This window comes from Scleropages formosus, chromosome 6 (genome assembly GCF_900964775.1).
Source record: "Scleropages formosus chromosome 6, fSclFor1.1, whole genome shotgun sequence".
In the NCBI taxonomy this organism is placed as follows: Eukaryota; Metazoa; Chordata; class Actinopteri; order Osteoglossiformes; family Osteoglossidae; genus Scleropages; species Scleropages formosus.
In genome coordinates this window covers 23,456,455-23,558,432 of record NC_041811.1, presented here as the reverse complement: position 1 = coordinate 23,558,432, position 101,978 = coordinate 23,456,455, and the positions used below count along the sequence as shown (strand labels likewise).

General features: G+C 40.5%; 5 protein-coding genes across 12 annotated transcripts; 2 read left to right on the top strand and 3 right to left on the bottom strand.

Annotated features, from left to right (window-relative positions):
- The first annotated feature begins 5,385 nt into the window (after positions 1–5,385).
- cdk5rap2 (CDK5 regulatory subunit associated protein 2) lies at positions 5,386–42,973 on the top strand. Of its 6 annotated transcripts, XM_029252863.1 has the most exons (51): positions 5,386–5,585; positions 9,148–9,212; positions 10,151–10,215; positions 11,225–11,335; positions 13,156–13,232; positions 14,039–14,162; positions 14,269–14,435; positions 14,578–14,734; positions 15,288–15,341; positions 18,845–18,979; positions 19,072–19,191; positions 19,284–19,376; positions 19,559–19,777; positions 19,948–20,118; positions 20,198–20,308; positions 20,415–20,552; positions 20,630–20,809; positions 20,891–21,085; positions 21,184–21,375; positions 21,827–21,959; positions 22,076–22,212; positions 22,391–22,507; positions 22,729–22,872; positions 22,979–23,091; positions 23,534–23,679; positions 25,052–25,204; positions 25,310–25,419; positions 25,531–25,671; positions 25,930–26,022; positions 26,137–26,354; positions 26,592–27,033; positions 27,150–28,710; positions 29,085–29,198; positions 29,583–30,171; positions 30,773–31,005; positions 31,319–31,370; positions 33,521–33,702; positions 35,201–35,284; positions 36,139–36,414; positions 36,507–36,632; positions 36,734–36,850; positions 37,238–37,427; positions 37,538–37,659; positions 39,676–39,918; positions 40,005–40,100; positions 41,181–41,446; positions 41,656–41,802; positions 41,914–42,052; positions 42,145–42,191; positions 42,411–42,462; positions 42,765–42,969. In XM_029252863.1, exons 1-50 carry the CDS (start codon positions 5,533–5,535, stop codon positions 42,438–42,440), a joined length of 8,988 nt encoding a protein of 2,995 aa, XP_029108696.1. In that variant the 5' UTR covers positions 5,386–5,532; the 3' UTR covers positions 42,441–42,462; positions 42,765–42,969. The 6 variants fall into 6 exon arrangements, with proteins under 6 accessions (XP_029108696.1, XP_029108693.1, XP_018607516.1 ...); XM_029252860.1 differs by lacking the exons at positions 5,386–5,585; positions 9,148–9,212; positions 10,151–10,215; ... (4 more) ...; positions 14,578–14,734; positions 15,288–15,341 and adding an exon at positions 15,930–18,685 and having other exon boundaries at positions 25,313–25,419; positions 42,765–42,972; XM_018752000.2 differs by lacking the exons at positions 5,386–5,585; positions 9,148–9,212; positions 10,151–10,215; ... (4 more) ...; positions 14,578–14,734; positions 15,288–15,341 and adding an exon at positions 15,930–18,685 and having other exon boundaries at positions 42,765–42,972.
- Positions 42,974–43,628: 655 nt separating this feature from the next.
- Positions 43,629–65,149, bottom strand: nup188 (nucleoporin 188). Its single transcript, XM_018752040.2, has 44 exons — positions 65,060–65,149; positions 63,936–63,990; positions 63,679–63,752; positions 63,436–63,520; positions 63,259–63,339; positions 62,325–62,369; positions 61,859–61,951; positions 61,625–61,744; positions 60,340–60,551; positions 60,115–60,229; positions 59,749–59,949; positions 59,254–59,343; positions 59,075–59,140; positions 58,664–58,783; positions 58,403–58,529; positions 58,074–58,229; positions 57,825–57,951; positions 57,178–57,265; positions 57,001–57,077; positions 56,689–56,803; positions 56,326–56,446; positions 56,075–56,141; positions 55,845–55,970; positions 55,619–55,752; positions 54,279–54,385; positions 53,949–54,155; positions 53,224–53,393; positions 52,791–52,860; positions 52,567–52,634; positions 52,193–52,388; positions 51,304–51,381; positions 50,901–50,986; positions 50,491–50,636; positions 50,192–50,373; positions 49,730–49,930; positions 48,664–48,756; positions 48,390–48,548; positions 48,059–48,196; positions 47,852–47,926; positions 46,255–46,482; positions 45,533–45,664; positions 45,323–45,396; positions 45,113–45,242; positions 43,629–44,893 (listed from the first exon to the last, which is right to left on the bottom strand). Exons 1-44 carry the CDS (start codon positions 65,122–65,124, stop codon positions 44,714–44,716), a joined length of 5,280 nt encoding a protein of 1,759 aa, XP_018607556.1. The 5' UTR covers positions 65,125–65,149; the 3' UTR covers positions 43,629–44,713.
- Positions 65,150–65,344: 195 nt separating this feature from the next.
- Positions 65,345–68,735, top strand: dolk (dolichol kinase). The gene is made up of 2 exons (XM_018752055.2): positions 65,345–65,417; positions 66,899–68,735. The coding sequence occupies exon 2, from the start codon at positions 67,038–67,040 to the stop codon at positions 68,607–68,609; it is 1,572 nt and encodes a 523-aa protein (XP_018607571.1). The 5' UTR covers positions 65,345–65,417; positions 66,899–67,037; the 3' UTR covers positions 68,610–68,735.
- Positions 68,736–68,738: 3 nt separating this feature from the next.
- phyhd1 (phytanoyl-CoA dioxygenase domain containing 1) lies at positions 68,739–77,027 on the bottom strand. The gene is made up of 11 exons (XM_018752069.2): positions 76,914–77,027; positions 75,968–76,126; positions 75,489–75,564; positions 75,351–75,398; positions 74,969–75,024; positions 74,462–74,524; positions 74,248–74,269; positions 73,376–73,504; positions 72,824–72,940; positions 72,440–72,566; positions 68,739–72,281 (listed from the first exon to the last, which is right to left on the bottom strand). The coding sequence occupies exons 1-11, from the start codon at positions 76,944–76,946 to the stop codon at positions 72,236–72,238; spliced, it is 876 nt and encodes a 291-aa protein (XP_018607585.2). The 5' UTR covers positions 76,947–77,027; the 3' UTR covers positions 68,739–72,235.
- A 3,613-nt stretch (positions 77,028–80,640) lies between these two features.
- On the bottom strand, positions 80,641–100,346 carry lrrc8aa (leucine rich repeat containing 8 VRAC subunit Aa). 3 transcript variants are annotated; one of them, XM_018748389.2, is made up of 3 exons: positions 100,277–100,346; positions 87,876–90,015; positions 80,641–82,820 (listed from the first exon to the last, which is right to left on the bottom strand). In XM_018748389.2, exons 2-3 carry the CDS (start codon positions 90,006–90,008, stop codon positions 82,545–82,547), a joined length of 2,409 nt encoding a protein of 802 aa, XP_018603905.2. In that variant the 5' UTR covers positions 90,009–90,015; positions 100,277–100,346; the 3' UTR covers positions 80,641–82,544. The 3 variants fall into 3 exon arrangements, with proteins under 3 accessions (XP_018603905.2, XP_018603913.2, XP_018603895.2); XM_018748397.2 differs by having other exon boundaries at positions 100,234–100,292; XM_018748379.2 differs by lacking the exon at positions 100,277–100,346 and adding an exon at positions 99,563–99,648.
- Positions 100,347–101,978: the final 1,632 nt, after the last annotated feature.

Sequence of the window (101,978 nt, the reverse complement as noted above, 5' to 3'; positions counted from 1 at the left end):
GAAAATTGTACAATTTTCCTGCTGGATAAAATGAATGTCTAAACTATTACAACAGCAGTATGTATAAGTAACCACTCTGTTGTGAGTAGTGTGTTTATCTGTTACAATTCCCACAAGTTAAGTCAAAACATGTACAATAACTAGATTCACAAAACTAATGCGTCTGGCAAATTACTTTACTATATTAATGATATTATAAATATATACCTGCTGGTACATATCACTAGTGGTGAGGAAAGCTGCTAAGCTGATGAAGGAGGCCTTCCAGGCAGTGCTTTCAGGATCTCTCAATTTGGCTAAGAAGTATTGGCAGGCCAAGAGAGCCGCAATAAACGCCAGCTGCTGAAGTAAAAGCTTGGGCAAGGGAGGAGTTTGAAGATTCCATACAAAGTGTCAGGCCTCAAACTTGTTCTGGCAAACCATTTGGTATCTCAGGAGAGAAAGGTATGATCCCGCTCAGGCAGTGCTAAGAAAGAGTTTCAATGTGCTGACCAGTCCTGAGGAGATTGTTAAATGGTTGAAGGAACACTTTGTGGAACTCTTCAATTTGGTGGGCATTCCCTCCTTGCCAGCACACAGTGTTTGACATCTCTAGTGGATTAATCCTCAGCTTCCCTGGTAAAGCTTGTTGCTGGAATTACTGGAGATGGGACTCAGCCTGATAACTGTGCCTCAGATCTAGGAGGAACAATGCAGTTTTCATCTTGGTCCTCTCCTCGCCAGAGTTCTTTGTCAGCACATGGGTAAATGTTAATCCAGTCTTCGTATGTTTTGTGGACTTGGAAAAGACATATAACTGTGTCCCTTAGCGTATACAAAAGGAGGTACTGCAGGGGTATGGGCCACTGATGTGTGCTGTCCAATGAGCAGAGTGTGCATTTTTGGCATTAAGTTGAATCTGTTTAGTATGGGTGTCAAACAATGCCAAGGTTGAGTTTTACCTCCACTGAATCCTGATTTTCATGACAGGATATCAAGGTGCAGCCAAGGATGGGAGCTTGTCCAGCTGGAGGGACTAGAGGTAGTATTGCTGCTGATTGCAAATTTTGTCCATTTTGCTTCATTCAAATGTTATCTTCTTTGTGCATGCAAGACAATTTGCTGCCGATTGTGAATTGGTTGGGATGAACACTAACCCCACTGACTCCCTGCAAATCCTTCTGACCTGAAGCCCTGTCTGAAGAGCATTCTGGCATGATTTCTGCTTCTCACTGACAAAGATGACATCGATACAAAGAAATGTGACAGATTCCCATCTATGAGTCTACCCTGACCTGTCAGTTGAAATCATGCAGAAAAATGCCAACTTGATGAGCGCACCACAGTGTTTGAACCTTGGAGTATGTATTATGGTTTCTCTTTCCCAGCTTGTTTGAGGTGTTTAGTCAAAGGGAACATCCACCAGTTAGGGGACAATCTGTTCAACAATTAAGGTGAATTCAACAGTCTGCCATCTGCCATTGTTTTTTGGCAAATCTAAAAGGCTGACACCAGTTTACACAAGTATTTGATAGTACTTAGTTTATTTCTCTTCTTATTGTGTTATGATTATAGTTCTGTTTTTTTTTTTTTTCTTGAGCTGCTTTATATTGTACTTTTTACTGTGTTGTAAGGTTTAGTCATTTCATTTTATCTGTGAAGGTCTCTAGGGGGAGGTGCAGGGAGGGATGCTTAGTAAAGGGTTAATGTGGTGCTTTCTGTTTCTCAGACCTATAAATAAAATCGTGGTTGGCAGGTTCTGATGGAGTTTGACCTTTGGATAATTACTAAAAGAAAAAGATTACTGGTATAAGAGGCTGCATTGCAGTTTCTCCACAGGTTCAGTAGGTTTACTCTCTTTGAAAGGGTGAAGAATTCAGCAGTATGAGAGAGCCTCAGTGCAGTCACCTCTCCTTCAGATCTAGAGGAGTCAGTTGAGGTGGATCGGGCATGTCATAACAATGCCCACTGGTTGGCATCCCCTACTTTGGCCTAGAAGAAGACCCTAGGGCACACCCAAGACACATTTGAGAGATTAAATCTCTTGGCTGGCCTGAGAACACTTACAGATCCCTTCTGAGGAGCTGGAAACTGTTGTTGGAGGAAAAAATGGATTGTTCCTGACTGCTGCTGTTGCAACCTTCTACATGATAAGTGAGAGGAACCTGAGTATGATATATACACATCACTATTGCACAGACACTCGTTATAGGAACATTCACTTGTGCAAATTTCATGCATTTGCATTTCAGACAGCGTGTGCATCACTTACTGACTTTCAGTGTTGCCCAGAGTGGTATCTAGTCCCTGTGGATGAATAAAGAAGTAACTATGAATACAGTCTGAGCATGTTAAGGATGTTAGTCTCGTTTCATCTTTGCACGATACACTACATTGTCTTCTCCTGTGCACATCCTTATTTTCACTGGTTTGGTCCTTTCTTTGTGTTTGTTTGATTTCATTACTGGCCCAAAGAAAGTAAAAACTGAAAGAAAAGCAAAAACCCTGAAAATAAAAACTGCTAATATTGAACTCACTCTCAACACCTACTGAACCAAAATTATATGCCAGTTAGTCTGCAAAACTAACAACGGAAATTGCTTTGAACAAAGCCATTACCTAAATAAAGGAGAGTAATATAACCAGTAACTTTGCAACCTGATAATCTTTTCTCCAGTCATTTCAATATGTTGCATCGAAACTATTGCTACCTCATGTCATGTCAGCCAGGATAAGACGGAGCCAAGTGTGGTTGGACAGTTTTATTCTCCATGAGATCAGCAAAAGTAACAGACAGAATGCGTAGTAGTAATCGTAGCAAGGGTCACTGATGAGCAAATGTCAATACAAAGGAAAATCCAAAGTCGTAGTCCAAGAAACGAAGCCAATGGTCAGGGTACGAAGAGAACCAGGAGACTGGGGAATTAGGTTCGGGGAGGACAGAAACAGGGCAGGGTAGGGTAGGAACAGGAAGAAGGATGAGGAGGAAACCAAGGATGCAGGAGAGATTGTAGGAGAACCAGGTGTGGGTGAGCAGATGGCTCAGTGAGGTTCCGTGATCTGGTCAGTCCGGCGTCGTCTTTTTATGCTTCGTCTCCCTGATCATCCACAGCCGTGCTAAGTCACAACAAGGTTGTGGGCTTGACAGTAGCCCCCCCCCGCATGACTGGCCACTCCATGACCACTGGGGGGATGCCCCCGTGGCCAAGGCGCGGGCCAGTCCAGGTGGTCCCAGTGAAAATCAGACACAAGGACAGGATCCAACACATCCTTCACTGGTACCCAACAGTGCTCTTCCGGACCGTACCCCTCCCAATGAACCTCCTATAGAAGTTTGTGAAGCCCAAGAACCTCTGTAAGGCCTTGGACGGGGCCATTCCATCACCACTTGTACCTTCACTGGATCCATGGCTACCCCCTCCTTGCTCAGCATGAAGATGAGGAACGCCATCCATTGCTGGTTAAAGAGACAATTCTCTGCCTTGACGAACAAGCGGTGACGCAGCAGGCGCTGGAGGACCTCTCCTACCTTTTTTCAATGTGTTGGGACTGAGGATAGATGAGAATATCGTCAAGGTACACCAGGAATCCGTTGTTTACAAGGTCCCCCAACACATGATTTACAAAGGCCTGAAACACGCTGGGGGCGTTGGCTACGCCAAAGGGCATCATAAGGTACTCATAGTGGCCTAGGATGGTACTAAAGGCTGTCTTCCACTCATCTCCCTCTGGTATCCGAAGCAAACTGTATTCGCTGCGGAAGTCTAATTTGGTGAACACCTCAGCCCCATGTACTTGCTCGAGCGTCACAGTGATTAAGGGTAAGGGATGTGGGTATTTGACTGTGATACTACTGAGCCCCCGGTAGTCAATACAGGGACGGAGGAACCCCTTCTTTCTAGATGATGAAAAAGGAGCCGGCAGAGGCCGGAGAGGTCGAGGGGCGAATGATGCCTGCTGCTAACGCCTTGGTTACATACCACTGCATAGCCTCCTGTTCCGGCAGTGAAAGAGGGTAGACCCGGCCTCGGGGAGGAGTAGTACCCGGTAGGAGGTCGATTGTGCAATCCCAGAGTCGGTGAGGGGGCAGCACCGCCGCCTTATCTTTGCTAGGAACAGGAACAGTATATAGAACAGAATGTGTAGTAGTAATTGTAGCAAGGGTCACCAATGAGCAGACGTCAATACAAAGGAGAATCCGAAGTCATAGTCCAAGAAATTAAGCCAATGGTCAGGGTATGAAGAGAACCAGGAGACTGGGGCACTGGGTTTGGGGAGGACAGGAACAGGGCAGGATATGAACCGGAACAGGGACAAAGATGCAGGATGCAGGAGAGATCGCAGAAGCCCGCAGACATAGGTGAGCGGATGGCTCAATGAGTTTGCACAGTCCAGATGGTCTAGCATCATCATTTTATTCTCCGTCTCCCTGATCATTCACAGGTCCGTTGAGTCGCAATGAGGTCATGGGCGTGACACTTCATGTATCTGTGTAACATCAAATTAACTTAGAAAAAACACATTTAATAAATACCTGGTGTTATGAATATATAATCCAAATCTGGGACTAGTTATACCACGTGCAAAATTTATTGCTATTTACTAGTTGAATTTACTGTTATTTAATGGATTGTGAGAATTTCAAAACAAACATGAACATTTACACTGACAGATTAAAAAAAAATATAGTATAGTGTAGAATATTAGTGTTTCAGCTACGATTCAATGTGTAAATTACGCCAACGGGGGAGGCTGCATGTGATATGTTTATATATGTCTGTTGTCATAACAACAGGCGGATATCTCAAGAACTGCAAAAACGCTGCTATAAAATTTGTTTAGCTATGCATGTATAAATTACTGTATCAAGTAAGATAAATACTGAAAAAAGCGCTGCACTACACTAAGAAAATAAAATTAATATGAAAACGTAAAATCTGGCCAAGTACGTTCAAGATCGTTTATTTCCGAGATTCACGCCAAAGCCTTTATTATCTTCCAAAAAAGTTTTAGTTCTCCTGAATTTCTGTGGAACCGGTTTTTGAAGAAGCTTTAGATAAACAACTTGAAAGCTAAGAACTCCAAAAAAAAAAAGGAAGCTAGGGCGTATAGTTCAGTTGTAGCTCGTCACACGGTCCTCTTCATTTCGTATCACGAATTGGAGGTAAGTCTGTATTCATAGTAAAGTCCTCCCTCTGCATCCACAGTTGACATGAAATTGTCCAATGAAGAACGGCGTTACTGATTGACAGGTGGAATACATGAGGAATTTCCGCCACTTCCTGGCAACCTTCAGCAGAAACGATCGAAGGCGTAACCTTTCGTCTTGTCCAATCGCTGTGTGCCCACGAAAAACATGGGCGTTTCCAACGAGGCGCCACCCAAACTTCCAACAGTGCACCGACAACTACGTCACTTATGCTAAAATGGCGGTAGTAACGATCGCTTTGAATTTTAACTTGCTTTTTAGCGCGTTCAAACGGTAAAGTCTTTAATACACGGTACTACTTACATGGAAGAATTCCACACATAAGAATAAATAACACAGCAAAAATGGACTCGGTGGTGGGGGAAGACCAGACTCTACCGCTAGATATTAATGGAAGGTAAGACGCAGGCGTGCTTTCGACTGAGTGAGTTAATTTGGAGATACACATCATCATCAGAAAATCCTCCCAACATTTAATTAACGTTCAGACGTGAACTCAGATCTTTGCGTTTCTATCCACACAGTAAGCGGTAGACGTTGAACTTGAAATTCCCGCTAACGAGACGTTGACTGACATTAGAACAGTTTGTTTATAATTCTGGACGACATATGATATATATATATATATATATAAAGTCGTGAATATTTTTAGTACGTGTAATGCTAAGTAAAGAATACAAAAATAGTTACTGGAAAGGAAGGACGTTTTTGCAATTTATTTTTAGTCGAGAAAAAGGCAACCGTCTCTTTTTTTAGGTCTTAACCGTTATTACGTCTGTTGGCGGAAAAGCAACGGTCCGTCGAGAGGGTTTAGCTGCAGTGTTGTCGCTGTACCCACTCACTAAGTAGGCCGTTAACAAGCGGGTAGGCAGTGCGGACCCAGACGGGACCGATAGGCGTCCTGTGCTCTGAGTCCAGCTCGCTTAGTGGCGGGAGTCTCGAGCCGGAGTGCGCGAGCTCAAGGATGACTGTCGCGAGAAGGTGGGGGAAAAAAATCAGTGGAAATGTGAACTCAGTCTTACTTTAAATGAGTCGGAAGTGCGGTGTTTCGTCGTGTTTTCCGCCATCGTCACGTTCTACTACACTACAGTACTGAAAGGTCCCCGGTTCGAATTCGGCTCTTCACGTTGTAGTACCTAGACTAGAGTGAGGTACTACACTGAACTGCAGTAACATACCCTTATGGAAATATTATAGTGCAGATAATATTAGTCACACTGACTGTGTGTGTGTATAACTATCATTTTGTGCCGGGTTAAATAATTAATTAGCAGATTCGAAGTGCTAGCAGTGTGTTGATAATTTCAAGGCATCTCCCTCCCCCATTGCTTATAAGAAGTCTACACGTTGATGTGTTGAATTGTTCACTGAACTTTTTTTTTTTCTTTTTGCCTCGATGGCTTGACTTCCCGTCAGGTGCTTTTGTTGAGTCTGAACCCGCAGCCTTTAGACTTCTTATAAGCAATGGGGGAGGGAGATGCCTTGAAATTATCAACACACTGCACAAAATACTCACATGCGAACACTAAGGAATAACAATTATTAACAAGAAGAAATTTCACTGGACACATCTAACTCGGCCTTGGTGTGCTGTAATATCCACTGTATTCACAGGCAGTGTGAGACTCCAGGGAAATACAATCGTCTTCTTGCCATCCTGTCAGTGTCAGCAACTTTCACAATTCGTTAACTTCTGTTTGTGTGTGTGTGTAACAAAAGTATGTATAATCTGGCAAACATTTTTTTGAATTGTTATGGGAAGGGTGATTCAGTGCATTTATTTGTTGACATCTAGGATAGGTACAATTTTTAAGGCTACTACACAGTGGTGGTTTTGAACCCGAAACCTTACAGTTGCAAAAGAGCAACGCTAGCTACTGTGTTATGTACAGTCCCCACCTTAGGGAGTTAATAAAGAATTAAATTGATTTAAATTTACTTTAAATGATTAATTTAATAGAGCCAAATAGACTCTCTGTCACCCTAATTTTTATTATCATTGCATTGCATAATATGTGAAGCTATGTGTTTTGACCTGGTCAGCCAGGTGGTTGTTGGTGTAATTTAACGTGTAAATGATAGGTGTGGTGTGTGTTACTTTATTCTGAAACCAGAGATGGCCATTTCTCATAGTGAAATTGTAGCAGGGCTTTCTGTGATATCCATGTAAATTAATTTATGTGTAATTTTTGCCAAGTCCATAATGATGAAATGTAATTTTGATGTGTTGCTTGTAATGCTTACACTGTATAGACAAGCAGCAAAATGTGCATAAAGAAAGTTTTTGTAACAAGTCATGTGATGGTGGCAGCACAGGACGTTTTGAGGGAAGTCATGACATTACTTTATGATCATAGTTAACGATGGTTATAGTGATTATCTTAATGCAGTGGTGGTTCTGCTTGGGTGTCATTGGGCTGCATAGTTGGAGGCATTAAACTTAATTTTTTACTTCTGAATAACCAGGTAGAACTTGATTTTCCACTTAAGAAGTAACATAGACGTTCTCATGAAAATTCTTGCAACCTCATATACATATTCCCTATTTAATGCCTAAATTGTACTTTTGCTGAGATGTCCGTCGCTTTAGACAAAAGCGTCTGCTAAATGAATAAATGTAAATGTAAAAATGTAGATTCTGTTCAATTTGCAGAGTCTCTATATTAATCTGTGTAATACATTCTGCCTTAAGATATTTTTAAATGCCTCATCTATAGCTAAACTAAGTGGGTAATTTACTCTTGCAATTTTTTCTTAATACAAAGTTTAGTCTTTTTTTAATAAGGATCCTGTCTTTTTTTTATTATTATTTTTTGGGGTGCAGTATCAGTCTTTTGCTTTACAAAAATTGCTGGATGACATGTTTAGTTTTTTGTTGCACTATGTGCTTGGTTTGAGTCCCCTCTTCCTGTGCAACCTCTTTACTTGCATCTCATGAAATAGGTTCATCTAAGAGTTAGTTCTCTTTTTTTTAAAATTTTTTTATTGTAGTAAAGTCTGCAGAATAATTTAAATGTAAATATTAATGCACTGAAATGTGAAAAGGGCAGAATGACTGTTCAGTACAGCAGTTTGGTTCTGTTCTAGAGCTGCACTGGCTAAATTTTTTTTATCCATCATTATGTCTGGAAAGCTTTGCTCCTCATTTCAAAGGTCTCACTGATGGTAGATTGCTTTTTCTAGCTCCAACAATGACATCGCTGTTGTCTTATGTCAACAGTTGCATAACCAATGTAAAAGAACCTACCAGCATGATCTTCAGAACTTCAGTTGTTAAAGTAAACAGATTTTTGTTGTGGCAGGTACAGTTGTTTGGAGCCAGTCATGACATTAACTATGACTTCCTCCTAACAGTGGAAGGAAGTAGCTCAGTGCTGTTGTGATTAGATGTCAAAGACTAAAGAAGATTCATGCCTTTTAGCTCACATTATTTCTGCTTTTTGTTTGGTGAAGCTTAGCAGTCCATTGTTTTGGAGAATTTTTAAAAATGATAAAAGCATTATGGAGCTTTTTACATGCTTTGTGTAGACATCACTGAGCTGTGAATCTTCTAAGGCGCTGTAAGCCTAAGTCGGAGGTCACAATGGCTGTTTGTTGAGAAGTACCCCCCCCCCCTTTAGTTAATCAGTCAGCTTTGATTAGAAGGATAATTCATCCTGTGGCTGGTACATGATAAGCTTGTTTTTTTTTTTGGAAATGGAAATAAAAAGTAAAAAAAAAAATTAATTTGGTTTTTGTTAGCATCCTAGGTTATTAAATGGGCATGTTGTAGATGCAGCTGCATTTGTTACCCATTTTTTCCATAAGCAAATGAAATTTGATTTTGTGTTTTACAGAGAATAAATCACATTAAAGCAATTTTGTGTTTTAATTTAGCAGTCTTGTCATGTGAAACTGTGGTTATTCTAAGATTAAACTTGCTAACTGCTTTTTTTAATGAGAAAATTCTTTTGTTGCAGTACCAACATCTCCAGACTTCCAGAGACCTCAGATGTTGAGGATCTTACTGTGAACAGTATGCCAGGTACAGATGTTCAAGCTCATAACTGGATCACTTTTACACATAAATCATTTGAATTTTAGAAATGTATAGTGTTTTTTTTTTTTTTTTTTTAAATTTAAATTATAAATGCTGGCATTATGAGGGGTCAGTATCAGGATTGGACAATATAACGTTAACTGCATTTCTTCTGTTGCATTTATCCATGGCGTTGCAATTTTTACACAGATAAGCTTAATACATTGATTTGAAAGGGCAGCAGGTAACACAGTGGTTAGAGCTGGTCATACGTTCAAATTTCACCTAGTGTTGTGCCCTTGAACAAGGGGCTTACCATGAATTGCTCCAGTAGAAATTACTTTGCTGTATAACTGAGTCTTCAGATAGTAAGATTTCTGCTCTGTAGTGCAATAAAACAGTCACTATTTGAGTATCTCCCAGGTATTGTTGGCAATGAATTTTTACAACAACATGTGCGTTATAAATTGAGCTTGTTGATGTATGCATCACTGTTGACTTTACATGGCAGTGTTGGCCCATATGTTCTGTGGAAGATGGGACATTTGCCAGGCAGTTTGTAATTGGCTTGAAATGTGGAAAAAATATTTGTTTCAACACAAACAGCATTTTTATTTTTGCTCTGTGTGTGCTCTGGCTGGTAAACTATCAAAGAAATCTGTATATACGTGACTTGCACCACTGCATTACAGTAGTCAACCACACTGACTAAAAGTAAGCAGTGTATGTAAAGAGCTACATGAACAGAGTCTGTTCATAGGAATTACATGTGTGTTTTGAATGTTTCCTGGCTGCAGATATATATAACTCTTAAGGAGTGCCACTTTGTAATAACTGGTCAGCTTGTATTTTGTACGTGTCTTTACATGTATGCTTAAATAAATTTCTAACAGTATCTAAAAATGTATTACATTTGCTTTTTGAAACAATGTTTTTCTTCCCAGCGTGCTTGTTTCCTGGAGAGAGAATCTCACCGGTTAGAGCGCTCACGATGAAAGATTATGAGAATGTAAGTTTTCTGCTATTAGAAGGTTTATTTTGAGCTGCTTCTTTAGTAGAAAGCGTTGTTGCTTATTTTACCCTTTCTGGCTTGTGAGCGTTAAGGAATATTTGGGTTTTTTTTTTTTTGGTAATCCTTAAATTTAAAATGTGCAATACTTTCCTCTTTGGGGTATTACATCAGCCTTTCTGTCTTTTCTTGGCTTAAGCTTTGGTGCGTGAACTACTTTTGACCATATAACCTGATCCACCATTAGATGACTTGTTTGGGTGATTTCACAAACCCTGTGTGGTTGCATCCCTGTGTATTTATTCTTAGTGCTGCCTGATGAGATGATTATTCTGCTGTTATTTTTCCTGGACCCTCTCAATCGAGCATCATTGAAACAGGGTTGATATATCTGAAAAGTGGTGTCAATCTTACATGATGTTTAGGAAAAAGGGATTTTTCATTCTTCTGCTTTTATTAATCATCAGTTCATGAAACAAAATGGCTGTTATGCATTTAGCTGTAGCTAGAGCTGTGGTTCCTTATTTTCTCCAGTTTCATCTACATTGTGGTACAGTATAATAAGATTTGTGATGTTTGATTCAGGTATATATAGTTTAAATTCAATCACCTTCCTCTTGTTGGAGGATTAGGGACTTATTTGCTCCTGTAGATTGTTATATCTGCGCATCTTCCCCAGATGAGTCCAGTTAAATGCCAACAGAGAACAATGTTCAGCAGTCTGCTGCCTCCATCTCCCCTCCCCCATGCCACATCGGAGCCTTCTGGGTCTGGCATCCATTGGCTTTTCACGGGAGAGTGTGTTAAAATACGCTGTGTTAGCTTGAGGAAGCATTGTACCGTGAAATACACAGCACACTTGTGTTCTTGTAATTTTTTTTATTTACAGATGTATAACAATGTACAGTTCATTGTGTTATTAGGAAAATCAAACGTTTTTCTGTTAAAATGTGTTGTAAATGGTTTTAAAATTGGCCAGTAAAGGAAATACAATTTTGCTTTTTTTCAGCAAATTACTGGTTTGAAGAAAGAGAATTTCAACCTGAAGCTTCGCATTTACTTCATGGAAGAGAGAATGCAGCAGAAATTTGATGACTCAGCAGAGGATATATTCAAAACGGTGAACAGACACAATTAATTTCTTTTTTGGAGCCCTGATCTCACATTTAGACTACTAAACTTGTATGTCTGACACCATGAAGGTACAAAAACTTGTAACAGGATTCGCCCCTCTTGAAAACTAGTTTAAAAGTATTGACAATATGCACAGACATACACACACACATCCCCACTCAGTCTGTGTGGAGTTTACATGTTTTCCCCTTGTTGATGTGGGTTTCCACTGGGTCCATTGCTCTGGTGTATACATAAGTGTTTGACTAGGCATTGTACTGTAGCGTATCTAGTTACAGTCTAATAGTTACAATGTTAGATTGTAAATCACTTTAGGTGAAAAGGTGTCAGCTAAATTCTATGTAGTATTGTAAATTGCTCTGTAGAAAAGAATCCACTAAATGAATACATGGAAATATTGTTTCTCAGCATACACTGCAAAGGGATTTTCTTTCAAAATGCTCATAGTAAATACACTGTAGTGAATCTAATTTATTAGTATTCGTTACTGTCCACCAGTAATTTTGTTAATGTTTCCTTTTGTGTAATAGGACTAAAAGACTAATGAAAAATAGTACAGTTATGTGTATATAAGAATTCATACAGTTATGTCTCCAAAAGAAAATAACTTTAAAGTAGTTAACTACTAAATGATCTTAGTAAAGTGATATATTGAGTCACAACTCACCAGGCCAAAAGAAAATGTTCTCAAAATGAGTTCATCATTAACGAATAGGTGAGATATACTGTACAAAGCAATTTTCAGGCTGACTTTGTCCAAGGTATTAGTTATTTGGATATTTATGTGATTGCATACTCTTTTTGAGATATGTAGGGTAAGTAGCTTAATGGGGGCAAAAGGTGTAAAATTCACACCTGAAGTTTTACGATAACAAGTCAGCAGTTGTAGCTGCTATCCTGAAATGCTACAACATAATTTTAATTTTTCAGCCACCACTGTGCATGGTACAAAGTTGTGGTTGTTAGATATAAACTGCTGCACATTTGAAGTGCACACACACACACACATTTTCTGAACCGCTTGTCCCACACGGGGTCGCGGGGAACCGGAGCCTACCCGGTAACACAGGGTAACGTCAGGCCGGAGGGGGAGGGGACACACCCAGGACGGGACGCCAGTCCATCACAAGGCACCCCAAGCGGGACTCGAACCCCAGACCCACCGGAGAACAGGACCCGGTCCAACCTACTGTGCCACCACCCCCCGCACATTTGAAGTAGTTAAGTTATAGTCTGGAATAAAATGGGGGGGGCCTTTGCTTAGCTTTGGAGATTGCATTCCAATTCCTACAAACTTGTTGGAACTAAAGTATATTCACCAGGAGTGACAAATAAAATTACACGAACCTATTAAAGCAGTTGCCTGCCCAAAATATTTTCGCCCAGAACAGTAATGGTTACCAGCAGTACTTCTGCAAATACACATGCTCTCCAGATGACTGTTTATTGACTGTTTTAAGTAAGTTTTGCATTTTTATTATCCATACTACATAAGTGTTAACTAAGAGAGTATCAGTTAAAAGTAAACTTTGCATACAAATGCAGTTTCAACAGGATACTGTTGCAAAAAATCCAGAGTCAGTGTCATTGTTTTCAGTTATTTTCTTTCTGAAATTTTCACAAAGTCGTGTGGTTTTCAATTGTCTAAAAGGCTGCATAATGAGAAGTTGTTATATTACTTGTACTAGCAAACAAAAGAAAATACTTAATCTTGTGTGCACATTTACCTTCATAATGTTCTGCAATAGTCTTTGGTTAATTCTTAGATTTGTTCTCACACGTTTGTGGTATTGTATTTTTTGTCAGAATATTGAACTGAAAGTAGAGGTGGAGTCCCAGAAAAGAGAGCTAGCTGAAAAACAGGAGCTTCTTGTGTCTGCCTGGTAAGTACATTGGTAGGTGTTTCATGTTACTTGAGTTCTGTGTACTGTCTTTTAATCTAGTATGTTCCATTTCTGTTAAAACTATCACGTATACAGTACAGGTGGTCCCCCATTTACGATGGGGTTACGTTCCCCGAAACCTATCATAAGTCAAAAATATCATAAGTTGAAAATGCATTTAATACACACCTCTGTGTGACAGACTGGGAGATGTGATGCTGGGCCGTGACAGCGATCTGCAAGAGAGTGTCGCTCCACTATCGCTTACCTGGGGAAAAATCAAAATTCAAAATTCGAAAGACGGTTTCTACTGAATGTCTGTTTCCAAGTCACCATCTTAAAGTCGAAAAAAAATCGCAAGTTGAACCATCTTAAGTTGTAGACCACCTGTATACAGATTGACTTCCACCTTAACACTTCATTGGATAAGAATTCAGATGTTCTTAAATTGGTGTGTTTGCAAAGAATACATCCTCCCATTTTGATAAATTATTATAAACGAACTGAATCCGTTTCATTGCTCTGACTTGTTTCATACTGTTTTGGTGCCATTTGTTAAGTCAGATGTCACTAATTTAAATAAACAGTGCACCATTTTAAAGTAAAAATGAGTCTTAAGTCATAGGGTATGAACTGCCTGTCCTGCAGGATGCAGGTGGGGTTGTAAGGGTACTAGCGAGACCATATTTGTTGTTCCACAGTACCCTTGTTAAGGAATACCTGAAAGTGTGTGGAATCCTCATTTTTTCATCTTCATGGTGTAATTTTGGTTGTCTTAGAAATGGCTCTGTGTCTTTCCTTTAAAGGAAAGCTTTGGAGAGTTTGGAAGGGAAAGAGTCATCTGAAATCTTCCATGTCAAAGAAGAAGCCAACAGAGAGAGAGAACAGCTCAAAAACTTCTATAATAAGCGAATACGACAGTTAGAGGAGGTAACTATTTTTGATTTGATATACTTTAGGTGTACCTAAATAAGAAGGTAAAAAAATTTTTTTTCTGTAAGCACTTTAGACTTAATGACACTTTTTGTTAATTTAGGATCTGAAGGCAGCTGAAGATGAGGTGGAGAAGATGGCAACAATTGCAGAGCAGGAGAAGGTGCGGAATATAGGCATGGAGAAACAGCTTTTGGCCTTTGGTCTCTCCAGCACGTTCACACCTGCTCCCACTCAGGATGTGCACCATGTCTTGCAGGAGAAGGACAGGTAGGATCAATGGAGTGACTAATTTTTTCTTACAATTTACTAAAATCTTTTTTGCATTCTTTTGTAAATTGTAAATTATAAGGGTTAGCAGTTTTATTATATAACATAAAGCAGCTTACCTTCTCTTGCTTTGCATGTACAGTGTTATTGAGCAACTGAGGCTTACCCTGAAGAGCAGGGATAAAGAGATTGATGAGCTACAGAGGGCCAGCTTTGAACAGGACAAAGGAGGCCTTCCATTCTCTGAACACATCAAGCAACTGTCTGCACTCCTTACCGATAGGGATGGAGAACTCCTTGTGAGTGTTTGTCTCCCTTGTTATTATTTTAAAAGAAGTCGTAAAAAGAGGACAGTTGCCTTTTTTCTACATAAATGGTAAAATTGTAAGTGAAATGTAAATTTAGCATTGAATAATAATGGTAATCTGTAATTCAGATTTAGATGAAGTATTTTTTTCACTTTATGACAGAATATATAAAAACAAACAATTTTCTCAAAGGATCCACCTAGTTTTTGTAACATTGTAATGAGTATAGTTTGGCAGAACATCAGTGAGCATAAGTACATTGTGCACAATAGGGTGACACAGCAGACCCCAGGTGAAATCAAAACATTCTCAGAATACCAGCTTAGTGTATTGATTAAGCATAGTTTTAAAACACAACCATCCAATACTTTTGTAATGGGTAAATAGTGCTGATACTAATTGCATTCAACTGTGATAAAGTGCTTATTTCCAAATAAAGATTTACAATTTTAATCGTTAGCCTATCACATTCTCATTATGTTTATTTTAAGATGTTTATTGCAGTGCATATTAGGGGTCTAACAAAGTTCTTTTTCTCCCAAAGGCTCTCAGGGAAGAACTTGGGTGTGAGAGGGCCAGAAATGAAAGAGAGGCACAGGTTGGTTTAAATGTTTTTATATTGATTGATACAAAGTGTGTCTGAAAAAAAGAAAAAAAAAAAAAAAGGAAAATGAAACATTAAGCTGCTGCCTGTATCCAAGGGAACTGATGTAAGGAAAACCACTGCAGACCAACCTTCACTGGTGTTTGTAGAATGTGGGGGAGGGGACCTGCTATTTTTCTTTAGTGATTTGCTGTAGTGGCAGTAAGTTGCCCTATGGACATGGCCTGATTTGGAATCAGTCCATTTTACATGCCTCCTATTTAATTTTATCTGTGATGCAGAAGAGATATGTTCTTACAGTTCTTAATACAGTCCCTTATTATACAGATGACAAAAAAACTAGTTTTTTTTTTTTTCCCCCTCTTTTCTTATTGCAAAAGGCCTTGTTTCCCTAAGAACTCAAAGTTGTGCTCTTTTGTATTATATGTAGAAGTAAGCTTCCATCATGCATGAATGCTTTTGCTGGCCAAAAGTGATACATAGTCTCAGGCAGGCTAGCATGTCTGCTTTCCTCTCATCAAAATGAAGCGACTATGCCGCTTTACTGGGAACAAAAAAAAATCTACTGTCAAATTGATGTTATGCATTGTGATGGATCCAGATCTAAATTTGATGAGTCAAACTTCAGTGTGCCTCAGTTATTTTATGGTTTGTTTTGAAGTCCATTGAATTTTGGAAATTTTCCAACTTTTTAGAGTCATAAGAGAATATCTAAAGATATGTTATTTAAAACTTTATTGGAGTTATTCCTTCTTCCAGTGTCACTGTGTTACTGTGGGGAGTGTTGTGCTTGCTCTTTAAAGGGGAAGTGGAATGAGGGGCTCTATTAATTTTGTTTCATATATAGGTGTAATGAATCTTACAGGATGTACACCCTGTTGTCCATTATTAAATGCTCAGTTTAGAGTTGCAGTTATTTAAAATTGGCTTTGAATGACATCCTTAACACCCTTATGGCAGCCCGCTCTCTGGTGAGGTAGGAAGGCTCGTGCATACATCTGGGCATTTTGGAGTCCTCTGGCAGGAGTAAATGTCATGGTGTTAATAAGAAAACCTAATAAGAAAACCTAGCGCAGAGCTAGACCAAGGTATGGGTGATCACTTGTAGCTTTGTAAAATTCGCTAATACCTGATACTTTCCCCCCACCTTACACAGGTGCAGTAGATTCCTGAAAAACCATTTTTATGGTGAATTACCACTGCTGAAAGATGTATTTATCATTACATTTAATTTAAAAATTTAAGACACCCGTTTAAGATGAAACGTCACCAAATCCCAAAAACATTTTAAAGTTTGCAATTATTTCTTACTTTTGTCCATGTAGTCATATGATGCAAAACATAACAATTATGTATTTTTTTGGTCTTCATTTGCAATTAATACTTATGCTCATAAACGATGCACATGTACGAGCTGCTCCAGCTCACCCGAGGGCGGAGCTGTCCATAGTCTTTTAAATGAAACGGAGAAACAGTCCATGGTCCCACTCTGTTATTGTTCTAAAAATTCTGCTTTTGCCCTCCACCCTTCAAAGCTGTGCATGATGTTGACATTTACATTTATTCATTATTTTCTGCAACTTGACCTACAACTTCATAAACAGAAGTGCATTTCACCTACAGAGGGACAGATACAGCTGCAGACACACAATTCTCTAAGCAGTCATTTGGTGAAATGCCAGAATTTTTGCTGCCACACCTCACACAAGTAGCTGCATTTAGAACTGATAATGGGATTCTCACCCACTCTGGGTCACATTTGACTAATGAACCAACTCTCAGTTTGTAAACTGGAGCCAAACTTTATGCCATAGTGTTTTCACTTAGCTGTCAATGTTCCATTTTATGTTAAACTTGTTCTATCATAGCCATTGCACAGGGCAAGAGTAGCAGCTATTCTAAAAGTCCAGAAAAGTCAGTACCAGAAAAAATTTGTACTCCATGTTTAAGCACATAGTCAAAGGATGTTAACCAGTGAGAGGTTTCACTACTGTTCAGTAATAATTTCAACTATGACACTGATTTGATGCCTCTGACTGAGCAAGATTTTTGTAATTCAGCTAAGGAATTCAGTCATGGTTTTCACAGAGGGTTTGGTATGAGTATGCGCATTCGGACAAGGAAGCAGGATTATCGGCTTTAGCTCAGGGCTTACTATATTTGTCTCGGGAGCCTTTTAGTGCTTCCTGATCATTGTACAAGCTGCAGCTTCTGAGAAGGCATGGTTTGTACTCTCCCTTCGGAGCACTTCGTGTGGATACAGGTACAGCTGATCTGAGACCATGAGAGACCGATGTCGCATTTGCCGAAGCCAGCTCCGTGGCAGTCAGTGTCGCTGGATTTTTAGCTCTTCTGGGAAAAGGAACCTACAAGTTGTCCTGTCCTACATTCTGGGCTCAGAGCTGACACGTGATGGTCACAGCGAATTTCTCTGCAGCAAGTGTGTCTACATGCTGGAGAGAGTGGTCCAGTGTGATGTGATCATTGGACAGCTGCAAGATGCCCACAGCTTTGAGGTGCAGAAGCTTCAAGTTGAAAAGGAGAACCTGGTGCAGTGCATCTCTCACATCTATTGGCGGCATAATGCCAGACCAGAGAAGAGCAAGGATGCCAGTGCACTATCGAAGCACTCATCCATGGAACCCATGGATAGCCTTGCTTATAGAGGGCCAGTTACAGAGGATCATTTTCTGCATGGAGGAAATTACAGTGACATGTTGGGTGAGATGAAAAGATGCATGAACTGTGACTCCTTGGGAGGCACAGACGTTCACTTGGCTGCGGGATTCCCCTTCAGGAAATTAGCTACCAGAAGGACCTCAAGGAGCCAAGCCTTAAAGAAGCCACGCTCCCACTCACAGAGCATGTACCTGGAGCTCATCCACAGTAAAAGCAGTGTGTCGGGGATTTTTCAGGACCGCTCATTCTCCCTTCCGTCTTTAATCTTGGACTGCCAAGAGCCCTCTGGATCCATCTCTGGATGTTTTTTGCCTGCTACCATTCCTTTACAGAAGAACAGAGTGGATGGAGCTCAATCTGCCATCCAAAAACCCATGTGCAAATCTAGAAGATGGCATGGTCAGAGAAATTCACCCACTCAAGTTTCCATTGTTTCTGAATTGCTTAGCCTACTCCAAAGCATTCAGAGACACCCTGTCATAGTACAACCAAAGAGTAAGATCCCTGTTCTTCTGAAGTATTCTTGGTGCCTGGCACCAGACAGCCATTATAGTCAGAGTAAGGCACAAATGGCAAGAAAGAAATGGGCTGCAGAGTGGAAATCATTAGAAGATCTTACAGATGATTTTGATGACGAATACATGCCACTTAAAGCTGAGGTAATGAGATCATAAGCACATGTTAAAGGAAGTTTTAAAAAAAAATTCTAGTATTTTATGCTAGGCTAAATGGAGAGATGCAACAGATTAGCTTGTAAAGTTAGTAAAACATTTGTTTTCATGATGGTTATTCAAATGTTGTCTTTAATATTCGTTCAGAGCCTTATCAACAAACAGAATGAGGCAACTGCATTGGAAGCTGCAGCTAAGCAGCTAACAGAAGAATTAAACAGCACCAAGGCTTTGATCCAAAATCTAAAGAAGACTCTAGAGGATGAAGAAAATGAAAACAAGGTTCTCATTTGAAATATACCAGTTTTTTTTCCCCTTGGTTTTATGTGTTTCTTTTCAGCAGGTATTAAATTTTACTTTCGTTTATTTTACAGATTCTCTGTATGAAACTAGAGGAGAAAGAGAATGAACTGTCCTCAGAGAAAAAGAATGCTCTGAAAAGAGACAAAACAATCCAAGGCTTGACTCTGGTCCTGAAGGAAAAAGACAAGGAGGTAAGATTTAATCTTAAAAAAATAAACATGACAAACATGCTCTGATTCATCTTGTTTCATTACCTCTCTTTTCCTTTCTCTCTGTTAACAAGATAGAGGAGCTCTGTCATGAGATTGAAGACAGAGATGAGGCCTTGGCAAAAGCCCGGGAAGCTGCACATAAGGCACAGATCCAAAAATATCAGGCAAGTTTCTCTGTTGGTGGTAATTTGCTGAAAGCACTGCAGACAAAGTGTTTTCTGGTTAGAAATATTTGTTCAAGTGGTTTTTTTGCCCTTCTTTGTTTATAAGGTGTTATTTAGACAGACATTTTACCCCCCGCGAATAGTTTATGTATTTAAATAATGTCCCCCCTCCCCATTGGCAGGGTGCGGAGGAACACCAGAGTCTACTGATGGAGAAGCAGGGGGAGCTGGAGAACTTGCAGCTGGAGCACCACGGAAAGGTGCTTGAAGCACAGAAGCTTCAGCGTGCTCTGCAGCATCGGGAGAAGGAGCTAGGAAGCCTGCAGCAGGCCAAGGAGCAGCTAGAACAAGAGTTGGAGGACCTGCAGCAACTGAAGAAGAAGGGAGACAAGGCTATCAATGTGGGTGGCTTCACTTGCCTATAGTATTTGATAAGACCTGAATTATATCCCCCCCTTCAGGCCTATGCTGACTCTGACCGAGTTTCTCTTTGCCTGTATTTTGCCTATTTTTTTCAGTTATATATACTTAAATCTCATCTCATGGATGAGTTTTGTATTTTCATCAATAGGATCTTCAGAACAAGTTGAAGAAGTTGAATGGGGAGATGGGAGAAAGGGAAAATGCCCTTGAGCAACAGTACCAGGCCCTCCTGGATGAGAGCAAAAGAAAACTCCAAGCTCATGAACTCACCATTCAGCGCCTCAGCAGCAACCTTAGTGAGAAGGAGCATCAGCTACAGGTAAAATTACAGTAAGCTTGTCTGTATTAGTGTGTTATACATAAGATCCAGACCTACTAATTTAACTACATGATTCCAGGAGTACATGAAACTGATCAAAGACCAGGAACAAAGAAAAAGCCCTGGAGGCAGCGACATCCTGTTAGCAAAGCTGCGAGAGCGCTTAAAGGAAAAAGAGGCAGCCTTAGAGGTGATCTTTCTAATTATGACTCTCCTGTTATCTAAAGATCTTGCTGATTTGATTCTCATGTAGAATTTATATATGTATAATTCCAAGGTATTTTGCCTTTTTACAGCAAGCCATAGATGAGAAATTTGCTGCCATTGAAGAAAAAGACAGCGAGATCTGCCAACTACAACTGTCATTGCGAGAGAAGGAAAGGGATCTGGAAAGACTGAATAAGCTTCTCTTACACAATGAGGAGACCATTAATGTAGGTTTCATTTGCAGGTCAAAATATAGTTTCTTGTGCGGATCCCAGATAATGCATTGTCTTGTTTTCTGCCCCAGAGTTTTGATGCGTTGATTAAAGAGAAGGATGTGGAGCTCCAGCACCTAGCCAACAGCTTAAAAAATCTCCAAAGGCTAAAGAATGAGTTGGAAGACAACCTTTCTCGTACCCTTCGGGAGAAAGATACAATTATCTCACAACTGCAGCTGACTGTTGATGAGAAGTCTAAGGACTTGGAGGTAAACAGCACACACTCTTTGCATGCCACCATGTGGTAATGAGAATGGAGCAGTTGCTGACATTATCCCTTTCTTCTGCAGGAAATGGCCAGAAGCCTCCTCAGCCAGACACAGAGCAATGCCCGGGACCTGGCCGAACACCTGAGCCAGCAGCTGAAGGTGGCAGAAGCCAAGCTTGCTGAAGCCATGAAGGACAAGGAGAGACTTGTCTCTGACAATGAGAATGCTGTGGAGGGACTCATAGCTACTATCAATAGCAAAGACCAGCTCCTAAAAGTAAGTGTTTGTACTTTTTTGTTTTATTTGCCATCAGTGTGCATTCATTTGCTAAATTGAAAATATGCCACTCATCTGTAACTGCTTTCATTTTCAAGGAGACTGCTGAACATTATAACCGCACAATAGCTGAAAGAACCCAGGAAATACAGGATCTGAAAAGGCAGCTTACTGAGAATCGGCATCTTTTGGCCACTGCTGAGAAACAAAGTGCAATGACTGCACAGGAGAAATGTATTGAGAGTGCAGAGCTCAGGGTTATGTTGACAGAGAAGGACACAATAATAAATGTGAGTAGTTTTCCTTGTGTTCTATTTTTTAAAAATCCTTATTGACTATATAATAATTGCAATAGTGTAGCGATACGAACTCAGTTGGACATTTGAAATAAATGTTTACTGTAACTGTTTATACTCCTGCCTCTTGGATTCCTGCTGCTTGGCTAAAGATTAGAACTGCTTGTACTTGAAACTATATATAAACCTACTTCTTTGCAACCTCTTGCTGTACATCCCATCATTACCATCAGGTTGACTAGTCAGTACTACAGCAATACTAATGTTATATCATTTTTAAAATGTATATGGATTAATTAGTAACATTAAATTAAAGTTTTGGTAGATTTCAGGTTTTGCTTGACTGTCAAATTGATAACCTGATGTTTTTAATGTGGTTTTAACAATGTCATGTTATACCTCATTCTTCACTGAAGCAGTCTTGCTTTAATTTTCTCTGGATCAGAAACTGTTGGAGAATAAAGAGGAGAGAGAGAAGTTCCTGGAAGAACTGAAGATAATGGAAACACCAGTGCCTCAGGTGGTGGAGCTCAAACACACCATTCAGGTTTTGCAGGAGTGCCTTGAAGAGAAGGAGGGTAAGTTTAATTGTCCAGAGGCTATGTCTGATTTCCTTTACTGGTAGTCTGTAATTGCACTTACGTTCTATGTTAATAACTTTGAAAGCCTAATAAGTCTTTCACTTGTTGAAAAGCTGAGCTCTCGAGGAAGAATAACAGTGACAGCATAGACAAGAACTCGGTCACAAAAACTGCTGTAATTCTGAAGAAAGAGCTGGCACAGAAGACTGATGCACTGAACAAAGCTTTAAAGGCAGAGAACAACTTGAAGGTGAGAACTCTGGGTCTCTCTGGTTGCACTTAACATACACAACCTTAACCTCAGGAGTATTCAGACAAATTATGTGTTTCTCTACTGCATGGGCACTGAAGTATTTTTAAACATGTATGCTTATTTGACTGTACATGATCATTTATAATTGTTACCCACTGCTCACATTCTTATCTAGATTGAATTGGCTGAGCTCCGGTCCTTGCTAGCAGATGTGGAAACCCAGAATGTGGCCCAGGCCAGCAGCATTGAATCTCTGACTGCCACACTCAAAACAAAGGATGAGATCATTTGGGTGATTACATGCTGCTTTTACTTAAACTTTTAGTGTTGAATATCACTTAGTCTGAGGTTCAAAACATTTATGTGATTAATCAGATGTCTTGAGGTAGTATAGAATTCACAACCTTAATTTTGCATGTGTATTGGAAAGGTCTGTTTACTTGGTTTAACTGCCTAAATATCTCCTCAGGTATAATGCCTTTGTCCTTAAAAAAGATGTCTATATGTTGACAGGTCCTCCATGAACGTCTGAGTAAACTTGGGGACAGTAAGGTATATGACTTCTATGATCAAACTGCTGAGCCCAAGGAAGAGAGACCCCTACCAAGTCTTCCTCAAAGAGAGAGGACTATCATTGGTGGGAACAGTCAGCAAGAGGTGTAAAAGATGGAATTTATTCTTTTCCTGCCAAGACTAAAAAAATTTGCAGTAATTTTAATGACATTGGTTGCTGATGTTTGAAATGTCATCTGCCTCTGTTTAGGTTCTGCCTGCTTTGTCTGCTCTGCTCTCAGAACATGAACGTTTGAACCAATCGCTAAAGGCCGAACAGCAGCTTTATTCTGATTTGGTGAGGATTGTCAAAGAGCAGGACAGGTAAGAAATATGTGTTTCAATGTAGTGTGCATCCATTTGTGTGTGTTATACCTTATACCTACAAACCCAAATTTGTGTATTCTTATAGAACAAGCTCATAAAAACAAATAGCCTGGCTTTATATTTATCTGCAGTTAATATTTCAAGCAGTTCAAATGTGATTATAGGGTTGGCAGTGTTTAATTCAGATGTTTATATGTAAAAACTAAAAAAGCTTTCATCAAAATCTGAATTTCTCTACAAAAAAAGAAAGGGCAGGGTATGTGTGCAAAAATACAACCAATATTTAAAACGTTATTATGTTGAGTACTTCATTACCTAAGTTTGGCCTAAACATTGCATATCAATTTGTTCAACCTCATTGTGGTGTTGGTGCTGTGATGTCAAGTGTGCAGTGAAGCATTTCTGGTTTGTTGTTCCTCTCTAAACTTCCATTTTGTAGTCTCAGTCCCCAGTGCCTGCATGCCCTCGAGATGGAACTTACTGCTGTACAGCTGCTACGTCAGCAGCTAGAGGACGGCATCCAAAGCAATGAGAATCTGCGGCAAGACCTGGAAAGGGAGATCCAAAATGCCAAACAGAGAGAAGGTGTAGTAGATAAGGAATCCTCTGTATAGGGCCCATCCTCTTGTTCTAAGGCTCTCAATAAATATTCACCTTGGTGGATAGTCACATGTGGACCTTTGAACAGAATCAGGAATACATAAATATGCATTTTAGGGGTCCACCATTACTAGAGATTGTCAGTAGTTCATAGGCTTGTCTGTTTTGTCTGTATTACTAACAGAACTCACTGTTTACCCTTAACACAATCAAAACCATCGCACATGTCTACATCTGTCTGCTGTTGTGTGCTCCTTATACATTTGAACTAACATACCATTAATAAGCTCATTCTACATTTGCTGACACGTTGACTATTTCCTGCTTAAGTTTGTCTTCTGCCTCTTGTATGCTTATCTTTGCTGATGATCCAGCTATCCATCCCTTATTACTTTAACCCCTTTATTGGTTTCTGTTTGCTCTTTTGTTTCACTCACCTTTTGAACTTGTAAAATTAACTCTGAAGGTAAAGGACAAATGGAATAAAATATTTGTGTCTCTGCCTCGTTTGCCATTTCTTACTGCTTGTTTTTCCATATCATGTCATTTTTTTCCCCCCAAGAAATCAATGTACATATAACATAAGGGGAGTGCATACACATAAAAATAACCAAACTATAATTTAAACAGAAAATATTCTTTATACCTGAAAGAAAATCTTGCCCCACGCTTTGTAGCAGCAAAACTAAACTCCTGTGTACAGGACATTAAATTTGTTCCTAGGCATGGCTTGTAATACAATTTTGTTGTGATGCATGTTGTATCATCTTATGACTTTTCACCACAAGAGAAAGCTTATAAATAGTGTCTTGGCAATATGTAAGTCACTAGCTATTTTTACCTCTGTAGTTGGGAGGGAGAAAGGTTTCTAGTGTGTCCAGAGAACTGGCTTCTACTCTATGAATTTTAATCCTAACTTTGCTTAGAGCACATTTTCAGTTGCTATGTAAACAGTAAAATAGCAGCTATATACCAAACGGTGTGTGTGTGTCTCTCAAAAGTTAGGATTCTATAAGAAATGTACAAATCCAACACAAGAAGCAGAAATTGCAATAAAGGCTGAAGCGTTGAAAACTTTTGTGTAATTGACCACTTGTTAGCTTTTTGTGTGATTATTGTAGAATTTCGCATATTTGGAGCATCTTTCATATTCATTTCAGTGCTATTTTTGAATTAGAATTTATGCATTTAGAAAGCTACATTAAGTTCTGAATATGTATGAAGTTTTCAAATATGAATCTTTGATCCTTAAAAAGAAAGCAAAAAAGTATAGGGGATGATAAAATGTGTAAACCTATTTTATCAAGTATAATGTATCTAAATAAGGTAAACTTATCTTTAATGTCTACGTGTATAGGAAGCGAGTCTCAGTTACCATTGGTGGACCCTAGAGAGATGGAGAGTATGCGACACCAGCTGGAGGATGCTCAGCGATGGAATGCCTCCTTGCAGGCCCGTCTTGGGGCCATTCAGAACCGAGGAGGAGGGGTTGGTGGCACCAATGATACAGGTGAAGTGTCTTCAGACTCCAGTCCTGCACTCACCTGTTATTGCTCCTCATACTCCACTAGCGAGTATGTTCTTACCTTTTCCTTTTCCGTCATGGGAATTTCAGCAGACACATTCAGTTTTGTGGCTGATCAAACCTCCTACATGAGTATCTGTGTGGAAGACAGACTGAATGATGATTTGAGTCACCTTTCTATGGCAGAACTCCAGCAAATGGTATGTTACAAAACAGCTGACTTCTCTTACAAATCTTGATGTCATACATTCTTAATTGTATCAGTTTTTTCTGCCAACCAATGTAATAAGTTGAGCAATTTTTTTTCTCAGGTCCTTGAGCTTCGAGATTACATTAAACAACTGCAAGCACTAAATCAGGAGAAGAAAGAGAACTCTTCTGTTGTAGAATTTTCTGACATGGGGCTTATGGGAAAAGAAGACAGTAATGTTCCAAGGTCTGCATTAGAAAAGGTATTGTTTCTGTAAGAATTCTATTTTTTCTCATTATATTGTTCTGCTTGGTTTTTAACAAGCATCTTGCACCCATATGCAACATCTTTTGACTAATCTTTGTTCTCTTATCTCTTTGTTCCATTGAACAGTTTTATTCTTCACGTTACATTATGTACATATCATGCTGCTTTTCTTGTGAGGTGTTTATGAACAGCATTCCATCGCTGCACTTTCTTTTATGAAGCCATGTGTGTCAACCCCATTCCATTACTTTAGCATCTTGAGATGACCCAGAAGGAACCTGTGCACATTAATAAGGCCCTTCACTGTCTTGTTGATAAAGAGCACCTACCAGCGCCCCGGGTACAGGTAGGAGACAAGGAAGTGAGTAATGAGAAGAAGAAAAATGTTTCATATTCCATTTACACAGAAATAAGTGCCTGGTTTCATCTATGCATGTTTGTTTTTTCTGAAAAATTTTAGTTGGATGATGAGCAAATTCAGGCTTCTACCAATGAGAGATCTGATGAAGCAGCCTCAGGTGTGAATGTGAACAGCATCACATGTCAGCCCCAGAGAGATGGAAGCCTTATGAACCAGACCAGAAAACACAAAGATAAAAGAAATCAGGAGGACAAGGAAATGGAGCTACTTCTGGCACTGTTGAAGGAGACAGGAGTAGCATCTGTCAGTCAGCTCAGGTGAGCCCCCGTTCTGCAGTTTCTAACATAGTTTCATGCAGATGCTCTCAATCAATGTTTTTATTTGATGGGAGATGCATTTTGTTTAAAGGGACAAAATATATATTTTTATGCAAGTACAGAAAGAAATGTATATATGCTTGAAAGGCAAATGATCACAAATGCTTTTAAAGATTTGTAATTTTTGCACCTTTGGCCATTCAGAGAGTTTTTCTAACTAAATATTTTGTGCTTCAGGGAAGAAATTATGAGGCTTCAAGCTGAGAATATTAGTTTAGAGGGACTCCTGAAGGAAGATAAATCTGTTGAGTCAAAGGAAAGTGCAGACAGTTCAGGAGAAAGCATTGGAAGCAAAGACCTCCAGAGAGTGGTGGAGAAACTGAGGTCTGAGGCAAAGTCAAACCGTAAGATTATCAAACTGCTCAAGGAGCAGCTAAAGCTGAACTCTTCCACTGAGGACAAATCCAGTTTCAACCCAGAACTCATTGTGAACATGGCAAGAGAAATTGAGTGGCTTAAGGCAGAACAGGAATCCTCTAGGAGACGAGAAGAAAACTTGAAAAGAATGCTGGAAGGGAAAGAGACTGAGACACCACAACATGATACATTTGAGCCATTGCAAAAATCTACTACCTCAAAGGAGACTCCTTGGAACCAAAATAAAATACCAAAACGAGCAGTGAGTATATATGAGTAAATTTCCTATTTTATTGCTGGAAATTGTTTAAAATAGAGCTTGAATGCTTAACTATTCCCAGTTGTGATAATTGACTGTTCTTTCTTATTAATTTGTAGACTGTAAAATCCCGGCTCCCTATTCCCATAAAGCATGACAAGATGGCCATTGGTAATAGAGCAGTTGTTAGCCAAGCTTCTGACAAGGATTTGCATCCCCTGACAGAAGAGCTTTTACATATGGAGAAAAAACATTGTTCTGAACAAATGCATACAGCTATTTGGAATGGAGAAGAATTGTTAAGCACAGCTGGTAGAAAGACCTCACTAGCTGATACTGTTATAGACAGGCATAGCACAGACATTGAACTCTTAAAACAGCTTGAGTTACTTCACAATGAGTGTCAGGTGAAGGAGCAGGTTATTGCTGAGCTGGAGGAACAGGCTTCAAAGTCTGAGGAGCTAGAAGTGAAGCTGAAAGAAAAAGAACACCTCAACAGACAATTTGTGGAAGCCTTACAAGCTGCAGAATCCACCATACAGTATCTTACAGCTTGTAACTTGGACAGAGATGACCAAGCCCATGACTCAGATGTCCACAGGCAGTGCTGTGAATTTCGCAGGGCTCTTCAGGAAAAGGAGGAACTCAACAAACAGCTTGTAGACTGCCTTCATGTTGCAGAGTCAGCCATAGCCTCTCTGAGTGCTTTTACCTCTGACAGTGCTGCTGAAGACATTCTAACTACCTGCACCGCACCCCAGGAGCTGCTGCAAAAGCTGGAAAATGCTCTTCAGAGAATCAGTGCATCTGTTGATGAATCATCAGGATACAAAGAGAAGGCAGAGACTTTGGATTCTCAGGACTCCAACAACGATCTCCACCGGCAGATTGACCAGCTACAGGAAGCTCTGTGGGAACAGAATCGACAAAATGCTGAACTACAGGAAAGACTTTATGCTGCTGAGCTGATGGTCACTCAACAGAATAATACCAGTGGGGTTGCTGATGAGGACAAAGTAAAGAAGGTCCAAAAAAATGAAGAGTTGAAGAAGGAGTTGATCAGGGAAGAGGCCAACAAAATATATGGGTGTGGCATGCAAAATCAACCAAAGACTGATAAGTTCCGCAAGGACCATGAACTACAAGATCAGTTAATTCAACAGCTTGCAGAATGCTTTTATGCTACAGAGTCTGCTATAGCATCCCTTACCGATTGCTGCTCTCAAAATTACTCCACTGAAAGGCCAATGAGCACCACAGCACTTCAAGAGCAGTTGCAAAAGCTTCAGAAAGCTTTACAAGAGAATGGTCAGTGGCATAAACTGTACTTAAATTCCTATCATCAGAATGCCAAAGCAACTGGTGTTAATGACCAGTACATGGATTTGTACCACAACATAAGTAATCTTCTGAGAACTTTCACAGAAAATGGTAGAGTCATCTCAGAACTTCAAAAAGCCCTGGAAGAACAGAAGAACAAGAATAAAGAGTATGAAAACCTCTTGAAAACTGCCATGACAAATCCTATAATGCCAGATGTTCCAGGAGAACTGGAAAGCCTGCAGAAGGCATTGCGAGAACAAAAATGCATATGCCAAGCCCTTCAGGAGGAGTTGGCTGTAGCTCAGTCAGTCATTGCTAAGAGAATTCCCATCCAAAATTCCCATGTGTCTCACAAAGGTAAGGAGAAACCACTGACGATTTTTGCTTCACAGGTAAATATTGTGCTTAGTTCTTATTCAGTTGAATTAGATTTTAAATTGCTGTCCTTTGAATTTTATCAAATATTAAGAAACTCAGTTGACAAAATGCTTCTATCAGAAGTTACTTTTGAACTACTGCCTACCATGCTCATCATAACATGAATTAGAATGACAGCAGTTTGTTCTTTGAAAGGCAGTGCTTTTTGCTCATGAGTTAAATAACTGATAAAAACCTTATAGCTTGCACCAGATTGAAGTGAAGCATGTCACAAGCTTGAGTGCTTTACAAGGAAGGGTAGAATATTTCAACCCAAAGAAAGGGCTTTGCTAACCTTTATGTGTCGCCCGTAGCGACATCTGTGGAGCAAGATCACAAAGAGGTACAGGTGGATTTACAGGACCTCGGTTATGAAACAAGCGGAAAGAGTGAGAACGAACTGGATAGGGAGGAGAGCAGTAGTACAGGTAGACAGCATGCTTGTTGCTCGTTGACTAATCATGGCCGGAATTTGCATGGGAATGTGCACGGGGTTGCTGGCAATAACCCTGGAGTTTGGTTCTTCCTATAGAACTGATGAAGTGTTGTTTCTTCTGTAATTTCGTATAAAATCTTGAATTGTGGCCTTTCTTTAATCAATATGACATTGAATTCATCCCCTGCATGCTGGCATCCAAGTGTTCAGAATGGCTCTTCTGCTTCTGTGTTAGCATGAATTCTGTTACTCTTTATGTTACTTAACTGGGAAGGTGATATAATCTCCAAGATCTCCTGAATTCCCCCCCCCCCCCTTTCTGTCTTTGACAGTATGTTGCTGCTTATATTTTTTATTTGGTGTTTTGGTGTCTCAGACAATGACAGAGACTTACAGCTTACCAGTGAATCAACAATCCCGTCGCTGCTGAGGCAAATCCCAGGCAACTATTCCTCCATGGAAAACCTTGAGACAAACTCTAGCCCTTCATACCCGAGCTCGCCTACCATCAGCTCCCCCAAGGTTAGCCTGAAGAGCTTGCAGGCCTTTGAAGATTATGGCCTCAGTGATAATCCAGAGGAACTGAGGCAGCAGGTATTGGAGCTAAAGGGGCAGCTTGAAAGTCACCAAAGAGTCATTCAATACTTGCAAACTCTTCAGCACCAAATCTCCCAGTCAAGCGACCTGCTCACCATGGTGTCTGACTCCGGCACATCTGCCTTGGAAAAACACAGTCCTGAAATAACCAAGGAGACAAGACAGAAGAACGATCCCAAACCAGGGCTTTTCTCCGATGTTGGTTCAGGTTATCTTCCCTTGAACCGAGACGAGGAGGAGAAGAAGTTGATGAAAGACCATATCACCAACCTCAGTAGTGAACTGGAGAAAGAGAGGAACTTAAACAGGAACCTGGCTGAACAGCTGCAGAATATCCAGTTTCGTAGCAGATCTGCTTCTCCAGCCAGGTAACTTACTGGCTTACAGTTTAGCCATCAGTGAAATCTATTTTATACCCTGTATGTGTGTTGAACATCCACATGGTTTACATATTTTGAAGTTTACATTAGATTACTGATCTTTTTTTACTCCTGAAGCTTTCAGAACTCAGAATATTCACATTAATGAGAGGTGCGGCATTACAAAAACAAGCAGAACTCATTATCCTCATGTCTAACGTTACTGCTGAGTTGCCTGATTATGTAAGTTTCTGTATGTAAAGTAGTTGTGGACAGGAGATTTTTAATTACTCATTGAAACATTGACCAATTAAGTTTTTGTAAATTAAACCAAATTATAGCTAGAAGCTATGAAATAGCTAATAAAAATGAACTCACCAGAGCCTTGTGTTCAAAGGCAATTACTTGTTCTTTTCTTGGTGAATTTGCTTCATGTGTCTTTTTAGCTTGTGTGTAGTGTTATGAGATCAGGGACTGGATGATTTGAAAAAGCATATTTCCTTGTTTGGTCTGTGTAAATTGTCCCGATGTGAGGATCCTTAAACATGTTAGTCTTACTGGCCCAGGTTTTTCTTTGAGCGCTATGAGTTAACCTTGGCTCCCTCCACAGAATTGACTCACTTGTGCAGTCCCAGGCCAGGGAGCTCTCTCAGCTTCGGCAGCAGATCAAGGAGAGCCGGAGACTTGGCTCACTCCAGCGCTGGCAGCTGGAGAGCCTCAACAAGGCTTTCGAAGAGCTGCTGCAGGCCAGTGATGTTGATTACAATGTGGGAGAGGTCTTCCGCAAACAGCTGGACAAGAGCCTGACTATGTTGGAGCAACTGGAGGACCGGTTGGAGAGTGGTACGTCATTCCCAAACATCTCACCTTTCACTGCTCTTGTTAACATTTTACTTGGAAAATTATGACATGGCACAGGTTTCTGGCAGTTATTGTCGAGTTTAGTATAAATGCCAAGCAGAACTTTACACCTGGATTTATCATGGAAAGCAAGGTTATGTTGGCAGTTGTTTATGTATTACTGATCAGGGATCTGTCTTAGACATTTCCACAGTAATTACTATATGTCTGGCAAAGTTCATGGTAAAGCATAATGAAATCTGACTGATGGAGAAAGCCAAATGTTTCCCACTTAATCTTCTCTACTGTCTGATAGGAGATAAGCATTTGAGTAATGAAGATAATTCTGTGCTGGATCTGGCTGAGAGGTAGGCCAGTTAAATCTTAACTTTTCTTTTTTGTCCAGTTGTTCATCATTGCATTTGGCATTCCACACCAACCACAGTATTTTGACAGCATTTAAGTTGGCAGCAGTACACCAGTATCTTAATTTAGAGATTTTTTTTTTTTTTTTTTTTTTGTTGCTGAGAGATCGTTTACAACAGTATTGGACCACAGTGACAGAAACCGTTAATTACTATCATACACAGTCTTGTTTCAGAGTTAATCTATATATTTTAAAACCATGCATGTGGACGATTTCAGTACCATCTATCCTACACCTAAAAAGGGAAGAAAATGTCCCATTTTCAATGAAAAAATGTTCAGAGATACTTTACATTATGCATCAAAGACATGTTTCCTACCTCCACTTATTTCTTTGGATTTGGCTTGATTGTGTTGTGTCATTCAAAGGGCTTCGTCAGTTTATCGAGAATATTGTTGCCTGCTGCTCAAGAGTCCAGTTAACCTCCATCACAAACCACATAAACTGCCAGTTAGGTCAGCTAAGACAGTGCAACTGCAGCAATAGATGAGGAGTTTAGTACCTGGACTAAAAGAGGTCACTAACATCAGAGAACCTGCAGGTGACCTCTGCTGGTACTAATACCAGTGTGAAAGGTTGCATCATGTGGTCTCCTTTATTTGATACGGTTGTCTCTGATTATTTCTCTTGGTCTATGTTTGAGGGGACTAAGTGTTGTTAAATAAAAGGAAACATTTAAAGCCTGTTGGTAACACAAGGCTTAACATGTGAATGTTTTTTTTTTTTTTTTTCCCCTACAAGTTCTGTTGATTTCCAGTTTGCCTATGTGTTGTGATCACATATAAAATTGAATAATATGCTGTTCTTGGAAGGGGGGCGTAGTGGCGCAGTGGGTTGGACCGGGTCCTGCTCTCTGGTGGGTCTGGGGTTCGAGTCCTGCTTGGAGTGCCTTGTGGCGGACTGGCGTCCCGTCCTGGGTGTGTCCCCTCCCCCTCCGGCCCTACGCCCTGAGTTGCCGAGTAGGCTCTGGCTCCCCGCGACCCTGTATGGGATAAGCGGTTCAGAAAGTGTGTGTGTGTGTGTGTGTGTGTGTGTGCTGTTTTTGGCTTATAGTAAAGTATTTTGTTATCCAATTTATGCCTTTAAATCCAGATTGTTACGCCAATATAATGTGAGTTAATATGTGGAGACATAGACTGGTCTGCTTGTAAAAGTGTGGTAAATAAGTAAATACATTACTATATAACCATCCTGTTTTACTACACAGTTGGAACCAGATGTCTCTGTCTCTCTCTCACACACACACACACACACACACACACACACACACACACACACACTGGCTGATACGGTTTGTTCCAAGTGGGGTCGCGGGGAGCCAGAGCCTATTCGGCAACTCAGGGCGTAGGGCCGGAGGGGGAGGGGACACACCCAGGACAGGATGCCAGTCAGTTGCAAGGCACCCCAAGTGGGACTTGAACCCCAGACCCACCGGAGAGCAGGACCCGGTCCAATCCACTGCGCCAGTGCGCTCCCCTTGACCAAAATATTTACCCAAAATTTTTCCATTGAACATTACCTAGCTGTATAAATAATTGTAAGTATCTTAGCATTGTAAATTGGTTTGGATTAACGTATCAGCTAAATTAATAAATGGAAATATTTGTCTCCATTGTAATTGTGCACCTCTTCATATTGGCACTATAACAATCAGTACTGAAACACAGCACAACCTGTAAATATTTTTGTAGAGTGCTCGTCTCACCAGTGACACAGAGCTTTGAACAAAGTTACTGTAAATGATCCAGTCAAGGAAGTGTTTAAACTAGAAATGAGGTGAATTAATGCAGGGCTACAGTCCTATTTGGCTGATTTTTTTATTAGCATCTCTTGATTTGGCATGTAAGCATAGATCATAATAGGTCCACTACAGAGAGCATTTTTTTTTTTTAAAGAAGTGAAGAAAAATGTCCCTAGAACCCTGAAATTAAGCTGTTCTGTTGCAAATTAAAGACTATATTAATATCTACAGATCTTTGTAAATTACATATCGATAACCTTAGGAGCCAGTTTGTTTTAAATTGAAAAGATTTTACATTGAGAGTTGCTTTAACATGTAGGACTGGGTCTTTCTGTTGCCATTTTCCCTAGTGTGTTAAAGGAGAAATCTCAACTGGTGCCAGACCTTCGGAGGCAGCTCCAAAACCAGTCTCTCAGCAGCAACTACAGCTCCGCATCAGACCTGTCTGACAAGATCTTCCAATGTGACAGGTTCTCCCCCAGCTGCAAACCCACCTTAGGTCAAAAGAAACACCCCAGCCACATCACACAAGGTACATTTTCTAGGGCTGACCAAATGGACATACTCATGTACTCGTCATTTCAAAACAAAATGGGCCCTTTAACATTTTGCCATGGCAGTAGTTATGTTACAGCATCATTTGTTGCTTCTTGAATCCTCTCCTATATTATATGTGGGTTTAATATTTGCAATCACTTAAAATCATAAGGAGAATTGTTACTGAGGCTTTGGAGAGGCCATTTTGATGGCTGTGGATCAAGAGAGGTAAGCCATATGTTCAGAGTAGTGCTACTAGTACGCAGGCAAGAGTCAGATCATGAGATGTGAGCATCTGGATCTCTTGAAATTGGCTTTCCCGAGGAACACCAGTGCCCCAAGTGTCATTAACTTAGTTTGATCTTGTACATTGTCCCAGTCTCTGGTATAAAATTCTCATCTTAGATTGCTGATAATAGCTTTCTAAATGTTACCTAATCTTTACCTTACACTAACATTGCACATCTGCGAATGCATTTAAATACTTTTGAACTACATATCTAAGAACCAGGCAACTGTAGTGGACTGGATACAAAGTAAAAATGAAATATTCCAGTAAATTCAGCTTTCTTATTTGCATTATTAAATATGAATCTCAAATTGTATGTCATTATCATCATTGCCTTAAACTGCCATAGCTAGTGGTGTGTTTTTTCTACTGTTGTTCAGTGTTCTCATATCGAGTAAAGCGTATCTCAAAGGAAAGCGCAAAAACAGGACTGGTGTACAGTTTCCCCTGGCACTTAAAAATGCATTATTTATCACCAGTATTCAGTTTGTGATCTAGAACCATTTCACTACCTCTCTCAGCATGCACTCTTAAAGTTCTCTCTCTGAAGAGGAGACAATGGTTTCTGTTATGGTATGGATAGATTCCACTGTATGGTTTATGTTGGAACTCTCATTCAGTTGAATAGTTAGCTTTGTTTCTCAGCTCTTGAGGGTCTGTTAAAAAATATGGAGGTCAGTCAGGGAAAAGTACTGCAGTTAAACATTTCCCGTGGAAGGTGGAAAAAAGGAATGAACGCTGCAAAACATGAAGGCAAAGGTATTGTGCTCGTGGGCTGTTCTGTTGGAGCATTGATTTATTTTCCTGACTATTCAGAAATTATCTGCATTTCTCAGTAGCATGAAATATGATTGTAAGGAGTTTGCAAAACTGTTTCTTATAGTTATTGACTTCTGGTTTGGGAGGTCTGGTTATATGTAATATAATTTTCAAGCCATGTATGTTTTGAAGATATTCTGGGGGCTTGAAGTGAAAAATTTTATTGGTTTTTAAAATGTGTTTCCTAAGACCACAAGGGTAAATAGCGGATGTTCTGCTTTTTCATAGTTTTTCCTTGCAAACACATATGTAGAGGGTCTTTAAATGTGTGAGTTGCATTGTTTCTAATGAGAAAGTAGTGTTTATATGTTACTGGTTGTAATTTTAGTGTTGGTATAAACAACTTTTCTGTATGGGTCAGTTTGTTTTCTGTTGTCCTTCCCAGCAGTGGCAAACACTTCAGCTACTTCAGGGACTGGATCCCATCATCTGGGCACTGCTTCTGCACCACAGCAGCACGACACAGCAGGTAGAGAGCTGTAACTCACTAGTTATCAGATTTGTACTCAGAGAAGCTGTGATAGAAGTCAGCAGAACTAATTACAGGTAGTCCTCATCTTACTGTAGGGTTTTGTTCCTGTCGCAACCCCCTTACACCATGTTATATAAACTGTAAGGATATATGTCCAATAAACATGCAAGAATTTTATGTTGCATAATAGTGCTTTATGTTTTTTCAGATTTCACAATCATGTTAAATTAATTGTAATATGGAATAATCTATAGTGCAGTATTATATTTTCATACTGCACTATTTTCATTTTCATTTCTAAGTCTGTTTCCTTTTGCTTTGCTACATTACCAGAATTCTCACATTTTTATTTTCTAGCCGTTCTGAAAAAACAAACTTGGATGGAATCGCAAAAAAAAAATCCCATAAATAGTGTTTGTAAATGTAACCGCTTGTAAACACACTGAGTCTATAAGAAATATGTGTGCCTTGCAGCAGCATAGCTAGCGAATGACATCATACAGCAGGCGAAGCAACACTGTCAGATGTTACAACCAAAGAGTGGGACTCAAGTAATATAAGGTTGATGGGATGGTTCTCATAAGTAACATATTTTGTAAACTGAGACTCCTTGTACACTGTATTGCGTATATTCAGAAATTATGCAGCATACCGTATAGTTGTATATTTATTTATTTAACTTTTCAAGTGTTTTACCTTTATTTCACAAATTAACGGGTTAAAAAAAGCAATTATTATTCAAGCAATTATGAGTGTTTAATAAGACAAACATCTTGAAGTTTATTAACAACCACACTAACAGATTGGTTGTGACCATTGTCTTAGTGTGTTCTGTCTTATTTGAATTTTAGTTTGTGGTGTTCAGCACGTGGATCCTTCTGAGGCCACCGGTATTAACAGTGATGGAAAAGATAAGTTGCTGCACACCCTGCAGAGGAGGAATAGCTGGTTGCAGGAACAGCTGTGGGCCAGTGAACAGCTGAATGTCACTCTACGCGAGGAATTGGACCTCCACCGCTCCGTTCAGATTGAGAGGGAGGATTCCCTGTCTGACTATGCACATGATATAACAGACAAAGGCACCCAACAAGAGGGTACCAAAGAGTCCTCTGCAGCCATAAACCCAGGTGTAGACAACTATCCAGGACTTTTTTTTTGAAAGTGTGCCCCCTCTTTTACAAGATCAGTGTTTACCTAATACCTCTGCTCCTCCCCATAGAACTCCTGGCAGAACATCTTCAGGAGATCCGCAGCCTGAGGCAACGCTTGGAGGATACAATTCACACCAACAACCAGCTTCGTGAACAGCTCGAACGCAAGCTTGCCGAGTTAGAAAAGGACCCTGGTATGCAGAGATGAGTCTTCTCACACTTCTTTTAGTCACTTTGAACTGTTTTTCCATTTGTCATGAACGTGGTTTTTTTCTCTGTTCAATTGAATATTCAGCAGCTACAAATATCTTCATCCATGGGAACAAAGAGCAGGGCCAACTAGCCAGTGAGGTTCGGCTCTTGTGGGGCCAGAACCAGGCCCTAAAGGACCAGCTGAACCTCGCCTCCAGAGGTAAATCCTGTAATCCTGCAGCCTGCTTCTCATTAATTCTCCTGCAGCTATTCAGATAATTGTAGCACTATAGAAAGTTGTAACTAAGTTGAAAATATGCAAGGAATATATATTGAATGATTGGGGGGTGCGGTGGCGCAGTTGGTTGGACCGCAGTCCTCCTCTCCGGTGGGTCTGGGGTTCGAGTCCCGCTTGGGGTGCCTTGCGACGGACTGGCGTCCCGTCCTGGGTGTGTCCCCTTCCCCCTCTGGCCTTACGCCCTGTGTTGCCGGGTAGGCTCCGGTTCCCCGTGACCCCGTATGGGACAGGCGGTTCTGAAAGTGTGTGTGTGTGTGTGTGTATATATATTGAATATATGACCAAAACAAGTGTTTTGTGATCTATCAGACAAGCAAAAAGAAAATGAGAAGCTGAAACAGTCACTGGCAAGGAAGACAGCCAAACTAGAATACCTGAGAAATGAGTTTGAGACTCTGAAGAAGGAGAACAGCCTACTGCAGAGTCAATTCTCCAGTACTGTTGAAGAAAATAAAGAGCTCCAGCAGACTATACACTATAGCCAAGATGAGATCAACAGGTGAGGTTACTCACACAAACCAGTTCTCTTACACAAGATTACAGTAGTAGCCTTTGGTCTTGGAGTTCTGCAGTATCATACAACATAATGAATGCTGGGGGTTCTTTCAGACTGCGGGGTGAAATAAATGTACAGAGACAGCAGCTCGCAGACAGCCAGCAACTCCTCCAGTCATTGCGTGTGGAGCTGCAGGTTTATGAGCAGATGAAGACCACATCAGACAAGCAGAATGGTAAGTCCCAACAGGGCTTCACATTTTCCCTGCAGATTTATAATTCTCTCGTCATCAGTTTAAAAAAAAAAGCACAAATTTAAATGAGAATCAATTTGTCAACGTATTTCAAATTTTTTTTTTACATAATTTGTTACCAGTGTGAAGTAGAATATATGTTGTAATGACTTTTTAAATCTAGTAAATGCCAGTGTTGATGACACAAGACCAAGTTTCTAATGCAGTTTTTCTTTTGCACATTTTTCAAAATTCACATTTAAAACACTAACATGTTTTTTCCCCAAAACTCCATGCTACATGTAAAAAAAAAAAAAAAAAAAAAAAAGATTTTTGAGGTTTACAGATTTTCTGAGTGAGATTTTGTCCTGATGTAATCATTCTTACAAATTTTTATTTAAAAGGTGGAAAGGTCACATTCAAAAAGAATCCATTTTGTTTATATTTATGAATTGTACAGGTACTTCTCATCAAAGCAGTGTACAACTGTGTCCAAAAGTGCACTTTAAAAAGTTTAGATACAAACATGATTGTGAAACCACAGATTGTTCAACACCACCTCCGGCTGTAGTACCCTTGAGCAAGGTACTTACCCTAAATTGCTCCAGTAAAATTACCTAGCTGTGTAAATGGGTAAATGATTGTAAGCATGTAATAATTGTGACCTTAACATTGTAAGTCGCTTTGGAGAAAAGCGTCGGCTTAATGAAAAAATGTAAATGTGCATTCAATAGGTGACACTGAAATAGTAAATATGTTATTGTAGCACAGCTTATAATTAAAATTAGGAAACCATCAAGAAATAAATTGGTGTGAAATTGGGTGATGAGACTCTTCTTGAGTGTTCAGCAGTTCTGATGTTGAGAGAGAGCTTGTCCCAGCACAAAGGAACCAAAATCTGGTACCTGTGGATTTTAGATTTTGGACCTATAGCGCATGGGACCGCAAAGCGGCCAGAGGTAAAGGAGCATCACACTGTTTCAGGGACACAGGGAGTAATTAGACCTTGTAGGTATTGGTGTGCAGATCCATTGACTGTCTTACAGGCTGAACTCAATACCAGCATGTACAAGAAGCCAATGGAGAGGCAGGAGGAGGGAGTGATACATGATAATGTTTTAGCAAATCAAACAGTATAGTAGCATTCTAAATCAGCTGGAGAAGCGCAATGGCAAAGGGTAGAAGACTGGGCAACAGGGAGTTGAAGTAGTCTGGGCAGCATAATTACTGTGGTCTGGACCAGAAACTGTGTAGAGTGTCTTGAAATATGGCTGGATGTTGCAGATGTTATACAGGAAGTCTCTGTAGGATTCATTGATGGCTTTGATATCTTGAGAGAAACAAACTTGAGTCTGTCGTTACTTCAGGGCTTTTGCCTAATGATATAAGTAAATTGTCCAGTTTGAGAAAGAGTTCCTGACTGGTGGATGGACCTGCTAGATGAGAGGATCTCAGTTAAAGATTGAATTGGTGACCAGTCATCCAGACATTGATGTCAGAGGGAAATTCTGCAGTTTGTGACAATACTTCTGTGTTGGTCTAAGAAAAAGAGAGGAAGAGTTGTCTTTATAAGCAGCAGTAGTAGTGTAACTTTTATTACAATATCAGTTTATTTTGGAGAATTGGCTGTGCCCATTGTATCCTCAGAACATATCTTGCTGCTCAGTAATGAGCCACAGATTCACGCATTTGCAGATGTCATGAATAAATGTACACAATGCACATTAATGAATAGTGATTGTTTCACTAACATTAGCATATGTACAGTAATTTATCTCTGTACAATTTGTATTTCTATTAAAAATTTAGTAAAACTTTGAATATACATTATTCAGTTCTTTAACTTTTAAATTTGAGGCAAGTTTAATTATCCCATGAACAAAATGATGGTAAACATTTATATAAAGATATCTCCTCTTACAGAAATTTAACAGATTGCCTTCAAGTGCTTAATATAGAATAATAAACTTTATTTTTCCTTGTACTGAAATTGATCTTGTTTTAATTTTGCACTTTCAGATCCCTCCCAGGGAACACCAGCTCCTGCTTCTGGGACTCTGGATCTGAGTGAGCTCTTGTCTGAGATTCGGCATCTTAGGCTTCAACTAGAGAGAAGCATCCACACGAACAATGCCTTGCGACAGAAACTGGAGGAGCAGCTGCTGAGAGGCTCAGACAAGGCGGAGGGCCCTCCATCCACCATCAACATCAACTACCTCCTGTCTGCAGAGTCCAGGTTCTCTGCCCATGGCCACGGTGCAGGTAGTAGACCCCTTCACCAGTGTCCTTTGTTGTTTCAGGTTTTTCTTAGCACAAGTCAGGTGTCTAGTCTTTCTTTTCTGTTTCAGATGAAAGTACGAAAGACCATGCACATGATGGCAATGACCCGTTCCATCTTTCCCAAGTATCTTCACCTGACAGGCATTTATCCAGTGTCCATCATGGTATGCACAATGAAGCTAGATTTTCATAGTTAAAAGAGCAACATCATACATGTTTGTTCATTTAGTGTTTGCATTTATTAGTATTAATAATGTGAAAAGGATGCACTCAGTGGTCAATGTTAAGGATTGAGTTTTGGTACTGAAATCATATCGCCGTGTTTTCATTTAGAATAAAATGGGACAGTGCTCTCAAATTAGTAAATAAATGTTTGCGATACTTTTCTGCTGGATACCTTTATTAGCATGCAAGCATATTACATTGAAGCACATATCGTGCATAGAATGTGACAGGTTCTGACAACAGAATTGTTGCACACCTAAGAAAAAGAATAATAAATAGTACACATTTTAAGTCAACGACAAGGGCAGTGAGTTGGTTGTAACCATAATGGTAGAAGTCGTAATATAAGGAACACAAAATAAAAAAACAAACTGATAGAGAAGGAAATATAAAGTTTAAAATACCTTCTTAGTAAGACCGTTGAATATATCAAACCTCTTTTTGCAATAAACGTGACTGTCACCACCCATCCCTGACAACTCGACTGAGGTTTTAAAATCCTTTATTGTAGCACCATATCTATCCAAAACATGCCTGTATATTGTACAGATTGAATTTATATACTGAGTTTGAGTGTTTAAAAAAAAAAAAAAATTCTATTTCTTTTGTCCACATTAGATATTTTTAATTCAGTGTAACAATATCATTGTCAACATCATCCATCTACTAGTAAAGAACTCTTTCTCAAACTGGACAATTTACTTATATCATCAGGCCAAAGCCCTGAAGTAACAATAGACTCAAGTCTGCTTCTCTCAAGATATCAAAGCCATAAGAATAGAATAGAATAGAATAGACTTTATTGTCCCTTTCTAGGGAAATTTGTCTTGGACACCATGACACAGCGACTGCACAACATTGGACTCACATAAAACAACACACGCCCTAACATATAATTAAAAAATTTAAAAAAAAAAAAAACAACATTCAAGTTTAAAAACCTCTGTGTGCCAGTGAATCCTACAGATAGTTCATGTCAATTCAGATTTTACCAAATGATATAACTGTTGTGGTTTCAGAGATGAGGGAACATGTAAGGAGGGAGCTGGACTCCCAGTCCCAGTACAGTGGAAGCTCTGCCGACAGTGTGTCTCCAAAACCTTCCCGTCTTGTCCCTGGCCATCGCCTCTGGGCCAACAAGAGCGGTAGGCATGTCCTCGGTCTTATCGAGGACCACAATGCTTTGCGGAAGCAGATCTCAGAGGGGAGAAAGTTAACCAGCGGAATGGACAGACAGCTACAGGAATGCTTCCATGCTTTGTCCCAGCACGACCCTGAGTCCAGGGTAAGTTGAGCCTGTGTGATGCAGTACAGTTTGCATGTGGCTGATTTGGTTGGGTCGTGGTCCAGTATAGAAGAGCCTTAATTTACCTGTGATACTTCCTCAACTGTTCCAGTCACAAGGACTTTTTAGGCTTTCAGCTTTTTGAGTCATGTCATGCAAAGCTTTTCCTGATCACTTAAAGGGGAATGTGACCTTTGTTGTTTTGCCAGGTGCTGGATGAGCAGCTCCTCAAAGATTTCTCCACAAACGTCAACACCATGCAGCAGGTACTGGACGAGGCTGCTCGCCTTCTCAAGCTGGTGTGGCGAGTTTCACTGCCGACCCACATCTCTGCTGACATCAGTCAAAGCCATAAGGTGGGTTCCAAGTTGGAGGACTTCAAATATAATCAAGATGGCTCATGCTGTTCTAATTCTACAGCTGTTCTTATTATGTTAAATGATATTCTCTCCATCCCCTCATCTCAGGAAGAACTTTTGAAAAATGAGATTGCAAGACTTAAGTGCAAGTTGTCTCAACAAGAGAAGATGCTCTTAGGGGCAGTGAAACGGCTCCGGACCACAAACCAGCTGAAGGAAGGCATGGAGAAGGTCATCATTGACCAGTGTAAGCAAAAATGTTGTCATTGGTGTCTTTAGTAGTGTTGCATTTAGTTTTGCAGAAATATAATTAGTAATAAGTAACTGTTTCTTTGATAGTGACATTAACTCATGACGTGCTCAAGAGAGCAAGAGGCAATTTAGAGGTGAGTAGAGTATTCATATTAAATCATTACTCATTTTTTGCATGCCATACAATTGGCTACTGTAATTTGATTTTTTTTAAACATTTTCAATTGGCATCATTCATTTTAAATGCCCCTTGTGGCATTTGTATTCATATTGCATTTCCCTGCAGTGGATGATTTTTTTTTTTTTCCTTTGTTTCCTGGTATATGTTGACATACTAACGAAAAAAATCACAGGCAAAATATTTTACACCTTTTGGCCTTTAAGACTTGCCAGGATCAGCTGAAGGTCAGTTTATGAATGTGGACAGCGTGTACATGCATGGCTTGGTAACTGTAGTCGTGCGAGTCCTTCGGAGCGTTGCCCTGGCAGCAGCACGTGCCCCTGTTCCCTCCAGCATGCAGTCACTGCGCACGTCGCTCATGCACTTCCGTGTTGGTCTTCAGGAAACATAAAGTCCACAACAGAACACAATCATTTGATCAGATTTCAAAATTGGTTGGTGTTATAAACTATTTTTAGTACTTTACAAAAAACTACTGAAATGTGTAATTTAATGGATTTTTTTGTCTTTTAAATTTTCCTTCAAGGAAGTCCCAGCCAATGGGTAGTGTGCACTAAGGGTGAGTGAGCTGCCCACAGTTGTGTCCATCCACATTTTACAAGATGCTCAGATTTCACGGAGGACCTGCACCACCCTGCCTCCTCCAGTTCATGTGTTTATTATTTTTGAGGTACAGATAAAGTGCTTTGGAAATTGCAGTACTTGCACATTTACCAATGATCTGTTTATTTTAATGCTGAAGTGTAAAGTTTTTATTCATGTAAATATTGAACGTTCTTAGTTTTTTTAAATAGAAAACCGAATTTCTCCATTTCCTTGAGAAACTGTTTGCAATTTTTGTGGTTGTATATTTACCATTTGCCCTGTTAGCTCTTAAAGTTGTATAAAGTTATAAAATATATGTATAAAGCAACCAGTCATTGCTTTTTTTTTCCCATAGCTTGTCAATAACTAATAAGCCTTCAGCTGTTTAATGCCTCCAAGACCACAAAAATCTGGAGCCTTGTCTTCTGTAGCATTGGTGTGGTCTTACACACTTCTGTAAATAACATGATGGTACTTGGTAATATTAAGGGCTGGAAAGATGTTTCCGCAGGTGGATTTTGTTTGAACTGCTGTAAGATTCACTGTGCCCTTTGGCAGTGATCTGAAAGCTGTACCAAAGGCATGAGTGTTGGTGACTCCTGCCTCGAGCAAAATAACTTGACATATGAAAATTACTCATTAAAAGACTTCCACAGCACTTCTTGTAATGCGTTCCATTTTTACCCTGAATTCTTATGCTTTCACTACACTATCCCCATGCCATGTTGAACAGCTTTGTCATTTAAAAATCAAATTTATTTCTGTATAAACTAACATGACAAAAATAGTTTACAAACTGACAGTTTCCAAGTATTCAAAATTAACAGTACAGTTATAGTGGTGTACTGAAGAACCTATAATGACTAGCCACACCCAGCTACAAGCACTGCACAACAAAATAAGCAAAACAGAGCCTTCATCTAAGTACTATAAACATATCTTGTTAGGAAAAAATTATAACTGAAGCATTTTATATACTTAGACATTGCCTGTAGTTCAGTGAGCTATTAAGTGTCTGTCCCCCCACGTAAATATAGTATCGCACAACCTATAAAACTAGGTGTTTTAAGTGCCTGTGAACAGGAGGGTAGTTACACATTCCCTTTGAAATCTTAAGATTCACACCATAAATAAAACACATACAGGTGATCACAAAGCTGCAGCCAGAGACTCATCTGCACATTTTAAGTACAGCCTCGTACGTCACACACGTGGATACACACACTGCTCTCACATACTAAAACAGAAAGCCTACAGATGAAGTAACCCTGAGAGTGAAACATTCAATGGGTTTCCACCTCTTTCAGATTTGGAGTATTTCGAATTTAAATTCCTGGCACAAAACATACTGAACAATAGCCCTTTGGCTCAAATAACACTGTAAAACAGTCAATGGTCGTGGACTGTTTCAAGTTAAATGACACTTTATAAAAATTATGAAAAGGTCCACATATGTACAAGTTACTTTATCATTTCAAGTACTGGAGGAGACAACCATAAATGACCACTTTCCCTAGCCAGCAGAAGAATGAATGAAACCAGGTAGAATATTTAAAAACAAAAAATATCCAACCATGTCCTAATTACAGAAAAATGCTTGGAATGACCATTTGGCACAAACATTATCTTTCCATTATGTGGAACTTTGAACATTGAGGTGGTTTCAAAACATTTTTTGGCTGTAAACAATTGGTTTTCTCCTAGTTCTTCACCTAAAAAGCAATCTAACAGTTGGGAGGCTACTGTGAATGCTCACGGGTTCAACACAACTCTTACACAGTTTTTAAAAGCCCAACAGGAAGCGCAATAGAAATATGTCCTTGTAAAGCTACCCAGAAGTGGTGAGTTCCTGAGCAGATGACAGTGAGAACGCAGCCAACGGTGGGAGCTCTATCTCTGCACGTGGCGGACAAAGGCCTGGACCAGCTGGATGAAGGGCTCCTGGCCTTCCTGCACCACTTTTGTGCCTGGGGTGGAGGGTTTGCTCTGGGGGGAGGGGAGCAGACTGCTGGCTGGAGAAGATGGGGACCCTCGGCGGAAGTAGCGGGACAAGCTGGACAGCAGTGTGCTCTGTAGGAAGAGAATGAAACGGCCCTTCTGTCCAACAGTAGCCTCACTGCTCAGAATACAGGAGACATTTGGCTCTTGTTTATGTACAGCGTTTCTTCATAATCATACATGACAATGAATCAGGCAGCACCAGCCTATCCTAACCACAGTGAAAAAGTTGTAAGTCCAAACATGAAGGCTAGCAAATGTAGTAAAGCAAGATGTGAAGGTTGTACATACCAGCTCTGAGCTGAGCTCCTGCTTGAGTCTCTGTTTGTCCCTCAGGTGCACCATGGGGTCCTTGAGGTAGCGCACCGCTTGGGAGATCAGTACATAGAAGCAGTTTTCCATGGTAAACATGAGCAGTGACCTAAGGCAGTAGAAATGCAATCGTTAGTGGCCTGTAGAGCAGTGTTCGCACACATTGTTCTTCTCCTGCACTTCTCTTACTTAACAGCCTGAATGTCCTCAGAGGAGGCCAGAGTCCCTACGTTGAGGGAGGCCGGCTCTTTCTTCTTCTCAACCTGAAAGAATGAGATGTAGACAAGGTTGAGGGCAGTCATCAAGTGAAAGAGTATCAACCAACAGAAGTACAACTCAGAGTATTGCAAGATACATTTAATAGAAAATACTAATGTTCATTTTGCTACTTCATCTCACCTCTCCCAGCATGCTGAGGGCCACATTGATTGTGGCCAAGAGAGTCCCGAAGGAAGGCGCCACATCAGAGTCAAAAGCAGGTGTGGTGAAGCTCAGCACAAACAGGGTGCGATACTCTGCTAGGTCCAGGGACTACAGTTAAATACAGAATTGAAAGACATGAAATAGATCTTGATATAGAAGGAACTATGTTCTGTCCATCAGAAATCAGCATTTGCTGCTTTCAATTTTACAGTCTTATGTTCAGCTACTTCCCAGAAGTAATAGAGAGAAGAACATTTTAGGAGATTAAACACAATTACCTGAAGTGGAATACACCTATCTGTCGCTATATGCGCTCACTGTCCCAATATTAAAGTCCGCTGACGGAATTATCCACCCACATCACTAATAGGTCAACTAGTTTTTAAGAAAGACATAATTTGTAAGTCTTACTGTATATGTGACTTTGTATGTTTTGGACGATTTTGGAATGAATGTGTGTCAGTTTGGGATAAATTATGGGAAAAGACATATTTAAGAAACAACAAAAATAGCTTATTCAGTACTCAGAACACTGGGTGTATTAAAAATAAAAAAAAAGCTTTATGTACTCAGGGAAGGGTGTATTTTCTAATACATATTTGGGGACCTCTTTCATAAGCATAGCATAAGTGGAATATTATAAGACCTAAGTACAAATGATGCCTGAAAGCAGATGAGACCCCTGGCACAAGGGGTACCTGGTCTAGCAGGATCTGGCAACAGTCAGGTGTGAAGTGCTGCAGGGTGGCCAGCGTCTTGCTCAGGATCTTGAGCAGGCTGCACTGTACCGCCAGCAGTGCCTTCTGCTCAGCCTCATCACGCTCCCCGACTCCAACCACTCCACCTGCAGGCTGTTTGGAGGGGGTCTGTGGAGCACGCTGAGCTCGGGGGAGGGGTCCTTGGGGTAATGCATCTCCATTCTTTGTCTGTTTAAACGCACGATTGAATTCTTTTTTAAAATAAAATAATTTAAAAAATCCCCAGTACAAATAACCTTTGCTTACATCATAATTCAACACATTATGTGAAGGACAAATGAATGAGTATTGTATTTACTACCAATAATAAGCTTAAGCACACATAGCAGTGTGTAGGTAGCGTATAGAGCGTTGTAAATCACCTTGGGTGAAAAGGTCTGGACTAAACACTATGTACAGTCATGCACCACAATGATGTTTCACTTAATGACTGACCGAATATACAACGGTGGTCCCATAAGATTAAAATGGAGCTGGAAAATTATCGACTAGTGACGTTGTAGCCGTCATAAGGTCATAGCGCAACATGTTACGTGTTCGTGCTGGTGTAAACAAACCTACAGTCATATAAAAGATAGCACATACAATTATATACAGTACACTAACACTTGAAAATGATGATAAACACCTATGTTACTGGTTTATATATTTACTATACTGTACTTTTGAGAGTGTACTCTTTCTACTAATAAAAAAAGTTTACTGTAAAACAATATGCTGTGTTACGCTGACAGCAGTGTCATAAATCTCGTGTTTACCACATCTTTTGACTGCATCGAGGCTATACCATCTAGGTTTGTATAAGTACACTATGACACTCGCGCGACGAAATCGCCTAGCGGTGCGTTTCTCAGAACGTACCCCCATCGTTAAGCAACGCATTTCTGTACTATAGTGTTCACTGGAAGTCGCTTTGGAGAAAAGTGTCTGCTAAATGAACAAATGTAACTAAATTGCACACTGATGCCATTTCAGTTCAATGTACTTTGCGTGAAAAGTCATGCATTATATATTAAATACCAATTACAATGAAATTGTGCAAATTCTAATTTTTTGCTAAATACACAAATATCTCACTTATCTGTATGAGACTAAAAATGCAAATGAAAGTCTTTTTTCTACGTTTATTCATTTAGAAAACACTTTTTCTCCAAAGCTACTTACAACGAATACTCTAGTATTTAACTGACACCAATTCATTTAGAAGACACACTCATTCAAGACTACTTACAGTGGTAGATACATTACATTACACTACCTACAGTCAATCACTCATTAATTCACTAGAGCACTGAAACACACTCATATGCTGTGGGCAATTTAGTGCCCAATTCAGTTGAGACACGTCACTGGGCAGCAGGAAGAAGCCAGAGCACTCAGAGGAAACACAAATGAACATGAGGCAAACACACAAATGCCACAGCGAAAGACCAGGGATCCAACTCACATCCTCTTGCATTGTCCAGGCATTGAGACAGCTGCGCTATCGTGGTGGCATTTCAAACCTACAGCATATTACAGTGATGACCATGCTCACCTGAAGGTAATGATGCAGCATCTTCTTGCTGTGCAGGAGGTAGGTACATGTCTGACACAGGTAACACAAATTCACCTGCACAGAGCAAACAATTAACAAGGGAAAGAGATTGTTAATGAGTTTATCAACTCTGAAAAGGCTAGGACTCAAGTCAGGGTTTGTCCATGCAACAAACTGTTACACGACAATGGTACAGCAGTGCCTCACCTGCACGTCCCTCAGCAGCTGCGGCAGGTGGAACTGCCACTCTTTACAGAAGCTGGAGAGCTGAAGGAGGAAGCCCACTGTGTGGTCTGCTTCATCCAGACAGGCCAAACTCTGCACTGTCCGTACTGCATTCAAGCACTGAAGAAAGAACAACCAGGTTCAGATGCGCTATTCCAGGATTAGCGTTCCAAAACTTGTGTCAGACATTGGAGGAGAAACAGGTAAGCTTGTGTCCTACACTGACAGCCCACGTCTCTCTCACACATGGGTGGCGGAACAGGTAAGGTTCTGTTCAATATGGTAGCACACAATGCAGGAACAGCTAGAAAACCTGAAGTATGCGCTCCTGGTGGACTCCCACAAAATCCAGCGCCTCATTTATAAAGTTGTATCGAAGCGTCTTCAATAGGCTCTCCATCAGGGACAAGCAGAGGCGGTAAACCCCAGGCCATGAGGGCGAGTCCTGGGACTTCCGGGAAAAGCCCAAATTCTGAGAAGGGGTAGGCAATTAAACATGAAAGATGAATGCACATTTGCCATGATAACAGGCTGCTGAAAGCATTCACCTGAGAGGCTGTGTTTGGGATGATGTCATTCACACTCACCTGAGAAGCTCCATTTGTAGTGACCTCATACACACTCAGTAATGGCAGGCAGATGCTCTGGATAACACCAGCACCTGCTACAACAGTGGCACCCTGGAAAAACACATTTCTTTGGTTGCTACTTATAGTTCAAGATTTTATTGATTCCATTTTATTTCCAAACAAACATAGACATCACTATACACTAAAACTGAGTGGATCTGTAGCACAAAAAAATTCAGGCACATGCTTTAAAGCAAATAATATAAAATTTTAAATGAGAATAAACGTTAATATTTCTGCGCAGTTGAAAGTACTTTCTTAAAATAAGACTGGCCTGATTTTTTTGATAATTCAGAAATAAAACTGCCTAAAATGCATACTGGTAGCTTGCGCATGAAGGAAAGCAAAAAAACTGCAGTTTCAATTTGTGCCGTGTTACAACTGAGTCATGCATCTGTAACTATTATGTGGATATAATTTCCCTAATTATAGTCAAGAGAGACAACTGAATTTCCACTGTGCAAAACTGCTTCAATTACATTTACACATGTAACCTTGGTCTTGTTCTTGTTGCATTTGGCTATTTGACACCGTTTCCTTTTCCTCATCTCATTTATTACAGAAAGAGCTGCCGTGGCTGTTCAGCCAAATGTTTTGACCTTTGGGGAACACTGCCAGCTTCAATATAACATTTATAAATTGAGTTTACTATGAAGTACAAGTCACCTTTTCCACCACACATGCAATTGGATTTTTATATAGTTTTACAAACTGAGACTATTCTTTCACAGGCAACCATAGCTCAACTAAAACCATGCGTTCTTCGGGTGTTGTAGCAGGTGATATTTTGTACAAAGCTCCAGAGGTCTAATTAGAGCAACTCTTTGTAATATTGAAGGCGTGTTTCCATCTTTGTTTTTGCTTTATAACCAATGGTTTAATTCCTATTATCAGTTCACTTATTTCAAATAAGTCCATGTATTTCAGCATTTCACAACTTTCTACCCAAGAAATCAGTATCTGCTGCAATTAACATTGCGATTGTTATGTAATGCAGCCCTCATAGTGCCAGGGCTCTCCTTACCTGTGAGGTTCGAGCAAGAGTGAGCAGAAGATGCAGTGCAGCCTCTGTGAAATAAAGGTTCTGTCTGAGCCTCAGACTGAGTTCCAAGCAGCTGAGGATGGACGGCAACACAGGCAGCCTACGCATCACCAACAACCAGTGCTCCCCGTTCTCGTCCACACGACACAGCTCCTTCGCCAGGTGCAGGGCCAGAACACACACCTGAGGAACAGTGCTGGATCAGAAACAGCTACTACAATGACACACATGCAAGTAGATGCACTACAGGCACCACCAGCTAGCAAAGGTACTACACGCATAGATAGACAGCAATAAGTAGCAGAGCTCTGTACAAGAATACTACATGCTGAGATAGAAGAAGCAACAAATAAGAGAAAGGTTATCAGAAGTGAGGCAAAAAGGACAAAATTTTTAAGAACCAAAGCAAACAAGCTGGGAACCATATGTAGTATTGTCTCTTACCCCATCTCTCTGGTCCTGATGGAGGGTGCGGGGGGCTGCATCTGTTTCCATGCTGTCCTTGTCTTCATGGATGTCCCCTGTAACAGCCACATGGCGTGTGCTGTCCATCAGTGCTAGAGCTTCATCTTGTGCCGTGTCACACACACACAGCAGTAGCTGAGGGAGCTGGGATATCCCACCACCTAAAAGACAAACACAAAACAGTCTCAAAATACACAGAGCACTGCTGCTGTCACTCCAGTATTACTCTACTCCAATATCAAGCAGAGTGCAGTCAAACTGTTTGCACAAACACTCACTATTAAGGCCCTGAATCTGCAGGACAGAGATAAGCGCAGAAAACAGCTTTGCCTTGGTCCTCCCCATCAGCTGCTGGTCTGCTTGCAGGATGTTTTCAAGTATTTGAGAGAGTGGTGCCAGCACATCAGGAGCGGACGCCACCACACTGGAGAAGTAGGTTTACGAGAAGCAGAAGTGGGTAGGAAAATGTGTAAAAAAATTAATAAAGAAGAAATCAGTCTTTCACTCTGCATTGACAATAAGGCTTTAAGGATGTGGCAAAAAATTTTATACTCTGCTGAAGAGCATATTCCATGGCATTATAAATTTTTTTTTCCAAATCTTGTAAAGCTGTTTGGATAGAAAGGTTTTCTTCTGAAACCATGCGACTCTTGAAAGACAAATCTTCACTGTTGACCTGAACACACACCTTCTCCACTGTTTTAGCAAGATGAGCAGCAGCGTGGCCATCATGGAGCCAATGCGCAAGCAGGGCATGGATGTTGGCACCTGCAACTAGAGGAATGGGCAGGAAAAAGGTAACCCTCTATCACAGATGCACACAGATTTACACTTATTCATTTACATGATGCTTTTTTCCAAAGTAACTTACAGTGTTAATCTACCTAAAATTATATTAATATATAAATATTATTTTACCCATGTACACAGCTGGGTAATTTTACTGGAGCAATTTAGGGTAAGTACCTTGCTCAAGAGTACTACAGCCGAAGGTGGAATTCGAACCTGCGACCTTTGGGTCAAAGGCAGCAGCTCTAATCACTACACTACCAGCTACAAATAGAGACACATATGGAGGGGGTAACATTTACTGTAGCTGTGGTGCCTTCCAAGACATCCAGGAAGAGTTTCAACTGAGTGGAATCCTCTGTCAGCTGCATCACGTCAGCCTGGCCAGACAAAGAGAAAAATGCATTGTAGTAGGACTGATGTGTCCAGTCTGCTTTGAGACAGGGGAGAAAAGAACCAACAAAATGTCCTGTTTCACATAGCCTGCTTACACAGCAAAACCCTGATTTAATGCGCCCCAATTTACCGCGAATTCAGATATAAAGTGATGGGTTATTGGACCCTTTTTTTTGCTCTTTCCGGAATGTGAAAAACTACATTGAAAAGCTCAAAAGTTGGCAAGTTTACAAACTTAGCAAATCGTCTTACAGCGTGAGTGGGTTAGAAATGCTGAAATGACTCTTAATCTTACAACTGTCCGTCTTGGCACCCACCATCAATTTGTCGTCGGCAAATCACACTTTACCGAACTTTGATGTTAGTTTCAAAAGACTGTTCTAAACTAATATGAAACATAACTTCTTAAAAACATCCAAAGAACGCAAACAAGTTTCATGTAATCTAATCAAAACAAAGGCCTTTCATCACAGTATTGTGGATTATTGCGTTTGTTATCAAAGCGCTCAGCACCATGGCGAATTTCTGTTGATCCGCCTTGATCAACAGGTCTCAGAATCAAAGTACCCAGATGTAGCCACCATGGCCTTTGATATTTTATGGACCCTACCGATCACGTTATTATGGGGTTTCACTGTACCACCAATATCCTCATGCGAAACAGCTTTGATCATAGCATAGCAGTGCACTTTGGATATTTCTGTAAGATTTAGTGATATTTTTGTTGCCCCCATCTATTCTGAGTTCATAGTGGTAACAGTCAAATACACTTGAGTGCATGAGCAAACAACATACATGGCTGGTTGACAGGATAAGGAGCATCCTCCATGCAGAGATGAGCATCTGGCACTCAGGGAAGCAGCGCATCCCCTCCTCCTCAGTCTTGGCCATGTGGCAAACCAGTGATTTCACATAGTTGGACCAGTACTCATAGCGCTTCCCAGAAGAAAATTTCTTCATGGTTTCTTTCAGAGACTGCTCAAGAGAAGTACTAAGAAACACCCAGAAAGAACAGGAATCAATGTGAAAATTGTGATTACCAGGGTCTAAACTGATTATTAGTTTCTTCAAAAAGGAAGCAGCTGTTGAAAATTCTCTCCCATGTTACAGAATAAATAATTGGGAGAACATACTGATTGTCCAGATACTGTTGTAATAGATCGAATTACCTGACAACATAGTAGATTTCAAGGCCAATTATTTTCATAACAAAGGCACAGGTTTCAAGAACACAAGGCTGGAGAAAACCAGGAAAACCAATAGCAACAGATTAATACACTAGTAGACAATGCAGTTTCAAAACAAAATTGTTTCTAGTGTCTTCTGTGATCCATCTTTAACTGTAGTTACAATTTAAAATCAATTTCAAAACTGACCAACCAGGAATTCCTACCTCTGTTGTATCTGAGGGTGATGGGAGGGTTCCAAAAAGTGGGGTGGTCAAGTTTTCCCAAAACTTGTCTCTATGGGATAACATATTTTACGTATATTATCAATTCTTTTCACAAATACAGAATTCTTCTGATCCACAAAAAGAAAATTAGATCCAGATATTAATTACACATGGAATTTAGTTTCAGTAGGTAAATAATCACCTCACTGAAGCTGTTTCAGTGAAACAGATTCAATATCAGCAATTTTGGATAAAATACTGAACAATTAACTGACCAAAAACAAATTATTGTTGGATATACAGTCTGTTTTAAAAGTGAAATGTACCATCAAAATTAATTTTCCCACAAGTTTGGCATTATCAAAAGTGGGATTCTAACAGTTTTCCACAGCGTACAACACAGATGAAAACACAGAACTGAAGAGGTCCTTACTTCGTGCGCAGCACTGAGATGGCACTGTCCCGCCGGTCCTGCCACAGGGCATGCAGGAAGGCCAGAGCAGCTCGGTGTAGCAGTGGGGGACACCAGTATTTCCCCTGTTGCCTGGAGTCAATCAGGTCCAGCACCACATGCAGGCAACTCCATTCACCGAGCAGGAACTCCTGTTGGAACAACAAAGGGAACTCTGGTATAGCAATCATTTTTTTTCTTTTTTTTTAAAAAAAAAAAAAAAAAAAAAATTGGTAGGAGGTTATCAGGATTCATCTATCCTGCATTTTATGCACCTACTCAAGCGATGAACATCAATGCATCAAGTGGAAAGTGACAAACTAGGTTCACTTAAGAATCACACGTCTGCAGCCATGTCTTTCTCTTAATGTAATGCACAAATTGTACTTTTGCTGAGATGTATGTCGCTTTGGAGAAAGGCGTCTGCTAAATGAATAAATGTAAATGTAATGCAAATGTACAGCACAGGACATACACAAGACACACATATACGGAGAGCAAACACAAAGCTCTACATCAATCTAAGTGAACTAGCCATTTGTGACAAAGAAATTTTTAAAAAATTAGTTCAATGAAATTATTTTTCACTAACAAGTTATCTGCAAGGCTTCAATGATCAGAACATTACAGTATATAAAGACATTACACGGCTTACTGTTCATTTCCTTCCTTAGTATCATTAAAAATCATAAAAATTGCCCATTTACCTTTGACCCTTCAGCACCATCCTTTACTTCAAGGTTGAGGAATAGCTCGATAAGGCCTGGCTGTGTTTCCACAGCAACCGTTAAAAACTCCAGGATCATGACCTTGATCCTCATGTCTTCCGTCTTGCTCTGTAGGCGTGTCAGGAAGGCATCTCGTATGGCAGCTGCATCGTTCCCTAAGCAGGCGTATACTGACATGGGGGCCACCTGCAGACAGGAAGTCCAGAGTGCTTACCACAAGTGCGGCTCCTACCACTGACTGGTCTCATTCTATTGCTCCTCAATCCGCTGAGTAACCAACCCTGAACCCTGGACCATCAGCCCACTTACCGTTGCAAGTCTTTTGAGCAACTGTATGGCAAGGCGTGGCAGCGCCGGGTCGTGTTTGTGATAGATATATTTTGCCAGAACTGCAATAAGGTTCTTTCCGTGGCCACCTGAAATAAAGTACTTAACATTAAATATTTAAAACTGAACCATATATGAGGCAAATTAAATGTATTAAAACAAAATACATTTTTATCTGTCCCAAAAAAGTGAAAAAATTTCAGTTTAAATTGTCAAAATACAGGTACAGAATTTCTAAGTACATATTTTATGTGCATACAGGAACAAATTGTTTCCACTGTTGGGTTGTTTGCAGCTATTGTGTAGGATAGTCATAGATATGATGTTAAAAATGTAGGTTTTGGTAAAATCCAGGATAACTTTTTCTCCTTTTGGCAGTTTCTGAAATCATCCATGTAGTCTATTCAAAAATAGAAGTATACTTTAAAGTGAAAGAGAAAAATTATTTTAGCATCCCAGCTTAACTGCCCTAAAGTTGATGTCAATTTCAGCTGAAAGACTGTCCGCAAAGCCTGTTTCGCATTTCCAATGTCACTCGTTGGATTAAACCCTTCAATGTGTTCATGGTGTTGTTTTGTATGATGAACGGAGCCCTATTCCTTTGTCATGTCCAGAGTTATAGATGGTATGTTCTCCTAACAGAAAGCCTCTAATTCCTATCCGTTTTAATTCAACGATGGCCAAGATGTTGATTTTCCACCAGTTTATTTAATAATCGGCTATGTTGAGCTTTACTAAGGTTTAGTTTAGTCTTTAGTTTTCCATACTCTAGTTTTAACTTTGTCTTCATCAGATTCTCTACATGGCTATATCAGCAGCTAGGAATCCTATAGGTTTTAAGCAAGTTAGATGATTAACACCAGCAGTAGTTTCAATGATTCTTAACACTTCCTCAGTAGCTCTGCCAAGTGCCTTCCAACTTGAGGGTGCCAAACCAGAACCGTATTGGTGTGTGTTTTGCTTTTTTACTCTATCTCCATAGAGTAAAAAAGCCGATTAGCATTGCCTTCTTCTGTACAGTGTCAGTTTGGTTTTGCCACTAATGCCAATAATCAACCACCACCAGCACCACCCTATATCACTGCTGGTCAGCATAATACGATTACTCCTTCTCTAGGGTCATAGATTTAGTCTGGATATGAATTTCAACCATTCCACCATGGAAGACACTCTTAGAATTTATTTTCCGACAGCAACTGTAAGTTAACTAAGTTTTATTGTTTGTGCAGGCATCATACAGCTTAGAGCAGGTATGAGCATCAACAAGCAGTCAAAATACGCGTGAGTGTCATAGACAGTTTGTTTCAAGTAAGAGACCTTACCATGTTGTGTCAGAGCCTGCTCCAGCGGGGACACCACATCTGATGCTGGCTTCAGTCGGATCACGTTGTTGGTGACAGAGAAGGCCAGCTTCACTGTCTGTATCAGGACCTGCCCAGGACCCTCTGAAACACCACTGTGTGGAGATCATGTAAGAAACACTGCTTTGTATAAAGCACTTTCAACAATTATGCATAGCCTGATAACAGAGCACCCCATGGGGCTGACCTGCTAGGCTGTGCTGCCAGGACCACGTCAATGGTGTCCACCCCAATCCCCATGATGTTGACGACTGCCTGGCCAGCATCAGTATTGGTCAGACTATAGATGCACAGGGACTGAAGACTGGGGGTGCTGTGTACACAAAGGCAAGGTTACATTGTTAGCTACCAGATGTACAGGTTTCCAGAAATAAAAAGGTGTTATCACACAATCTACAAAATAAATTCAAGGATTACCTGCCCTGGGACTCTCCCTCAGGAGTGAGGTTGAGAATGGCATGAATCAACTCTAAAATCAGGCAACCTTAAAACAATGTGAGATGCAATGATAGAAAGATACAACGTGAGAAAAGTCATATAAGTTTTCATGGATTTGCTCATGCTTAATGAAATAAGGAACAATCAGCTCAGATCATTATGCAGTAAACTGGCAAACTCTGGCAACTATCAACTGAAATATCACTGATTTTAAAACTAACATTACATACCTATCCTTTCCCTCACTCCACAGGTATTGTAGCGCCATTTGTGGTACGTAGGAAGCATCTCTTTGAGCACCAGTAACACACAAGGAATGAGACCCTTGTTTTGGGTGCTTCCCAGCTGACCCTGGGGGAGGGGTTACATGAGGATGGATTAAACAATAAATGACAAAGTATGAGTATTGGATCTCATAACTGTGTGTCTAGTTACATTTTATTTAGCATGAGTAGTATGAGTCACCTGAGTTTATGAACCACAGAGCTGTGTTATGGGCATCTGCGTAAGGATGTAGTATATCACATTAGCTTTGGAGAGACTTAGGATAAGGCTCTAGTTGAATCTAAAAATTGGATTAAAGAGTTTATTACCTTGACAAGGGTGGTTACCAGGTGCAGGAATGCAACAGTCACGGCATACTCGCCCCGAGGTTGCTCAATCAGGACTAGAATGTTGCCATAATTACCCGCCTTCATGCCCTCAGCACTGAAAAAAGAATGGAAATTCAGAAACTGCATAAAAAGACACCATATGGTCAGCAAGGCCTTTAACACTTTATATAAACAAGTCTACTTTACTAGTACAGTATAATACAAAGCAGCTATAATATTAGCTTCACATATCCTGGGTGTTTGCAACCAGAAATCCCATGATTCTGCTCACCTCAGATGGAGGAGACCCACCTGATTGACTGTGCCATGTTAGTCAGTGGTGTGGAGGCAAAAGGCAAGAATCCAGTGTGGTGCAAGCTGGACCACACCTACACCAAAGAGATATTTTCATTTTCCTGGTTTTGGTATGTGCTTTTGTGAAAAATTAGATAATTTACAAAAAACAAAAACCTTTTCTATGCTACATACCTTCCCTGGCATCCTTGCAGCCAGAACAGTCAGACAGTTCACACAGGATGCAATCACTTCAGTGGGAGGGTTTATCACTGATGTCAACCTAAAGAAAATGTAGAAGAGCTTATTATACTCCTCACTCATCTATAGACTTCACAGAAGTAAAGCAGTTCATTACAGAGTTATGTTTTTTATTAGCTTTTCATGACTACAAATGCCCATTTAGTTCAACTTAAACTGATACTGTGCAACATACTAAAACTGTAAAGCTCAAAAATCATGTATTGCACACATATTCATGACATGGCATGATGGCACAGCAGGTAAATGCTGGTGCCTCAAAGTGCCTGGGTTATGGTTTCAAATCTGGGGTTGGAGCTATTTTCTGTCTGAGTGAATTTTGTGTGTTCCCTCCGCATTTGAATGAGTTTCTTCCTACCGTCCAAAGGCAAACACAAAGGAAGTAAATGAAAAACCACTTCCATGCTCTGTCTTATCTTGGAAACCTTGACAGTGGTCACAATTCCACTTCAACTCAACAGCATTTTTACCTAACATATTTAAAACACAGAAATCGTGAAGCAAGGGATTTGGATCTACATCCCACCTGGTCTCAAATACACATGCCTGGATTGTAATCCCAGAAAACCTTTTTCACTGACCTCTGCAGCAACATGTATATACGGGATGTGATGGGCAACAGGCAGTCCGACACGGTCCAATCAGTGCTGATGACCTTGTGCACCAGGTCAAGGATGGGCTTGACTCGCTCACAGTGCAGAATAACATCTGACACCCCAACCAGTGAGAAGAAATAAGGGGGCAAAAAATGGACAATTCCAAGTTGCGTGTTAAGACCATCTTTAATAGCATCATAGAAAGCACTGATGCATGGCTGGGTTGCTGCCTACCTGCAGTTGACACCACATGCAGCAGCATCTCGATCTCACAGGTGAACAGTGTCCAGGAGCTGTAGGAGTAGTCCCAGCGGACTATATAGCCCTGATCACTCAAAATCACCTGGCCAAGACAGCCTTGTGGCATACGGAGGTTGGTCTGACCAAGACCTGAGAAAGAGCCCACCAACAGAAGTTCAGCTCCATTCAAATGTCTGACACAAACAGAAGTCAATGCCTTCAAGTTAACAAGTTCACCAGCAATCAGAAAAGTCAATGTTATTTAAGCATGTTGAAAACATTAAAATTCAATAAAGCAATTCTTCAGCTGGTAAACTTCTCACCAAGAGGATAAAGGAGTTTAGGCAACTGTCTCCTCCACAGTGTCTCATCCTCTCTTGACACAATATCATTGGGCTTATGCTTGTAGACTTCAGTATAGAAAGACATCTTGTCCAAAAAGCTGTACACCTAGAGATTAATTAAGGGCAGACCATTGGTTGAGTATTATTAAGAATGGACCTTTGTAAAGGCAAGAGAAATGCACTAAACACAGTTTCTCAGCACCAAGCCATACAGGACAGTTTGGAAATGGACCAAAGCACCTTCTTGGCAGTGGACTTGTCCGACAGGAGGGCTGTCAGCAGCTGAAGGAGTGGGCCGATCTTCTGAGGAAATATTCCCACTGCACTGTCCAGAATCATTCCAAGCCCCATTTCTGGCTTCTTTACAAGGATTTGATCAAGGGAAGAAAGCAATACAACACAAATGTAACATGAACAGCAGTTAATACTAACAGACGATGATGAGGAGGAATAAATTTACTTTTAATGATGCACAAGTTACACCATATCTTCATCCTCAAACATAAACCAAGAAATGTGTGGAAGAGTCTTTAAATAATCTCATAGTGACTCTTTTTCAAATGAATTAATGTAGCATTGGATTTAAAGACTGTATACTTAATACAAATCCCCTAGCAGATGTCTATTGATCTCTTGACCCTCCTAACTCACCGTCTCCCAGAACAGCTCTGCTAGGCTGGGGGCAGCAAGGACCTCACATGCAACATTGATCATGTGCTGTGGAAACATATGAGATTTCTTTTACTCAACCGAAGAAAATAAATTACCTGTGACTTTCTAGGCAAGACCAATAAAGAAATCTACTTCAATATTTTGATTTCTAGTCTTACCTGCTGGATTCCAAGAGTTTCCTCCTCAAATGAAGTAATAACAAACGAAATGAGGCCGTAGATACACATTCGGGCTGTGCTGGCAGTGCACTAAAAAGCGGCACAGGAGAAACACAAATTCTTATGACCGTTTTATGACAGTTTGTTTACTCTTGGAGAGTTAAATGCAATTCCTGGCATATTATGCCCCTTTGTTTTGTTCATATCAATACTTTGGCTCTGAAATGCATGCTTAAAGCAGTACTTTCCATTAAACACACAGTAAAAGAATGGAAATGAAAACTATTCATTCAAAAAAAAAAATCCATTCAGAAGGATCATTTAAAAAGATACAATGAAAAGGTAATTAAAAAAAAGAAATCAAAGCAACAGTTAACATCTACAAAAAAAAACTGACTAATTACATGTCATTGGTTTAAATTTTACAACCAGTGCAGAGCAAATGAGCATGTGTCCAAAAAAAAAAAAACCTTTCAGCCAGTATATCGATCTTACATTGTTTCCACTGCTGCCCATTGCCTGGAGCATGTTGGTCAGGTACTGAAACACACCCAGCTGCAGAGAGGTGTTTCCAATTCGCCGAATCACCAGGCTGGCCTCATCTGGGTTCAGTGTGTGCCGCAACAAGACCCAAGCCAGCAAAACTGGGGCATGGTGGGGGAGGTCTCCAAAAGTCAGCAATATCTGGTCCATCTCCTGTTGAAACAATCATAACTGTATATAGACATTCTACACACACAGAGCAAGAATGCTTAAGAAACTAAAAAAAGTTAATCAAGACCTGACATAAAATTTTCTGCTAATCAGAACTTCAACTTTCTAAGCTCTGCAAATAAACCACAACAGTATGAATGATCTTACTTTGCAGATTTCAGGAGTGCTGAAGAACTGATGCTGTTCTGGCCGATCCTCCAAGGCACATTTGTGCAGGAAATCAATATCCATCCCCTCCACAAGTATAAGAGAACTGAAATATCTGTGAAAGGTAAAATAAACTTCATAGTAAAAACAGATTAAATGTAAATTCATAAAATCAGTGTGAATATTTCTGGATTCACTAAGACAACCCTGGGGAAGGTAACTCACCCAATGCGGTCAACAAGGGCATCCATGCTCTTGTCCACCAAGTGCCGGTTTGTCTGCCTTTGACCAAAACCCTGCTCCTTGAAGATCTTGGTGAAAGTGAGCAGATCGGCAGGTGGCATCTCAAAGTAGGCATAGTACAGGAAGAGGATTTCCAAGAGGAGAGACTGCTCCCGGAGACATTGCAGGAACCATCGTGACACCTGTCTCTCCGTCTTCAGTTGGAGAGGAGTAAAAAGTCTTCAAATCCATATTCTGCAGTGAATACTAGCATTCAAAGTATAATCTACAAATTTAGCTCAAACTTGTAATTACTACAGTCTACAACAGTTATCAGTACACACTTATCTGCTAATCAGTCATAATTAACTCTGGAAAGCACGTACCAAAAAGCGGGACAGTTAAATTACTCATTTCATTATTGCTTATGGAGAAAAATTCCAATCCATCACAAGCCCATCCCAAGTTGCCCCCAAAAATCACCCTTGAAAAATAGCAAGAAAAAGCTGCATAACACATTAAAAAAGACAGAATAACAATAACGTTAATTTTTTTTTAATCGCATTTATGAAGCTTTTTTCCAATCATGGGCATCTCCTGAGTTTATTTTTTAATCACGTGGTGTACTTGTTTAATTGCAAATTTCTAGCTTTCTTACCATTCTAAATCTAGTCTATATTTAAAGTTAGACCCATAACTCGTAGTAGAAATCAGCAATCTAATATTGTAAGATGAAGCCAATATTTCACAAATATAAAGGAATAATAAATTAAAGAATAGTAGTGCAAAACAGATGATACAAACACACAAGTAAATATGCAACTGGAGTGTGGGTATGCAATTTCAACAATTCACTGCATGTCAGTCTCTCTCACACAACTGTTTGGTAAAATTTTCAAATAGGGATTTAGTTTAATATGCTGGATAATAATCAATCAATCAAGCAGCAATCAATCATAATCAATGTACACCAATATTTTAGAGTTTTGCTTTCATAAAACTGGCAGATTTATTAGAGATGGGTTTACATTAGATGTATCTTCACCATTGGGGAAAAAAAATTCCCGTAGAAAAAATCTGCCAAATGTTAAATACTTTTAGAAGATCACAAATTTTACCTTATTGACTACCATTCTAGCTATTTCGCTAAGTCCATATGTAACGGGCTGAAAGATAAGTCAACCTACAAGTAAAACCAGGTGCCAGTTAACAGATAATGCAGTGACCTCAGACAGTATGTTAAACAAGAAACTGTGGCAAATGAAGGACTTCATAAAAAGAGACACACCATGAGATTTCCATGAGTCTCCCATGTTGGTGCCTCTGCTTTGAAGAGCTTCTCAAACTGCTGCTGGTAGTTTGAAACTAGATCTTTCTCCAGCTTGCTGACACAATTTGCGTACTCTGCCTGAATATAAACACACAGACAAAATGTCACCAACAGGAGGAAGGACTTAGCACTTTCTTAATGTCGCATCCATTTAGACTACACAAAATTACACTTCAGGAATGAACTACTCACCCTGTAGGGGTGTCTTTCATCCTGGAAGTATGTCAGAAGTAGCAGGACACAGCGAAGCAGACAGACCCGTTCCTCGTAGTAGTAATCGGCTATCTAAACAGTCCAAGAAAGCCATCACCATAAAAACTGTGGACTGTAATAATTTAAACAAAGGAGGGCCTAGAACCTTTTGCAGGGAACAGCTTAAATATAATACATGAGAAGCAGTTCTATAGGAAATCAATAAAAACGGATTTTTAAAATTAATCTAAGGGCTTTGTCTCTGAGTAACAATTAGACTACCAAATAAAAGAGAATTCTTGGCCAAATTTGTCCAAAAGCAGTGATTAGGCTGTTTTCACCTAAAATAAAAGAAATTAGCAACAGGCTGTTCGGGGGGGGGGTCAGATTTATAGGTCCAAATATTGATAATAAAACCTTTCCAAAGTGTTGTAATAAAGTTCTGCATTTCACACACATTACTCACTTTGAGGAGTAGAGCTTGACTCTGCCTTTCTTCCTGAAGGACATTCTGTCAATAGAAAAAAAACAGTACTACTATGAAAAAGGCGCAGAAATAAGCACCAATAGGAATAAAAATGAAAACTGTGAAATGTCAGGTGAACTGTGGTTATTAGCAAACAAATTGGTAATAACAATTTACTTGTAACTATATTTTGACACTAAATGTAACAACGAGAAAATTTAATGAATGACACTCTTCCCCATTTTATATACCCTTCCTCTATTTGTTTCACATTTAGTCAGTAGCAGAAATTATTACAACCCAAGCATTTAACCTGAGCAACATCTTTCATAATTTAATATAATTTTAATAATAGTAATTTAGTAATACACGTGTCACTCTACTTATGCAGTTATTTTCTGTCCATTCTTCCCATTGCCTCAAATTCTATTGAGGCTTATCATGCTAAGAGCAGAATATAAACAGCTGAATAATGCATACTTGGAAATTAAAGTGTACTAAAGTAATCTTTATAAGGAAGTACCAGATATCAGTCAATAGGTGAAAGTGTCCTGTTGGATGTAAATGAGCAGATACTTAGTGCTTACTGGAAAAGTTCAGTCGGTACATCAATAGAAATAAAAAGTAAACCCTGGAGAAATACACTAAAATTCAAATGGAGTAGTAGTAATAATTACAGAGACAATAAATAAAGCCTGCTGTGCAAAACCGGGGTTAGCAAAAAAAAATATATGATGTAAACAAAGTTTGTTGTACAGCTGGCTCTGGCTATTTTATATAGCTGGATTTTTTGTACTGCAGTAGCACAGGTTAAATAAACCTTTTAAGAAACAGCAGGGCCCCTCCTGAGAATCTGGTAACTTATGCTTCACAAGTTCACACTAACTTCTGCCCACAAAGCAACAGTGTTTTGATTAAAAAAAACTGCTCTAACCTTCAAGGCATTGCGCGTCCCTCTGTAGTCCTCCTGCAAGTAACACTGTAGTATCTGTACACTCTGCTGTTCATCCAGACCCTGAAACACAACAGCACAAGGCCATTGTCACAATTCAGTGTAAATACATCAGCAGGTCCTGCCCAGCACCAGGACTGTTTTTATAGAGATGCTTACCAGCAGTTTACTGATTCTGAAGCCAAAGTCTTTCAGTGGCTGAGCGATGTCTTTATCTGACTTCAGTTTCTCAGCAGAGGATGAGCTACAGCAAGAGGAAAAAAGTTAAACAGTATTACAAAGAAAGCATATTTAACTCATATTCCAGCATTTGAAAATATTAATCACAATATATAGAAAAATGCCAGTACTGGATTCTTATGATAATAACTTTGTATGAAAATGTGTTCATTCACCACATACCTGGGTGGTTTGTAGTAACACAAACCCAAAAGTAATCGCTCCCAATTCCTGTCCAGTTCAGCTTCAATTTGGGCCTTCAACATGTACAACAACAAATAAATAAAACTGTAAAAGCATTCATATACAAACAGTATATTGTTTTTCAGTTTTGAATTTAAAAAAAAATGTACCAATTACCTTCTAGCAATGATGCTAGGTCTGTAACATGCTAAATTATTGACTTATTTACCAAAGAAGGCAGTGAAGGAGATACAAACCGGTTCTCTCAGGGCTGACCTCCCGAGTAAAATGGTCCACAACTCCCTGCTGCTTCTAAATAAAAGAAAAAAAACCCAACATCCATATACAGCTTATATCACCATAACTTAAGTATTTGCTGATTGAGCTGGCAGTATATATGTTTTGCCTCAGTCTGGGCAGCAATTTCACTTCCATAAATTCTGTATATGTATTCAAGTCACCTGTCTGGATAGTTCATTGAAGTGACCATGAGCATGACAGAGATCACACCAAAGAACAACACTAATGACCAAAACAGAGCGAACAACAGGCCAAAGCCCCCTTCGTCTAAAGGGTTTAAATGTGAATTAAAACCCTGTAATATTTTCAAAGTAAACTGCTTGAGTCTTCAGCTTTGCTGGGGAAAAAAATCTATTGTACTATCCATAAGTATATAAAATAATGGCACAGCGAGTAGGTGGTGGGAGAGGACATGGGTTCGATCCCCGCTCAGGCTGTGTGGAATTTGCGTGTTTTCCCCGTGTCTGCGTGGGTTTCTTCTGGGTGCTCTGGTTTCCTCCCACAGTCCGAAGACATGCTGTTCAGGTTCCTCCATACTGGGTGACAGAGAGAGTGTGTGTGTTCCACTGATGTATGGATGAGTGAGCTACTCTAAGTATTGTATCAAGCAGTGTAAATCACCTTGGTGAATAAGCCTGGGCTGATAACACTGAAATTGCTGGAGAAAAGCATCTCATGTGTCATCTGATGTGCTAAATAAAATGTAAACTAGTCACACGGTGTCATGAGATCCAATACTGCTGGACAGCCAACCGTGTTAAACTGGTTGCCTGCTCACAGTGAATGTGTGTTAATAATGTTTGCGTTTGCTGGAGTTACCATATGAAATGTTAATGAAATGTTAGTTGATGCAGACGGACCAGTCGCGCGGTTTGAGCGGCGGCACCACCGCACGCGCTCCCTCAGGCGCGAAAAGTCTACACTGACCGCGGTTCAACAACGGTCGGGAACCGTCGTTACTGCCTGGCAAACCAGCAATAAAAGTATACACAACTTGTCTAACAAACAGAAATACACTCTGTATGATTCATTGAAAGCCCAGCCGTACAAAAACAGCAGTTTAATTTTTCTTTTCACGTACCTGACACACATCTCCGAGTTCGCCATCTTGACCCCCAACACGTGACCCGCCAATGCGCGCACCATCGTCACGTGACGAATTTCCGGCCGGCAATGTGGGGTGGGCTTTACAGAAAGTAACGGGAACCCTGAGAACAATAGCGAAACCGTATCGGGGGACGAACTAAACTGCAGAAACGCGACACGTGTAATGCTAAGATGTGTGACGTTCCTGTCGCGGGAGCCACGTGCCCCTAGCAGTCACGTGGTTTCACTGTCAATATGGCGGGCGCGTCGGGCTCGTGAACAAATCGAAAAAAGAGAGAAAACCAGAGGGAAAAAAAAAAAACAGCAGAGTGTGAAGAGCGGACCGAGCAGTGGTGAGTGGACACACATCCTAAAAATGGCTGTGTTAACGTTAATTTAATCTGTTTCATTGATTATGGGGAAGAGAAGACAACTTTCATTCATTCTAGTTTCTAGTGTTTAATTAAGACTCCAGATTTTGCTATTTTTGAGACTGTGAATCATGGCAGCTGGGGAATTTAGACACTGACTGAGTTTTTAAACATAGCATTTAAAAAAAAAAAACACTTGACAAGTGACTTGTTTTACCTGTTAATACAAAATAAAACGTGTCAATCGGTTTTAATTATTGTACTTGTCTCATTGCGAAGGTAAACTAAGTATGTGCTAATAAAATGGCACAGTTACCTTTTTGACAGCAATTTTTATTTCATAGTTACTTTACTTCGTCCATACTATAGTATGTATTTTAGTAATCATAAAAATGAGTTTAAAGTTTAAAGAGGCAGGGGACTTGTGGCGAAAACACCAGAGCCCACACATCACATTGCCCGTTCTTATAAATAACGTTTACAATAGTAAAAGGTTGAAATAACCACTCACACACTCACTGTCTGAAACCACTTGTCCCAAGTGGGGTCGCTGCGAGCCGGAGCCTAACCCGGCAACACAGGGCGCAAGGCCGGAGGGGGAGGGGAAACACCCAGGACGGGACGCCACTCCATCGCAAGGCACCCCAAGCAGGACTCGAACCCCAGACCCCCCCCCGGAGAGCAGGACCCGGGCAAACCCGCTGCGCCATCGCGCCACCCCTTGAAATGACAACCTATCTTGTTTGAGCATCAGATGCCACCTTCTTAGGGCTTCGTGGAGAGCATGGAAACTTCTTTTGTCTTGAGCCCTCAGAGGATTGACCTTCTTGTAACAACAATAATAATAATTAAAATAATACACATTTATCATTATCGCTGTGATTATAGATGTTTGTATGAAGCCATAAGAGACGTGTTTCTTTCTGATCTACTCAGTCTACAAATTGCACAATTTGGTGTTGAAATGTAATTTCCTGCCAGTATTTGTGTCAAAGTAGAATTTCTCGCCCCTTTGTTGCAACATATAAAAGGATTGCAGACCTCCTTTAAACCTTTAGTATGTTGTTCTGTATTTTTTTAAGGAAAGACATAAATATGTAACTAAATGCAACCCTGAAACATGAAGAACTTCATGAATCCTCAGTCCTGTCTGAGGAATAAGGGAAAATATGTATTCCCAAAATACTCGATGAGGATTTGTATTTACATATGTATTTTAACACAGATTGCAGATTAGTGTTTTCTGCATTACCAGCACCTGCTTTATTATCTTTTATTTGCTTTGCCCCTGGTGTCTTACAGTATTAATTCAGAATAAGTACCTGGATCAGTGATTCTATAGCAGCAGTAGGGTTTGAACCTGAGACCTACCAATTAAAAGATGCACATGTTGTCTCTGACAAAGAATCAGTCTTTTCTCTGTGTCATTTGCTTGATTTATTCAATTTGATACTCCTCCACAGGTGACGTGGAATGATAAAATGCTCAGACCATGTAAAGTTTTGAAAGACATCTAGGGAACTGTCAGCTGGGGAGGGCGTCTTACTATACTGAAAGAGATCTATTTGGAAGCACGTTGGAGGCTCCTAACCCCCTGCAGTCATGCTCAGCAATCCAGCAGTTGTGGAGTCACTTGTGGTGTTCGCCATCATTCTGTGTGTCCACCTCGTGGTGTGGAACCAGCTGTCATGGTGCTGCATCGCTCTGGCCATCCAGGCCTTCTACGTGCAGCACAAGTGGGACCGCCTGCTACAGACCGGCGGTGCGGTGTTCCAGTTCCGGCCATCGGCCAACAGCGGTGTCCTGCCTGCCTGCATGGTGATCCCTCTGCTGGGCCTAGCACTGAGGGAGCGCTGCGAGGCATCTGGCAACGTCTACTTTGAGCGCTTCTCCATGGTGGTAACAGTCACTGGCATGATGTTGGCGCTCTTTCTTTCCTTGATTGCCCTGGGCATCACTCGGCCAGTGCCCACCAACACCTGTGTGATAGCTGGCATCGCTGGCAGTGCGGTTCTGTACACTGCTAAGAAGACCCTGACGGTGTCTGAGGTCATCGAGGTGCTGGAAGTCCTGCTCATTTTCGTCTACCTCAGCCTAATCGTGCTGTACCTGCTGCCCCGCTGCTTCACGCCAGGGGAGGCCCTCGTAGTTGTGGGAGGAATCAGCTTTGTCATCAACCAACTCATCAAGCGTTCCCTCAACCTGGCTGAGGTGAAAGGGGACCCTGTTAACTACTTCCTGCCCGTAGTCTTGCTGGGTACCCTCCTGCTCGGGGCCATCTTTGCTGTGCTCTTCTGCTTTATGGAGTCAGAGACGTGGGTCTCCTCGCTCTTCTTCCACACAATGGCGGCTGTTCTAGGCTTGGGGATCATTATGCCTTGGCTCTCACTACTCATCAGAAGGCACCCAATCATGTGGCTGCTGGACTTTGTGACTCTCAGCCGGACGCGCCTTTATCTGCTGGCATATTGGGTGCTGCTGGCCATTCTGGCCTCCGCTTTGGTCCTGCACCAGAACTACAAGAGGACATCTGGTTCCAAGAAGCATCAGGCATCCACCGTGGTGCGCAAGTACTTCCACGTGATCGTAGTGGCTACCTATGTGCCGGGACTCATGTACGATAGGCAGTTGCTCCACGTAGCTTCGGTGGCCTGCCTGGCCGTCTTCCTGCTGCTGGAGTATGTGCGTTATTTTCGCATTCGTCCTTTGGGCCAGCCCCTCCGACAGCTGCTCACACTCTTCCTGGATGAACGTGACTCGGGGCCCCTCATCCTCACCCACATATACCTGCTCCTGGGTATGTCTCTGCCCATTTGGCTCTTCCCCGGGCCCTGTGCCCCCAAGGGCAGCCTGCCTGGGGCAGGGGGCCTTGTGCCCTATGCAGGGGTCCTAGCAGTGGGTGTGGGGGACACCGTGGCATCAGTGTTTGGCAGCACCATGGGTGAGATCCGGTGGCCCGGGACGAGAAAGACAATGGAGGGCACAGCTACGTCAGTCTTTGCCCAAATTATTGCTGTAGCCATGTTTCTCATTTTTGACGGGGCCCTCAATCTGAACGCAAGCTATGCGTGGGTGGTGGGGTCCATTGCCTTGGTATCTATGCTGGAGGCCTACACTGCCCAGATAGACAACCTTCTTCTTCCACTGTACCTCTTCGTCCTCTTCATGATCTGAGCAGGCCCAACCATGATGCCGCTTCCAACCCAGGGGTGTGTCAAGTTATTGCTGGGCTAACAATAACCAAAGCTCAGATTGTGCATTTTGTTTAATTTGTGGATTAATTTTAAAACCTGGAGGTGTTTGTTTGAAAAGGTAATCTGGAATTGTATGCCTTCTTCCCAATAATATTTGTTTCGGTTATGTCTTGCCCAGAGAATTATGCATCGTTAGGCATTTTAAAACAGACCTGTTTTTCATATGGGTGGCACTACATTTAAGTGAATAGTCCTATTTTAGAAAATGCATCATGTAGACAAAGTTCATTGCTGCATTAACTTTGCAGAGACATCAGTACATTTTGTACTTAAGTGTCACTTTGCATTTTATAATCATAAGGCCATCATGATTCATGTATTATTACAGGGACTGCCTTTAAGAAAGTTATGGAACAGAGATTGCATTATAAGTTACACTTAATTTTAACCTCAGGGTTTTATTTTTATCTGACACTAGATCTTTTTTACTTTTTTTGCTGAAACTGATATTGCTAGGAAGAAAATGGCAGGTGTTTCTGTAGCAGTCAGAAACCCCAGACTGAATTATTTAAAGGGGATTGAATTTTGCCATGTAGTTTGAAGATCAGCATTTTTGGCCTGGATGGCTTTTAGGAGCCAGCGTTATAGAACTCTGATACATCTCAAAGGTTAAAGCCTGGAGAGAAACATTTGCAGAACTTTTGTTTAGGCCTTTAACCTAATTGTAGGTTTGGACAAACTTCAGTTAATGATTCTCCTTTGTTAATTTCTGATGAGAAGGACATGTTGCAAGAGCTCGCTGCTCAATGATGCTAATATAGACCATGAAGTCCATCCTGCAGAGAAACTGCACACGGCAGAGCTATCAAAATTAATAAATTACGTGATCCAAGTGTATTGCTCCAGACTTCACTAATCCATACTCAAAACTTTGTTTAAAATAAAATACCAAAATTTTCAATTTAGATGTTTACAGTGATACATTTAAATTTTGCGGTACATTTATCAATCATGGATTTAACAACATTATCTTTTGTTTGTGAACTTACTGTGTTGAGAGTTTTTAGTACACTGTAGAACAATAAATGACACACAGGAGCAGGAGCCAACAGCAGAAATGTAAAATTTTCTTCAAAGATACCAGTCACAATAGATACTTTAAGAAGTATAGAAACCTGTTTTTTGTCACTTGAGTATATGATGAAATGCCCCCTGCTCTGGGGCTCCAGACTGAATTAAGTGTTTTGTGGTAGAACAAGGCGACCAAGTAGGAAGACCCTCCTGTTCGTGGACCGAGACCTCCTGCAGTTTATTTTCTCCAGTTTCACACTAATCTAGAGCTTTTGTTTTCCACTCAACCGTTGCTGGGTGGTTGCTTCCTCATCATAAAGTGCATTGTTAATGATTGTACTTATTGATGTATTTAATCGGTGCTTATTTTTGTTCCTGTTTTAGTTGAACCGATTACTTTGTGATGCAAGTATGTGTTTGTGGTTGTTATTACAATATTTGTAACCACGTGAATGGGGGTTTTGAGTGTGTTTTCAGAATAGAGCACCTCATAAGAATAAAGTGCACTGTAAATAAACTGTATTGCAAGGTGACCCGCTGCACCTTGGCCAATATTGAATAGTGAACATGAGTGTCCACTAGGTGGAAATATACGCCGAACAATACGGTCCATGCAGCGTCGTGCATCTGTGATTGTCGCTCTTCATTGGAAGTACAGTTAAATGTGAGAATCTACCGAAGAATAATTTAAAAGTCAAGACTGAAGTAACTTAATTTTAAAGCTAGCACCATTATGTGATTTTTCTCAGCACGTAATCAAACCAGCATATTTTTATATTTAACTTATTTATACCTTTGACTTGGAAGTGTTTCTTGATCACTTGTTTCCTCTTTTATTATGTGATTAAGGGCACCTCAGATTTTCTTCAACACTATACCATGTATGATCGCTCTCACTCAGCTCTTGCTGACTTCTGTTTGCACAGTCCCAATATTATAATACATGCTACTTGACTGTCAGTAATTTAACACAGAGCAGAAAAACAGTCATCTACATCAGTATGCATCATATCCCTTTTTCAATGCAAATCTGAACCACGAATTGTGTTTTGCATTTGCCTGATATCAGTTTTGCAGATCATCCATGGAATAAAAATAGAATTACCTAATTTTAACAATAGCTGCATGGATAACTGGGTGTTGTCAATGTCCAAGTGTTTCTAAACCAGTTGAACAAGTTTGTTAGTGGTTGTGTATTGGTCTTTATTAATTCTACAACAAATCTCAAATGTCAAAATGTACATGAAGATAGTTTTTATGTAGTGTTTATTTTATACTGTGCTCAGCATTCTGCTTTCTATGATCTGGGGAAATATTTCCGGTATTGGTCCTGATTTAAACTTGGTTGACAAACTTACCGACAGTTGTCTGTAAAACCACACAATAAATGCAATTAGAATATACCATTTGAAAAGCAACAGTATATTTAAATACACTGTATAAATAGCATAAAAGCAATTGACATTTTTTAATATATGATGTAGAGATGATCTGCAGAAGTGGCATAAGTCAGGGTGACTATGTGGTGGCAGAAAATAAACTGTAGTACTCCACTCACTGATACATGAGATCCTCCACAACTCCCCTTTCTGACCAGGGAACCAACAAACAGTAGTTTTGAGTTCCCACTTCAAGCCTTTGTTACAGCTAACAGAAGGTTATGGGTTCACAAATACAGCTAGCCTTTCTTATATCTCTAGTGAATTCCACTGCGAGTTATATGGCATAAAAGTAAAGGAACCTTGTGAAGTTTTCAAAATGAGATCCACGGTGTCAGGACCAAGGAGTAGACATGAAGAGTATATGTGTAATGGATCAAAGGAGTACTACTTTATTAATTGCACTCCTCTGACATAAGCTATGAGTAATCAAAAAAAAAAAAACTGGTGTGGAGCTGGATTCTGACAAAATGCAGTGTAGCATTTTCATATTCAAATACAGCTTTGTAAATACTAAGCTATGCTTCGTATTTCATTATGTTCAGGTTAAAATGTTATGAATTTCAACAGTGGCTGTGAATATGTAGTAACCCCAATTTCCATTTTGTATTGCATGTGCTTTTTTGTAATGATCTCTTTTCTTTTGACATTACATTAAGCATTAAAGGAATGTGATTAATGATAAAACAGTAAAAGGGATTTTCAAAATCTGATCTTGTGCTTCTGTTCCTTCTTGTTCCAGAAGAATTCAACAGAATCTCTTGAATATAAGTCCTGTCCTGAGCTGAACATGTCCAATAGACATTTGTTTGATCTCTGTTCAGCCCACACGTATAGCATGATTAGTTGACATCCAGCTAGCATAAAAACATTTAAAGCTTTATTAAAATTCATTGTTGTTTGATTACAATCCATATAACTCTTATGCAAAACTTGCATTTTCCTTGATGTGTAATGATTTTTGTATCTAATAAAACCATCTGAAGAGCACAATAAATTCAACATCTTTAAGTCAAAGAATTGCAAATTTTTGGTCCATCAAAATGCTTTATAAAGAAGGTTGCCTGTAGTGCATGAACTTTAATTCCACTCCACTTTAAGTGTAGAGAGAAGGAAAAGGTAGTTCTGCTGTGGGCTGTAACCTAAGGAAAAATGCAAGTTTTATTAACCAAACTGCAGCTACAGTGCAGTCTTTATCTAAACCAAGCTGGCCATGTAACATTCATCCTGCCTCACACACATGCCATTTCCCACAATACCCAGTGGTGTGCTGTGTCTCCCAAATATTTGTGCCACTCACCAGTTCTCAGGGCTCCAGTGCGTGTCCTGAGACTCCATGATGTGGAAGGTGTACACCTGTCGGGAGTGGTCCGAGGTATTTTGGGCACTTCGGTGGACCACCTCCCCATGGATCAGAACCAGTCCTCCTATACGTGTATGGCAATCCATATTGACCCTTCGCCCATTTCACAACACCCCCATACTGGATTCCATTGTACTGCACATTGACCCCAGCTCAACACAGTGACCTCACTGGAGTGACGCTACAGTTGTAATTCATTAACTAGTACTCGGGAATTCACTGTCCTCACTTACGTAACGACCACTGACCGAGAAATAACCTGTTTTTGACTATGTCCCTGTTTTCTCAACCCTTTGGCCCCATGCAGTGGGTGGTTCTCACCTTTCTTGACAGGTGCAGGAACAAATAGCTTCTCATCATGGTTCTGCTCCCTTCCTATGAAGTCTGTGAGGGGGTAGGTCTCTTTTGAGGTACGTACCATCCGTCGGGTGATTCCGCCTAAGGCAGAGGACCAGAACATCAAAAGGTAGAACAAAATGCCAATTAAGCACTCTGATATTCTCCCAAGGTACAGTCACATCAAACATTTGGATAATTTGGCTCACAGATGTTTATGATATAAAGTTCACAAGATTTTGCCTATATCGTTCACTCTGCAAAGCGCATGGACACTATGCCATTGGAGGCCCTGTGTAGCATTGCTATAAACTTTTGATGGTACAGGATTTTCAGTTGATCCAAAGAGTAAGGATTTATTTACAACATTCATGTTTTCCAGGGTAATGGAGAGGTTAACACTAGTTTAAGCCAGAAAATAGCAGACTGACACCACTGAGGGGCAAAAGCCTTCTCAGCTTAAATCCATGGAGGGGTGTTTGGTGTTGAGAGATGTTGGTAGCTTTTCACCCCTTTAACATGCAGACAAGCTCTTACTTTTGTGGGAACCAGGGATAAACCACAGGCATCCATTGTCCAGCGTGGCATCCTCCAGGGCAATCCACACACCTATCACTCGTCCCAGAGGCTCTGTATACAGGAAGGTGGCATCCTGGTGTGGAGTGACTGAGGCAAAAGGAGGTGCAGAATAAGCATATAATAATCACTTACCGATGCTTCAGGAAAGAATCAGAGGTGATTGTTTCCATAACATTTCATTGTGTCGGGGTAGACCTGAAGAGGCAGGTACAGAGATACACTCTCTTGCTCTGTGACAAATTTTCAAATATAAAGGTTCAGATCATATCTTCCTGCCTGTACTGGAACATATAGCCAAAAATGAGAAGGCCCTACACCTAGCTGCAGACTGCAGCCCACTGAGCAGTGGATATGGTGCACATAACTGAAATAATGTACATAGCAAAACTTAACATTTCCATGTCTGATTATTTATACTGTCATCATTATTATTTGTTTTGTTCATTTTTCTTTTCCATGTATTAGTGGAGTGGACAAATTAGTGGAGTGATTTTATAAAATTATTTACTCAATACGATATTATGATCAGCAGTTAGTAAAATATATTTTCATTTTGATTTAGCCTATAGATAATGTGTATAAATAATTAACTTAATATGTTGAAATTAATATGTGTAAATCACTATTACTACCATAGCACACAAACCTAACACTGTAATTTGCTTTGGACAAACGTGTCAAATCTAAATAATCAAACCAAAACAGGATCTAATCAAAGTGGATACAACAAAACATTAAATTCAACATTGTTGCAACTGCAGGAAGACTCATTAATGGAGTGAAAGTTGAAAAAGACATTGCAAAATTATCGTTTCAGAAATGTTTCTTACCTTCTCCTCCAATTCCAGGTTGCTAAAAAGATAGATTGACATGAGAATGAGTATATCGCACCATAATAAGTACTCTATGAAAGATTGAGTCCTATCAGAAATATATGTTTATCTCAGTGGAGTGTCAACCTTAGACTGATCCCAGAAACACACCACACACTGGTGAAATCCCATATTAAAGCACCAACTTCTGTGCAGTAGGGGCATACTGTACCTTGAATATATACATGCTCTGCACAATCACAGGTTTCTTCAACCCAAGCTGCTTAACCATGTTCTGGGAAGAAAAAAAAAAAGTTTCATTTAGACTCTGTGCTCAGTGTCTTTAAAAACGACACTAAATGAAGCCATAAGGATTATTCCAAAGTAATTTGGACAAAAATTTTGTGTCACATGACCTATTACCAAAAAGCACTGATCAGTGTTTCCAGATCTCAAAAACATGGAGTATAACAAAAACCGATCATTATTCTGAAGCTTTGGGGTTTATATCCAAACATTTAACACGTTTATGATAAAAATACTCATTTTCTATTGTGTGAAACATACAAACTACTTCATATCTTTAAAAAATCTTAGCTTCAATGTAATAACTTTACAATCCCAAAAAATACAGACAAAAAGTATTGACTTTTTCTATAATTATTGTATGCTGTGAAAACTATGAATTCCTGAAGACCAAGAAAGAAATATTGTAACTGTTTAACACCCAGGAGCTTACCTGAACCTTTGGGGAATGGGTGACACTTTTGTACAGTGGCTCATATGCATGAAGGGCTACAAAAACGATAAATAAAAAAAAAACTAATTTCGACGTGGTTTAACTCAGCTGGAGTTTAAATGTACTAAAAAGGTGTTAAAATTCATCATTTACATTAGTAGTTCCCCAGACTGTAATATTCAGGTTAAAGCTTATGTAGTATGAAATTCTGGAAGTTGTTTCAACATCTAAATGATTATTTTACACCATTTCATTCATGAATACATTATTCCCCTGGCACCAGGATTGAAAACCCCTGGTCTACATGTTTGATATAGTAAAAATACAGATATTTTATCTCACCAAAGTGTGAAAATGAGACACTGGAAACTTTAATGCTTACCATGTCCGACTTTATTCAGAGATTGTTCTCTTGGCACAATAAATTCTCCTACATGAATGGAAACCTTAATTAGACTTTTATTTAGTGTAATAAACATTGAATCTCACAATACAGTTGGATCACATGTACTAAGTTTACCTTTGTCATCAAAAACTCCCTTTTCAAAGAAAAAGCGTATCTTGTCTCCACTGGTGATAAAATAATCAGCACTTCCCTGGACAAGAAAAATATGTTTTTGTACCATTTAAATCTTTTTCTAAAAACAAACATTAGTCACGTACAGGCTGGAATGAAACTGTGTGAAACCAACAGTACCTCCAAAGGCACTATGTTTTATCTAAGAGAAAACTTTGAAAGGAAAATATTATAATAATCTTACCTGCATCTTTAGTCGGCATGAAAAGAAATGTGAAATTCATACTGATTTTAGACGGATTCAAATCCGATTAATAGTGGGACACGAAATCAAATACAGTTTTAAACTTGAGTCTAAGACTACAAACAGGTACTTTTGTTCATTGTGAGCTGTTCATCACTTTGGAAAAAAATGTGAATAAATGCAGATGTAGCCTGAACTGTACTTGGATTTGATCATGGTTACTGTGAGGGCGGGATACCTGTGCCTTCAGCTGCTCTTCATGCTCAGTGGAGAACTGGATTCGGCAATGTGCTGGTACATCCATGTTCTCCACAATTTCCTTCATCCTTGCTCTGAGGGCATCGCACTCCTTGGAGTCCAAGAACTCCTCCAGAACCAGGTACCCTTCGTCTCTGAACTGACACACGGTCACACACACACTCACACACCGATCCAACGATCCAAATCGGTCACTCGCCGACTCCCATTATTTTTGGAACCTGATCCTCTAGGTTATAACCTGTATTTCATTTTAGAAGCCAGGAGGTGGTGCAATGGTTACGGCATCATCTTGTAATCGGATGGTCCCTGGTTCTAACTCCACTCCTTCCAGAGTATTCTTGAGCAAGGTATCTACCTTGAACTGGTATAGTAACAACACCCAGTTGCATAAATGGGTAAATCATGGTACAGTTGATTATTTAACAATATAAGTAAAAGTGTCAGTTAAATAAAGGTTGCTATAATAATAATAATAATAATAATAATAATAATAATAATAATAATGTTTAAATTGTTTTAGAATTTCTCATACCATAAGGATAATGTTCACTCAAAGCTAAAAGTAAACACTGTGTTTTAGCTGGTTACATAACCATCCTGCCTGCAGTGTCTGTTGCACAAATTCTTAGATTCACAAATTATTTCTTCCCTGAAAAAAATGAGAGAAAACAACAGCTACGCGTGGCAGAATCAGCTAAGACACAAAACAGGAAACCGAAATATTAATGAAAATTAAACGTCTTAAATCAAATGCCTTCATTCAACGAACAAAAAACTTTAGTGACAAGGACCAGGTACATCTTGCACAAATGACATGTCTCATCTTGTGCGACACGGTCGCTACAATAAACCCGAGTGAACCACAGTAAAAAGAGGAGGCACGTTTAAAAAAGCACCAGTGAGTGACGCACGGTGTGACCAACCTTGCGAACTCGCTCGTCGGTCAGCACGTCCATGTTTCCCGCAGCGCTCCCTCACCATCCGGGGACTGAGGCCGAGCCGCGGCGCGTGCATGTCAGCGCCAATTAAGCCGCAGCGCTCGCTCGCGCTCCGTAATAGGGTTCGGTCCAAAGTTTGGAGTTCGTTCACCCCGCAGTCAGTCGGTGTGGGCGAAAGTGCTGAGTGGAGGTGCCGGGTCATTCGCTCTCTGCCTTCTCCTCACACTAGTTTGCTGGGTCATAGTAACATGGAGACAGTTCAAAAACATACACAGGCACATGCAGCAGTACAACTCCGTATTTAACACAGGGGTGTACGCTGGACGCTGTTTCTATACTACATATACGACATATACAGTGTGTATAAATACTGTGGCGCGCAGAGCCGTGGGTTTGGATGGGGTGAAGAAGGACGCACAGGCGGCGTTCGTGTCGAACGTTTTGTGGGAACACCGGCACACAGGGAAATGACGCTCTCGGTCCGAGGACTCCGTTCGTTTTCCAACACTAACGCGGGTCGTTACGATACTGTTTATTAATCACTCACTGTGCACACTTTGGAGAAAAAGTCTGTTAAATGAATACATGGGTCGTCATACAGCGCTTTTTTAGATAATACACAGTGTCAGTTAAGAGTGAGAAATCCTTCTTCTTTTAACTGTGTATTATTAATAACTTCGCTGCTTGTCACGTGTTTCCTGTTGCATTAATGGGCCAGCAGGTACTGGTACTTAAGTGTTGGTGGTTGTTTTGATCTCATTTGATGTGATTTTTAATGTAAACAGCCTGCTTCGAACCCCGGAGAAATACTGCACAGACAGGCTACGTCTCTTCTATCTGCGCTCATGTGTCCTTACGAAACACTTCAATCCGCAATTTCATCGCTGGAACTACAGGCAAACTCCAGCCCGAAACTGAATTTTCAAAAACAAAAATGATTTGTGATTTTATATTTTTACTTAAAGATTTGCCATCATAAAAACTTTGTGAAGCAAAAGCTAGACCGCCATTGTTCTGCAGTACAGCGCTGTGCCCCTATTCCGCACATAACGGGTTTAATCTGTTCTTTCACGTCACCCCATCGTTCCAGTCCCCGTTATATGGGGATCCAACTACCATTATTTCTTATGTACAAAATGATGGCTCACATATCTAAAATAATTCTCCGGAATCAATGAAAATACCAAAATATAAGTTTTTTGTATGCATGAAAATAAAACATTTCATATGTATAACAAAAATTTTCCTTTTTGACTTTTACTGTTTTCACAGTCTATGAATCCTGGTGCCCATTGCATTGTCTGGATTTGCATGATGCAATGATAAATTCTGGTTGTCCATAGTGTATCATTTTTCTTGTCCCCAGTTAAAAAAAAAAAAAAAAAAAAAAAAACTTTCGTACCTCTGCATGCAGCATGGTAACCTGGAAAGATGCTTCCTTTTAAAACACACCATTGGCTGATATAAGAACATTTTGCTTTGATCTACAATTATATTTCTAGTAACATTTCTTATATTAAGGTGAAAGGAAAAAGACCATGTAATCACCAAAATGCCACTGAACTAAACAATTAAGCATGAAAAATCTACACTAGATTCTTGTAAGCAGTTTGTCTTACAGGAACCCATTAAAAGAGGGCTGAATGTATTTTTTTTTCTTCAGCAGAGAGAATGTTTATTACCACCTCCTGCCACTACTGCCATTGATTCACTTCAGTAGCAAAGTGTGTGTGTGTACACACACACACACACACACACTTTCGGAACCGCTTGTCCCATACGGGGTCGCAGGGAGCCAGAGCCTAACCCAGCAACACAGGGCATAAGGCCGGAGGGGGAGGGGACACACCCAGGACGGGACACCACTCCGTCGCAAGGCACTCCAAGCGGGACTCGAACCCCAGACCAACCGGAGAGCAGGACCCGAGCCAACCCACTACGCCCCCTAAGTGTATATACAGTATCCTAAAATTTCTCATTATTTTACAATAACCTCAAATTTATATGCTTGAGTATCAGTTGTCAGTGCCAACTACAGTACTGTATTTCATCCGATTGTCCTCACTTGAGTGCTACCACTGTATTCTTGTGTGTGCAAAAGTGTTCATCCTGATACTGCAAGACTCAAATAAATGTGCTAAATAATACCAATATAAAAGAGAGATTTGTGCATCTACATTTATTATCACTTAGTCAAAACTGTTCAAAAAATAAATATACATTTTCAGAGGTGTGACACTGAGAGAATACATTTCAGTCATATGGTTCAGGCAGAAAGCCATCCAAATGAATTCATACTTAAATATCTGTCCATAAACATTGGTTTTTTGGCAAAGAGGGGAGAAGAAAAAAAAAAAGAAAAAAAAAAAGTGCTGTCATATATGAACAAAATATACATACACATCTTAGGTTGAAAGCTAACCAAGCTTGTGAATTTTGTGTTCATTAACAAGACCTGTCTGTTCCAATAGTTATAGGAGTACATTCAAAAGTAGGAAGCCAAACTATAACACTGGTATAGTCTGAAGTATTCACTACAAGAGCAAAGACAAAGAACAGACTAGTGTGTATATATAAAACATTGGTTTCACAAGAGTGCATTTTAAAGTAAAACAAATTTACAGATTTGAGAGAGAGGAAAAAAAAAAAAAAAAAAAAAAAAAAAAAATTGTTGAGATCTCTCTAGTGTGTTTTTTTTTTTTTTTTAATGTACGGGTCATTAGTTATCCGGTATTATAACTGTAACCAAGACATTCAACTTTTGGTGCAAAACTTAAAACAAATATTTAATTAAAATGGCTTCAGTTGTGCACATGCCAGCCATTGATCCCCCAGTATAACCTTCATAACACTTGTATAGTTTACTTGGTTTCACATTCAATTTTGGATGAAAACATTTGTTGTTTGTCTGACAGTATCAGTTTTTCTCAAATTTAAAAGAGTATGAGGAATGCAAATAGCTTGGTGCACTGACTTTGCCTTTATATAACCTGAACTACTACTGACAAACAGGATCTGCATTTCAATTCCTCTGTGCAAAAACTGCCCCTCAGAGTGCAATATCTTTTAGATGCATTAGCATTATTCTTTCACTAAATCAACCTTATATTTTTCCAGAAACATTGCTCTTCTGATCTAATATGGCTACAGTATACCATTACAATTATTGTTTGGCTGCATGGAGACATGATTGTCTACATAAACATGCAAATCAAGAAGTGAATTACACTTGTGAATATTACACTGTACTTAGATGTTCAGGAGGAACAGCCACAGAATACAGAACTTAGACTGACAGAACTGTACAGCAAGAATTAAAATGGCATTGAAAAAAAACTTACCCTGTTAAAAACAGTGCAAGTTTTTTCCTTAAAAATATTTATGCACCATTAGCTGTGAGATTTGACATGTTGCACCTAGCACAAAATTTCTTTAAAAAAAGTACACCTTAAAATGGCAACGGAACACTTCAAAGGATACATTTCTATCCCGAAAATACTTTAAAATATTTTAAGTGGAAACCTGGACATCCCAATACAATTACTCCCTTCCCACACTAGGGGGCACAACATGCAAATAAGGTTAAATGCGCCTATTGATTGTCTCCATCCACAGTGCAATGTACACCGCTTAAACTTGGAAGAGGGGGAAACATGCATGCATCATTTCCCTTCTTTGTCTCCAGAATTAGTGAAAACAGTCTTGCCAATGCTGGAAGGGCAGAAAAAAAAAAAAAAAAAACTACAGGATTTAATAATCATCTTTAATTAGGCATTACTGGTGCCTGGAAAATAAGAAAATCCAAGCACTAAGAAGTGTTTCAATGTTTGTGTTTAAGTAAGGTGTATTCAAATAACCTAGTGTGTCAGTTGTCAATGACAAAAGCGGTCAAAAGTCTGGTCAGCGACGTGCAGAAAATGAGGGCATGCACGATCGGGACCCTCGGAAAAAGGGGGCAATTAGAGAGGTCATCAGTTCTTCGCCATATTTCTCCCACTCCAATAGATACAATACTGCAGTTTGATGTTCTCAACATTTAATGCAGTCTCCATACCAGAAAATAACTTCAAGATGACTTGGGCCACACAATTCTCTGCATTTAAAGAATCTGCAGATGAATAAAGGCATCCAGGGGATCTCTCATAGAAAGTAATCCTTAGGTGACTGGTACATTGTGGATTCGGTTTTCATCCCGTAACGGCCTTTAAAACCACAGGAGGTTGCAGCAAAAACGTGTCAAGTCTTGCAGTTGCCAGTCCTGCCCGGGCCAGCAGTAGTTGCTGTTGCAAAGGTAGAACCCCTTACCATCCTACATAGACGGGTTTTCAGACCAGGGTAAAGTAGCTCCCCTTCTCACTCAGTGCAAAGGACTGAATGAGGCATTTGAAAAAACATCCTTTGCAGAAAATCATTTGCATACAAGATTGAGGGTTTTTCCTCTTTTTACACCATAAGCAGTGACGCGTTATGTATGTACCATACTTTTGTCCAATAAATAAGAACAAGTACTTTCTACCAAAATTATTTCAATATAAGCCACATTTTATCCCCCATACCAGTGGAACACCATTTTAAACACATTTCGGTTGCATGCTGGATTCATTTTGTGCAAAATTCTGGCTTGGTAGAAATATGTTAATGTTTGTACACAATAAACTGAAAACATCATCCAGATAGCAAGATAGTTAAGGCCAGTATTAGTAAGAAAATTAGCTGATTTCAAAAATCTACCTGTAGTGGTTTTCTTTAAACCTAAGGCAAAGACTCTGTACCAAAAGACAGGTCACAATTTGAAGCTCTCTAAATGTCCTGGAAAAATATTGCACATACATTGAGGCCATCCTCTAAGAAAGTCCTGTGTAATCCTTCTGCTTGACAGACATTTGTTTTTTTGGTTCCTTTTATACACATTATACACACACAAATCCAACTCTGCACAATGCTGTTGCTCCTCTACAGTGCATCCTCACAGACTCAGCATCAAGGACATCCTCCAGGTACCCCTCCAGTAAGCATACAAAGCAGCTACAGGCAAGGCACCTTCTGCATGTACAGTTTGAAATTTTTGTAACCGAGTGTATACACACACACACACACACAAAGTTGTTAAATGGGTCTTTTCATCTCAGGATCCTGGAAAATTGGGACACACAGAGGAAATGCGTTCATGTGGTGGGACGCTCTCTTTGCAACTGCCCTGCCCACAGGCAGTATTACACCAAATGCCACCCTGCCTTTCACATGAAACACAATGCCATCTGCTGTGAAACCTCCCTATGCTCCTCGAAGTGGGCCACTGTCCCGAGAGAACCCAGAGGAATATGGGAAATGCAGTCGCTCGTAAGGACCCCTGTGCGGAGCACCACTGGCCATTGTCATCTGTCCTTTTACACCTTCAGCTTCAGTGTGGACTCTGACCTATTTTAAAAGGCACTTTTTCCCCCTTCTGTTGTAGGTCCTTTTGTGTGCAGGATGGTTGATAAGCAAAACATCTGAAATAAAGCGAGCACACACGGCCATGCTCTTGAGATCGCTTTGTTTCTCTGAAATGTCCAACACCTTAGGCTCTTCGTCTCCCTTACCCCTTTGTACCATTGGCTCTCCACTGCATTGTGTTCAGGCCTGCTCCTTCTCAGTCCTCCCCAGCTGTTCCTTCACCTCAGAGGGCAGCGTGTTGAAGAGGTCCTCTTCCACAACAAGGCCACCCCTTTTGAGTAGGCGGCACTCACCCAGCTCCACAGGCAGACATTCGAGCTGGTTTCCCCGCAACTCCAGCTGCGTGAGGCAAGTGAGCTCACCAATGCGTGATGGTAGCGTCTGCAGGCAGTTGCTGCCAAGGAGGAGAGCGCGCAGCTTCTTGCACTGGAACAGCTCTGCTGGCAGGTTGTCGATCTAGGAAGGAAAGGGGTCTGATTTTAGTCATGGCTACAAACCTAAAGCAGGTAGTGTGTAGGTTAGAGCAAACACCGCACAATCAAATGACTCACACTTGAATCCCACTGCCCTCTGAGGTACTCAAGCCATTTATACAGGTCTTCCATTGTTCTGGATTTCAGGAACACAGTCCAAAAATATTCAAGTATATATAATTTAATTAATGAAAAAAGATTTCAAAAAACAAAAAATTACAAAGATAAAAACAATACAAAAGTATAATATATACCTACATACCTGTGTGTGTGCACACCTACACAAGAGGTTAAACATTAAAAGTTTAGTTTCAATCTCACTAGTGCCTTCTGTAAAAATACCTCACAGGGTTTTGCATTTCTTCAAACATTTTCTAAACACCTCAAAAGCTGAAAAGGAGGAGGACAAAAGGGATCAGAGACGAGTTGGAAGGGTGGAAAAACAGGTAAAATGACGACAAAGACGACCCAGAAGCCGAGAGACTGGAAAAACAAGACAGGTTTACATTAGTCCCCGAAACATCCAAAGGATGAAATCAATCACTAGACACATCATGATGCTTGTTAGAATTACAGCAATTTTATGCATCTACTTGTGTGATGAACATCAGTGCATGAAGTGGAAAGAAACAAAACTAAGTTTACTTAAGAAACACATGTCTGCATCCATGTCTCTTTCTCCTAATGTAATGCACAAATTCTATTTCTCTGAGATGTACACCACTCTGGAGAAAAGCATCTGCTAATTAAACAAATGTAAATATACAGGTATGATTGACCAGATCTGCAAAATCTTTTCTGTATTATGGGTACAATACTGCCATCTTTGTAAATCTTATAGGCTATATACTAGACAACTTATTGTATTTTACATTATTACAACTGGTTTTAAGTGCTTCATACATAACTCGTGCTTTTTTTGAAATTATGAAGGTTCACATGTGCTTGTCAACATTACATTTCACTTAATCCCTGGTTCTCAGGGACAATTAAATATTTCCTTAAGGTACTGATAAAAAATAAAAATTGCCTTGCCTAACTATTGCAAGCTCCTCGCTACCTGATACAACTGACACTTAGGAAATCATTTAGAAATAATTCTATGCCCCACTTAAACCCATTTAAGAGTACAGGAGACCGTTCTGGTGATTACCTAATATATATTGATCATTGTGCCACATTTCAGACACTGATCATCTTCAGTACAGTTTTTCCATGTTTGTCCAGGCACGAACACACTTTTCAGCATGGGTTATGAACACGTAAGATACTAATTTCTGAAGATTCTAATTTACCAATTTTTAAATGAATGTATATTTTTACTCTTTTCCTCACAAATATTTATGTTAGTTGAGTGTGGCAGATCAAATTCAACCAGCAGTTTTAAGACTGTAATAAAGCACACCCAAGCAGAATGAGTGCAAGCCCACCTCAATTTAACTTGTTTTCAAAGTGTTTCCAGCTGGCCTGCTGTTTGTAAATGTTGATGACTCTACTGGCTCCAAGAAGAGGAGGGAGACTGCCGTCATATAGACAACACACGTATGGGGGGGGGGGGGTGTGTTATTCTCTAATTTTAAACTCAGTGCTGTGCTAAATTAAAAGAACGTTTAGTGAAAATAAATCAAAGGGATATTTACATAAAGCTGCTACTAAGGTGGTGAAAGTGACTTTGAATTTACAAAACTAGTGACAAGCAGACTTCTGATTCCAGTTGTGCTCAAAAGTAAATAAGCCAGTGTACTAAAAATAAAACCAAAAGGATATTTTTAAAGCAGAGTTCAACTGGTATTTATTCCAAAGTACTATAAAAGGTATTTCAAAAAAAAGTTTGTTATATTACATTTATACATTTTTTTTTTTTAAAAAGCAGATGCTTTTTCTCCAAAGTGACTTCCAACTAACTATGTAGCGTTATCAGCACACACTTAATGCATTTGTCCAAATCTCTATATGGCATTTCGTCAAACATTTTCCAAACATCCTAAAAGTTAAAAAGAAAGAAGATAAAAGGGGATTGGAGACCAGCTAAAGGGTAAAGAGGCAGGTAAAAGGATGACAAAGATGACTCAGAGGGTGAGAAACAAAAACAGGACATTTATTTAGCGGATGCTTTTCTCCAAAGCGACTTCCAATGGACTGTATGTAATCAGCCCACACACCTTATTCATCAAGGTTACTTACACTGGGTCACTCATCCATACATCAGCGGAACACACTCTCTCTGTCACTCACACTGTATGGGTGAATCTGAACAGCATGTCTTTGGACTGTGGGAGGAAACCCAAGCAGACACCGGGAGAACATGCGAACTCCACACAGACTGAGTGGGGATCGATCCCCTATCCTCTTGCACCGCCCAGGCGCTGTGAGACAACAGCACTACTTGCTGTGCCACCATGTCGCCCATACAGTATACTTATATACGTTACACCTTTGCCGACAGGGAAACCATATTACCATTGTCATGCAGTGCTTCAGCACGCAATTTAGAAGAAACAACCACATAAGTACATGATGACACCCAAACAAGAACCTACACTGATATAACTCATAACTGCAGAAGAGCAATATTGGACGTGTTACTAGTGCAACCCATGACAAACACAAAGCTAAATTACTCATTCACCTATGCAAAAGCAGAAGGAAAGCTTGCAAGGATGAAATATCTAACGAGTGCTACGAAGTGCAATTTAGGGCAGAAACATATGATGACAGACACCCGGCTGGGCTCAAGCCCCTGCACGAACTTCATTTCACCAGTAACAAAAGGGACATGCGGCTTATATGCTTCTTTGTTTACGTGTACTTGAGCTTATCATTAAATATCTTTTCCTGGTACAGGAAAAGCACAGAAGTGCTAAGACATTTAAACGCTACTGCTTAGCTCAAAGTCATATAAAAGATGTAACCACTTCCTGGAATGGTCATGAGCCTCTCACTTGAAGCGAAAGATAAGAAAATGAATATTCCATCGCCAGCCTTGGGCACAGAGCTGTCACCACAGGCCGACTTTTCTCCAGCTCCATGGACCCTCAGTGACACAGCAAGCACCACAAAAACATGTTCATCACGCTTTTTTGTCAAGGAGTAGACCTAGATCTTCCTTCGAAGAAAATCTCTACAGTAAGGATGAGGTTTTTGTAATCATTTCCTAGGGGTTTCCTTCTAAAAGAGCTCCGAATACCAGACAAAATGAGGAGGAATACTGCTGGTACTTTATACGTGCCTGCTCTCAGTGAAAAGACCCACCCTAGGTAGCACCTCTGGGGGAGGGACGGGGGTCATAGTGTGGAGTCAGTTCCTGTAGATGTGGGTGGGTGGGTGGGGCGGAGAATGACTGGAGGGTGAGATGGGGGTTGTGTCCTGGCTCAGTTTCATCATCAACCCCATGGAGAAACAGACCAGGGCTCTGTTCTCATTGCAGACACCCCTCCCCCAAGGAAGGTGCAGGCAGTCTGTAACAGTCTCCATAAACACTGCAAACAGTGTAAACAGCTGGAAAAATGCACTTAATGCATTTGTCCAAATCTCTCTATGGTATTTCTTCAAGCATTTTCCAAACATCCTAAAAGCTAAAAAGAAAGAGGATAAAAGGGGATTGGAGACCAACTAAAGGGTAAAGAGGCAGGTAAAAGGATGACAAAGATGACTCAGAAGGTGAGAAACAAGAAGAACAGGACATTTATTTAGCAGATGCTTTTCTCCAAAGCGACTTCCAATGAACTGTATGTAATCAGCTCACACATCTTATTCACCAAGGTGACTTACGCTGCTAGATACACTACGTACAATGGGTCACTCATCCATACATCAGTGGAACACACTCTCTGTCACTCACACCGTATGGGTGAATCTGAACAGCATGTCTTTAGACTGTGGAAGGAAACCAGAGCACCCAGAGAAAATTCATGCAGACACGGGGAGAACAGGCGAACTCCACATCGACCGAGTGGGGATCGAACCCACGTCCTCTCGCACCATTCAGGCGCCGTGAGACAGCAGCACTAGTGGCTGTCCCCCAGGACAGATTAATAAACAAACAGTCCTTGTAGCCACCAAATTATGAAATCATATTCAGCAGACACATGAGGATGCTTGTTGGAATCGGGGATGTGTGCACAGTGCAGACATTCCACCCCCAAGGAAGGTGCAGGCAGTTTGTTACAGATTCCTGATGTGTCTGAACTAGTGAATGGACTTGTCCAAGCCTCAACATAATCCTCTCTCATAACAATGTAAAGCACTATTGATGTTATTTGCCTGATCAAACTTACACCTCCCTATAAGACTGGCATTGTGGGTATTGCCTCTAGCCCTGGGCTGTGCAACTGGACATAGGTCTGATCTTCATTTAGCCTGCGCATAGTTTGCATGTGCCCTCAGGGTTTATGATGGATTCCTTTGGGTAATCCAGTTTATTCCCACAGGTAAAATACAAAGTTTTAAGAAAACTGTTGACTAAGTTACCTGTAACGTGACTGTATGAGGAAGTGAGGACAATTGGAACACCAGTCAATTGCAAGCCATCTGGGGTATACCTTGCCTAAACTACCACCCTATGCCCAGAAACAGGCTCCAGAGCACCACAACCCAGCATGATAAGTGGTTATCAATAAGGAATCAATGTAAAAATTAAGTGATTGAGTGAAAATTAAGCCCACTAGCTCCCAGTGAAGTTTCTTTATCTTACTCTGAACATGTGATTAGATGAAGTTTTGACATTTCTATGCACATTTTAAGACAGCCAAGTGCATGAGTGCCTGCTCTCAGGATATGATGTTACCAAGTAAAAAAAAAATAAAATGGTTAGAAATAGTAATTGCAACAAAATCATTGCAGGGATAATGAATCTTGTATGAGGAAAATGGAATCTTTGGTTTAAAAAAAAAAAATTAAAAAAATCACTTTGGTACTTTTTTCAAGTAATAAAATGACATGCTCCATCAGGATGAAATACAACAAAAATCAAAACTTTACTCAATTTTGTTTTTTTTTGAAACCTTGCCCTTGATTTAATAAATAATGTAGCACTCACCCGATTAGCAGTCACAGCAAAGTACTGTAGGTTCTGGAGGAATCCAATGTCAGCTGGGATGGAGGTGAGGTTGTTGTGACTTAAATCCAGATAACGCAATTTACGGCAGAAGAACAGCTGGCTGGGTATCTTCTCAATCTTGTTACGGTTTAAGTAGAGTCGCTCCAGGTTGGTGAGGATTCCAATATGAAGAGGAATGTAGGCAATCTGGTTGTACCAAAGCTTAAGGCAGACCAGCCGTTGCAGGTGCTGGAAACTGAGAATCTCCTCAATGGTCTTAAGGTTGTTGTCCTTCAGATCAATCTCCTGTAAGTTGCATAGGCTAAAGATGCCATGAGGGATGCGCTCAAGGTCACAGCGAATAAGCTCCAGTTCTTGCAAGTTCATCATCTTCTTCACACCATTGCCCAGCATAAACTTGGTACCTTCATTGTCAATGGAAAGCTTATGTAGGTGCACACCCACATCCGAGATCACTTGTGGCAGCTTGGACAAGTTACTCTTTAGCCGTAGGACCTTGAGGTGTTTCAGCTCCCTAAGCCCTTCAATAACAATGAATCGGTTGTTCTCAGAGCTCAAGTCTCCTGTAAGGTGCAACTCCCTTAGGTTCTTCAAACTGTAAATCCACAATGGGACCTCTTTAATGTCTGTAAATTTGATGTGCAATGACTGAAGGTTCTCTCGTAGGAAGGCCAAGGCAGGGGCCTCGATTTTGGCAGGCGTGTGGTAGAGCCACAGCTCCCTCAGGTTGGAAAGCTGGGAAATAATGGGGGGTATAGTGACATCAGCAATGAGTTCCAACTTCAACACCACCAAGTCCAGCAAGTCAAACACTGTATCTGGGATGCCACTCAGATTGAAGAGATGCAGCTCCAGCTTATCCTGCGAGTTCTTTGTGACCCGCTGTCGCAGCTTTTCCAAGGTCCACTCATTGTTGAGGTTTAGCTGCCGAAGTTTGTTTTCGCTTACCTCTGACAGGAAGACGGCAAAACGCTTGGAGTAGAGTGGGTCATACTGGTCAATCAGATGAAGCATGAAAGCAAAATCATTTTTCACATCAGGAATGTCACTGTAGCTGCTCTGCTCTCGAATTGACTCAAAGGAGTATTTCTTCAGAGAGCGGCTAAGCATCCAGCACAACGTGTACATGCAAATCAAGCCGTAAACTATCACTAAGCTGATGTAGAAGCAAGCCAAGATTTTAAAGAGGGTGGCAAGAGGATGTGCGCAACGATACATACGATAACCTGTGAGGCTCTCAATATCAACACTGCAGTCTACACTAAACTGAATATTGCGAACGTAGTATCCTGTGTAGCAAATGATCAGAATGAATTTTATGACTTTGATAATGGTCTGGCGGATATAAAGCCTGTATACAATGTCACCCTCTTCTACATGTAAACGAAACTTCTTCACCTTCTCAAACAAAGCTTTTGCTTGCTCTCCTTCTTTCTTGTCCAAGACACCAGTTTCAGAGCGGTCCACAATCCCTTGCTCGATGCGGGACTTTGACCTTTGGAGCATGGGTACACTAGCCTCAACATCTTCACTTATACTGGAGGTTTTTTTGTCCGTGGAGCCGTTCATTTTCGCTGAGGGTTTTGGGTCACTTTCCACTACCACAGTCTCTGACAGGGCCCGCGTGGTCCATGGAGAGTCAAAGCACTTATGCAAAATGGAAACAAAGTGTTCCAGCTTAGAGCTGGTATGGGGGAACTTGAACCAGAAGTTGCTGCAGGCCAGGAAGATGAGTGTGTGAAGGAGCACCAAGTAAGGGAAGTACTTTGCAAACCAGTGCAACTTGTCTTCGTAACACACAGCATCTACGTAATTATACTGGTGCCGATCCAAGTCATACTGAATGCCCTGGGGTTCAAAAGACAGCGGAACAGAAGACAGGGTGGCATTGGGATAATGCCTGTGCGAGTATGTGTCACAGGTCTCGTTGACCACCCATTTGCAAGGCAGGCAGATCATTTTGTCCTGAGTGACCTGCAGAGTGCCGCCAAACACTGCAATCATCAGCATTACGATGGAGATGTAGTCGGTGAACACGTCCCACCATGGCTTCAGGATTCTGTATGCTGGCTGGGTGTCTGCGAAGTACCGCAACTCAGTGATGGGAATCATTGTTTATCTGCAGAGAAACAAAAAGTACAAACTCTGATACACAACACACACTGGTTTCAGACTGTTTCAAGGCATAGTTTAGCTTTTTATGGTCCTTAACTGCTCCCTATGCATCACGAACTAACAAGGCTTCCTTAGATTGTGTTTGGCATTAGTTTCCTAACTAGCACATACAACTCACTTACCAAATACTCTTTTTTTGTTAGAAGAGCTAAATGACAAAGTTGAATATGTACCTAAGAAAACAGAATAGCCTGCTAGGTTTGACTATTAAAACAGATATAATAAGATTTAAAAAATCCTTATTGTTTTGTATAATTTTTATTTAATGTTAGAGAACAACCTTAAATACATCACACTACATCCACATAGATCAAAAGAACAATCTTGCAACTGAGCTACTTTGTAATGATCCTGGGAGAAGGTATGTGACCTCAACTGCAAGCATTTCACTCTTGTAGAAGTCAAGCACCAACAATAACATTTAAATTAAACTAGACTGATGGTAATATCCTTTGACCTACACACAAAGAATATTTTGACAACATTGTCATCAGCTTAAAAATGTATTTATTTGTAATTTTCTTCTTTTACATTATTACAAATGAGTTGGTGAAACAGCAAGCTGGCTGTCAAGTAAGGAAGGGCAAGAGCATTCATGTTCACAGTTGTTGAGTGTGTGTGGTATGTAGCTCAGACATCCAAAGCATCCCCCATGCATAAACAAACACAAAAGGTAGAAAAACTACCAGCAGTACAATTACAGAATCCTGGGAAGGCCATAGTGAACCCGTTTCCCTTTTCCATCTTATTAAATATAAAATCAAATGTTTGTTCTTTATAACTTCCAATCTCAACCTAAAAGATATTTAGCCATATGAAACAACTTCTGATTAAATAAATGAACACAAATCTCTTAAGTTATATGAACAGCTATAAATGTACATTCATGAGTCAAATCAGACATCCGTTACTCAGGCGTAATTCACCAAAATAAGCCTACTAAAAGTATTTGATTTCAACATATATTAAATGGATTTCAGAGAGATTTTCAAGTACTCAAACTACAGGACTCCTGTAATACACAAGCAAGCATCTCTCATTTTCCCTCTTTGCACTTTCTGGAGCTTCAGTATATTTCAGTATCTGCCAAACATGCCCATGCACCCTGCTGGAAGGGCCAGGAAGGATATCCTGAAAATTTTGGCTAAAGGTGTCAGACAAGGATGCCTTTGTGTGTAGTTTACACACACACACACACACACACACACACACACAGTGCCTGGGAGGTCTTTAGCAAAACATAGCCAGAGTTTTACTATGTCCAAGACAAACTTAACTAAGAACCTTATGGAGCTTAAGCCGAGTCTAGACGGGACTACAATGTTCACTTTCTCTCTACTCTTCAAGCTCAGTTTAGACTCAACAAGGCTCTGACCTGAAGAAAAAAAAAAAAACTCCTAATCCAAACCACAGTCCACACAAAGCCCAGACAGGGCCTTAGAGTATATAATGACATATACAATTTCTTAGGATAAAGTAAATCTTTCACCACTACCCTAGCTTTACAGCTTCTCTATGGGAAAACCAATCTAGGATGGTTCTCAAATTCCTCTGGGTCCAAAACAATCCCTATATACATTCCATTAACAACAGCAAGATAACCATGGTTACTTTGTTTTTTTTATTAAAAAAAAAAAAAAAAAAAAAAAAAACCTGCAAAAAATTAGCCTCCATTTACTTGTAAAGAGAGCACTTAAAGTAAACATGTTTTACAAATGGCCTTTAAAAGCTCTTCACAGAGGACTTCCTGCAGAGTATCTATTGATTGCTTCTTGCTTTTTCTACTCATTTCCCATGTAAATGCAGATAAAGGGAATGCCTAACATTTAACTTTAGTGTCTTACTAAAGATAACAGTGACAAGTCCATTTATCAGTTTACATGCAATAATATATGATTCTTTCAGAAACAGGTTCTCTTGATATTTAGAACATTATACTAAAAGGATTTTCCCCAGGACACACATTCCACTCAGAATTCACCTTTCCTGTCAACATACATTATTCCACGAATCTCCTAGTGACCTTTATTAAAACTAGATGTACCCATTCTGGTTGCATTGCCTTTCTCTACTCACATACTACTACCAGCACATATTGTATATTTCAATTTACTCAAGCAATTACAGAAAAGGGGAACCAAAGTGCTAATACTTGTATGTTTTAAAATGTAAGAATTTGTTTCTAATATTTTACACAAAAACTAAGCCCTTGCTATTGATCCTGACACATTTATATAATGACTAATGCTTTCTCTCTGATTACAGCATTGATGTCAAGTCACACTGCACTTGCCAAATGCCAGACGCAAAAATGCAGTACTGGTTGTATTATACAAAATAGATCAAGGTATATTAAAGTTAGTTTCAGCAGCATCCCCAGCTGTACATGGTTGAACACAACTAGAACCTGCTTCTGAGTTTTGCTATACCATACTTGCCATCTATGAAAAGGAGCACCAACACAACTTTGTGTTCTGCTGAGCAAGAAACGGGGGTGCAGCGGCACAGCGGATTTGGCCGGGGCCTGCTCTCCGGCAGGCCTGGGGTTCAAGTCCTGCTTGGGGTGCCTTGTGGCGGAGTGGTGTCCCATCCTGGGTATGTCCTCTCCTCCTCCAGCCTTGCGCCCTGTGTTTCCGGGTTAGGCTCCAGCTTGCTGCAATACTGCTCCAGGTAAGCGGATTCAGACTGTATGTGTGTGAGAGCAAGACACATATGACCCTCTGGCCCGAGGAGTTTACACAGACAGTTACAGTCAGCCAGTGTCCTACAGGGCTAAGTGCAAGGGGACTAGGAGAATATCACTCTGCTCCAAATAGGTCTTGACATCTTTCAGTGTTCAGGGGGTGTAATACATTAGTTGCCTCAAAAATCTGCTTCACTGGTCTGACATTTATTGTTCCAAGTGCACATTTTAGCTTCACATGTTGCCATTAAGACTGCCATATGCCCTGTAATTTCACGCTCGCTGTTGTGATCTCAGCACTGGTGTCACATTGTGTTACAAATTGTTGCATCCCATCTGGTCTTTGCTCCTTCAAAATGAAAATAAAATACTAATTGTAGCTAATTCTAGCTGCCCAAGTGTACCATGTTAAGACATTCTCATCAATCCTCTTTGCAGAAATTAACAGGACTCATCATACTGATTCCACCCAAAGAAAGGAATTTTTTCCACCCGAACATTACCGTGTTGACTGCTTTTCATATTACCTTACATCATTTTCCAACCATTTACTGGACAATTATTCTTCATATTTTCATTCATTTCTAACATTAACATAACATTCAAAAAGTTCTCTGCAGGTGGGATAACACTAGCATACTAGAGGCTAAGGTTTAAGATGAAGTCACCATCCAAGGACAAATGCCAAAATAATGCCTGTTATGAAAACTGTGGTGTTGTGTATACAGTATCTCAAACTACTTAACAGACAGAGGAAAGGAGGACAAATGGGAGCATTCAGGCAGTGAAATCATGGCTGCCTACTGGATATTTGTTTAGCTTCTGCTTTGTTACATGAGCTAACAGGAGCTCTAGCTACCAAATTAACTGTGTATTCTAAATCCCACATTTTGGCCTTGGGGGGGAAGGAGGGGGGGAAAAGAGGAAAAAAAAAAAAAAAAAACCTAGGCTTTGAAATAACTTCCCACAGATGAGAGGTGACAGGCAGGAGGAGTATTAAGCTCTCCTAACAATCATAAAGCTGACAGCAGACAGTCATCAGCTCAGCAGGATTCTTTTTTTTTTTTTTTTTTTTTTTTTTTAATGGCAGGAAGTTACTTTTCTACTGAATGTGTACCCCACAAACAAATGACACAGCAACTGAGCACAACCCATGAAAATAATGCAAGACTATACTCCATCTATTCAGTGTCAAGGAAGCTGGACAAAACACAGACCATTGCCTGAGCAAAAGTTACTGTGGCGCTGGTAGAGTAATACTGTCAGAGTTACTGAATTCAATATGAGCAATTGTCTCAAAGAGTAAATTATCGGTGTTTCAGGATTCCCTCCACTGAACAAGATGAGTCAGGAAGAGACAGAGTACAAGTTTTTTCTCGTTAGCTGTTGTAAAAAAGACCTGAATGGAATCAGAAACAAAACGCCATATAAATAACCAGAAGCATGTCCAGTTGATGTGATCACACAGTAGATGGTGCAGTCATCATTAAATGTTGCGTTCAAACATCGGGACTCAAACAATTCACTGAGGTTGATGGGCTGGCTCCCATTAAGTCGGGTTTGTCGTAAGTCACGTTGCAAGTTAAACACTACTTGTACTATAAACCACATACCTTGCCAAGTTAAAAACCTAGTCTGTTCTTTCCAGACAGAAGCCTAGCTTTTTCTTATGTTGTATTCTCAAAGATACATGTGGTTAAGGCCACTGGATCTTGTTACCGTCACGGTACCCCACACTATGAGAAATTCCATGCGACACCAGGGCACTGTGACACTTTAGTAAATCATCATATGTCCTTGGCATTTCTGCTGTGCCTAGTGAATGGTGCTTAATGGGACTAGTGTCTATGTTTCACAGAAAAGGGCATGGGTCTGTACAGAATCCGTTGCATTCAAGTCATATGACAAGCCAGCACACCTTCGTGAAGGACATTGCCCCTCTGGGGGTGGGGAGAGTTACTGGGAGTTATTCTTGTAAACCAAACGGTGGTACACTGGTGGTACCTCCTTTCAGTCCTCTTCCTACCATTTGCAATAACACTGTACAACAGCTCACCTCTGTGTGACAGATGAACTATTCAGCACTATTGTTAGTTCATTTTGTTACTACTCATAATGATTATATTACCATTCTGCACAACTTGCACTATATACTGTTGCACTACTTATTGTTTTGATTTAATATACTTATTATTCCTGCAACTGTATATATAATTGTACATATTTTTATCTTCTATTTTTCCACTTGTTTTTTAATTTTTTATATTTCAAGTATTTTCAGACTTGTACTCTGCTGCTGTAACATAATTTCCCTTGTGGGATCAATAAAGAATATCTATCAAAGGCATAAGAGGGGATTGTGAGGGAAAGGGCAGAAAGCAGTAGGATGGTTCATGCATAGCTCCTCGTTTTTCCTTCTTTGTCACTCCATATGAGTTGGACAAAGCTTCCCGTAGACTATGAGCGCAATCTCTGTTTCAGCACTAGATTGTTCTCTCCCTGACCCTCCTCTACACAAGACTTTAGCCGTTTGTTCCACTCACTTTGATCTACTTACTGAGTACTTATTCAGAGTGACTTACAATGCACTTTATACACTCTTATGGAGAACAAAACTACTAGTAGAGTCCATCCACTGGCTTTTAAAAGGCAACCCCTGGGATTCACAGTTGGGAAATGAAAGAACATGCTTCCTAAAATAACTTTACAAATCATTATGAATGCCTTGTTCATTAGGCCTCCAAGATTTGTTTACCATGCTTAAAACAAGATTAATTTCATATGTACTTCAGTTGTTATATAGTTTGCAAAGAACACTGTTACAGTGTACAACAATCTTTGCCAGAGGAATTGTCCCCTTCACAAGATCCAATGGACCATGACAAAGAAAAACTCACAGCTAAAAATCACGTAGTCTGCCTCTTTGTTACTAGTACTGTTCTCATTCAGGACAGACACCTGATCTCATGAGTCCAAGAGAAAGAAAATATCCCCAATTTGGCTCACTGCCCTTTCATTAGCGTTAAGAGCAGAATGTGCTGTGTGAAAAGGAACATCCAACTGAACAAGATTCCTCCAGGTAAATAAGAATGGAGTCCCCTGACCACTACAAGGCTTCCTTTGGGCAGAGTCTTTGTCAGGGTTCCCAGGGTTATTTGCAGCTGGTGTTGAATGCACACATTCGAAAGCACCCCATATATCTCCCCAAAATCAAGGGCAAGGCTGGCCTGTTTCTCTTTAACTAGGACTCTCTTCTATTCATTCCCTCACAAAAAAAGTTGTTGCATGTGTAACTCAAGTGCTGGCACAATAAGACAGTTGTTCACACACAGTTCACAGTTCTGAGGAAAAACCTCTGCAGTGTTACTGATTGTAGATAATGACAGATAACAGATAATGACAAAATTGCCCACTTACCCAACCACTTAATATGCTGCAGGACTGAACGTGAAAAAATGACAAATCCTTAAAAAGGACTTGCCAAAGCTAAGCATGAGGACCAAAGCTTGCTTTGGACTGATGTACTTCAGAAAGGGGAAAATCCATTTGCAACCAGACAGGACTGTGAGGGAAAGAAACATACAAGGGGCCAGGTTCCTCAAGTACAGCAGCATGTGCACAAACACCATGACTCAATTATCAATGAGAGGTATAAGTGCTCTCTACTGTAACAATACACATGAAAAGACAAAGTATTGACTAGAACCCAATTTGAAAAAATCAAGTCAAAAGTTTTCATACTCTCATGGGAAACAAATTATTTTTTGAGGCATTTGGTTCACAATTTTGAGCAGGAAACCATCCATTGTGTCTTCTCAGCTCTCCTGCAGCAGTTTCCATAAATGCAGGTCCCTTGTGGGTGATGTTTTACTTTGGCCTGTCTTGTTTATCCCATACATGTATTTCCCAGGTTGTCTCTAAGTGTACTCAAACCTCTGACTAGCACTGTACATTTCAATCAAAACAACTGTCAACATTTATTCCTCTGTGTGGTAGATGTGCACAAATTACTTTGAATCTGAATACACATCCACTGATTAAATGAACCTACATGTTATGAGACTGCCCCGGTGTCACATGGGCATTTGACCATAGCAACAATTACAACAAAAAAAGTAAAAAGTTCCTGAAAATCTGTAGTAGCTTCAATTAGTAGAAAATATGCTATTTATTATTAAATGTATTACAGTTAAGCTTGGGTCAAATTATGGCTAAATATCCCTATATCTGAATGAAAAACACAATGTGAGTCAGTTGCCATAGTAACCTTAGAAGAAGTACTTATTGTCACCAAAAATAAGCCAGAAGATTGATCTGAAAATTGCCCCTTTTCAAAATTCTCAAGGATGGAGGCAGGACAGATGAAAGTATGCATTTATTCTAATGACAAGCTAACTAAGAAGCAAATTATACGTGGGCAAGTTATTATTCCAGGAAAATAGTTGTTCATTATTTGTGTGCCTACTGACTGACTCAGCCCTGCACTAACATGGACAAACGGCTGTAGTTTGTCATCACTTAAATGTTAACATTTTGTTTTTACCCAGAAATCAGCCCACAAAATGTTTGAAAATGTGCATGTCTGCCATGCTGTTTAAAATGAGCCGATTTTAAAAACGCGAATGTAAACATAACATTATTTTCCTTTATATGCACCACATGGCAACATGTTAAATCGTCTCTAACTACAACCAATCAAGACTGTAGCTAGATTCAACATCTTTTTATATAGTGATGCTTGGCCACATGTGAAATTATCTTTTAACAGCAGACCAGCAAACATGCTAGTTAGAAAACTCTTCTGTGTAGAGATGAGAGAGCCTAAAATGCCAGTTCCTTTACACAAGAAAAATCCCCACTTTACTATTACTGTGATAGTAATGTCTTTGAATTAATTCAACTCCCTAATTCATAATGACTAGAATACCCCAAGTTCTGGCATTTTATATACAGTAAGTATATAAAATAAGTAAGTACAGACACTGAAACCCAGACATACATGGTTAATTTTCTGTCCAAGAAGCCTCTTTGAAAACACTGAGTATTCGCCTGCCAACAGGAAGGTGTGAACAGAGGAAGCAGCTAGGAGGCTCTTCCTACTCCAGCGATGGTGTTATCGATAGTTCAGAGGCCAGTGCTGTGTGTACGGAACATCTGCTGCGTGCACGTGCTTGATGTGAGCAGCAGGTGCCCAAGAAGACCCCCCTCAGTGCCATGGGGGCCGACACCTGCTCTCGTGCAAAAACAAAAAACATCCACAACATATAAGTGCATTATATCTCCTTCCAAACTGAGAAATAAACTAATCGTACTATTTTAAATGGCACATGGATACACACACACACACACACACACACACACACACACACACACACACTGTCTGAACCGCTTGTCCCATACAGGGTCGCAGGGAACCGGAGCCTACCCAGCAACACAGGGCGTAAGGCCACAGGGGGAGGGGACGCACCCAGGACGGGACGCCAGTCCGTCACAAGGCACCCCAACCGGGACTCGAACCCCAGACCCACTGGAGAGCAGCACCCGGCCAAACCCACTGCGCCCCCCACGAGCACGGATACCATAAATGAAATCCGAAGGAAATGCTTCAAATCGCACAGAGATGCTGCCTTGCTTTGCTGTATAAGTACAAACTGGTTTTCAGACATTTCCAAGAAAGAAAATGGAATAATTTAAACAAAAGCTCTTGTCCCAACATGTCCACTCGGGCATTCCAGCAGCATATCCGACACGGGGCCCAAGGGCAGCTCCCATACTGCACGGCCTTTCATATCATAGTCTCAATGAGGGGGGAAAAACACGTCATTTTTACCACGCTTGCAGGTGTGCAAACCACAGCCAACCAGAGAGAATGCCGGAGTGACTCGGGTTTGATGGAAACCTCGATGGGGCCCTTGGCCAATGAGGACCAGGACCAAAGAGCCCCCTGTAGCGTTAACCACATGCTCTACACCACCAACACTGATCCCAGCTGACTGAAAAGTCACATTTTATGTTTCTCAACTATGACACATGAACATTTGTCGGGGTGAGACACTTTCTGGGACTAGCAGGTCCGATCCAGTGAATCAATGAATTGTTAAATAATTTAAAAAAAATAGTAGGTCCGATCCTGACTGTAATAGAAGCATTATTTTTACAGTATCGTCGTTGCGTTGTGCCTCAGAATCACAAGCTCTTTTTTTTTTTTTTTTTTTTTTTTTTAACATTACTACTAAATAAAATGTAAACTAGTCACACCAGAAACAAAAACACAAGACGCTGGCTGAAGACTCGTGGTGAAGTCACGCCTTCTCGTGGATTTTAGTTTCACCCAGCGATTCATATTCCTTTTTTTTCGTAAGTCTTATCACTAAACTAAAAGAGACTAAACTGACAAGCGTTAATGCACGAAATATTCTGTAGTAAAACAGTAAGTTTCGATTATCCCTCGAACAACCAGCACCAAGATATCCGTACTGATTTGCCTAGGAGGAAGAAAACATCCCCGCACGACTAGAAATAAAAATGACTGTCGTTTCCAGCGTAGAAGACGTGCGATTCCGGTTGGGGGAAATTTACTGAGTCTATGTATGTGAACAACGGACGCGTCCAATTAAAAACGCCGGCTAATGGGCGTGAGGAGCCCGTCTCGTCTGAACTGCCGCGCGAGCGCACGCATACACACATCGACGTAGACTTAGTTCAGTAAGTAAATAAACCGTTGTACTAATAAAAAAAAAAGAGCGCCCGCCGTACTCTTCCAAATGCTAACAGCAAACCGGTGCATAACACACCGGACCGGACTCACCCGCTCACGGCTGCGCTGTGTTCAAACTGCGGATCCGACACGATACCGACAGAAACATGTTTATGCTGCCTAGTTCAGCCACCACAGCGCCCCCCTCCCCCTGCGTGCGCGCTCACTCACTCACTTATTTACTTACTCACACCCGCGCTCCTCCCCACACCGGAAACCGAGCCTTAAAGGAGAGGGCCGGTCACAAGGACGGCCCGACCACTGACCTGCTTTGCGGCATTCTACAAACAGTCCTTTAGGTTGTATAACTGCTAAATGCTAATTTATGCTTAAAACAGTAGAGACAAGAAAAGTAGACAAGTAGTACAAAGTAAAGGTCACGGTTAAGTTGACTTTAAGAAGAGCCTTGTGTTGGCATCCATATACGCCGACTTAATTTAACGAATTCGCCTAAATAAACGAGTCACCTAATTACGAGTCAAGCCACCTCTGCTTCATCCACCTCCCAGTTTAATATTTAGGTTTACTTATTTTTGTCACGTTTTAATTCATTATAATGCTCAAGTACACGAAATAACAGTATGTGTTACAGAAAAGTGATCACTCAAAACTCATTCCATACGTTTAACATACACACGACGATGATGCTGTAATCGAAAGCTACTTTTTTGTAGTATCGTCAAGAAAAAAGGCAAATTTTTAAAGTCAGCAAAACTTCCTACCTGTAGAGATTGCCCATTTGTACAGGGGGACACTCGTCCTTACCTCAGTTTAAATAAGTAGTCTGTAGCTCTTTTAACTAAATGTGTTACTGCCATAATAATGCGAAAGGAGCAATCACTGGAACGCCGACACACAGCGAAAGGCCACTCCCGCGACGACCATTGTCGCGACTATCGCGCAACTGTCGCAACTATCGCGACCACTGCCACGACAGTTTCGCGATAGTCGCGACAGTTGATCACGATAGTCTGATACGCTCACTTTGAAGTTGCTCCCGCACAAACAAACAAACAAAAAAAAAAACTCGCTGAAGGCAGAGACTTATGTGAGGAATAAACTTGATATTTCTTGAATACAAGCTAAATACATGGGCAGCGTTTCAACAAAGGTCCATCTGATTTTTTTTCCATAGAAATGAAGCTGTGTGATAAACCTTAGTGGAAACACGCATTTGCAAAAGAGTTCTGACTTGGAACATACTGAAGCCAACATTTTCTGTCTTGTTTTTATCATCTTGAAAAGAAGCTTGAGGTTTTCTCCTTTTTTCGAGAAAACGACACAAAAAACATGTATCCCTATCTGCATAACATTATTAATTATATTTATTGTTAATTACGTGTCATTCATATGTATTTAATAAAGTTATAGAATGTTAAACTATATAATAAATTATGACGATATATATAAAAAAAAGCTTGTTGGTGCCAGCAACCCAAGAACCCGCTGGTGGACACCGGTGGTGAGGGAAGCTGTCAAGCTGAAGAGGAGGCCTTTAGGGCCTGATTGGCTCTGGGGACTCCTGACTCAGCAGACAGGTACAGGAAGGTGAAAAAGGCAGCAGCGGCTGCGATTGCAGAAGCAAAGTCCGAGGCATGGGAGGAGTTTGGAGAGGCCATAGAAAACAACTATCGGTGAGCTTCAAAGAGGTTCTGGAGAACTATCTGGCAGCTCAGAAGGGGTTGGAGGAGCTACTCTCAGGCTGTGCTCAGCAAGGGTGGAGAAACTCTGGCCTCTGATGAGAACGTTGTCGGGAGGTGAAAGGAGCACTTTGAAGAACTCTTAAACCCGAGTGATATGCCTCCCTTACAGGAGTCAGGGCCAGAGGCTTTTGGACTATCAAAGTCCATTTGCCTGGTGGAAGTCACTGAGGTAGTTGGTAAGCTCCACAGTGGCAAAGCACCGGGGGTGGATGAGATCCGCCCGGAAATGCTAAAGGCCCTGGATGTTGCAGGGCTGTCATGGTTGACACGCCTCTGCAATGTTGCATGGACCTCAGGGACAGTGCCCTTGGATTGGCAAACTGGGGTGGTGGTCCCTATCTTTAAGAAAGGGGACCGGAGAGTGTGTGCCAACTATCGGGATATCACACTTGTCAGCCTCCCTCGGAAAGTCTATGCCGGGGTGCTGGAGAGGAGGCTCTGGCCGATGGTTGAACCTCCGATTGAAGAGGAACGATGCGGATTCCGCCCTGGCCGTGGAACAGTGGACCAGCTTTTTACCCTCTCACAGATCATTGAAGGGGCATGGGAATTTGCTAATCCAATCTACATGTGTTTTGTGGACTTTGAGAAGGCCTATGACCGTGTTTCCCGGGAAATTCTGTGGGAGGTGCTTAAGGAGTATGGGGTACCGGGGCCACTACTGCGGGCCATTCGGTCCTTTTACATACGGCGCAAAAGCTGTGTCCACATACTCAGCATTAAGTCAGGCCTGTTCAGTGTGGGTGTTGGACTCCGCCAAGGTT

What these genes read in the sequence shown, in the direction of transcription:
- cdk5rap2 (XM_018752000.2), top strand. Translation starts at nt 17,630, where the DNA reads ATGAGAGACCGATGTCGCATTTGCCGAAGCCAGCTCCGTGGCAGTCAG. An exon ending in GTGCTGGATCTGGCTGAGAG is followed by an intron (nt 31,371 to 33,520) that starts GTAGGCCAGTTA and finishes CATTTTCCCTAG; the next exon opens with TGTGTTAAAGGAGAAATCTC. An exon ending in ACATCAGTCAAAGCCATAAG is followed by an intron (nt 41,803 to 41,913) that starts GTGGGTTCCAAG and finishes CCCTCATCTCAG; the next exon opens with GAAGAACTTTTGAAAAATGA.
- dolk (XM_018752055.2), top strand. Translation starts at nt 67,038, where the DNA reads ATGCTCAGCAATCCAGCAGTTGTGGAGTCACTTGTGGTGTTCGCCATC.
- lrrc8aa (XM_018748389.2), bottom strand. Translation starts at nt 90,008, where the DNA reads ATGATTCCCATCACTGAGTTGCGGTACTTCGCAGACACCCAGCCAGCA. An exon ending in TTGCTGTGACTGCTAATCGG is followed by an intron (nt 82,821 to 87,875) that starts GTGAGTGCTACA and finishes TTTCCTTCCTAG; the next exon opens with ATCGACAACCTGCCAGCAGA.
- nup188 (XM_018752040.2), bottom strand. Translation starts at nt 65,124, where the DNA reads ATGGTGCGCGCATTGGCGGGTCACGTGTTGGGGGTCAAGATGGCGAAC. An exon ending in CAGAGCTGTTCTGGGAGACG is followed by an intron (nt 58,784 to 59,074) that starts GTGAGTTAGGAG and finishes ATCCTTGTAAAG; the next exon opens with AAGCCAGAAATGGGGCTTGG. An exon ending in GAAATCTACTATGTTGTCAG is followed by an intron (nt 52,389 to 52,566) that starts GTAATTCGATCT and finishes GGTGTTTCTTAG; the next exon opens with TACTTCTCTTGAGCAGTCTC.
- phyhd1 (XM_018752069.2), bottom strand. Translation starts at nt 76,946, where the DNA reads ATGGACGTGCTGACCGACGAGCGAGTTCGCAAG. An exon ending in CCGACGAGCGAGTTCGCAAG is followed by an intron (nt 76,127 to 76,913) that starts GTTGGTCACACC and finishes ACCGTGTGTCAG; the next exon opens with TTCAGAGACGAAGGGTACCT. An exon ending in CCCATTCCCCAAAGGTTCAG is followed by an intron (nt 74,525 to 74,968) that starts GTAAGCTCCTGG and finishes TTTTCTTCCCAG; the next exon opens with AACATGGTTAAGCAGCTTGG.